The 139,312-nt window shown below is 51.9% G+C and overlaps 1 protein-coding gene across 1 annotated transcript; it reads right to left on the bottom strand.

Annotated features, from left to right (window-relative positions):
• Window positions 1–24,050: 24,050 nt before the first annotated feature.
• Window positions 24,051–137,887, bottom strand: ADARB1 (adenosine deaminase RNA specific B1). The gene is made up of 11 exons (XM_082654187.1): window positions 137,771–137,887; window positions 89,344–89,479; window positions 63,515–63,587; window positions 59,082–60,016; window positions 55,595–55,709; window positions 53,221–53,389; window positions 52,463–52,611; window positions 51,245–51,413; window positions 43,596–43,781; window positions 26,484–26,655; window positions 24,051–25,728 (listed from the first exon to the last, which is right to left on the bottom strand). Exons 3-11 carry the CDS (start codon window positions 63,540–63,542, stop codon window positions 25,549–25,551), a joined length of 2,103 nt encoding a protein of 700 aa, XP_082510313.1. The 5' UTR covers window positions 63,543–63,587; window positions 89,344–89,479; window positions 137,771–137,887; the 3' UTR covers window positions 24,051–25,548.
• Window positions 137,888–139,312: the final 1,425 nt, after the last annotated feature.

Here is a 139,312-nt window from a genome sequence, read left to right as displayed (position 1 = left end):
GGGGCAATGAGGGTAGGGCCGCTGGGGGTCTGCGGAGAAGCGGGGGACAGCCTGGAAGCTGGGCTCCAGGTGACGCTGTCAGGGCTGCCGGACGCGGGGCGGGTGGTCGGGACGTGGCGTCTCAGCTGCTGGAAGGACGTGGCCCGGGGCCTGTGGTCTTGGCCGTGTGAAAGGGCTGAGGGGGAGGGGCCGCAGGTGGGGACCGTGATGGCGGGCAGGGCCGGAGGAGGAGGAGGCATCCGGGCATCGGCGGGCGTCGCACCCCTGTCCTGACGGGGAGACACGGGAGGAGCCGCGGCCTCGTGGGCCTCCCTGGCCCCAGGCCTCCCCGCGCTCTCGGCTCCGCCGTGTCTGACGGGGCGCCGGGCAGGCCACAGGAGGGCCATCGTCAGAGCCTGTCTGGAGCGTGTCGTGCCATCGTTGGAATTTCAGAAACACATCGAGGGTGAAGGAAGGTGAGCTGGGGGGTGTGGGGTGGGGTCTCTGTCCGCCTCAGTGGGGGCACGTGTGGTAAGTGTCCCCCGAGGGCTCCGGAGGCAGCCCCCAGGAACAGCAGCCGTCCTCTGCAGGCCGGGGGGCCCGGACGCGGGACCACCTCCCTACATCTGGGGCCGCCCCCACCCTGCACCCTGATTTAGTGCCCGACTCTGAGGTCACAGGGTCAGCGCTGCACCGGGGCTTATACATAAACCGCCTGGTCACAGCGGGCGTCCCTGCATTACTGGGCTGGACAGTCCTGCTAGATCAGGGCATCAGGTCCTGCAGACAGCGGGGGAGCCTTGCCATTGCGGGTCCCTGGGGACCCCAGCTGTGCGGGGCCGGTTACCCTGCACCACGGGCCAGGCTCCGGGCTCCGAGAGCAATCACTGCGAGGTGGCACCTTTGTCCCCATCCCTGGGCGAGGAGTGTGTCGTGGGAGATTGTTTTCTTATGATGATCAGTCTGCTGCTTTCAAAGCCCAGGGGCCTCCAGAGACCCCATTTCAGCAGATAACCCTCCTGTGAGCTGAAGGAGAACGGAAATCATCCCTCTGTGAAACGATGACTCTTAAAATTGTCTTTTGCTTCCTGTGGGCAGCAGGCTCTCGTCGGGTGGGTTTGTTGTAAGTCCAGCTGTCAGGGGGTCAGGGCGGTGGTTCTCCGCTCGCAGGACAGCCTGGACAGGGACGGGAACATGGATGGGGAAAGGCAAACCTGGCTGACCTCGAGCCAGAAGGCCCACGCAGGCCCTGCGTCTCGGCCGGGCCCTCCCAGGACGGAGGGTGGTGGCGTGGACACGGACCTTCCAGCACGAGGCCCTTCACCCGTCCAGGTGGGGGCGCCATCACGATGCAGTCTAGGTTAGGAAAGCGGTCACAGAACATTGCCAGCTTCACCTGGGGACTGATTCTCTGGGTGGTGCTGGTGCTGTCATCCTGCTTTTCTACTTCACAGAGGGGTCACTGATGTAAGACCACCCACGTGATCCCGAGGTGCCCTCTGGGCCGCAGGCGGACCCCTCATTCACCCCGTGGGCACTGAGTACCCCCCAACCCTCCGCCCCAGGGCTGGGTGTCCTGACGGAGTCGGGAGAGTGGGCGCTGGGGAGGCCTCTGCTCGAGGGCGGACCAGGGCCTTAAGTGATGGTCAGGGAGCGCGTCCAGCGCACAGGGCCAGCCGGTGCCTGGCCTGGCGGGAGAGCCTTGGAGGAAGGCGGCAGTGCTAGGCCTGGAGTTTGGAGGGGCACCCGCCTAGCTTGTTGGAGAAGCAGGGGCAGGTCCCAGCCCGCTCCCAAGGTCTCGGAGCCCCGAGGCCATCAGCAAAGATTCCTGCTGTGGAGTGGGCTCGGGCGGCTGTGTGTGGGTGGGGGCAGGAAGGACCCCCCGCACGGGTCGGGCCAGGCTGGGTGCCCCAAGACAGACCTTTGCAGGTGGAGGGCGAGGGAGACCCAGATGCCAGAGGTGCCTGGTCAGAACGTGGGGAGGAGCAGCTGGGAGATAACCAGGGCTGACGGCCGCCCTGGGCTGCTCCAGCCCACGGCCGCCTCTCCTGGCGGGACTTGCGGGCTGTCACACGGTGGGGAGGGGCCTCAGCAAAACCCCTCCCAGCTCTCCTCTGGACCCCTCAGGCCTGTTCCAGCTGACATCTGACAAACCCACTCATAACTCATCGTTAACCTTTTATAAACAAAGGGGAAGTGTCGAACCCGGGCGTTTGAACTATCAGGGGTTCGTCTCCTCATCTGCACAGAAGGTCAGGGAGGCAGGCGCGTGGGCAGGAGACAGCGGCTGACGCTCTAAAATTGTTCCCCTGACCTCGAAGGCAGGCGGCAGCTCCACCAAGCAGCAAGGCCCGGCCCGAGACAAATATTCACGTCCCTCCCCGCCTGCCTGTCATCTCTGTGATTAAGCCAGGTCCTCGTTCAGTGAGGCGATGACACAGCCAATGAACTCTTGCAACACCGTCACCGGTGCTCAGAGAAACCCAGGACAGGCACTTGGTCCTTCCCAACCAAGCAAGGAAGGTAAGGGACTGGAACATTCAAAGATGTTATTTAAAGACTGACTTCCAGAGCAGATTGGCTCAAGATGGTGGAGTAGAAGGACGTGCACTCACTCCCTCTTGCGAGAGCGCCAGAATCACAACTCACTGCTGAACAGTCATTGACAGGAAAACACTGGAACTCAGCAAAAAGAGACCCCACCTCCAAAGACCAAGGAGAAGCCACAATGAGGCGGTAGGAGGGGCGCAATCACAGCAAAATCAAATCCCATAACCACTGGGTGGGTGACTCACACACTGGAGAACACTTATATCACAGCAGTCCACCCACTGGAGGGAAGGTTCTGAGTCCCACGTCAGGCTTCCCAAGCTGGGGGTCCGGCAATGAGAGAAAGAATTCCCAGAGAATCAGACGTTGAAGGCTAGCGGGAGTTGATTGCAGGACTTCGACAGGACTGGGGGAAACAGAGACTCCACTCTTCGAGGGCACACACAAAGTAGTGTGCGCATCAGGACCCAGGGGGAAGGAGCAGTGACCCCATGGGAGACTGAACCAGACCTACCTGCTAGTGTTGGAGGGTCTCCTGCAGAGGCGAGGGGTGGCTGTGTCTCAACATGAGGACAAGGACACTGGCAGCAGAAGTTCTGGGAAGTACTCCTTGGCGTGAGCCCTCCCAGAGTCCATTAGCCCCACCAAAGAACCCGGGTAGGCTCCGGTGTTGGGTCACCTCAGGCCAAACAACCAACAGGGAGGGAACCCAGTCCCACCCATCAGCAGACAAGCGGATTAAAGTTTTACTGAGCTCTGCCCACCAGAGCTACACCCAGCTCTATCCACCACCAGTCCCTCCCATCAGGAACCTTGCACAAGCCTCTTAGATAGCCTCATCCACCAGACGGCAGACAGCAGAAGCAAGAAGAACTACAATCCTGCAGCCTGTGGAACTAAAACCACGTTCACAGGAAGATAGATGAGATGAAAAGGCAGAGGGCTATGTACCAGATGAAGGAACAAGATAAAATCCCAGAAGAACAACTAAATGAAGTGGAGACAGGCAACCTTCCAGAAAAAGAATTCAGAATAATGATAGTGAAGATGATCCAGGACCTCGGAAAAAGAATGGAGGCAAAGATCGAGAAGACGGAAGAAATGTTTAACAAAGACCTAGAAGAATTAAAGAACAAACAAACAGAGATGAACAATACAATAACTGAAATGAAAAATACACTAGAAGGAATCAATAGCAGAATAACTGAGGCAGAAGAACAGATAAGTGACCTGGAAGACAGAATGGTGGAATTCACTGCTGCAGAACAGAATAAAGAAAAAAGAATGAAAAGAAATGAAGACAGCCTAAGAGGCCTCTGGGACAACATTAAACACAACAACATTCACATTATATGGGTCCCAGGAGAGAGAGAAAGGACCCGAGAAAATATTTGAAGAGATTATAGTTGAAAACTTCCCTAACATGGGAAAGGAAACAGCCACCCAAGTCCATGAAGTGCAGAGAGTCCCAGGCAGGAGAAACCCAAGGAGAAATACGCCGAGACACACAGTAATCAAATTGGCCAAAATTAAAGACAAAGAAAAATTACTGAAAGCAGCAAGGGAAAGACGACAAATAACATACAACGGAACTCCCATAAGGTTAACAGCTGATTTCTCGGCAGAAACTCTACAAGCCAGAAGGGAGTGGCATGACATATTTAAGGTGATGAAAGGGAAGAACCTACAACCAAGATTACTCTACCCGGCAAGGATCTCATTCAGATTCGATGGAGAAATCAAAAGCTTTACAGACAAGCTAAAAAATAAGAGAATTGAGCACCACTAAATCAGCTCTACAACAAATGCTAAAGGAACTTCTCTAAGTGGAAAACACAAGAGAAGAAAAAGACCTACAAAAACAAACCCAAAAGAATTAAGGAAATGGTAATAGGAACATATATATCGATAATTGCCTTAAATCTGAATGGATTAAATGCTCCAACCAAAAGACACAGACTGGCTGATTGGATAAAAAAAACAAGACCAATATATATGCTGTCTACAAGAGACCCACTTCAGACCTAGGGATATATACAGACTGAAAGTGAGGGGATGGAAAAAGATATTCCATGCAAATGGTAATCAAAAGAAAGCTGGAGTAGCAATTCTCATATCAGATAAAATACACTTTAAAATAAAGAATGTTACAAGAGACAAGGAAGGATACTACGTAATGATCAAGGGATCAATCCAAGAAGAAGATATAACAATTATAAATATATATGCACCCAACATAGGAGCACCTCAATACATAAGGCAACTGCTAACAGCTCTAAAAGAGGAAATCGACAGTAACACAATAATAATGGGGGACTTTAACACCCCACTAACACCAATGGACAGATCATCCAAACAGAAAATTAATAAGGAAACACAAGCTTTAAGTGACACAATAGACCAGATAGATTTAATTGATATTTATAGGACATTCCATCCCAAAACAGCAGATTACACTTTTTTCTCAAGTGCACATGGAACATTCTCCAGGATAGATAGCATCTTGGGTCACAAATCAAGCCTCAGTAAATTTAAGAAAATTGAAATCATATCAAGCATCTTTTCTGACCACAACACTATGAGATTAGAAATCAATTACAGGGAAAAAAACACAAACACATGGAGGCTAAACAATAAGTTACCAAATAACAAAGCGATCACTGAAGAAATCAAAGAGGAAATCAAAAAATACCTAGAAACAAATGACAATGAAAACACGACAATCCACAACCTATGGGATGCAGCAAAAGCAGTTCTAAGAGGGAAGTTTATAGCAATACAGTCCTACCTCAAGAAACAACAAGCATCACAAATAAACAAACTAACCTTACACCTAAAGCAACTAGAGAAAGAAGAACAAACAAAACCTGAAGTTAGTAGAAGAAAAGAAATCATAAAGATCAGAGCAGAAATAAATGAAATAGAAACAAAGAAAACAATAGCAAAGATCGATAAAACTAAAATCTGGTTCTTTGAGAAGATAAACAAAATTGATAAACCATTAGCCAGACTCATCAAGAAAAAGAAGGAGAGGACTCAAATCAATAAAATTAGAAATGAAAAAGGAGAAGTTACAACAGACACTGCAGAAATACAAAGCATCCTAAGAGACTACAAGCAACTCTATGCCAATAAAGTGGACAACCTGGAAGAAATGGACAAATTCTCCCAAGACTGAACCAGGATGAAATAGAAAATATGAACAGACCAATCACAAGAAATGAAATTGGAACTGTGATTAAAAATCTTCCAACAAACAAAAGTCCAGGACCAGATGGCTTCACAGGTGAATTCTATCAAACATTTAGAGAAGAGCTAACATGCATCATTCTCAAACTCTTCCAAAAAATTTCAGAGGCAGGAATACTCCCAAACTCATTCTATGAGGCCACCATCACCCTGATACCAAAACCAGACAAAGATACTACAAGAAAAGAAAATTACAGACCAATATCACTGATGAATATAGATGCAAAAATCCTCGACAAAATACTAGGAAACAGAATCTAACAACACATTAAAAGGATCATACACCATGATCAAGTGGGATTTATCCCAGGGATGCAAGGATTCTTCAATATACACAAATCAATCAATGTGATACACCATATAACAAATTGAAACAGAAAAACCAGATGATCATCTCAATAGATGCAGGAAAAGTATTTGAAAAAAATTCAACACCCATTTATGATAAAAACTCTCCAGAAAGTGGGCATAGAGGGAACCTACCTCAACACAATAAAGGCCGTATACGACAAACCCACAGCCAACATCATTCTCAATGGTGAAAAACTGAAAGCATTTCCTCTAAGATCAGGAACAAGACAAGGATGTCCACTCTCACCACTATTATTCAACATAGTTTTGGAAACCCTAGCCATAGCAATCAGAGAAGAAAAAGAAATAAAAGGAATACAAATTGGAAAAGAAGAAGTAAAACTATCACTGTTTGCAGATGACATGATACTATACATAGAAAATCCTAAAGATGCCACCAGAAAGCTACTAGAGCTAATCAATGAATTTGGTAAAGTTGCAGGATACAAAATTAATGCACAGAAATCTCTTGCATTCCTATAGACTAATGATGAAAAATCTGAAAGAGAAATTAAGGAAACACCCCCATTTACCATTGCAACAAAAAGAATAAAATACCTAGGAATAAACCTACCTAGGGAGACAAAAGACCTGTATGCTGAAGACTATAAGACACTGATGAAAGAAATTAAAGATGATACAAACAGATGGGAAGATATATCATGTTCTTGGACTGGAAAAATCAATCTTGTGAAAATGACTATACTACCCAAAGCAATCTACAGATTCAATGCAATCCCTATCAAATTACCAGTGGCATTTTTCACAGAACTAGAACAAAAATCTTAAAATTTGTATGGAGACACAAAAGACCCCAAATAGCCAAAGCAGTCTTGAGGGAAAAAAACAGAGCTGGAGGAATCAGACGCCCTGACTTCAGACTATACTACAAAGCTACAGTAATCAAGACAATACGGTACTAGCACAAAAACGGAAATATAGATCAATGGAACAGGATAGAAAGCCCAGAGATAAACCTACGCACCTGTGGTCAACTAATCTATGACAAAGGAGGCAAGGATATACAATGGAGAAAAGACAGCCTCTTCAATAAGTGGTGCTGGGAAAACTGGACAGCTACATGTAAAAGAATGAAATTAGAACACTCCCTAACACCATACACAAAAATAAACTCAAAATGGATTAGAGACCTAGATGTAAGACCAGACACTATAAAACTCTTAGAGGAAAACATAGGAAGAACACTCTTTGACATAAATCACAGCAAGATCTTTTTTGATACACCTCCTAGAGTGATGGAAATAAAATCAAAAATAAACAAATGGGACCTAATGAAACTTAAAAGCTTTTGCACAGCAAAGGAAACTACAAACAAGATGAAAAGACAACCCTCAGAATGGGAGAAAATATTTGCAAACGAATCAACAGACAAAGGATTAATCTCCAAAATATATAAACAGCTCATGTAGCTCAATATTAAAAGAACAAACAACCCAATCCAAAAATGAGCAGAAGACCTAAATAGACATTTCTCCAAAGAAGACATACAGACGGCCAAGAAGCACATGAAAAGCTGCTCCACATCTCTAATCATTAGAGAAATGCAAATCAAAACTACAATGAGGTATCACCTCACACCAGTTAGAATGGGCAGCATCAGAAAATCTACAAAAAACAAATGCTGGAGAGGGTGTGGAGAAAAGGGAACCCTCTTGCACTGTTGGTGGGAATGTAAATTGGTGCAGCCACTATGGAGAACAGTATGGAGGTTCCTTAAAAAACTAAAAGTAGAATTACCATATGACCCAGCAATCCCACTACTGGGCATATACCCTGAGAAAACCATAATTCAAAAAGACACATGCACCCCAATATTCATTGCAGCACTATTTACAATAGCCAGGTCATGGAAGCAACCTAAATGCCCATCGACAGACGAATGGATAAAGAAGATGTGGTACATATATACAATGGAATATTACTCGGCCATAAAAGGAACGAAATGGGGTCATTTGTAGAGATGTGGTTGGATCTAAAGACTGTCATACAGAGTGAAGTAAGTCAGAAAGAGAAAAACAAATATCGTATATTAACGCATGTAGGTGGAACCTAGAAAAATGGTACAGATGAACCGGTTTGCAGGGCAGAAATTGAGACACAGATGTAGAGAACAAACGTATGGACACTAAGGGGGGGAAATGGCAGGGGTGTGGGGTGGTGGTGTGATGAATTGGGAGATTGGGATTGACATGTATACATTAATATGTATAAAATAGATAACTAATAAGATAGATAACTAATAACTGCTGTATAAAAAAATAAAAAATAATAATAAATTAAAGAAAAAAAAAGACTGACTTCCAGAAATTCTTCTGTCTCAGCTCGTGTCCCTCCTTCTGGCCATGGATGTCCTGGAGGTCAACACTGGTGATGTAGTGGTGTGGATTTGGGGAGAGTAGGAGCCCCTCTGTGTGGACTGAGAGCTGGAGACAGGGAACTCCCATCCAGGCATCCCACCCTGGGTGACATATTTGGGAGAAAGAACCAGGGGCTGAGCTTGTCCCGGAGGGAACAGATCTCTGCTGAAGGAGTGTGTCTCTTGGCCCTGAAGACGTCCCAGGGGAGAGGTAGCAGACAGCTGTGCCTGGGCCCTCTCCAGATGGGATTCTCTTCTCAAGGCCGGGCATCAATCAGGAGAACAGAAACCCAGCCAGACTTCTTAATGCATAAGAAATATTCAAAGTACGTAAAACGTCCACCACTCAAAAGGCCAGGGGTGACTGCCCTCAGGCACAGCTGGATCCAGGGGCCTGAACAGCCTCGCTGGGCTCTGGTCATTCCTGCTCCCCCTTCTGCTGTCTACTGGTGACCCCAGTCTCTGCAGGGCCCCCACCACAGTGACGAGATGGACAACGTCTCATGTCCCATTTCCACCTCCAGCGGGTGAGAGTGTTACCTTCTAGATGCCCCACAAGCATCCGTCACACCTGACCCCAAACATGACCTGTGTGGGGGTCAGCCCAGCCCCCACAGGTGGGTGGAGCCCCTCCCAGCCCAGCTAGGAGTGGGGAGGGGAGGCCAGCCCCCTCTACCTGAGCAGGTGGGCTCTGCACCTCGGGACTCAGCACTTAGTCCTGCAAATGGTCCCAGGCGATAATCCGGGAAGCCCTTTTCATGCCCCCCAATGCCACACGTACACACATGCGCACACACACACACACATGCACACACACACACGTACACACTTGGGCAGGAGTCCTCAGGACACAAGCTGCCCCCTCTGCCCTGGGCACCTGGGGTGGGGGCCTCAGGCGTTCCCCTGGGTCCAGCACCCTCCCTGCCCAGGTGCCCAGTCCAGGTGTGGCTGCCCAGGCCCTGCTTGTGGGACCCAGGGAGACTGCTGCCACCAGGACCACTGACACTGACGGCTGGCTGAGCGGGACCTATAATGCCCACTAGCTAATGGCCACACCCTCGCCCTGCCGCTTTTACACCCTGACCCCTTGGGTTTGCTGTGAGCCCAGGAGGGTCCCAGAGTGGCCGAGGTCCATGCTGCCATCAGCTGTTTCCACCTCCCCCAGGGCCTGTATACGTGAGATCACTTTCTACACCAAAGTTCAGACTGTTTCCTAGAACCTGGCTGGCCTCCCCTCCCCCACCCTAACTGACCAGCCCTGGTCGTCAGGCACCTGTTTACCTTGGAGAGGGAACGCTCCCCAGGGTTCTGAGCAGTCAGTCATGGCCACGGGACACTGGCGCTCGGAGGCAGAGGTGTGGCACCCTCACAGCCACGGAGGGCCTGCCACCTGCCCCGGGCCCACGTTCCAGCTGATCCTGGAACGGTTGTGGGGCGCTCTGCTGTGGTCTCGGAAAGCTTGACCCGAGCTTCCCAGCGTTTCCACGGGGGTCCTCATTTGTGCTGCGGTGCTGCTTTTGGTAGTAAGCAGAGGGTACAGTGTCCAGAGTAGGAAGGTGCCCGGCAAGAGGTGTCCTTCCCGTGATGAGGTCTGTGGACAACGTAGTGAGACAACCGGCCCCCAGCGACACAGGCCACTGGAGGTCTGGGGCCGCCCGGCAGGGAGGCCAGTCTGCCAACGCGCCAAACCTTTTGCCTGTCGGCACTGAAAGCTCATCGTGTCAAGACAGTGTGGACTTTCTGGAAAAGGCACAGGAGAGCCGGCCCCCTTGACTGCCCCACGTGACCGATGAGAGACCCGTCCCCAAAGCATCAGAGAACAGTGGGGAGCAGCCTCAGCAGAGAGCAGGGGCTGATTTGAATGGAGACACTCTTGTTCCAGAAAGTCCAGAGCTGCTGGCCCAGGAAATTGCGAGATGGAAGCAGAAGGAGGAGAAGAAAGCAAGGCTGGGGGAGGCGAACGCCCGCAGGGAGCAGGACCTGGAAGCCGAGGTCGGCCAGGTGGAGTCCCTCGCCGAGCACCTGCTGAGGTTCTGCCCGGTCCCAGGCCTCCCTGGGGGCCGTGGGGGTGACGGGGACATCGATCTGTCCTGCCATCCGCCTGTCCACGGGCCAGAAGGTGACCTGAAGGGGGTGAGGGGTGACGCGGACTTCAACGTGTCCCTCCCGGGCCCCGAGCTGGAGCCTCAGGGAACAGCCAGACAGCCACGGGGAGAGAAGCAAAGGATCGTGTGGGACAACAGCCCGTCTGCAGAGGGAAGAGGCGGCTGTGCAGGGCGCGACCTCCCGGCTGCTGAAGCAGAAGCTGCAGGTGCTGCTGAGGCTGCACGGGCACCACTTGGCGCGGCCGCAGGAGATGCTGCAGGAGGAGAGGCACTGCTTAGAGCTGGAGAGGAGGCTGCCCGCCACATGCAGGGACCCGGCCTCCACGCAGCACACCCGCAGCCTCTACCGGGAGATGGCCAAGCACCTGGAAGCACCTGGGCCAGGAGATGGAGGCCAACGCCTCCTTCCGTCGGAAGGAGACCCTCTTCCAGGAGACAAGGGTCCGGGAGAGCTGGATGGCAGCCGTGCTGATGGAAAGGAAGCTCCAGGAGCTCAGGAGAGAAAACGCCGTCCGCAGGCAGGTGCTGGCAGGTGACCCGGCCCCCTCCCAGCCCTGTGCCCCTCCCCACCCCGGAGCCCCCGCCGCTCCGCCCACAGCTCCCCCCGGCTCCTCGGGCCCCGCCGGGAAGGAGGAGGCTCGGGGGTCCCGGGTGACCTGCAGGGGTGACACAGCTCCCAGCAGCCGGGCCCAACCCCCCCACACACACACACAACACCCGCGTGTGGGTCTGTGACGGAAATGTGCATGGCTCTCTCTGTGGAGCTCCTGGGACTGAGTCGACGCCTCAGTGACTCCGGCTCGTGTAGCGTGATAACTCGAGGGTCGTGGGACTGAGGTATGGATTCGTTCGTAGAGTTCTCGTGATGACATAACTTCCCCACTGAAGCCTTTAGAGATGTAGTCTAGAGTCTTGTTTTCTGGTTTAAATGAGATGTCCACTATGAGTTAAGAGTTCTCTAAGTTTGGCCTGAATAGAGAGAGGTGTTTCAGACGATGAGAACTCTTCTGTGCACTGTGGCTGGTACTAAAATTGACCTGAATAAATTTTGGTGGGTTTAAAAACCAAAGCAAAAAACAAAAAGCCAAACTTAAGGAAAACAAACCCCATGCAAACGACTTAATATTTGCATTAGTGTAGCCTTAATTCATAGTTTAGTCCTAGATTTATAGACTAGAGAAAGTGAGGTTTTGCAACCACTATTTCATGGTTTGTAATTTTTTAACTTTTGTTGTTTTGTTTAAGATACTGTTTTTGTTTAGTTTTTCTGAAGATATGCAGTCAAAATTAAAGTTTTCTTTTGATGCCAAACACACACACACACACACACACACACACACACACACACACACCCCACCAGCAGATATGAGACCCTTTAAGTTGTTTCGTGTACCTGAAAAATGAAAAATACGCGTCTCAAGTTTCAGAGAAATTTTAAAATAAATATGTGTATGGGAAGAAACAATTGTGTGCATGTAATTTTATAGAGATACGTCTCCTCTCTGATATGTAGAGGGGGAGGGTTCCCTGTGACCTGATACCAAATGGAAACACTTCCCCCCAAATGGTGCAGTTGGAGACACTGAACTGAAGGCCCTGAACCGAGCAGTGTCAGGAAGAAGGGAAGGACCAAGGACGGGGCCCCAGCTACCAGCAACAGGGCGGCTGCCCCCTTCCCTGGGCCTGGAGGGAGGAGGGGAAGAGGTGTCCTCTGAGCCACAGAGGGACTTCTCAGGAGCAGGGCAGGTGCCCCACCCTGGGTGCTGTCCCCGCATTGGCGCAGGAGCAGCGGGCAGCCCCTGAGGTCAGGGTACTGCCGGCAGAGGGAGCCTTGGGGACGGAGCTGGCCCGAAAAGGACCCCTACATGATGCGGGGAATGACCAGCACCCTTGACTCTCTTGGATCCAAAGTGAGTGTGTGTGTGAGTGTGTGTGTGTGTGAGTGTGTGTGTGCGCGCGTGCCTGTGCGGTTTCTTGCCTTTGTTTCCGTTCGTTTAGTTGACATCCATGGGTTCCTACGATGTCCTCAGCACTGCTCTGGCTGCATGTTTGGATCCAGAGATGGAAGCATCATCTAAGCTGAAGAGTCCTGGGGACACAGAGGTCATGCCCCAGTGAAGGTCAAGGTCAGGTCACAGGACCTTTACAAGCCTTAGAGACGGTCATATCTGCTCTGCAGATAATTCCAGCAGGGTGACGGCTGGGGCGACAGGCTCACACCAGGAGGGGCATTTGTGCTGCTGAGGTCGGAGGAGTTTGCCTGGAAAGTCGGGGCACAGTATGCCGGGCAAGAGAGCACAGGCAGTAGGAATTCCTGGGATCCAGTGTCAGGGGCGGAAATGGGGCAAAGATGACCCGGAGGGAGGGGGTGGGGCAGGGCCTCTGCACAGATGTCCCTCTATTGCAGTGACCGACACCATGGAGGGTGCAGACCCGGAGGGAGGGGAGTGGGGGGAGGTGGGGTGATGGGTGTCCTTTGCAGGTCCCCCTGGCTGTGGGCAGAGTGGAATGTGTGGGGGAGGGGCCGCTCAGGGGTCTTCGGGGGGCTCTGGGGCAACCCTGGGGTGGTTGTCTGGATGGAGGAAGAGGAAGGGTGGGCTGTGTGGGGCGGCTGTGGGGTCAGAGAAGAGGGGAAATGACTCAGAGCTCTCAATGACCCCGTCGTCATCGGGCCCTAACCTGTGGTGACATCTCTGCAGGAGAGCCTGGGGAAGCCCAGGGAGGAGTGTGACCCCACGAGAGCCGCTTCCCCGGGGCAGGCGTGGGGCAGGACGCATCCGTCTGGACTCCACGTGGTCCCTCCCGCCCTGCATCCCTGGCATAAGGGTCTCCCCTCCCAGGAGCTTCCACCACAGGGGCCTCCCAGGGCAGGAAAGAGGGGCTGGAGTGCAGGGTGAGGACCCCCGCGGTGATGCCCTTGCCCCCCGAGTGTAGCGGGTGACGCTCCTCGTGGGGACACAAGATGGGCCAGGTGTCCTCCAGCACGTGCACAGCCACGGGAGAGACAGACTCAGGGACCACAGGTGCCCACGAGCGGGGCCTGTACCCTCATTGCTGGGCCTACCCATCTCTCCACCTGTCCCTGCAGCAGGCTGGGCCAGGCAGGAGGTCAGGAAGGGCTCCCTGGGGGAGGCAGCCCTGAGCTGAGCACTGAAGGAGAAGCAGGAGTTCTCTGCAGTGCTTTTCACCCCTTAGGGGCACAGGGATCGCCTGGAGAATCTGCTACCAAGCAGCTCCTGATTCACAGGTTCTGGGCTGGGTCTGACCCTGCACGGCTCCCTGCTGACACCCAGGCTGGTTCCAGGCAGGAATGACAAGGATCTTAGGGGATGAAGGGCCAGAAGGGGGAAGTGGAGGGGCTGGGACATTTCTGTCCAAGGGCGGCCCAGGCACAGGCTCGAGGCAGGAGTAGCCTGGCAGAGCAGGTGTGTAACATGTGCAGGTCAGCCCCTCCAGTCATCCTCCCAGAAGCTCCCCTCTACCCTGGACCAACATGGCCTGAGGACACGGCCTGTCTCAGAGCAGCTCAATGAACCTCAGACCCCTGGTCATCCCTGGGGAAGCCGGCCGTGGATGCCCACTTCCCTCCGGATCCCCGTGGTCGGCAGATGGACCAGGTTCACTGGCTTGCTCAGCCCAGTCCCCCAGGACCCCTCCTGACCTGTCCTTGTCCCTCCCCCTCCATCTGACCCATCACCCAGTCCATAGATTATCCTTCCAACTCCCCGTTTTCTCTCATCTCAGCCACCAGCCTCCAGGGCAGACCATCCCCTCCGTCCTCTGGGTCACTGTCCCCCTGTGACCGACCCTCCTACTGACCCCACTTCACCAGGCTTCCTCCCATCCATCTCCTCCTGGCAGCCAGAGAGGACGCTGTGTCCCACGACCTAACCAAGGCAAGAAGGAAACCTGGGCCTGGGCACACTTGGGGTGAAGGTCAGTTGACCCCTGCCCTCGGCCACGGTGTCCTGGCTCTGGGTCAGCAACAGCAAGAGTTAGCATCGCCCCTGTGGGCGCAGGACACTCTGGTGGTGCCTGGTGTGAGCCTGTTACTCATGGTCCCTTTTCACTCAAAAAATCGTTCAAGTTAGGGCAATATATTATATGGTCACAAAATTAATGGGCCACCTGCATTCACAATTCCCAGAGAAAATGCAGCATTAAAAATATATATATACTCTCCTAACAAGAATGAAAACACGAGGTATTGAATCGTAAGTGCAGCCTCGGACAGTGGAAGACACACCTCACTGTTGCCAATTTAACCAACGTGAGGACAGTACTTTTTCAGTTGAGATGATCCACATTCTTTTTTTTGCATTTTTTTTTGGCAGGGGGTGGTGGTACGCGGGCCTCTCACTGTTGTGGCCCCTCCCGTTGTGGAGCACAGGCTCTGGACGCGCAGGCTCAGCGGCCATGGCTCACGGGCCCTGCCGCTCCACGGCATATGGGATCTTCCCAGACCGGGGCACGAACCCGTGTCCCCTGCATCGGCAGACGGACTGTCAACCACTGCGCCACCAGGGAAGCGCTGATCCACATTTTTGAAGGTCAAATAGAAGCCACCTTAGACTTGAGAAGATCCCATAAAAACTGAGTAATCCATGGGATAAGCATAACTCCAGTGTCCTTGGGTTAAAGACAAGCCCCCTCCTCCTGTGAACGCAGACCTGACAATCTTTCCACCAGAGCCCCTCTGCTGCCAAGTTCCTGGGATGCAGCGCTCCTGGGAACCATGGACAATAGATTCATCTGTTTGCTCAGGTCAAGGGCGTTTGTGATGGAGAAGACATGGGGTCTCCAGACAGAGTGTGAGACACGCGGCTGCTGTGTGTGGGAAGGGCCCGGAATCAGCAACCCCAGGAGGACGAGGCAGCGGGAACGGCCCTTCTGCCACCACCCCCGTCCCCCCCCCCGACCCCACCCCAGGTGAGCTCCGGCCTCACCGGGAGGCTCTCCAAGGCCAGCAGGGTGCTCCGACCCCGGCTCCTTTGAATTTCCGTATACATTTTTTGATAAGCTTGTTAGGGGGGTTAGATTGGGACTGCATTTATTCTATACGTAAATTGTTAGAGAGCTGACCTCATAACAATGTTTTCCTCCAATCCTTCCATCCCCTGCCTCCTACCTTTAGTCTTCACTTTCCCCCTCCCACCTTCCATTACTACCGTCCACTATTCCCTTCTACCCTCCACCATTCATTTTTTGTTTGTTTTTTTGTTTTTGCGGTATGCGGGCCTCTCACTGCTGTGGCCTCTCCCGTTGCGGAGCGCAGGCTCCGGACGCGCAGGCTCAGCGGCCATGGCTCACGGGCCCAGCCGCTCCGCGGCATGTGGGATCTTCCCGGACCGGGGCACGAACCCGCGTCCCCTGCATCGGCAGGCGGACTCCCAACCACTGCGCCACCAGGGAAGCCCCACCATTCATTTTTTACCGTCCACTGTCCTCCATCCTCCACCTTCCATCTCCCACCACCCACATTTTACAACTCACTGCCCACTGTGCCCCATCCCCCAGTCACCATCCGACACTCAGTGTACACCATCCCCCATCTCCTATCCACCTGGTACCATCCACCTGCCACCCTCCACTTTTCACCTTCCATGGCTCACGTTCCACCTTCTCAAACCCATCTTTCACCATCAATCACACAACAGTCACCATTCACCATCCACATACCACCTTCCGCTTTCAAGCATCAGAATCCACCTTCCACTAACCACCTGTGATCACTCATTATCCACCGTCCACCATCCTCCTCAACTATCCACAACCCGCCATCCACCCGCCACGTTCTACCCTCCACCTGCCTCCTGCCACCTTCCACCAAACACCATTTATCTTACATCATCCAGCCCAACCGTCCACCATCCACTTGCTACCACACACCATCCACCATCCACCATGTACCTCTTACATTCCATCCACCATCTACGTGCCACCATTCACCAGCCACCACCACCAGCCATTATCCATTTCCACCTTCCACCACCCACCCTCCTCCACCCCAACTATCCGCCACCCACCCTCCGCCCGCCACCTTCTACTTTCCACCATCCAGCATCTGTCATTCTCCTTCACTTATCCTTCCTTTTCATTCCCTCTGTGACCAACAGACTTTACTTGTTAATAATATCTCCTGGATTGTTATTTTTTTCAAATACTCTCAGTTCACAATTATTCAAACAACATAAATATATAACAACGTTGATAGGTAACTATTACACACAAAAGCAACATTTTAGTGAAAATGCTTCTCCTAAGGAGATGAGGAAGCCTGTTCTTGCAACCAGATGGTTCCCACATGCAAGGATCAGGGAGAGTCTGCTGCAACGAGACCAGCTTCATCTTAGTTATGTTTCTAGTCTTTTTAAAATAGAGGTACATCCAGGACACACTGTTTGCAGAATACATAGGTAAGGAGGTATATTGTAGCAATGTCCCTCAATTGTTTATTGAACTCCTACATAATACCCTTTAATCAGAAGGTGATCTGTAATAAAAATTATAAAAATTTTAAAATGTTTTATCAACTGTCAACAATATTACACTTTCATTCAAATTTTTCTGAAAGCAAAGGATTAGAAACTACGTACTTAGAGGAGGACGTGTTATCCTGTCACTCGCAATTTCTGGGACATTACTGGAGAGGCCTCACATCGACTTATCAAGGGACTATGATTTACCCCCGCTTCTCCGTCACCTAGCGGTACCTTGTTGAACCTGATATATTCTGAGACGGTTGGGAAAGTTGAAATGTTCATTCCATTGCTTTTTAGCCCCTTCAGTCTTTTTCAGTAAAATGCTTTTGTCATACTGTGTTTTAAAATATATTTTCATCAAAGCTTGGAGCTGCAGATTGGGTTCATTCCACTTATGGCCGGTGTGTCCTTCATGCAGCCTGACCCTCCTTCTCAAACCAGTGAAGAAATGAGACTTATTTTCTGTCAGACAAGGTCTGACCCACTTTTCCATTGAAATAAAAGTGTTAACATGATTTTCCAGGGATTTTCAGAAAGAAAATCGTGAGAAATAAAATTATAGGACACACCTTATAAGATAAATGGCTGAAGGCAGTGAAGTCAAGATTGAAAACATATAGATTTAATTAACTGACCCACTGTATAATATGCCGGTAAAAGTAAATGCGTCTATACACTGCTTTTCTAACTTAATTTGTAACAGTTTAATGAAGTATGTAGGCAAATGCTCAGGTTATATACTGAGTGCGGAGAATGATGATAAAAAAGCGTGTGCATATGCATGCAATGATCACTATTCCCAGGAGCTAAGACTAAATAAGAATTAAGTATGGGGCTTCCCTGGTGGCGCAGTGGTTGAGAGTCCGCCTGCCTATGCAGGGGATGCGGGTTCGTGCCCCGGTCCGGGAAGATCCCACATGCCGCGGAGCGGCTGAACCTGTGAGCCGTGGCCACTGAGCCTGCGTGTCCGGAGCCTGTGCTCCGCAACAGGAGAGGCCACAACAGTGAGAGGCCCGCGTACAGCAAAAAAAAAAAAAAAAAAAAAAAGAATTAAGTATAAAAATCATTTGAAAAAGCTCTTCCTCACTAATTCTGGCAAGCATCATGATCAAAGCCTCCTTTGTGTTTAATGAAAAAGAAAGGTCGGAAAGGTATGAAGGCTTAATGAAAAGAAAGGCAAAAAGCGAAATCAGTCTCATAGCTGACACTTCGCAATGTGTGTTTGCAGTATTATTTAAGAATATTCAATTCCTCCATATAAAACAAGAAATGAGTAGAGAAGCAAGTGGTCTATTTAACTCGTGAAACCGTTTACAGGTCAGCCGGACGTGGGGAGGTACCGGTATTCATAAGACACTCGTCTTCAAGAGGCCAGACATTACCCACCCATAGCTGGCTTCCAGTTCAGCCCCAGCATTTCCTGCCCAAGGCAACCAGATAAAAGGCCAAACGCATTTCATCCAGCAGCGTAACTCAAACTCCCAGTGGAATCGGGTTCAACGTCTTATTAGTCTTGTCACTAACTAGAGTTAACTGAAGTCTTTGACATGTGTTCATATAAAGATAATGGATTCTCGTATTCCAGCCCAGTAAGACAAAGACCTAAATGTGTCCTCACACCCTCTACCCTTCCCATCACTCCAGGCTGCGCCACGTTGACACAGACCAGACCTTAAGCTCCGGGTTCTCAGGGCTGTGTTCTCCTACTTTCAGCTTAGCTTTAGCAACCACCACAGACTTACCACCGTACTGATGATTTTTACGTTGTAGGCCTCTTGCAAGATTTCTCAAATGTTGTTTCTCTATTTAAGCATTTCATCAAAACTGCTTTCAGTGCCGATTTTTCTGTGTCAAAGCTCTGAGGCACCATTTTTAACAATTAATCATTTGCTTTTGTTAATTCAGTGGGTATTTACTGTCTGCAGCAGGGCAGGGCTGTCCTAAGTGACGGGGAACAGCCGTGAACTGATGCCTCTGACCTACAGTGTCAACGTTTCGCTGGGGACAGATAAACCCAAGTTACGTCAGAGCAGTATGTGTCAGGAAGGAAACTCAGGCAGGGTGAGCGGTGACAGAAGATTCAGCAGATGCAGGAAGTCCTTATTTCCATGAAGATACCCTTAAAACGGCTCTCCAAGGAAGTAATGATTGCGATTTAAAACTGTTCTATGCCCCGCCTCCATTTAAAACTCGGAAAGTCCACATTTTGCGGTGGTAAAGTGTTTTGTGTAGGCGTTACCTGCTTTTGTGTAAAAAATCCCAGAGCACTTAGAGTACCATCAAATGGTAGCTTTAAAAGTCTATGTTTGAACTTTTAAAATTCCTTATGAAAAATTTTAAAGACATGGAAGTAGCGAGAAGAGTATCCTGCATTCCTGTGTGCTGGCTCCAACATCGCCTCCACTCGGCAATACTGTTCCAACTAGACCTTTTCTCCATTTACAGTCCTCTTGTTTTGTTTTCGTTTTTTCTTTTAAGGAAGCCCCAGACTTACCATTTCATCTGCAAGGGTTTCACTGTGCCTCCTAACGACGCCCTTGCAAGGGTAACAAATGGCACAGACGCCCCATTCGCCAGATGTGACACTTTACTGCTAGCGTCCAGGCATTTTAGGTTTTCTTTTTCTTTGTCTCTTCCTCTTTCCATCTGGTTTTCTGATTGTAAATTCATTCTGTTGTTTAGCTTGTCTATTGTGTTCACTGTTTCAAATTCTGCTTGGCTCTCTTGGTTTCATTTTGTCTCTTTGAGAATGTTCATTAAGCTAATTTTAAATTCTTGGGCTCTCTGTTCTAAAATATTGGCATATATTCTGACGGAATCTCTAATTCAATATTCTAACTGTCAAATAGCTGTACTCTTCAGACGTCTTCTTTCTCCTCAGGAGGTCATTTTCTGCGGGGTGTTCGCTACTTGGTCAGCTGGCCTCAGAGGCCTCAGTCCCAGGGAGCTGAGGGGCGGGGAGAGGAGGGGAGCCCCGGCCCCTGTAGCCCTGCCGCTCTGGGCTGTGGGCAGACGCTCCGAGAACAGGGCCTTTGCCCGCCCGGAGCTGCCCTACAGACCCAGGCCAGTGGTGCCGGTCGATGCTTAGCCACGCGCCCCCTCCCCGTCCTGTGTTCATGTGTGTCCATGAGCTGACGGTCAATTTTGTGGCTGTGAGGACTGCAGCCCACGCTGCATATAATAGATAACAATAAAACACATGATACTCCGGCAAGTCCCAGGGCCCGCTGCCCCTGCAGATGCCCGGTGGGTCCATCGCTGCACCCTCGCACCCACAGCCCGTCCAGAGCAGGGTCGCCATCACCCATGTGTCTGGCGCGGGAAGCAATGGCGATGCCTCTCGTCATGGGCGTGACAGTTCTCAGAGGCTGCACCAACACGTTCTCAACTTCCGGCGCCCTCACAACCTGGCAGGCGCGTTTCAGGTACCATCTGCACAGCCTGCGCCCCTTTCTCGGGCCTGGGGACAGCAGGGCAGCAGAGGGGGCCGGAGCGGGGGTGTCCAGCGTGCACAACTCCCCCGCGGGCCGACGCCCGGGCCCAGAACAACGCACACGGCGAGTGAGGGGCTCTGGGGATCCAGTACCTTGATCTCAATGACCGTGAGCTCATACAGTGTGATTTTAACTAACGGCTGGGTTCGACCTCTCCCCAGATTCCCGCACCTTGGGCCAGTGCCCCGACTCGCCAGGTTCCCTCGGCCGGTCCCTCTGCCTTTACCAAAGAAATTATTAATAATATGACTAACTAAATGTTAATTAATATTAACAATTAAATGAAGCAATTTACGAAGTAGCTGCTTCCCCGCGCCCCCCGCTGCAGCCCGCCTGCCCCCTTCCCTCCTCCTCTCTCCACCACGACACCCACCCGACACCCCCCCCGTCCCAGGAATGGATCTGTAGTCTTTGCTGCAGGAGAACAAGAGCTCCGTGTCACGTCAGCCCCGTCGCGGAACACGGGGTCTTGCCCGCCCCCTCCATGGAGCCACAGGAAGACCCCACGGGGAAAAGCCCTTCTACAGACTGAACTGTAGAGGAGACTGTCCCCAACCTTTTCTCTGAAGCTTAATCTGCCCTTTTTGATGACACATATTTTCATTTGAATGTTGCTTTTATTGTGGGGAAAAAAATGAAAACGGAATCAAAATGGATGCAAAGGACAGTAAATTACTTGTCTATAACAGTGCTGCTTTTTGTTTGTATGGGACTTTTGACTTTTCAAAAGGTTGTCCTGTTTGCTTTTCATGTTGATATAGAAATGTTGGACAAAGAGATAAAATTTTTAAAAAGGAAACTAAAATTAAAATGACTCCCAATCCCATCATTCACACGCAGTGACCAGACTCGGCCTCTTCCAGATTGTTCCGTGTGTGCTTGTGCCCTTCTCACATAAAGCATCCGAATTTCTCTACAACCGCGAACTTCAATACCGCCTTGCAGCCGGCTTTCCACTTTACCGTGAACGGCCCTCCAAAACGCCAGCCCTGAACACTGCCGCTCTACCCTGTAACCAGGAACCCACGTGGGGGGTGGGGTGGCCGGCGTGTGCCAGGAACCCACGTGCGGGGGGTGGGGGGGAAATCAGAGGGCCCAAGCCCCAGGGGAGGCGCTCAGAGCCACACACAGATGACAGGAGTGGAGCGTCGGCCCAGTGCCCTCGGCTGGCGCCCACCCACACCTTCCCAAACACTACTCTGGACCAAGGAGGGAAATAACCAGGGAGGAGAGAGAATCTCAGCGAGGCTGTGGTAGTGAAACATGGTTTTATTGAGAACGTCTCAAGTCCTCTGTCTGAGTGACAGGGTCTCATGCTCGGTGCTGGCTGGTCTCAGTGCAGGAGGAAGCTCATGCAGGGGGTCACGTGTGGCCTGCACATCAGTGGACACACAGGGGGCACCGAGGAGTGCGCCTGGGTGACAGCGCTCTCGGCGGGATTACATTCATATGAAGTGTCCGAATTCTAGAATAAAATTAACAGCATATAACCCAAAGTTGGAGAAGCAGACAGCTTTCGGGGCTCATTCCACGAACATTCCACAGACCGCCTTTAACTGTTCACGACTGGGTCCGCAATGCAACAGCAGCCCAAGCCGTGGCCAAGATGAGAGTCCTCGGGGCTGGGGGCGTGCACCTCCAGACACTGAACGAGGAAGCGCACGCGCGCTGCCGGAAACAGGAGCTCAGAGTCCAGATCGCCAGAGCCTCCCCCTCCCAGCCATGTGGACACAGAACCCCAGTGCCCTGGGCCGGCCTCTGGCCAGGGAGAGACAGTCACAGGACACGCCGAGGAAAAGGACACGCGGAGCTGGACTCACGGTCACACTCTGCTCTTTCCATTCGTATAGTTTTGATAAAAAGAAAACCTTCTGAGAGATTCACTAATTTCACAGAATTTAGAGATGGGATTTTACTTCTCGTGCTGGATCAAATTTATAGTCGGGGCAGACCTTACATTTTGGTGTAAAATATTTTGGAAATGGAAAAATCCCATCTGTCTTTATTTGTTCCTGGAGAAAAGGGGCAGGGCGTGCTCCCCCTCCCAGCACCCACCAATTCCATTCTGGGACCTGGCTACCCCAGGAGACTGGGAGGCTCGGCCACGTGAAATTACAAGGAAAGCAGGGATTCTAGAGTCTGGAAAGCAACAAAATTATTCAAAAAAAATAAATTCCAGAGAAGTTAATACCTTGTGAAATGTGGGCTTGTACATTTTAAAATAAAATAACTGTTTTTGATTATAATAAAAATCTCCAAATAGAAAAAGATGACGAAAAGCCCCATTAAGACTCAGAGTCAAACTGCAGGGAAGAGGCGAGGCCTCCCGACCCCGAGCAGGGGTGAGGGCTGAGGAACCAGCGATCACGGCCCCCACCTCGGCCACCCTCTCCACAAGCCCTGGCTCGGGTCACAAAATGAGACTTCTCTATGGCGGACCTTCCCGCCAGCAGGACAGCTGCCCAGTGGCCCCAGGCACCGCAGCAGGGCCAGTGTCTTTGCAGAATACATACTACAGGCTTGGCCGCCGAGACAGAACAGAAACCCTCCCAAACCCCACCGGCCAAAATGTCCTCAAAGTTTAAGATTTTTCTCAAAAGATCAAGGGCTTGGTTGTGTCAGATTTCCAAAGTTTCTAAAACCCAGATTAAGGACCCTGGATGCAAAACGACACCTCAAGGAAATGCCTACGTGGTGATGCACGGCGGGCTGCGCGCCCTGATTTGTCTTTTGGGGGGTGTGCATTTCCTCCTTTTTCCTGCTTACAGAGGAGTGTGCCAGCTGCCCTGTCCCAGGAGCTGTGCAGGCCTCCTGCCCCAGCCCGACTCCCCGCAGCCCCGCCTGGCCCTGCCGCCCAGCGGTCCCCGACCCCCTCGCCCGCGATCCTTGGCTACCTTCCTCCCCGGGCCTGGGTGCCCTCGGGGCAGGAGCCCCGCGTCAGGTCCGTCCTGGACGGTCGCACAGATGTGAACCGGGAGAGGCAGCGGGGCACAGCCACGCGGCACGGACCCACACAGTAAGGCATTCGTTTACCTGGGCTGGGGCATGGTGGGGCATCGTGCTCAGGTCCACAGTCGGCTGACAGAGGGGGAGCTGGGCGTCCTGGCCTGCTTGTGTGCACGTGCAGTATCATTCCTCTGGACTTTGTAACCAAAATCCACATATTTTTTAAAAACTAAGTCCATCTCCCAATCCCCATTAGAAAAAATACCATTTATAGAGAGAAGAATAAAAATGCAGGGACTCACAGATGTCTTTTCTGAGTGTGCAGGAGACTGCTGTGGTCGGGGGGCGCCGCCAGACACCTTTCTTTTCTCGGGTGAAACCACAGCAGGCCCCGCCGGGCCACGCGGGCCCGAGCCCTGTGCCGACGGGGTCGGGACAAGAAAACGCCCTGCAGAGATGGCGGCACAGGCAACGCTCGTCCTCTGACCCGGCCAGGCCCCGGCAGTGTGGCCCCCTCCCCCCCTGCCCTGCACGCACCCACGGGGCGCAGCACCTCAAGTCTCCATGCGGACGCGGAGACACCTGGAGACGTGACCTTCTGGGACCACGTCTCCCACTCTGAGCGCCCGGGCTCTGGGCCAAAGTGCCAGTGGCCGTCCTGTTCCTGCTCTGAGTTTTCTGAGCCCATAAAGGACACGGGACACCCAGGCACACAGCTTGGCGCCTGGACTTGGCTGGAGGGCCCTCTCTGCCTATGGTACCCCCAAGACCCCCCAGAACCAGGAACTGGTGCTGACTCAGCAAAGGGCACAAGCTCCTCTCCGACCCTCCATGGAAGCGGGAGGAGTGTGCTGTGACCTTTGCGTCAGGGCGGGGCGGCCTCCCGAGGTCCCCACCTGCCCGCCTGCCCTGACCCCCGGCTCGCTCGGCCCGCCTGGGACTGGCCTGTGTGCTGTGGGGTGCCGAGCAGTGTCCCGGGCACCCCCGACTCCAGACCACCCCCCGTTCCCTGCCGTGACACCAACATCCCAACCTGGTCGAGACCCCACCAGCAACACTGTGTCTTGCCAGCTCTCAGCCTGAACACTTGTACTTCAAACATGTCCTTGATAAAGCTGGAAAGATTAGAAAATATGCCTTAAGTGGCATTTTCCAAGAATGAATACCTACTTCCTTAGCTCTATTTCCATCCTGTGAAGATCTTGGGACAGCCATTCACATCCAGGAGGTTCAGAGGAAGGACCAGAGGGAATTCTAGGTGATTTACTGTGCAGTAGCCCCTGTGGATCCCTTCTAGTCCCTAAAAGTTAAATACTGCTTAAAAAACCCAAATGAATGGCCAGGCCTACTGACCATGTTTGACCTCTGATTATTTAGAAGTCAACCGGGAGACGATTTTCCATGATATGGTCCTACGAGGAGCACAGAAACTTCTAGAGGACACTGGAGGCTGCAGGGACCTGGCTGCGACGCCATGCGCCCCACCACGGGTCGCTGCGCTGTGGACGTGGGCTCCGCGCGGGGAGTCCTCTCCCAGGGAGGCGCCTACGGGGAACAGGGACCTACGTGTGGACAGGGGTACAGTTTCTTCAGGTTACTGCCTCCTACCTATTTCCTCACTCCCTCCGTATATAAATGCTTCTCTGCAATCAAAGTCATGTGGCGTAAGAGTGACCTGACACAGTTACTTCTTATTTATAAACCGTATTCCTAGTTCTGAATAAATTAATTATTCAAGAATTTCACACAAAGTAATTCCTATTTTTCCTAAACTTCAGGAAGCCCTACTCAGTAGAACTCAACTTCTAAATGTAAACTGAGGTTGAAAGCAGTCACTGGATGATTCAAAAGGGGGAACACTGCTGTAGAGAGATGCCAGGTGGTGACACGGGACCCAGACGCCAGACCCCGCGCCCCGCGCGCCTGCCCCGGGGACGGTGCCGCGCGCCCAGCTCCCACACATCCCACACCTGCCCCGGCTCAGCTGCGAGGTTTGGGGCCGCGCTGCACACCCGTCAGGGTGTGAGTGAGAACTGGTCCTGTTCCGTGGGCTTCTCCACCCAGGCGCCCAGCCCGGCCTTGATGAAGGCTCTGAACAGACAGGCCTTGGCGGCCTGGTACTCCTTGGCCACCAGCTTGGACTCGTGGTACACGTTGGGTTTAGTGATCTTGGACCGCAGTAAGTTGGAGGGAACCTGTAGAAAGATTTAAAAAAAAACAAGTGCAACTGTTTAAGCAATAACGGTAGAAAATGAAACTCAGTATGATGTTCAAAAAACGGCGTTTCAAACAGTGCTGCTTCTGGGGGGAGCCAAGGGACAGTGCCATCCCCAGGGACCGTGTCACACGAGCCACGCTGGACACCCCGAGGGTCTGCGTCCTCAGCCCCAAGTGACCCCAAGGTCGCGTTTCACACCTGCATGTCTTTAACAAACACCACCTCTGCCGTTTGGTCACAGGGAGAACTCGAGCCCCCCCCCCCCCACCTCCTCCAAATTTTTTGTGCAGATCTTAGAATCAGCAGGGCAGCTACCCAAGGCCCCCTGCGCGGGTGAGGGTCCCGCCACGGGGACGCAGCAACCTCTGCCCATCACAAATAAAAGCTACTGACCCGACTTACAAGTAAATGGAAGCTGGTAACGTACTGACTCACTAGAGGGGCGTTTGTGTGGGGAAGAAGGGCCGTGCTGCTGCAAAGCCCCACCCCCCAACCAAAGCCCTCCAAACACACGGGTGGGACCCAGGGCGCCCCGAGCTGCGGGCCCCGAAGAGGACTCCGCGGGAGTGCCGAGCCCCAGGCTCCGGCGGGCTGGGGTGGGAGTCTGGGGTGGGGGGCGAGCCTGCTTCGAATCTGAGGAGCCAGGGCCAGACTGTCAGCCAAGAGCACCCAGAAGAGACCAGGCGCGGGGCGGCCGCCCGGGCAGGCTGGTGGGGAAGGGCGCCTCAGTACCTTGCCGTGCACACGCATCCAGCGACAGTACAACGCGTGCTTACACAGGCGAGAGGCGCGGCCCAGCTCGTCCTTCCCTGTGGTGGCGTTGATGACCTCGATGGCCGAGTCGCCCACCGTCCAGTTGACACTGAAGTTGGGGGCCTTCCCCGGCTGCCGCGCCTCCGCGTTGCTGATGCCTAGAACGAGATGGGGGCGGGTGACGCGGGGCCCGGCGTGCGTGCTGCGGGGACGCGGCCCGACAGCGGTTGGCCAGGCGCGCCTGCCCTCCCAGCAGCCCGCCCCAGTCCCTGCCGCCCAGAAACACACCTGTCTGTGCAGGGAGGCGGGTGGGCCCATAGAAACCCCCAACCCCGAGACTCCATGCGCTCCCGAGCTCACTCGGGGCCAAACCTCTAGACACCTGGGTGGAGGGGGCCCCACTTCCAGGAGTGACTCAGGGGCCCACACGGCTGTGCTCCTGTTGTTAGCACGCCTGGCGCTCAGATGCTGCCCGCCGGGGCCAGGCGAGTTCAGCCCCCGCCTCACACGCAAGACACGAGAGATCCAGGAAACCCGGCTCTCGAGGGGCGTGTACGAGCGAGACGGTGCCTCCTCAGCAGGGTTCAACCCTCCTGTCTTGACCAACCGAGGCTCACGTCCTGGGGCTGAAAGTGGGACACGCTCAGGTCGCCGCCGGGGACTGAATGCACACTCCCCGCCCCCCCTGCATGTAGAGCCCGGTCATTCAACCCCGCAGACGGCAGACACAAGGCCACAGCGCCTACGACAGCAGCTGGCCTGCACCTGGACCCTCCAGGGGGCTTCAGCCCGGCCCTCGCTCTTGGTGGCCATCTACTCCTCCCTCGCACAGAACGTTACAGCCAGGACAGCAGGTCCAGGCAGCCCCCAGTTGGCGCCCAGGCCTCGCTCAGAAGCCTCACTTCCTCAGGGCAAAACAGCAGCTCCTCTGAAAGCGGCAGGAAGAGACAATAAAGAAAATTCATGTTTACAGCCACCAGCCTCCGGGAGATTCATTTAAAGGGACGACGCACGCTTAACGGGATGTCCATGCTCCCCTCCCCTAGGGCGTGCGGGGGAGGGAGTGGGCACCCGCTCTGTCCGCCCTCCCCTTTACCCCGTCACTGGCTGGTCGCAGGAGGAGGGGGTGGTTGGTTCTGAACTAACATCCGGACATGACGGAGAAGCTTCTTGTTAGCAGCACTGGCCGGGGCTTCTTAAAGGGTCCTGACATTCAACACAGACCCCACCCCCACGGACACGGCGGGGAGCTGCTGCCCCACGGGGGCACCTGCGGAGGGTCGCCCAGGGCTTCTTCCAGGGGCAGGCGGAGGTGGGGGGGCCCCCATGCAGGGGACAAGCCTCAGGCACCGAGCGGAGCTCGCTCGGGCCGGGTGGACCACACGCTGGATGACCTGCTCTAACACAGCTCCTGAAGGGAATCACAGGGTGACTTCGGGTCGCTAAATGGACACTTTAAAAATGATGATTTAGGGCTTCCCTGGTGGCGCAGTGGTTGGGAGTCCGCCTGCCAATGCAGGGGACACGGGTTCGTGCCCCGGTCCGGGAGGATCCCACATGCCGCGGAGCGGCTGGGCCCGTGAGCCATGGCCGCTGAGCCTGTGCGTCCGGAGCCTGTGCTCCGCAACGGGAGAGGCCACAACAGTGAGAGGCCCGTGTACCGCAAAAAAAAAAAAAAAAAAAAAAAAAAAAAGATGATTTGTCCACAGGAGGAGTGCAGATTAAGAGATGCATTCTTCCCTGGTGTCGCGGTGGTTAAGAATCCACCTGCCAATGCAGGGGACACGGGTTCGAGCCCTGGTCCAGGAAGATCCCACGTGCCATGGAGCAACTAAGCCCGTGCACCACAACTACTCAGCCTGCGCGTTGCATCTACTGAAGCCCACACGCTCTAGAGCCCATGCTCGCAACAAGAGAAGCCACTGCAACAAGAAGCCCGTGCACCACAACGAAGAGGACACCCTGCTCGCCGCAACTAGAGAAAGACAGCGCGCAGCGACGAAGACCCAACGCAGCCAAAAATAATAAATAAAAATAAACTAAATGTATAAAAAAGAAAAAGAGGTGCCCTGCCTTCTACTCGTTCAACCACAGAACTGCCTAGCCCCTACTAATCTTTTGTTCGGACACCTAAGTCCTCCTGGCCACAGTGGCCTCCTCTGAGGTCTTCTTCCGAGCCCCACGGAGGCGGTCCAGCTGGCAGCCAGCTACCGACTGGCTTCACACCATCCCCCGAAAGACAGAGAAGAGTCTGAAGGCGGAAGGGGTCGGAGCCCCCCCAGTGAGGCTGGGTGGAAAGCACACCCCGTGGACAGAGCAGGGAGCGCAGGTCCCCCCCCCTCCGCCAGTGCCGACCTCTGGCTGACCTCTGCTCCAGACTCCAGGCCCGGCCATCCGCCTGCCTTCTCAGATGTGCACGAAGCACGGGAATCCTCCTCAGAGCAAAGCCAGCACCCGGGGCAGCCCCTCTATCCGTGCCCCAGGCCTGCCCCTTCCCCTGCAGCCAGCCTCGGGGCTCAGCGCAGGGACTTTAGAAACTACCCCCTAGGGAGACAGACCCAGTTCTGAGAAAAGCTTCAGGGTTCCTTCCAGGTTTCTGCCTTCTCCATTAAACTGCTGAATCATTTTTTCATTCCAAGACGTGAGCGCTGAGTTATTTCACCTTCCGTGAATGTTTTAACTGAAGTATAACAAAGTGTGCAACTTTTCACAGTGAGCAACCCGTAGGCAGCATCTGCTCAGTAAACTGAGCCTCTGGCCCCAGAGGGGCCCCCCGCGCCCTCTCCTTGTCACTGCCCCTCCCCCGTGGCAGCCACCGTGCCGCCCCCCCGCCCCCACAGCACTGACCGGTGCTGCCTGCCTCGATATTCATTAAATGAGTATTTCTCAGACCCTCAAATTAGTATTTGATTTCTATACTTGCTAAGTACTCTCCCCAAGTTAGTGAGGTTTATTCTTTCTATCCTCTTCTGTTTTCGGAGTCACTTCCTCTTAGTTGTTCTGCTTTCTTACATAGATCACCTCCTTTGTGTTTACTTTCCTCAAAAGCTTGACAGCAGCTGTTCATTCGTGTTTTGTGAGTAAACAGCTTGGGGGCTGAACAGAGGCAGTCTGCATGGCCTCTTGTGCCTCCTTCTGGGATGGGCCTCCAATTCCAGGGAGAGCCCAGAGCCCAGCCTGGCCCTGGCCTGGGGGCCTCACCACGCGCCGGACTCCAGTGGAGGAAGCTCCGGCCTCCTCCTAGATGTCCCCAGGGCATGGGACAGCCAGCCTGTTAGGAGTTCAATGCAGTCCTGGTTTCAGCATCTCCTCGTTTCACTCTGCTGCCAGGATACGCCTGCTCTGAGCTCTGGGGTTTTCCCCCGGCAGTTGTCAGGTGTCTGGGTCGTGGGCGGCTGTCACTAGCCCACCTGCCTGGTGTGCAGTCGGTTCCTGCAGGTCACCAAGCTGCCGCTGAGCTTACTCAAGGCCACAGCCTTTCAAGCACGGAGTCAGGGAGGGGTGTGGGGGGAAGGCAGGGAGGGGTGTGGGGGGAAGGGGGGAGTCTGTTTAGGTACAACTGGTGGGGTAATCTTTCATGAATAAATGGATAATGCTTATATTACATTATTTTCCTTTGCAATTCCATTACTTTTCTACAACAAGGTCAAAATCAAGGGTTACTGTTGAATGATACTTAAACCTTGGAATTACAACATTTTACATTAAAACTAGAAATGGTCAATTGTTCAAGTTTTTAAAATTTATTTTAAGCTGAGTAAACTACCATCTTTAGCAAGAATGGAGAAAATAAGGCAAAGAGAAAACAGCTAGCCCAAGGTTCCAACACTAACCACACACTCTTCCTGGAGCAGAGAGCCCCAGATGGGCCCAAGAGCTTATCTCTATGAGCCTCCGGGGCCAACACTGCTGTAGTATGGACACCAAGAAAAGCTTATCTTTCCGGGGCTGCAAAGCAAGAACCAGGGTAGTAAGTTAATCACAGACCATGGTGCAGAAAACAATAAAAGAAGAACAACTTTGTCTGGTAATGAGAGCCTCTCTGTTGCTGTAAATTAAGTGTGCTGAATCAGAACTTTTCGAGCAGAAGTACAGAGAACCTGGGAATTGGCCTAATAACTGATACAAGTAAACACTTAGGAAACTCAGCTGGCACTCATATTTTCCTTACTTCCCTTGTAAAGATACTTCCTACATTCCTCACACAGTAACATGTAATCAAATGCATTACACACAGAACGAAGAGTAACAGACATGCAGGGTGACTGTGGGTTCCCGTTACAGAAACTGCTACACGGTCAGGAAAATGTGCAGTTACAGTCTGGACTGAAAGTGGTCTTTGCTCTGCACATACACAAAGACCTGAGTCGAGCTGAAGCGGAAGGAAACCGAGTACACAGCACCCGACAGCGATGGTGACACGGGCCGTGTAGCCGGGGCCGTGAGCCCCGAGCCAGCAGCCCCTGGAGCAGAGCACCTTCGAGACTTCCATTCTGATTTTCGTTCATAAAGGCCCCCTGAGCTGACGGAGCGGGGGTGGAACCAGCGGGCAGCACGAGCCTGTGAGGGCAAGGTGGCCACACACACCTGTCCTGCTGTCCTCCCCAGTCCCAGATGGGGCCACGGCTCCGCGCAGAGGACCTCGGGCCGAATCAGACTCCCTTCTTGCACGAGCCCAGGGTGGGGTGGCTAAAACACCCACTCCGGGAAGGAGCCCAGGCGCTCTGGTCCAGAAGGTGACGTGTGTGCTGCTGGCAAGCCGGCCGGAAGGCGGGCCCATCGCACGGACAGGGGGTCAGGCCGGCCTCGCCCCGAGCACCGCACAGGGCTGGTGCGCGAAAGGGAAAGTCCCTTCCCCACCAACGTGCCTGGGGGGCCAGACGGGGACTCCACCTGCTGGTGCAGACGCAGGGAAAGGGGGACACCTGGGCAGCATGGGGGCGGCAGACGCCTGGAGGGACATGCGGCGCTTGCGCCCTGCGGGCGGCACTTTGGGCCAGGTCCATGTTCTGAGCGGCGCGTGACCTTCCGGGGGCCCTGCTGCAGCAGCACCCGGAAGGGGGTGGGCAGTGGTGATGGGGAACACACCGCACAGGGTGGGGAGGATCCAAGGGCAGGTGTGAGGGGTCGGGTTCCATGACAGGAAGGAGCATGTGCCTGCCCTGAGATACGATTTGAAGACGGTGCTCAGTGAAGCTTAGCAATTATTTTTGAAAAATCCTCAAAAGTGTCATCAATGAAATAGGTAAAGACACCCACACAGAGAGAATTTTAAAAAGCAACAGGCCAATCACATCCCATAGGCTCTCAAGTGTTCAGAACACACTTTGAGGTCACGTGTATCCACAACAGGCAGTGGCCATCCACTCCACCTGGGACACCTCATCCTTCTCAGGAAGCGTCCCTAGACAGTTCAGTTACCAGAAGGTTTCTCTCTTTGGCCACCAACTGAAAACCTAATTGGAGATGTGGCGCCTTCTCTCAGAACGGGGATCAGAGCCAGGAGAAGGCGACTGTGAGTGAACAGCTGTGACAACGCCCGGTAGGTCCCGGGGCACCGGCCTCCACACGGTCTCGACAGCTTCCCCCATCAAAGGCTGGTCCCTCAGAGCGCGAGGCCCCTAGCACGGCCGTGAGCGAGCAAATCGGGGGGTCTCTAGCAGGGCAGACCAAAGGACACAGTGAAGCAGGAGGCTCGGGACGAGACCTGTGAGCTCTGCCCCAGGAGAGATGCAGAAAAAGGCAAAGGATAAAACGGAAGAAAATCTCTCTGACCTGAAGACTCCATTACCCAGATCAAAGTGTTCACAGTCGTCAGCAGGAAAAAGGAAAACCGGCCGCACACCTAGGCTTTATCTGTTGAAACCTGTGAATTTTAGGGGAAAGCGATAAATTTAATGCCTCAAGGGTAAAACAAAAGGGGGTCCCAGGACGGAAAGAAAATCGAGGTGGCTCAGCGACACAGGAGACAGGAGGACGGCTGGGGTTCTCAGGGCAGGGCCAGGCTCGAGGTGTCTGCGGTCCTCAGACAAGCGATTGAAGGCACGTTCCGATGCAGAGCACCGTCTGCGCAGGCATTTTCCCAAAAATCAAACAGGAAGCAATCAACAAACAACTCTACTCTGTCCACTAAATTAAGGACGTATTTCAGCAAAATGAAAAATAAACCTGAGTGTGGAATTGAAGAGAGAGGAGTCCACGGGTACAGGAAACAGTGATTAGAGGAGGATGTGTGCCACTTCTCCTGCTGTCCAAACAACTGTTGATAATAGGTCTGGAAGGCTTATTAGGAAGGGCTTTTTGAAAGTTCCTAAAATTCAAGATGACATCAGAATCTAGAAGGATGAGGGTGAGAAGAATGTGGACTGAAAACAACACTGAGGTTGTAGTTCTTCTCCAGCTGTGACCTTTACAAATACTGATTAATTTTTCATGCTAAATTTTAATCAAATATATTTAAACCACTTTTAAAAATTTAAGGGTGGGCTTCCCTGGTGGCGCAGTGGTTAAGAATCCGCCTGCCAATGCAGGGGACACGGGCTCTAGCTAGCCCTGGTCCGGGAAGATCCCACATGCCGCGGAGCAACTAAGTCCGTGCACCACAACTACTGAGCCCACGCACCTAGAGCCAATGCTCTGCAACAGGAGAAGCCACCGCAATGAGAAGCACCGCAGCAAAGAGTAGCCCCCCGCTCACCGCAACTAGAGAAAGCCCGCGCGCAGCAACAAAGACCCAATGCAGCCAAAAATAAATAAATAAAATTTAAAAAAATAAAAATTTAAGGGTTATCACTGGGGAAAACAAAATAAGATTTAAAACTTCCAAACCACAAGCACAAAAAAAGAGAAAAAGACAATTTAATCAACTCAGCAAAAGTAAGGGGAAGAAAATAATAGTGAGAAGGTATAATGGCCAGAAAGTATAAGAGACAAAAGGAAGAATGAAGAATTCACACCCTGGGTCCAAACCTGGTCCCTCCTGCTTCCTCGGGGGTCATTCTGTCCTAGAAGGATGCGTACACAGCATGGATACCCCTATTCTAGACACCGGGGCAAGGAGAAAAACACCCACGCCTATTCCTGCCTGGAAAACACATACACACTCATTCTTATTCATATTTATATTCTCTCTCTCATTTAAGGCTTCACTGTCTTGACACAAAAGCAGCTCTTTTCACCAATTATCAACAGTCACGTGCTTTCCCCTGGCAGGCGGTACAGCTTTCTGTCCTGGTCTGACAGCACCACGCCCCGCAACCCAACTCCCATACCATCTCCCCAGAGACCCTTGAACTCAGACCAGATCCGTCAGGATTCGCTCCCAGATGCTGCCTTGTTTGTTACTGTTTTTTTAAAAACATGTATTTGGTTTATTTAAGAAAGATGTCGGCTCTTATTTTTAACTCTAAAAAGTTTTTTATAGATTACTTTTATTTATTAAATTGAAGCATAGTTTATTTACAATATTACGTTAGTTTCAGGTGTACAGCATAGTGATTTGGTATTTTTGCAGATTATACTCCATTATAGGTTACTGCAAGATATTGGGTATAACTCCCTGTGCTATACAGTAAATCCTTGTTGTTCATCTATTTTATACATAGTAGTATGCATCTGTTAATCCCATACTCCTAATTTATCTCCCCATCCCTTTCCCTTTTGGTAACCATAAGTTTGTTAGCTATGTCTGTGAGTCTATTTCTGTTTGTGTACAGATTCATTTGTATTATTTTTTTGAGTTCACATATAAGTGATATCATATAATATTTGTCTTTGACTTACTTCACTTAGTGTGATAATCTCTAGGTCCATCCATGTTGCTGCAGAAGGCATTATTTCATTCTTTTCTATGGCTGAGTAATATTCCATTGTGTGTGTGCGTGTATAGACATATATGTGTATATACAGCACATCTTGTTTATTCATTCATCTGTCAATGGACATTTAGGTTGCTTCCATGTCTTGGCTACTGTAAATAGTGCCGCTATGAACACTGGGGTGTATATATCTTTTTGAATTGGTGTTTTGGGTTTTTTTAATATATACCCAGGAGTGGAATTGCTGAATCATATGGTAGTTCTATTTTTTTTAGTTTTTTGAGGAACCTCCATACTGTTCTCCATAGTGGCTGCACCAATTTACATTCCCACCAGCAGTGTAGGAGGGTTCCCTTTTCTCCACATCCTTGCCAACATTCGGTATGTGTAGACTTTGATAACAGCCATTCTGACAGGTGTGACGTGATACCTCATTATGGTTTTGATTTACATTTCTCTAAAACCTAGTGATGCTGAGCATTTTTTCCTGTTAGCCATCTGTATGTCTTCTTTGGGAAAATGTCTATTCAGGTCTTCTGGCCATTTTTTGATTGGGTTGTTTTGTTTTTTTTTGATATTGAGTTGTATGAGCTGTTTATATATTTTGGCTATTAGCCCCCTGTCAGTCATATCATTTGCAAATACTTTCTCCCAGTCCATAGGTTGTCTTTTCACTTTGTTGATGGTTTCCTTTGCTATGCAAAAGCTTTTAAGTTTAATTAGGTACCATTATGTATTTTTGCATTTATTTCTTTTGCCTTAGGAGACTGATCCAAGAAAATACCATATAATTTATGTCAAAGAGTGTTCCACCGGGCTTCCCTGGTGGCGTGGTGGTTAAGAATCTGCCTGCCAATGCAGGGGACACAGGTTCGAGCCCTGGTCCAGGAAGATCCCAGATGCCACGGAGCAACTAAGCCCGTGCACCACAACTACTGAGCCTGCGCTCTAGAGCCCGCGAGCCACAACTACTGAGCCCATGTGCTGCAACTACTGAAGCCTGCGCGCCTAGAGCCTGTGCTCCACAGCAAAAGAAGCCACCGCCATGAGAAGCCCGTGCACTGCAACGAAGAGTAGCCCCTGCTTGCCGCAACTAGAGAAAGCCCACGCACAGCAACGAACACCCAACACAGCCACTAATAAATAAAATAAATAAATTTATTTAAAAAAAAAAAAAGAGTGTTCCACCTATGTTCTCTTCCAGAAGTTTTTTGGTTTCAGGCCTTACATTTAGGTCCTTAAACCATTTTGAGTTTATTCTTGTGTATGGTGTGAGGGTGTGTTCTAACTTCATTGATTTACATGCGGCTGCCCAGCTTTTCCAACACCACTTGCTGTAGAGACTGTCTTTTCTCCATTGTATATTCTTGCCTCCTTTGTTGAAGATTAATTAACTGTAGGTGTGTAGGTTAATTTCTGGGCTCTCTATTCTGTTCCACTGATCTATGTACCTGTTTTTGCACCAATACCACACTGTTTTGATTGCTGTAGCTTTGTAATATAGTCTGAAGTCAGGGAGGATGATTCCTCCAGCTTTGTTCTTTTTTCTCAGGATTGCTTTGGCAATTCAGGGTCTTTTGTGGTTCCATAAGAATTTTAGGACTATTTGATCTAGTTCTGTGAAAAAATGTCATGGGTATTTTGATAGAGATTGCATTATATCTGTAGATTTCTTTGGGTAGAATGGCCATTTTAACAATATTAATTCTTCCAATCCAAAAGCATGGGATATCTTTCCATTTCTTTGTATCACCTTCAATTTCCTTCATCAATATTTTATAGTTTTCAGGTCTTTCACCTCCTAGGTTAAGTATATTCCTAGGTATTTTATTCTTTTTGATGTGATTTTTAAATTGTATTATTTTTTAAAATGTTCTCTTCCTGATATTTCATTATTAGTGTACAGAAACACAAATGATTTCGGTATAGTAATCTTGTATCCTGCAACCTTGCTGAATTCACTTATTAGTTCTAATAGGATTTGGGTGGAGACTTTAGGGTCCTCTATAAAAATTATCACATCATCTGCAAATACTGACAGTTTTACCTCTTCCCTTCCAATCTAGATACCTTTTATTCCTTTTTCTTGTCTGATTGCTGTGGCTAGGACTTCCAATACTATATTAAATAGAAATGGCAAGAGTGGGCATCATTGTCTTGTTTCTGCATTTAGTAGGAAGGTTTTTAGCTTTTCACCACTGAGTATTATGTTGTCTGTGGGCTTGTCATAAATGGCCTTTATTATGTTGAGGTATATTCCCTCTATACCTACTTTAATGAGAGTTTTTGTCATGATGGATGGTGAATTTTGTCAAATGCTTTTTCCTGCATCTACTGAGATGATCATGTGATTTTTTATCCTTCATTTTGTTGATGTGGTGTGTGGTGTATCACACTGATTGACTTGTGACTTTTAAACCATCCTTGTGACCCTGGAATAAATCCAACTTGATCATGGTACATGATCCTTTTTATGTATTGTTGGATTTGGTTTGCTAATATTTTGTTGGGGATACTTGCATCTATATTCGTCAAAGATATTGGCCCATAATTTTCTTTTCTTGTGGTGTCTTGTCTGGTTTTGGTATCACGGTAATGGTGGCCTCGTAGAATGAATTTGGGAACATTCCGTCCTCTTCCACTTTTAGGAATAGTTTAAGAAGGATAGGTGTATGTTCTTTGTATGTTTGGTAGAATTCCCCTGTGAAGTTGTCCAGTCTTAGACTTTTGTTTTCTGGGAGTTTTTTTTTTTTTTTTTTTGTGGTACACGGGCCTCTCACTGTTGTGGCCTCTCCCATTGCGGAGCACAGGCTCCGGACGCGCAGGCTCAGCGGCCATGGCTCACGGGCCCAGCCGCTCCGTGGCATGTGGGATCTTCCTGGACTGGGGCACAAACCCGTCCCCTGCATCAGCAGGCGGACTCTCAACCACTGCGCCACCAGGGAAGCCCTTTTTTTTTTAAATTACAAATTCAATTTCACTTCTAGTGATTGCTCTGCTCAAATTATCTGTTTCTTCTTGACTCCATCTTGCCAGGCTGTATGTTTCTAGAAATCTGTCCATTTCTCACTAGATTGTCCAATTTGTTGGCATACCATCTCTCACTAGATTGTCCAATTTTTTGGCATATAACTATTCATAGTACTCTCTTATGATTTTTTTTGTATTTCTGTGGTATCAGTTGGTATTTCTCCTCTCTCATTTCTTAATTTGTTTATTTGGATCCTCTCTCTTTTTCTATTCTTGATAAGCCTGGCTAAAGGTTTATCAATTTTGTTTATCTGTACAAAAAACCCAGCTCTTGGTTTATCTTTTCAATTTTTTTTAAATCTCTTTTTTATTTATTTCTTCTCTGATCTTTATTATTTCCTTTCTTCTGCTGACTTTGGGTTTTGTTTGTTCTTCTTTTTGTAATTTTTTTAGATGGTAGCCTAGGTTGTTTACTTGAAATTTTTCTTGTTACCTGAGGAAGGCCTGTATTGCCATGAACTTCCCCCGCGAATCACTTCTGCTGCATTCCATAGGTTTTGGGAAGTTGTGTTTCCATTCTCATCTGTCTTGAAGTATTTTCTGATTTCCTCATTGACCCACTATTTTTTAGTCGCATGTTGTTTAGTCTCCACGTGTTTCTTCTTTTCCTGTTTTTCTTTCAACAGTTGATTTCAGAAACAACATTGTGGTCAGAAACAACTCTTGGTATAATTTCTATCCTCTTAAATTTGTTAAGGCTTTTCTTGTGACCTAGTATTAATCTATCCTGGAGAACATTCTATGTGCACTTGAGAAGAATGTGTATTCTGCTGGTTTTGGATGTAGTGTCCTATAGATATCAATCAAATCCAAGACCAAGTCTGGTCTATTGTGTCATTTAAGACCACTGCTGCCTTACTGATTTCTGTCTGATCTGTCCATTGATGTGAGGGGAGTGTTAAAGCCCCCTACTGTTATTGTATTATTGTCAATTTGTCCCTTTATGTCTGTTAGTATTTCCTTTATACATTTAGGTGCTCCTGTATTGGGTGTGTATATGTTACGGAACAGTATATCCTTTTCTTGTATTGATTCCCTTTATCACTATATAATGCCCTTCTTTGTCTTTGTTATAGCCTTCGTTCTAGTCTATTTTGTCTGATATGAGTATTGCTCTCTCCTCTTTCTTGTTGTTTCTGTTTGCATGGAATATCTTTTTCCATCTCCTCACTTTCAGTCTGTGTGTGTCTTTTACCCTGAAGTGAGTCTCTTGTTGGCAGCATATCGAAGGGTCTTGTTTAGTATCCAATCAGCCACTCTATGTCCTTTGATCAGAGCATTCAGTCCACTGACATTTTAACTATGAACATTGACAGGTATGTACTTATTGCCATCTTATTGTTTTCCAGTTGTTTTTGTAGTTCTTCCCTGTTCATTTCTTCTTTTCCTTTCCCTTGTGTGGTTTGATTTTCTTTAGTAGTATGCTTGGGTTCCTTTCTTTTTGTGTACCTGTTGTAGGTTTTAGATTTGTGGTTACCTTGGGGTTCCTATATGTTGACCCATGATCATAACTACTTCATTTAAACTGAGTCATTTAAGTTCAAATGCATTCTAAAAGAGCTACATTTTTTACTGTCCTCGCCCACATTTTGTATTTTTGATATATTTTACACCTTCACGTTTATCCCTTTACTGTATATTGTAGTCACATTTGTCTTTTAATTACATACTGGATTATTTAAGTGATCTTCAATCCTTACTATACATTTGCCTTTCCTATTGGGATCTTCTCTTTCCTACATATTCTTACTTCTTTTCCATTTAGAGAAGACCCTTCAACATTTCTTTTAGGGTAAGTTTAGTATGGTCAAATTCTTTTAGTTTTGGCTTGTCTAAGAAATCCTTTATCTCTTCTTCTATTCTAAATGATAACCTTTTTGGTTAGAGTATCCCAGGTTTCAGCACTTTGAATATATCATGCCCCTCCCTTCTGGCCTGCAAAGTTTCTGCAGAGAAATCAGCTGACAGACCTATCAGGGTTCCCATGTAACTGACTCCTTGTTTTTCTCTTGCTGCCTTTAGAATTCATTACCTTGAACTTTTGCCATTTTAATTATATATCTTGGTGTGGGTCTGATTGGGTTCATTTTGTTTGGGACCCTCTGTACTTCCTGTACCTGGATATCTGTTTCCTTCCTTAGGTTTAGGAAGTTTCAGCCATAATTTCGATACCCTTCTCTCTCTCTCCTCCTTCTAGAACCCCTAAAATGCGAGTGTTGGCATGTTTGATGTTATCCCAGAGATCTCGTGTATGTTCCTCGTTTTTTGGTTTTGTTTTCATTTGTCCTTCTGTCTACTGTTCTGATTGGGTGATTTCCATTCTTCTATCTTCCAGATCACTTATGTGTTCTTCTGTGGCATTTAGCCTATTACTCGTGGCTTCTAGAACGCTTTTTAATCTCAGATATTGAATTATCTATTTTTGACTGGGTCTTTGTTATATTTTCTAGTTCCTTATTAAGAAGATCTGTGTTTAGAGCAATCCTCTTCCCTAACTCAGTTAGGATTTTTGTTACCAATGTTTTGAATTCTTTGGTAAATTGCTTATTTCTGTTACATTATTTTTTCTGGGGTTTTCTCTTTTTTCCAATGGAGAATAGTTCCTCTGCCTTTTCATTTGATTTAACGTTCCCTGTCTCTGTGCATTTACCTGAAGCAGTTACCTATGGGGTCCTCAAGGGGTGATCCCAAGTGGGGGCATCACTATACAGACTGTTTGCCCAGTGTCTTTGCCGTGAGGGCTGGATTTGACGTGGACACCAGTCACATCCTTCCTCAGGGTATGCTGGCCACTGTTACCTTGGGAGGGGATGTGGCTGGAGATGGAGGGGCTAGAGCCTGTGCGGGGCAGGGTATGAGGTGGGACTTCCTCTCTGCTCAGTGGCCATCGCCACCCTGTCAGGGGTGAGGTCAGCAAACAAGCTGCTGGAGCGGAAGCCCTGAGGGTTGGGCTCGAGTTGGCTCTGTGCCCTTGAAGTGTGTGTTTTTCCATCTCCTGCACTGAGTACTTTGCCCCAAGGGAGGGGAGTGCTGAAGCCAAAGGGGCTTGTGTGCTTACAGAGGTCTGATGCTGCCTGTGTAGGCGTCTGCAGCTCTGCTCAGATGCAGCCCATGGTCACATCTTTTCCCCTGTCTAGTGCTGTGCTGTGGAGTGGAGTAGGCAGGGCTGGGGTGTTCACTCAGCTTGGGCTGGGACATGTGCCGAGGCAGTTATGGGAATTCAGGTGGCCACCTGAGTAAGCACCAACAGTGGCTGACATCACCCCACCCAGACCACACCCCAGGCCTCTGGGTCACCTCTGCATCCTCAGATCAAGTCTTTTCCCAGGTCCTGGCTGCCCTAGGTCCAGTGCCGAGGTGTGGTGTGGGGTGGGCAGGGCCAGGGTGGTCACTTCGCTCAGGCTGGGGAGAGCAGAACAGAAGCATCACTAAGGCAGACCTCTCCCCTCCCTACGTGGGGTCAGCCAGCACCCGTGCTCCTCAACAGCGGGGAGTCCAGGCTTCTCTAGCCCTTCCATCTGTCCCAGCGGCTCTCCGAGGAACAAGAGGCTTGTCTCCTACATGTAGGGCCCCAGGACTAGGATGCCCTGTCTGTGGCTCTCACGACTCACTCCCCAGGGCTGGTGTCGGCCCTGCGATCTCCCTTTTCCTCTGAGTCTCCTCCCGGGGGCACAGGTCGTGACCCGCCGCTCTGCTTCCCGTCCCACCCAATTACGTGTGTCTCGTTCTTGCAGCCTTGGTTGTACAGCCATCCTCCTGCCAGTTTGCAGCTAGTGTTCAGTGAGGAGTGCTCCGTGTGGAGGTATCTTTGTGGAGCTCACGGGGAGGTGAGCTCACACCCTTGCTTCCCCATCTTGGCCTCTTCCTCTGCATGCTCCTGTTTTGTGACATCGCTGGCAGTAAAACCAGCACTGGGGGGAGTCTCACCCCGTGACCCCAGGCAGCCTGGCTGTGACCACGGCCCTTGGAGCTGGGGCACTGGGCCAGTCCAGCACCTTGGTCTTTCTTCTTGAGTTCTCCCAGTGCACATGGACAGCAAACTGGGCCAGTCGAGAAGCTCAGACTCAGGGGTCCAGTGGAGAAGCCAGAACTGTCCTGAAACGTGCAGGTGCTGGATTTGAAACTAATCTGAAAAGGATAAACGAGAGAGCTCAGGAGGCCGGGGAAGAGCATCACGTGAGCGTCCAAGGCAAAGGCTCACCACCAGGAAATTCTTTCCGAAAGTAAACGCATGCTGTTTATGCTGAAATTAAAATAAAATTCTCATTTTAACCTCGACAGCATCTTCAAAAACAGCTCACTGCTAAGTCTTTAAATAAGTCCACCGAGAGTTGCTCTGGTTTCCAGGAAACCTTGTTTAGTTACGTCAGCCTCTCTCTGCACGGCGTTCAGGTCCGTTTTCCTTGCTCCCTTCCAACACTATGGTTCTCTCGCTGCTGTCACATTTCATTCTCTTTTCAACGTGGGAATGATCTGTGATAAACCGTGAAGTGAAAAAGGAACGACAAACACGACGCGAACTGTTAAACACACAGATGCGCACCACGTGTGCACGGCCAGAGGACGAGAACGGGACAACTCACGTGTGCTGGGTGCTCCCCTGTCCCGGGCACTTACTAACTGTGGGACCCACTGTGAGAAAGTTCTGAGGGCTTTGCTGTGGGACCCATTTCAAAGGAGTGTGACCTCCCAAGACCTTAAGACACTGACACCCCCCCACCTCCAGACTTCTGCTGTTCGAATCCTTTCGTCTGTGACGACACCCGCAGTGGTACCTGTGGGCCCCAGGCTTTGGGGTCAGAGATGATACCAGGGAGGAAGAAGGAAGAGCAGATTCTTTCCTTATTTATAATTTCACGTTTTTAACAAACATATGTGGTGCAGCGCCAACTGAAACACTATTTTTCCCCGTTTTCACAGATACAGATGCACTTCATATACCTATGATGTGGTGAAACACATCTGACTTTCACAGGTGAGCTACCCTTTCAACACCTTGGAATAGTCCTTTAGCGAAATGGTCCTGTCTTCTTAGGTCGCAGTGGTGGAGCAACCCCGCTTAGTAAGCACCACGCAACAGGGCACTAGTCAGCAACGACTGCTGAGCGCCTCCTGCATGCCGCGTGTTTCACACACGATGTTTTCGGTGGCTATGAACGTAAGAGACAAGCGACGGCTGTGATGAAACAAAGCACTCTCTCCTCAAATGTAGAACACGGACTAAGCAGGGAAAATTATTTTCTGACTCGTGAGAAATTTACACACCAACACACACCAAAGTACACTTACGTCGTTATCTACCAGTGGAAGTTCAATGGGTGTGGATGCTACAATTTCAACCACCAAATTTTATCAGTTTTTTTTTTTTCTTAAAAGACAACGGTTAAAGTTAGAGAGCTGTAAAATTTGATCCAAAACAACTTTTGTTTTTCTCGTTCCTGTGTAATTCATGTGCTCTAAGAGATAAGCTTTCAAATAAAGTTCCACGTTGCTTTGCTTAGTTAGAGATGGGCTAGTAGCAAGACCACTGACCACGGCAAAACACTCGCACACCAAGAGGCATTCTAGTTCAGGGTTACGGTTTTAGTTCTAGCTTAAAAGAGTAGGTAAAGCGATATTTCCAAAAGCATAAAAATACCTTAACTGTGTCCTTTTAAATAAAGGTGACCTGAGCAGTTAGGACCCTTGAATTCAAAAGCTCTTGTTCACTTTACTGTTAGCCACTGACATTCTAAAAGAGAAACAACAAACAACTGGTAGCACAGGGCACGGTGGGTAGGGGCAAGTCCCCACTGAGAGACACCACTGCTGGTCATGGGCACACACACCCCATCGCCAACCTCTGCGAGCAGGCCTGGGAGTGTGGCGCCGGCCGCCTGCAGGGCTCATCACGGTGCTGACGTCACCCGCGGGGCCCGGCCCAGCTGCATCGCGGGCGGCCGCTGCCTGCGGGATCTTCACAACATCTGTGAGCCTCTGCTACTGACACAGGACTTGCACACACCAGTACGGGTGAAAGAAAAGCACACAGGTGCCGAGCCTGGGCTCTAGTTTCCCCATAAATGGCAATTTCAATCAGCTAGAGAGAGTAATCTCGAGGGACTCACTCAAATGACCCATCCCTTCCGCTCTGGCCCGGGCTCCCCCATAGCCTCAGGGCAGCCTCCCTCTGGTGCTTCCCTCCTAAGACTCAGGCTGCAAACTCAGGTGCTGGGACAGAGGAAGGAGGCCGCCCCCGAAATACTTGCCGCTGAGCAGAGGCTTGTTGAGGGTGTACAGCGCAGGCAGGTCCTCTATGTTGGAGATGCGCTGGTACATGGCCCTGGAGAGGTGGTCCCCGTGGTACAGGCTGCCCAGGATGATGCTGGAGAAGTAGATCGGCTCCACAAAGACGCTGAGCAGGGACCCCTGGATGCCCACCACGTTCCACCTGAAGGCAGAGGGACAGGCTCCTCAGTGCGGCCCCCCCGGCCCGCGCCCTCCACAGCGGTGTGCTTATGCGGCACCGCTCACCCTGTGCAAGTGTCAGCCAACTGCAAGAGGGCAGCGGTTAAAAATAACCCACTTCGCAGTTTGAAACTTTAAAAAATCTGCTTAAAAATTATCTTCTGCAGGCACGATCTTTGTCTTTATGTTTCCCACGATGACACATTTACTGAAGATTATTTAGCTCGGAAAAGGTATCAACGAGCCACGTTTCTGGTGAGAAAAATCAAAAGGAAAAATAAATCTTTATTTTATTACTTCTAATAAATACGGAGGTAGCTGTAGACGAGCCCCCGGAGACCGGGAACGGATTCCTTCCTGCTCCCCGGCAGCGGGGCCGACCGCCCTGACCCTGCGTTTGGCTGGCGTGTGTGAGGGTCCCCCACCCCGTCACACCACCGACCCTCCAGGGCTTCGCTCTCCACACCACCAGACACGCCGCTGCCCGATCCCTACACACAGCAGGGGGGCCGCTCTCCGGGCACCCGCGCCGCCGGGTGCTGAGTCTGGGCAGCGGAGGGGCACAGCCCACGCGCCCCTGGAGCCAGCGGGCCGTCCTACGGGCGCAAGCGGCAACAAGGCAAACATGTGAACCAAGAATTAAAAACTCAGGGAAATCAACCTGAGGGAAGGCAGAGTCCCCGAGGAAGAAGGTGGTGCCGACCTCAGGGAGGGTCCCGGAGGGGACGCGGCCAGGCAGGCAGGGAGCAAGCGGTGGGGAGGCCGGCCGGTCCTGGGGGAGGGGCAGCGGGGGCTCTTCCAGCTCAGGCGGGGAGCCCAGCACAGGACCCACCGGGTCCGCACCCCAGACCTCGGGTAGGAGGCCGCAGGGGAGCTGCCCCCGCACAGCACGTGGGGACAGGGCTGGGGCCTGGGGGCCGGCAGACCCTGAGAGGACTGGGGACGTGAAGGCAAGGCCCAGGCTCCGCCCTCAGAGCCCCGGCCCGGCCCTGCCCGGCTCCACTCTCACCAGCTGCACCGCGGCGCCAGTAAGCAGGGCGGGCGGCCCAAACTCCTGAGCTGCCCAGCCCGTGCTCCGTGGCTCAGGCCAAACCCCTGTCAACGGCCCGCGGCCAGCAAACCTGTGCGACCTCCTCTCGGAATAGATCAGGGGCCGCCGCCACGGCCTCTGCTGGACCCGGGTCAGGTCACCTCCCTGCCCCCCTCGCCGCCCCCTCCCACGGGGAGCCCAGCAAACACGCCCCCACCCCCCGGGGCCCCTCCCGGACGGTCGCGCGTGACCCTGTGGAAACCCAGGCCAGGCCACTCCTCAGCGCAAGCCCTCCCACCCACCCCATCTTTTCCCCAGGAAGCACCACCCTTCCGGTGCCCGCCATCCTGTCTGGCCTGGTACCTCCGCCCCCACCCCACCCCGTGCTGGGCTGCGCGGCCTTAGTGCCCCCACCTCGGTCTCTGCAGACAGCCCCTCTCGCGGCGGACCTCCCTCAGCCGCCTAGGCCCCCGCCCGCCCCCCAAACCTCCTGCAGCACTTACCGTGCGCCACCGCCCGCCCTCCCGTACATACACTCCACGTGGAGGGGGACTGGACTGTTTAGTTCACTGGAAATACCCCAGCACTTAACCTACACGCCTGGCATACACAGATCGATAGGAGCTGAACGGACAAATCCTCAAATTGCTACATCCCATCCCTCCCCCGCTCTAAAGAGGAAATTAAAACACACGTTTTCCCATCTAGGGAGGAAAAGCAAGAAACATTCGGTGCTTACGAAAACCACAGGGCACCCTTTCTAAAGTAAATCAGAAGCTTCTTTGTGGGTTTAGGCCGTACTAAGCTGCATTCAGACCCCTGGGGCAAACTTGAAAACAGCGATCCTGCAGAAACCTATACTCGTTACAAGCCGTTAGCTCTGAACACATGCTTCGCGAACTCTAGGCACAATTGCTCTGCGGAGGCCCTGGTGGGCAATGGTCTGGCACACCAGTCACTCCGCTGCATCTCCCGCCAGTGAGCCTTCCGGGGAACAGCGAGGATGTGCACACTTAGGGTGTGCGCTGCAGCCCGCCGCCCCAGGGCAGCCCTCTGTGAAGACTGGAAACTGGCCCCACCCCACGACCCCGCCTCACAGGGGCTGCAGTGCTGGCGCCCCAGCACACAGGCGTCTGCACACAGGCGTCCCTCCTGCTCTGTCACTTCTCAGAGGATGGGCTTCAGAGCGTGGCCGTGCTGTCACGCACGTCCCCAGCCCAGCTCCCCTGTGCCGACCTACAGCCTTCCCCCCGATCCCAGGGGGCACAGCCAAAACCCCCCTTCGCCCTCCTGGCCCACCTCTGAATCTGCGCCCACACAGTGAAGGTGGCGGCCCCCCAGCGCTCTGAACAGTCAAGCTGCTGCCCTCCGGCAGGTGGTCTCTGCTCCCCTCACCTCCGGGCTCAGCAGTGCCGAGAACTCCCTCCCTCCCTCCCTCCCACGCCCGGCCCAGCCAACAGAACTCACCCAGAGGCGGGGAGCCCCCCGCGGGCCCCTCCCACCCCGCGCCCCACGCCGCTCCCGGGACTGCCCTCCAGATGGACCCCAGCAGCAGGGCTCACCTCCCCCACCCCAGCCCACCGTGGCCTCACTCCAAAGCCGGCCCACTGCCCTTGTCCCCATCTGGAACCATCTGCGGGAGGTGGCCCTGCCTCTCTCTAAGACCCAGGTCAGCCCTCCCCATACCTGCTGTGGGCCTTCCGTAGGGACGGGGACGGCCCAGGGGACCTTCACTCCCCCACGGCAGGGACGGGAGGGGCTTGTGAGGAGCTGGCCGCCTCGTGGCACCATCCGGCCATTTGCTGGTGTGATACGGAGCGACTAGCCGCTTTCAACCATGCCGGATTCATGCTGACCAGGTGACTCGGGAGGAAGGGGCTGGTGGCCAGGGGAACCAACCACAAGATTAGAGGGTGGTTCCGGGAGGACCAAGGATTCAATCCGTCTGCACAGAGACCCCTGAGGACAGGGCTGGAAGCGCCCCAGGCTGAGGGGTGGGCCCCTCCTCCCACGTACCCCTTCCATCTGGCCGACCGGTGAGCCTTCCTAGCGACCTACTGAACCCACGGATGGTCGACCTGGGACCCTCGATTTGCAGTCAAGTCGGGGGTGTGTGGGAACCTGACCCCCAATCCCAGGCCCCGTGTCTGAGCGGGGGCAGCTTCACGGGCCGAGCGCTGGCCCTGGGTGGTAGAGCCACAGGGTTGGGAAGGGGGCAGGCCAGGGTGCTTGTCCCCACGCTCTCCCCTTTCTCCTGCCTTGCGTCTGCTTATTCGAGATGACGACCATTGTACACGGTGAAAGGCACAGATCTTAAGGGTTTGCGTCCCTGAGCTTTGACTTTTCTGTGCATGGGTGGAGCCCCACTTCAGGAAGATGGAGCGTTCCCAGCCCCCCAGCAAAGGCCCTTCCAGTCCACGCCTCTGACTTGCTGAGCTGTGGGAATTATCTTTATAAACCTTTTGCTGGTTATATGAGTCAGATCTCTTTTCCCAGCGTGTGGCTTTTCTTTCCAATAGATCTATGGGGGTTTTGGTAAATAAGTTTTAAAATTTCAATATGGTCAAACTGATTCATGGTTCTCTTTCTCATTTGGGCTTTCTGTGCCCTGCTGAAGAAGCCTGCTGAGGTGGAGGCCCGCCGGCAGTGCCGGGCACCTCGGTGCAGCCCCGGGTCTCCATCTGTCGGCAGGTGCCTCTGCGCACATGGCCCTGGCTCAGGATGGACGCCAGCCGGGTCACCTCGTCCACGAGGCCCCCACGTGGCACAGACCGCAGCTGCAGCCCCGCGCCCCTTCCCTTCTGAGCAACAGCGCCTCCATCCCCCTCCAGACGGCAGCTAACCCAGGCTCCTCCGCAAGGAGATGCGGCCGCACACCAGGTCCTCGGTGGTGAGACGCAGCTGCCCTGCCAGCCCGAGCCGCTGGAGGCCTGCCCGTCTGGCCCTCCTGCTGCTGGGGATTTGGCCAGCTCTGGGCAACGGGGAGACCCTGAGGACAGGCGACACAGTGGCGGTGCGGGAGGATGGAACCTGGCCTCAGGGTGACCAGCCGACCACAGCAGCTCCGGGTGACCTGTTCCCAAACTTGATTTCCGTGAGAGATCAATAAACTTCTATCCAGTTACGTTTCCTCCTCAGTGTAGGCGAACCTGCTCACAACTGGGGCACCATGTACCCGGATGTCCCTCTCCAGGTCTGTGCTCTATGACACCTCCCTGCTGCCTTTATCACTCAGCTCGACACGGTTACTTTTCCACTTGAGTGTCAAGTGCTATGAAAAACGAGATTTTGATTGAAGTTATAGATTTGGAAAAAACCCATCAAGCTATTAAAAGTACGATTGGGGCTTCCCTGGTGGCGCAGTGGTTGAGAGTCCACCTGTCGATGCAGGGGACGCGGGTTCGTGCCCCGGTCCGGGAAGATCCCACATGCTGCGGAACGGCTGGGCCCGTGAGCCATGGCCGCTGAGCCTGCGCGTCCGGAGCCTGTGCTCCGCAACGGGAGAGGCCACAACAGTGAGAGGCCCGCGTACAGCAAAAAAAAAAGTACGACTGGATTCAGAGTAAATGTGAACGTTTTTATAATCGAGGATGGCTTGTCACTTCGTTTTCCTTCCTGGTCTGGTCTGGGATAAGGTGGCAGGCAGCCCACAGAACGAGCTGCGGTTCCTTCCCTACTTTCCTATTCTGTAGAAATGATTATATAAACAGGGATTGCTGCCCCCCCGGCCCCCAAATGCAGAGCCTCTCACAGAAAAGCCTCCTGGGAGACCTGCGTCCTCTTTCTCCACAGCCACCTCTTTGACTCGCTTCAATTTACCCGTTTCCTGGCAGCGGGGGGTGACTGGTTTAATTAATGGCTAGAATTCCATTCAGATTTTCTACCTATGCTTGAGTCAATTTCACAAATGTACACTTTTCTAGAAAGTTTTTATTTCATCTCAGTCTAAAAAGATATTGGTAACGCAGTGTCCGTAGTCCTCACTGTAACTACCTGAGCACGTTTCCGTTCCTCTGAATCCCTGACCACCCGCTTTTCCTCCCCTCATCTGGCCTGGCTGGGCCTTCTATCTTGGTCAGACTTGCCCAAGTTCTGCCGATCTCATTACCTTTTTCAAAGAAGCAGCACTTGGTCTCGGTGCTCCTCGCTGCTCATCTCTGTTGCGTCTAATAATAATTTCTGGTCTTTACTGTTTTCTTTTTCAACTTATTTGGATGTGCTCTACTGTTCTCTTTCTGACTCAGTAGCTGTGGGGCTTTCTGTCACTTACAACCATTTCCTAACTTCTGTGAGCTGCTGAGGGGCAGCTGACACACAGCGCCCCGCACGTGGTTAAAGCACAGGGCCTGGCGAGTCCTGATGTTTACACACCCCCGAGTCTCCTCACACCTTGCTCGAGGCTTTCCTCCTGCCCCTCCTGCTCTGGCCCCGATCCCTGGGCAATCACTGATCTGCTTTTCTGTCACCGTGAGGTAGTTTGCACTTTCTAGAAATTTACAGACAGGGAATCACACAGTAAGCACTCCTCTGGTTTCCCGTACTCTGCATAGCTATTCTGTGATGTGCCCACGTTGCACTGACTGTACGTCACTGTTTATTCTGTCCCTTGCCTGAGCCGTGCTCCGTGGCACAGACACACCCCCTGCTTACCCCTGTTTATAGACTGACAGCAGGTCGGGCTGCTTCCAGCTTTTGACTTGTACAGGGAAGCTGCTGTGAGCACTCCTATGTGAGTCTCTGGGGACACCGGTTCCCTTTCTCTCGGGAAACAGGAGTAGAATGGCTGGGGCACACGGCTGCCAAGCTGTCCTCAGAGTGGCTGCAGCAGCGGTCCCCAGCCTGGGAGGATGGCGCTCCAGCTCCTGGGGTCCCCGCCGCGCCGGGCAGGGGTCTAGCCTTACGGTCAAGCACGTGCCTTCACAGCCCTCCTGCACGCCCCGTGATTAACGATGTGGAGCGTCTTCTCGTGTGCTAATTTGACATCCTTTTTGCTGAAGTGTCCATAAAATATTTTGCCCATTTTAAAAATTGTTTTTCCCCCTTGTTGGGTTTAGAGGGTCTTTATATATTGTGGATACAGGCCCTTTATCAGATATATGATTTGTAAATATTTTCTTCCAGTCGGTGACTTTATTTCTCATTCTTTTAACAGTGTCTTTCAAAGAAGTAATTTTTAATTTGATGAGGTCCAACTTGTCACTTTTTCCTTTCATGGACAATGCTTCTGGTTTCGGGTCTAGGAAACTGCCTATCCCAGTTGCCAGGACTTTCTCCTGTTTTTTCTAGAACTTTTACACATTTAGGTCTGTGACACATCTTCAGTTAATGTTTGTATATGGTGCAAAATATCAGGTTCATTTCTTTTGTTTCTCCATAGGGATGTCCAATTGTCCCAGCGCCATCTGTTAAAAAGACTGTTCTTTCTCTACTGAATTGGCTTTGAACCTTGGTCAAAAATCACTTGTGACTGACAATGAACATGTAGAACTTGAAATTAAAAACACAATACCATTTACATTAACACCTCCCAAAATCAAATATTTAGGTACAAATCTAACAAAACATATTCAAGACCTATATGAGGAACTATAAAACTGACAAAAGAATCAAAGAACTAAGTAAATGGAGAGATATTCCATGTTCATGGATAGGAAGACTCAATATTGTCAAGATGTCAGTTCTTCCCAACCTGATCTATAGATTCAACACAAACCCAATCAAAATCCCAGCACAGTATTTTGTGGATGTTGACAAACTGATTCTAAAGTTTATATGAAGGAGCAAAAGACCCAGAACAGCCAATACAACACCGGAGAACAAAGTTGGAGAACTGAGACTATCTGACCTCAAGACTTACTATGAAGCTACAGTAATTGTGATATTGTGATTCATCAGAAGAGTATACTTGGTCATTCAGATGACCAAAAATATATTTTTCTTATATGTATTTGGTCTTCTTCTGGGGTTCCTGGCTCATAGCTCCCAAACCCTTGGTATTTCCTAAGTGATTAGAGCCATAAAGATGTCTTATGTTAATGAGGTGAATTCTGTCACCCACCTAAGGACGGAGGCTGGTTGTCTGTGGCGCCAGCTACGTGATTATAGAAGGTGGGAACTTTCAGTCCTGCCCCCCGATCTCCTGGGAGGGGAGGGGGCTGGAGGTTGAGTTCAAATACCAATTGCCCATGATTTTAATCCACAGTGCCTTTGTAGTGATGCCTCCCAGGGCTCAAGAGCCTCTGCCCACAGAGACCCCACCTTTATCCCCTCAAGGTGACCCCCGAAGCACCTGTTTAGAACCTTAGTCCTTCAGAGAATCTGTGGAACACATGAGGTAGGAAATGGGGGCGAAGCCCCGGTGTTTCTGGAAACGGCAGCACGCCCCCCAGGTACTCGGCGGGGTGGGGGGTGCTTACCGCGCCATCTTGTCACTGCAGGACATGGTGAGCAGCCGCTCCCCTTGCAGCACCCCATCCCACGTCTGGATGCTGGCATTCGAGCGGACTGGGATCGTCCCCTCACCAGACTCTATTTTCGTCCGCAGCTGTCCTCGGGCTTTACGATTCGGATGTCTGTCTGCTGGTTCTAGGACAGAAACATAAGATCCTCCTGAGAGGGTCCGCCGGTAGTTGACCATATACTTAACTCACTGAAAGCCACATCTAACAACACCCTATCGATTCAAAGTACACTTTACACTTATGTGTGCTTATGTTTACGCTATATACACATAAGATACGTGTGTGTGTACCATGTAAGTACATAAAATCTGACAGGAGGGTATACTACAAACCAAGTTCAAGAAGGCGGTCTCCTTAGTGGCTGGGAGAAAAGAGGGCTTCCATTTTAATCGAAATGATTTATTTCTATCATTAGAAACGAGCTGGAGCAGACAGGACAAGATGCTAACATTTGCTAATTCCAGGTGATGGATATTTGGGTACTTGCTATATTTCTTTGCTGTGTATTTAAATTTCCAAAAATAAATCTATAATGATGCAGAAATAAATTCACAGGAAGCATTCACACACATCCAGAGTGATCATCTCCAGGTTATATGAATATGGAGTGATTTAAATTTTCTTTTTTATGTTTCAAAAATATTTAGCAACTTTCTACAGTGGGTATATGTTGCTTTTATAATCAAATGTTCTATTTGGAATAAATAATGCTTAAGCTTGGGACGGGATGTGGGTACAAACTCCTGTGAAACAAGAGCACTAACAAACGTGAGAACGAGGGAGGACGGAGGGCACGTGGTGGCCACCAGCCTGCACCTGCTTTTCTAATTCGATTACACACTCATTACACTACGACTCCCCAGAAACATGGCTGATGACGTACACTTCCAATTCAGAGACAGGTATTACCCACATTTAAAAACTGAAAACCATTTTGATCTAATATCCTCACTCTATTCTAATTTCTCATTAGAATCCACATCTTCCTTCATTAAAATTTCAACTTACTGAGAAGAAAAACCTCGTGTTTCTGTATGTTCCTACCAGGTCCACATCCAAGGTTGAAATTTTTAAAGAAGAAAGGATATTAATGTAGGTTTATCCTTCTCTCTGTTCTACACAGTCATGAATTTTCTCGAGACACTGGGGCCGTGGACGAGCCTGGTGCCGTACCTTCCAGGGCGGGCTCGTGTGGCGAGAAGATCCTGGCATCTCCACAGGGGGAGGTGCTGATGTACAGATGGAACCGGACCTTCTCCTTCAGCTTAAATCCTCCCCGCTCGGACTTCTCAAAGATGGATCTTTTTTGATCATCTTTGCTACTGAAAGGAAACAAGTTGCAAAGATAAACTGGAGAGCTGAATACAATCAAAATTTAGTCTGGCATAGCTTACGATGATTTGCAAAGGCCAGTGTTTTCAACGGGGTATGATAAGCTTGGACTGGGGTATTTATTTTATATGTTAATGATAATTAGCACAGTTCCTGTCTGCTCACCAGTGGGACAGGCCATCAATACGCAAGTAACCTCTCCTCCTCATTCATGACCTCAGAACAGAAAGGAAGCGTGTCAGATGAGGCCCGTGGCGAGAAGCAGTCAGGTCCACGGTCAGCCGTTCCGGGCACAGTGACTGGGGCAGCACTGCCCACCTCCCCAGCACTTACTTCTGCATAAAATGAAAGCTCGGGGTCTGAAACACAGACATGGCCCCTCTGACCACACGTGAGGCGTGTATGTACATGCAAGTGTGTGTGTTATAATTCAGCTTCACGGGGAAATGGGATCCAACCTCACTGTTACACAGAAAGTTACTAGGTTGAGAATTTTCCGGTGCTTACAGAAGCAGTGGAAAGTTTTGCAAAATATTCTGATGAGAGGACAATTAAAAAAAGAAACCAGCTTCCTTCACTTATTTACTTGCTACACTTACTTTAAGTAAAGCTCAAGTTGTGTGTAGAGAAACCTGAGCAAGGATCTTCGAGATATGATTTCCGCGTGGCAGTCGTTCAGCGCGAGGCCGCGGCCACTCATGTACTCGCCGTTAATACACTTTGTTCCTGTGGAAACACTGATCACCTTGGCATCCTTCACATCTGTGCCTGAAAAACAGAAGAGAAATCGTTCCTCGCTATTCCTTGCCACGCCCGGGCTGGACCCGCACTCCCAGGGACTGACCTGGGAGACGTCAGCTCGTTTTCACACCCTGCCACTGACCCTCACCTGGGCGCTCCTAACGGGCCCCCCGAGCCTTGCTTCGCACATTCTGGGAGGGTAACCCTCCCCACTCTTGCGTGTAAAGATTCTACTTGGAAAGTTACTTCACCTGGAACACACTGGTCCCTTCTTCAACACTCCCCAGTGGACACGGGGGAGCACTGTGTAGAGGTAGACAGACTGGCCTGGCAATGAATCCTGGGAGTAACATCAAAGCACTGCAGAGGCTGCGAGGACTGCCTGACACTCACCCCGGGGGCCCAGGAGTCATGCAGGGGGCTGTCTGGCGGTCTGGCCCCGTTTAACTGCACGGGGAGTGAGTGCAGCCGTCAGCACTGGGGAACCTCGGGAGCCACCACTCTGATGTGCAGGTGTCGACAGACAGACCACGTACGACGGGTGCAGGTCCTGCGCGTGGCCTGTCGGGGAAGGTACCTCACTTCCCTCCCATGTCCTCCGAGGCCCATCCCACCACTGTCTCCATTTGCAGATGTGGGGACTGAGGCACAGGGCCATCAAAGTCGGCCTGGGGATTTGAACCAGGTCTCCTGACGTCAGGACCACATGCCACGCGCGGCGTGGTGCTGCCTTCAGGCGTAAACCGTGGCTTCGAGCGGAGGGTCCCAAGTGCAACACACACTATGGGGCAAAATGCCCCCACGAGGTAACGTGCCCCTTCTGAGGCGGTTAAAACACCTGGATGAAAACCCACAGGCTCGCTCGCTCCCGTCACCGGGAAGGGCAGCGCCTTGCTTAGGAAGCTACGTCATCCAGCAGCACACGCATTCACCTCTACGTGTGTACAGGATGACAGCAAGGAGATGGAGGGAGCAGAGGGACAAAATACAGGCAGCTCACATCGGAACAAACACTGAAACCCAAGTTACTGCTCAGAGCATTCATCCTACCCGTCAGGCAGCTCTCAGCCGTGCCAAGGTAAAGACACAGCAAGAAAATGAGATCCTGTCCCCTAGGGCACAGAGCGTGGTCAGCGCTGAGGGTCACAGAATCGGGTCCTGTTCATGATCAGAGGTGAACCACGCCTCAGGAGAAAGGGACGGGCAGTCGCCCCATGGGAACTGGGGTTGCCCCTGCCCGCCGGGTGTAGACAGATAACCACCCCCCGCCGCCCCCTCTCTGGCCTCTGGCTGGCTTCCTACACACGGCAGGCCAGGCTTGGCCAGCTGGGCTGAGCAGATGCCCCGAGAAGAAAGGGACAGCCCCAGACTCAGCCCCAGGAGCAGAGGGTCCTCCGGCCACCCAAAGATGCAGGCACTGGCCGAGGCCGTGCTTTCCCGTTCCCAGGAGGGATCCACGGAGACGCTGCTCGGCGGGCTCACTCCTGGGATGTGGCAAGAGAACTCAGGGAGGGTTCCCTTCGCTGCTGGGAACTTAGACACAAATTTAACAGGGCTTCTTCTGCTACCCCAAAGCGTGCTTTACCCCCACAGATCTTCTATTCCTGCTAGGGCTTCCTCTCTCCCCCGTAAAAGTCACACACAAACTTATCTGGCAGCGTTAACATTAACGGATAAATCGGACTAAGTCCTACTTCCAAGTGAAGTAAGAACTAACAGCTCTCCTGCAGGTTTCCAGGGTCGATCAAGGCCATTCACATAAGATTACAGGGATTAAATACTAATACGGGACTCTTTCTCCAGATGAAAACCTTAGGTTAAAAAGATGAACCTGGGGCTTCCCTGGTGGCACGGTGGTTGAGAGTCCGCCTGCCGATGCAGGGGACACGGGTTCGTGCCCCGGTCCGGGAAGATCCCACGTGCCGCGGAGCGGCTGGGCCCGTGAGCCATGGCCGCTGAGCCTGCGCGTCCAGAGCCTGTGCTCCGCAACGGGAGAGGCCACAGCAGTGAGAGGCCCGTGTACAGCAAAAAAAAAAAAAAAAAAAAAAAAAAAAGATGAACCTGTAGGGGAAAAATATAAGCACAGTTCCTCTATTTGCACATGGTAAACATTCTGAAGGAGAATGAAAAAGTGACCTCCTGCTGGTGTCACAGAGATTTTTCTAGACTGAAAGCATTTCACCTTTATTAAGCATGAAAACAGGCAGGTGGACACACCGCCAACATGGTTACCTGTTGTCATGACGATTCCAGCAAGAACTTTCCTGCGTGCGTGGGGGGCGGCGAAGTTGTCCGTCAGGTCCCCAAACTTCTCCAGAACCAGGCGCGCCACGGCATCGGCTAAGACCTGCGGACCAAGCAGGGGTTTAGTGCTCCCCTTGGGGCCACGTTCCGGGGCCTCTCCTCTGGAACCACAAAGGTAAGTCTGGCAAACGAGTGTGTGTGTGTGTGTGTGTGCGCGCGTGCACAATTTTTCCTCCCAGACATTCCTTGGAAACAGACGCCCAAGGGGCGTGCGAGGGTCTCTGCAGAAGGACAGTCTGGAGCCCGACTGCATGGGAGCCAGCACCTGAGCAGGTGAGGCCTCCTCACAACAGCCCTGCCCCGGGGGAGGGACACAGGCCCAGAGGCGAGAGCGCCTGCCCGGTCACCCCCCTCCCACCCTCTGCGGCTCCGAGTCCCGCAGCCACAGCCCCCGAGGGGCAGGGCTTCGGGAAGAAGTGAGATCACAGGAGGTGCGGCCCAGTCAGCTCAGGGCTGGCGAGGCCCCATGGGGGACACGTGGGAAGAGAAAGGGGAGGTCTGAAGGGCGGTCACATTGCAGGATCACTAAGCTCACAGCACCTCCCTCCCAAAGGCGCCCAGTCCATGTGTGTCTCAGTGATTTCAACATCTAAAAATAATTACCGTGGTCCAGTCACTCAGAAACCAGCACCGCTTAGAGCCCGTAAGGGCATCTGCACTTAGATCGAGTGACACCAGAATGCACCGAGGCTACACTCGCACGGGGCAAGTGGAACGTGACTTTAGAAGACGTGTGCATTTCCAGGCCGGGGAGCCGCTGGACCGGAGGGAGTGCTTCTCAGAAGCGAGCACATCGGTGAGATTTCGGACACGGTCCTACTTTCACAGCTTATGATTCATCTTGGATAGAACGGACCCTCGGTGTTCTGGGAAACGATGCCTGATGGGAGGTGTGTGCCAGGAGCCACGCGGGACCCACATCCCACCAGCTCACGCTGGTCTGGAGTCCCCAGCTGGGCCCTCAATTAAATACTCCCAAATGAACAGAAAAGCCACCTGTCCTAAACGGTGGCCTCTCTGGGAAGAAGCGTCATCAGGATGCCTTCACCTGCCACTGCACCAGCAACAAGCCCCCGGAGGCGGTGCTCAAGGCCAAGGGCACAGAGTGTGGCCAGAAGAGCAGGGACGGGGCCCCACTCTGCACCCTAGACAGAGGCACAGAGGGCGGAGGTGTGCAGGCAGGAGAGGCAGCGAGGCCACGGACAGAAAGTCAGGACGTGCAATCACACGATGGGACGAGGCCCTCCGGTGGGAAGAGAGCAGCAGGAGGGGAAGGGAAGGCAGAGGGAACAGAGGCCGCTCCATGCAGGGTGAGGCCGGGCTCCGAACTCAGAGCAAAGCAGGAAAGCGTGGAGTCGGGCACTTGCACCGACATCTCCCTCTAGATTCGGGGCAGATATGATAACAAGGCACATGCGCTCAAAGTCAGCTCGAGGCTGGGCCCCGCGGGACAGCTCGGCCCAGCCACGTCCACCAAGTTCACTGACAGACCGCCCTGCACACACCATGCGGGCAACGCTGTCTGATTTTAAACCCTCTGATGCCGCCGTGAACGCCATGGAGGCAAAAAGTCCTGAGACCACGGATGGCCAACCCACGCCCTTCAAGGATTCCACCCGCAAGACAGCAGGACGTTTCACCCCCTCTAGACCATACGTCTGGAAATTCCCAGGGGAAAGAGTAAGGACTGACCCTCTGGAGGCCGGCACAAGTCCTGCGACGAGGACACGACTACTTCCTGAGGTACCGCTCGGGGGCTGGCAGCCACCTGGGGGCCCTGTGAGCGGGGCGGGCTCGGGCGGGGGGAGAGACGGCTCCACCTTCCCAGACCTGGCTGGCCTGGGCCACAGAGGCCACCTGGGCAGGGCGGAGACGGCCCCTCCCGGGCAAGGCTCCACCAGCCAGGGCTCTGGTCACTGCTCCCCACTGACATAACAGCCCGGGTAGAGGCAGGCTGCCAGCGCACGCGCACACACCCACGCACACGCACACGCAGACCTCCGCCCGCCTCCCCGCCCCCCCGCCCCGGGGTGTCACCCACGCAGAACCAAGCAGCGGGGGTCACGGCATTTGACGAGTCCAGTCTCTTCACATGCCTGCCAATGGGAAGGGAAGACAGGGCCACCGTGGCTCAGGCTGAAATACTCTTAACAAACAGTAAACCTGAAAATAAAAATCCCTTGGGAACTAGTGCCACCGATGTGTAAAATGGTAAATGGACTAATGGTTCTTATGAATAATATTAACAAGAAGTTAATACACGGGAAGCGGTTACTTGGCTCAAAGAGTAGAAAAAATCAGCGAAATCCTCTGAATATGTTACTTTATACTGATGCTGTATTTGGTTGCTTTAAGCGAAAGAAATTTCCTTTTTTTAAAACCGAGAACTACTGGTCCTCTCGGGTGACAACCGCACAAGGTCACAGAAAGGCAAGACGGAAGCCGAGCTTCCTGAGGGAATGTGGGCTGTCCTGTCAATTCGGAGTCCTTCATTTTTTCTCCTCAGATCAGTGTTTATCTTCAAAGTGAATAATATTTTGACAGAAAGAAATAGAGAAGAGGGTCAGACTTTCTCCCTGAAAGAAACATTTTTACAATAGACCGGAATAATTTTGGATTTCCAGGAAAAGAAGCAATAAATAACCGAAGAGTTCTAGGGTGCTGAGATGACAACTAAACATCATTTCCTCCTTCCTCCTCCTCAGAGCCCACCCTGAAATTTCACCCTGATATTCCCCCTTCTCGCCCTGTCCAAGACCAGACTAGGAGGGGTGCCCACCTCCGGCTGAGCAGGGGAGCCACAGGGACCCCTTGGGGAACTCCAGGTGCCGAGACCCCCAGGCACCCGGCGGGCTCTGGAGCGCTTGCAGAGGCCCCGACGCCCCGGCCCTTCTGACGTGTGCTCGCCACCGCTGCAGCTCGGCCTCTGCCTGGACAGGATCCGCGAGGCGCTGGTACTTGACCCAGACTTGGGTTTCAGCTGCTGACCCGCCAGCCTCACCTGTCCTGTACCTGGGTCCCAGGTGAGACACGGAGGGGGGACCCCACTGAGCTGGGGCAAGATGCCAGGGCTCCGGCCCTCCCCTCCCCTCCCGTCTCCTCCGCGACAGGCCGCCGTGGGCTGTGGTCGCCACAGGGGCAGGCGGCAAGGGAGGGCACCTCGGCCCACCCGCCGTGGGCGGCACTGACCACACCGCACCTGACGGCCCTGGCTGGGCTTCACCTGACGGCCCTGGCTGGGCTTCACAGCGGCCACACAGCCGGCACAGGCACGGGAAGGCCGCCCGGCAGCCGGACTTACCAGGACCTCCCCGTGCTGAGGACAGAGCGACGAGAAGACACCAGTGACCACGGCAACCGCACCCCGTCTAAAAGCGTGAGCAACACGCAGCCGCGCTCGGGCGGCTTTCCTCACCTGTGGCGAGTGCAGCTGGAGGCCCTCGCTGGGGACAGGCTGGCGAGACGGGGTCTGGTCCAGGCGCAAGTTAAAGACAGTAGCCAGGGCGGACTGCGCGGCCCGGGCCTTGGCGAGCTTTTTGCTCCTCCCCGAGCCCTCGAAGAACTGCCCGTCCACGACCACAGACAGGACGAAGTTTTTGGCGTGGCTCTCCCCGCTCTCCGAGAGGAAGTCGTACTTCAGTCCCGGGCGCAGCTCGTTCAAGATCATCACGGGGTTCTTCCCGCTCGGGGGTGGGAACGGCGGGGGCACGGGGAGGGGTGGCTGGGCCAGGCCGGCAGGCACGGGAGACGCAGCCAGGCTGAGGTCCCCACTCGAGCTGAAGGAGTCGTCGCCATTGGCGCCCAGGTAGAAGGGCACGTCCGGCCTGTCCGGGGTCTCGAAGCCGTTGAAGAGCGCGTCGGGGAAGTCGGCCTGGTCGGACGTGAAGTCTGCATTGGCGGACAGGCTCCGGCCCATGGCCAGGTGGGCCTCAGAGGCGTTGGGAAACTGGACGAAGGAGCGCAAGGCCTTCTCGGCCGCGTGCAGCTTGGCCTTCTTCTTCGTGGGGCCGGAGCCCTCGAAGACCTGCCCGTTGACCTCGACAGACATGACGAAGAGGGGGGCGTGCACGGGTCCCGTCTGCGACAGCAGCGTGTACTGCAGGCCAGGCTTGATCTCGTTGAGCTGCATCAGCGCGTTCTTGGGCAGCGCGGGCCCCGGCGCCCTCCTCCGCTTCTTCAGGCGGAACTTGGAGTGGCCATTGCTGCTCTCGTCCAGGGCCCGCTTCCTGCCGGCGCCCCCGCCACCCCCGTTGGAGAGCGGGGCGCCCTCGCCAGGCCCCGGGGCGCTGCCGTCCTTGGGGGGCGCGCCGTCCAGACTGCAGTTTTCCTTAACATCTGTGCTGCTCGAACCTGCGGTGCCCAGAAAGAGTAACTTACAACGCCTTCGTTGCAGGATCTTGTAAATGCAAAATTTATAGATTCCTTTATCGCCCTTTGTAACTGGTTAAGTGATGTGTGCTTATACTTTCTGCTCCTGGCTGCATACGTGTGGAGCTGTGCGTTTAGCCACAGAGCTATCCACCTAAACTGGCATAATTGGAGTAATTTGACGTTCTGAGAAATAATAACTAATCTTGTTTCTATTTAGTATCACGGACTGCTTTTGCATTAAAAGGTGAATTTTTAAGTCATCTTTTTCTACGAGAACATTCCGAAGCATCTAGAGGAATTTTATTCAAGTTTATCAAAATGTGGGATGATAAACTAACCCACAAAGACCTTACTTTAATAAATCTAATATCAGTATCGACCAATGGACACTTTATTTTGGCATTTTCTTCCTTTTTAATGCCATCTACTCTCATACTAGACTCATGTTGGGCTTTCAATTGCAGCCTTTCCCAGAAAAGAAGACATTATTTAAAACACGCATCCACAAGGTACTTAGTTCTTCTGGTTTAAAGTATGCAATTAATACGTGCAGTTATTTGGTTCTGGTTCGTGGATCTTAGAAAACTGCTTGTGTGAAGTATTCTGGCCTTTTAGAAATTCTTTTGAAGGATACAGCTTCACTTCTAGTTTCATTTAACATTTTCTCATTATGTATGGGGACTGATCTGCCTCTGAATCCTTAATACCTCCCATGATAGAAAAAAATATACAAGGCAAGACAGGAAGACTGACACTGCAGACGGCCACAGCTTTCTTAACTTCCCAGCTGAAGGTGGCATCTTCGTCTTTTTTAGAAAAACAAATATTTGATGGATTTACAGAATAATTTAGCAATCCTACCATTTAAAGGTAGTTTACTTTTACAATTAATAAAGATAATTTTAGAACTCTAAAAGTTCATGGCAAAGTAAATATGATTTTAATTGCAAAAAGGGGAATAAAAACGCATTCATTCTCCCCTTTAAGTTGATCAGATAAAGCTTTTTTAAAAACAGAAAAAGAAGTAACTCCTTGTTTTCCTGGTTAGTTTGCACACGCTGTTGGCCGCAGGAAGCTCAGGGGTAACTATCACAGGACCTCACAATACTGTTGACATGAATGTACTTGAAGACCTACCACTAATTTTTGAGGATCCACGTAAGTCTTTTAAGCAACGGAAATGTTTTTCACAATTGTAAGCCAGTTTCCAAGTACCCCAATACGGTGGCCCTCGGCCCGTTTCTACTACATAAGGTGAAAGCAGATTCTGACTATGCTAAGGAAACTGAGAAAAACAGTGAAAGCGCTCATCGGCCCTACCCATGGGAGGGGCTTAACGTGGCAGCAAGTCTGGGTCACCGGCTGCCAGTCCCCACAGTTCAAGCTCTCAGATTCCCAGGGCTGTCACCACTCAGCTGAGACGTGAGAACAGCCCTGGTTTAAACACGGGCCACGGGAAGACTGCCACCACACCGTGGCAGAGGTTGGGAGATGGCCACACTTTCCCTACAGACTTCATGCCTCCTACGTACTCCTGACACACACCACTTCTCCCAGTTGACAAAGCTGACGGAATGGACACTAAATTTTCATTTATAACATCCTCCAGCAAAAGCTCAATAGGTTACTCCTTTCGGTGCTCAAGGGAAACAAAAGGTTAGAAAGGGTGGGGCAGGACAGAATTGAGATTAACAAAGCAAGAACATCACACGCTCCATGACTGCTTAGTTCTGACGTTACCGCTGAACAGAAGTCAGATCATGATAAACATATCCTGACATGCATTTAATCAAATGTTTATAATCTCTGGAACAAACAAATGCTTTCTTTTAAAAACTAAAAATGATCCGTATTGATTATAGAAAAATACACTTTGTATCAGACAGTCACATAGACTCTAAGTCCTCATTTGCCGCAGAAGCGTGGAGACGCGGCTTATGTTCTACTTCACTAAAAATATGCCACTATGCAAAGGAAGACAAAAGACTAAAACTGGAGAAAGGCCTCCCGCTACCTAACTCTTCTTCAATGGATGCTTTCGCTTTCCACATCATGCTACTTTATCTCATAAATGTGAATATTAACCATGATGAAAATTTTTCATCGCTTTCAAAATGACAGAAAATACAGGACTGGCATTTCAAAGTTTCAGCACTAGAACCAACCGTTTATCTTTCCAGAAAATGTATTCAGGAGGATTCTTTATCTCGGTAAGAGACTACCGGATCAGTCTGGGGATAGTTATATCCCTACACACACTGTGACATTGCCTCCCATACCTGATGACCAGCGCCGTGGGTGACAACGGGAGTGGGGAGTGGGCTGACCCCTGAGAACACAGGCTGGGTTCCGAAGACCCCAAGAGCAGCTGTGCTGGGGGCAGCACCACGGGCAGCCAGAGGCCTCGGGAGGAGGTGCTGCCACGTGGACTGAACCCACGCCTGGTCACGTCTTCTCACACTTGCGTCCCAGGAATGGCCTCCAGCCTGACGGCACACGACTGCGGGGTCACCCAGCAAAGACCCAGCAACTGCACGGCACCCACCACACTCGTGGAGCAGAACCCCTGGCTCCTGCGTGCAGACAAGCCAACCCCGAGGCCTCGGGTGTGGGTTCTGGGTGAGGCCGAGGGAAAGTGGTGGACTGCATCCTCATCCTCGGTGACCGTTCGTCACTCACGCCTGTGGGTTCTTCCCAGGGCCTCTCAACACGGACAAGTAACAATGCACATTACACACATACCAGAACACTGATGTCTCTGTTGTGATTTCCCTTCCGAAAGCTCCCAACTTCGGTGGGAGCATTTAACCTTATGCAAATGCTCTGCTACCCGGGATTAAAGACAAAACAGAATAGAGAAGCATATTCACTGAACTCTTCACCTACGAACATCCGTGAACAATGTCGAGAGGGGGAAAGCTGAGGCTCTCTGCCCCTCCGGCCCCTCCATCCCAGAGGGCAGTGTGGAAAGGGGTTTCAGGCCACGCCGGCCCGTCAAAGTCTTTGGAAACAAGATCAACAGACTCATGCGAGTCCCCTTCCTTCAAAACGCACGGACAACCCACCATATCTGAAGGGAAGATTTTATGCACCGTCACCCCAGATGACCAATCTCAAAGGTTGTCTCAGATTTACACAGACGGAAATCGGACCATGATCATGAGAGCCATGCGGTGACAGAGCACGAAGCCATGCGGCCTTATGACACGTGCACCTGGAGGCAAGCCCCCCCTTCCGGGCATGTGCATCAGGACCCCAGGACGACAGCAAGGAATGAAAATCCGGACAAACGCCCACAGCAGACACCGATACCTACTGTAGGGATTACATGAGAATTAAACACATGCCACCGTTAACAGTCTGTATCGAAGGAAAAGAATCACCCTCCCCAAGCGGGTCCCATTCAACAAATGTACAGCACTAAGCTTTTAATAGAGAATCAGCCGCTTGATACTACGTGACAGGCCTAGGTCTTACTCATGTTCTCTTCATCTTCTACATCCATGGCAAAATACTTGTGAGGGTTTCTTGACCGGCGGAGACTTCCTGTCTGAAAGAGCAAGAAAATGACACTGAGTGTACCAGTCATACAAGGGACGTCGCCTCTGTGGAAAAAATCGCAGAACAAGGACGGTTAGGTCTGCCCTCTGGACAGAACATTCTCCCACCTCTTCAGCATGGTACAGGACCCCCGGCGTCCCCCCGAGGATCCCGGCCAGGACTCTGCTGTTGGGGGGGGGGCGGGCGGCGGGTACCATGGCAGGGAAGATTTCGGGCCACGCTGCGGGAGGACGGCCTGGATTCCAGGGGTCAGGACCATGGAGAGCTCCGAACCAAGGGAAGGGTGACACACTTAATCTCAGAAAGCCATCTCTCGTCAAGACAGACCCCAAACAGAACCCCCGCCCGTCTGCCACCTGATCTCTGTTCTGGGGAGACTTCGGTTTGGGTTCTAAAACAAAGCTGTGGAAGAACACGCCACAGCCTTCGCCCTACTCCTCCCCTTCACCTGGACTGAGCAGCGTCACATGGACGAAACTAAAAAGCACATAATTGTTCAAATCGGATCTAATTTCTTAGCCACGTATAACTTATTATTCTGTTGTCAGGAGAAACCACAAGAAATCCTCAAAGAACAATTATTGCAATTATATAATTATTAACAAATTTAAGAGTTTCCTCTTCCTAAATACCTTGGCTGTACTTTGCAGGACTGTACTAACATATGATCTGTAATAAAGAATCCTGTCAAACTGCCACTGAGGAAAAAGATCTGCAAGTTTTGTAGTCACACTTTTTTTATAGAAATTAAATTTATATTATAAATCAGTTAAGAGGCCAATGTATTGCTTTTAAGCAAATGGTGACTAAAATGTGCTAAACCGTACGTATACCTTACGCATCTCTCTCATATAACACGTATGCAAAATAGTTTCCGTGACAATCATTTGTTAATGACATTAACTCTCACTGTATATCTGGTGAACATACAGTTAAATGAGTTAAAAGTTAAATGAGTTTTTATTTAGACTCGCTTATTTAAGAAAGTGTTCCAGACAGTTTTTACAGCATTAACATTTTATATTGATGAATTACTTCAACATAAATTTCTGAAAGTTTATTATATGAAAAGCACAGTACTGGATATTACAAGAACCTAAAATGAATCAGACTGACTCTGCAATTGAGAAATTTAAATAAAAATATTGTCTGGATAGCTGATTGTATTGAGGAATAGCTTTCAGTCATTTTAGGTGTGGAAACAGTGCTTAACTTTTAGTGATGTATACTGAAGTATTCACAGACGAAATGATACCCAGAATTTATTATTATAAGATGATCCCACGTGGTGGGTAGAAGTAGATACAGATGAAACTGAGGGGCCACGGCTGGTGAGCCTGGCGCTGCCTGATGGGCACTCAGGCTCACCACACTGTTCTGTATCGGTGTGTGTTTTAATATGTCCACTAGGGAATAGTTTCAATGAAAGTAATTTCCTTGAGGTCTGGAATGGGCACGAGTGCCAGGCCGCCCCATGCCCTCAGTGAGATGCAGGTGCTCCAAGGGTCCTCTCGGTCACGGTCAGGGCGTGTGATGGTTAAGCTGGTCCTGGAGGAGAGGGGGTGGGACACACCGTGAAGACCATGCACAGGTACAGCACGCGGGAAGCACAGAGGCTGTGTGAGAAAGGCACTCGGAAGGCGCTTCTGAGAAGCTCAGTTATCAGTTCTGGAAGCAACCACTCAAGCTGTCCAGAGCACCCTGTTCTTGCTGGCTGAGAGCTGGCTTCAGAGCAGGCGAAGGGGCTCGTGTGGTGGGAAGACAGAGGGAACGTCCCCCGTTTAGCCCAACTGAAAACCCCGGATGGCACAGACACAGCAAGCACGAGGAGGCTCGGGAGGGCGGAGGGGAGGCGGCAGAACAGCAGGGGACCCGGGGACGGTGTGGCGGTGAGTCCCTTACGTCTTCTTTTTGCATCATTATCCCAGGCTTGGAGTTGAAGAAGCCGGCAGCCTGGAAACACCAATGGGCAGACCAAAACACCCAACGAGAACTGTCTCTCTGGCCAAGGGACCAGGAGAGGACCTCCCAGCAGGACAGGAACCTGACAGACCAAACTGCCCTATTCAGCCAGACCCCAGCCTCCCATCCAGCAAGGACATGGGGTGGGGGAGCCTCGCGTCTCATTCCCTCTGGGCTGTGACGACCCCCTCCCCGCCCCCAGCAATGCAGAGTCAGGGAGAACAGGCGGAGAGCCTGGACTTCCACCCCATCTGGCGGTACCCAGGCGCCTGCCCCCTCCCCACTGCGGGTGTCACAGGAGGCCACCACCCAGCAGTGCCAGTGGAGGCCAGGGAACCTGGACATGCACCCCCGTCCGGCAGCGATGAGGCGGCGTCTCCCCTCCCCAACAGAGGGCTGTAAGAGAAAGCCAGCTGAAGTAGAGGTCCAAGTAAGACTCAGGTTCTTGTAACATAATATGTCCAGGTTTCAATCAAAAATCACTCATCACACTGAGAGCCAGGAAGATCTCAAACCGAATGGAAAAAGACAACTGACGCCGACCCAGAGACATCAGCATTACCTGAGAAAATTTTAAAGCAGCCATCATAAAAACGAAGTGGGAGGAGTCACTGACTGATCTCAACACTGCCTATGAAGTCCGAGAAATCAAGACAGACAGGCGGACCACGCAGAACGAAACACAGGACCCAGAGACAGGCCCCCACAGAACACCCGCTCATTGTTGACAAGGGTGCACAAGCAACGCAATGAAGGAAGGACAGCCTTGTCAACAGACAGTGCTGGGCAGCCGGGCACCTAGAGCTCACACCCTACACACACATTCACCTGGAATGGACCATGGGCTTATTAAACGTAAAGCATGAAACTACAAGGCGTTTACAAGAATCATAGGAGGACATCCGTGGGATCCAGGACTCGGCAAACAGTGTGCGGATTAGCCACTAAAAGCACAATCCACAAAAGGAAAAAATGATGAACTGGAGCCCATCGGAATTAAAAACCTCTTGCTCTGCTAAAGACCCTGTTACGAAGATGAGAAGACAAGCTATGGACTGTGAGCAAATATCTGAAAACCACATCACAAACAAAACATACAAGAAACTCAACAATAAAACACACGCACCCGTTAGAAAGAGACATTTCACCAAAGAACGCACACAGATGGATGTTCCCGCGGGAAAGGATGGTCATCCTCATTAGCCACTAGGGAAATGGGACTTAAAGCCACGTGAGATTCCACCACACACCTACGAGAATGGCTAAAATAATGACAACCCAAGGGCCAGCGAGGATGGGGAGAAACTGGATCACTCACACGCCGCTGGTGGGGATGTAAAATGGTGCAGCCACTCTGGGAACCAGTCTGGTGGTTTCTTAAAACTAAACATGGGCATTTATTCCAGAGAAATGAAGACTTACGTTCACATAGAAAACGTATACAGGAACGTTGATAGCAACTTTATTCACAACAGCCCCAAACCAGAGACAACCCAGTGCCCTTCAGCAGGTGACACACTGTGGACCGTCCACACCATAGAGCACCATGCGACAATGAGAAGCAACAAGCTATTGACACACGCAGGAACCTGGATGGATCTCCAGAGAATCGGGCTGAGCGAAAAAGCCAGTCCCAAAGGTTACATATGTTACAGCCCACATATACAAAGGTGATCCTTGAGCAACGGGTTTGAACTGCGTGGGTCACTGAGACACAGATTTTTTTTCACTCAGCACGACCTACCCCATTGCATGGCCTGAGGTTGGCGGAGTCCAAGGATGAGGATACAGTGGGCCGACTACCAGTTACACGGGTTTCCGACTGCTCCTCGCGTCGGCACTCCAACCCCCGTGCTGTTCAAGGGTCAACTGTGTAACATTCTTGAAACGAGAAAACTGTAGAAATGGAGAGCAGAGTAGCGGCTGCGGGTGGGGAGGCACCCCGGCTGTGACAGTGCGCTGTGTAAAGGGAACACCGCTCTCCCCGTGTTGCTTCTTACAGCTACACATGAATGTACGTTCTCTCAAAATAAAAAGGTCAATTTAAAAGCACGCAGAAGGCACACAATATAGTGGCTGGTGCGCTGAGAGGCTGGCTTCCCTGAAGGTCTGGGACGAGCAGGCCATGCCTGCCGTGACAGTGACAAGGAGTCTGGGCACAGGAGAACCCTGCGCCACCAGAGCTCACCTGGTTTGTAGGACATGCCTCGTTTTCCTGCTCTTTCATATTTAAGTTCTAAAAAAGGACAGGGAAAATGTCTCACGGTAGAAAATAATCAGGCTGTGCACAGTGTGGGTGGGTTCGTGTACATTAAAAGTGGCAGAACAGCAGGGGACCCGGGGACGGTGTGGCAGCCAGACACAGATATACAATGGAATATTACTCAGCCATAAAAAGAAACGAAACTGAGCTATTTGTAATGAGGTGGATGGACCTAGAGTCTGTCATACAGAGTGAGGTAAGTCAGAAAGAGAAAGACAAATACCGTATGCTAACACATATATATGGAATTTAAGAAAAAAAATGTCATGAAGAACCTAGGGGTAAGACAGGAATAAAGACACAGACCTACTAGAGAATGGACTTGAGGATATGGGGAGGGGGAAGGGTGAGCTGTGACAAAGCGAGAGAGAGTGGCACGGACATATATACACTACCAAACGTAAAATAGATAGCTAGTGGGAAGCAGCCGCTTAGCACAGGGAGATCAGCTCGGTGCTTTGTGACCACCTAGAGGGGTGGGATAGGGAGGGTGGGAGGGAGGGAGACGCAAGAGGGAAGAGATATGGGAACATATGTATATGTATAACTGATTCACTTTGTTATAAAGCAGAAAATAACACACCATTGTAAAGCAATTATACTCCAATAAAGATGTTAAAAAAAAAAAAAGAAGAAAAGTGGAAGGCAGGAATCTCTTGCAGAGCAGAAGCCAGTATTTTCAGCTCCTACAAATGCCAACTCTCGTACCGAAGGTTATAAAACACAGCAAAAGAGCAAATGCAAGCACTTCAGAGCATCTTACGTAACCATTTTTCTTTCATTCTGAAACGTACCTCATATGGCCTGGACTACAAACACATAAGAATGAAAACCCCATCCAAAATCCCATATGGAACAAAATTCCAGGAACGGCCAGGTAAAGGAAAGCTTTACTTGACAGCAGTATTCGAATGCCGTCTTCATTTTTCAGGGTCCCGTAAGCATTAAGAAGTAAGCGGAACTGGGGGGGCAGGGAGGCGTGAAAAGACCATTAAACCTGGCATCGAAAGACCTGGGACTTAAGTTTAACTTGATTCCAGTTATAATTTCAACTTTTCTTTTTTAAAATAGAACTAGAAAAGCTGATCTTATGTGGAAAAATCATCAGGTTTGAATAGTCAAGAAACTCTGAACTAAGGAGCAGTTAGGTGGGGCTGGTCCTCCCAGACTGGAAAGAATGGGGCACCAGCATGCAAAGCATGCCCGCGGCTCATGGACTGTGGAGCAGGGAGACAGACTCAGGACAGAGCAGCTTCCCACACCACTGACCAAAGCGCTTTCTAACACGTGGGCCTGGAAAGGGGTAAACCCCGGAGGAAGAGGAAGCTGGACCCACCAGTGCCACTCGGTCAGTGACTGTTTTGGTTCCCCACGGGTTCCCGTCTGACTTCCAATGACATGACCCGATTGGCAATGCTTTATTTTCTAAGTGGTGGTGGGTAAATGGTCATCTGTTGTTTGATTCCTTACACACTGTAGATGTTCATGACGTAAGCCAAGGTGTAGATATGCATGTAAAATACAACATCCTATCCGCTTCCGACAGCACCCTCATCCTCACTGTGAAAACGTCAACCTGCACACGGTCCTCCCCTTCCCTTGGTGAAAAAAAGGTTTTCTGGAATAAAATACAGAGGACATAACTTATTAATATTCAGGATGCATCAGAACATGAATTCTCTGTTGTGCTGGTGAAAAACGCTATCTTTAGGAATTCACTAAAAATTTATAGATTAAAAAATGTTTAAGACAAGCAGTGACTTGACAAAAATTCCTGGCTATTATTACTGGGTTTTATCCATGTTACTCTCCGAACAGGATGGTTTTGAGAAAAGTTTTACATATTCTTAATGACTGTTAAGGGTTTCAGTTTTAATAGCCATACACTACAAATTTTTAAAGAGCGAAGTGTTAAAATGAAGATTCTTCATGTTAATTCTCTACTATAAATCAAGCAACTTGCTAAAGGCGAGACTAATTTCGCAGCTATAGCAAAAAACTCAATGATGATTTTATTATTTATTTAACAAAGGTAACTGAAGTATACAATTCTTACGTAATTTGAAGAAAAATAACCTGAAATTCAACAACTTAATCGTGCATGTTTAGAGAATGCATTCGTGATTTGTATTTTGCTTCCAATATTTTGCTTTCTAAACAAACTAATATTAAAATATTCAAAACATTCAATTTATAATATTTTACAAAGAAATAGTTTCCTTCCTAGGAAACCATCCAAATAATAGATGTTCAGTTCTCCTTTAGAGATTTTGTACACACTGAACTAGATACAGCAGACTGTGCACAGCAAATGAGGTTCAAGCATTACTTTTAAAACACATGTTTTTTTCTAGTGACATGCAACATGGAATAATTAAAATAACCATAGTAATCGACAAAAAAACTCTTGGAACTAATAAGCAATTATAGAAAGGTTGCAGAATACAAGGCTAATATACAAAAGTCAATTGCTTTCCTACATGCAAGCAATGAACCGGAATTTGACATAAAAAACACAACACCATTTACATTAGTACCCCCCCAAATGAAACACTTAGGTATAAATTTAACAAAATAGGTACAAGATCTATATGAGGAAAAGTGCAAAACTCTGACGAAAGAAATCAAAGAACTAAATAAATGGAGAGAAAATCCATATACATGGATAGAAAGACTCCATAATGCACATGGATAGAAAGACTCCATAATGCACATGGATAGAAAGACTCCATAATGCTGATTTGGGCTCTTCCCAACTCAATCTACAGATTCAATGCAATCCCAATCAAAATCCCAGCGAGGTATTCTGTGGAAATCAACTAACTGATTCCAGTGTTTATATGAAGAGGCCAAGACCCAGAGCAGCCGACACAATATTGAAGGAGAAGAACAAATTTGGAGGACTGACAGTACCTGACTTCAAGACTTACTATCAAGCTGTGGTCATCAGGACAGTGTGGTATTGGCGAAAGAAGAGCTAAATAGATCAGTGGGACAGAACAGAGAGACCAGAAGCACAGCCACGTGAATACTGTCAACTGTTGCTTGACAAAGGAGCTAAGGCAATATAACAGGGCAAAGATAGTCTCTTCAACAAATGGTGCTGGAACAACTGGTCACCCACATGCAAAAAAGTGAGTCTAGACACAGATCTTACAAACTACACAAAAATTAACTCAAAATGGATCACAGACCTAAATGTACAATGTAAAACTCCTAGAAGATACCATAGGAGAAAACCTAGATGACCTTGGGTTTGGCAATGACTTTTTAGACACAACATCATAGGCACAATCAACGAAAAAAAGAATTGCTGAGCTGGACTTTAGTAAAATTAAAAACTTCTGTTCTGTGAAAAACAAGGTCAAGAGAACAAGAAGACGGGCCAGAGACAGGGAGAAAATGTTTGCAAAAGAAATAGCTGATAAAGGACTGTTATCCAAAACATACAAAGAACTCTTAAAACTCAACAATGAGAAGACAACAACTTGATTAGAAAATAGGCCAAAGATCTGAACGGACACCACACCAAAGAAGATACACACGTGGCAGATAAGGTGCTTCACCGCAGCTGTCATCAGGGAAACGAACCTTCAAACAACAGGCAGATGCCCCTACACACCTATTAGAACGGTGAAAATCTAGAACACAGACAGCAAACGCTGGCAAGACTGCAGAGCAACAGGGACCCTCATCACCGCTGGTGGGGACGCAGATGGGTGGCTGCTTGGGAAGACAGTCTGGCGGTTTCTTACAAAACTAAACAGACTCTTACCATAGGATCCAGCAATCACTTTCCTTGGTATTTACCTAAAGGAGCTGAAGACTTACGTCCACACAGAAACCTGCCTGCGGGTATTTACAGCAGCTTTATCCACAGCTGACAAAACCTGGAAGCAACCACGCTGTCCTTCAGCAGGTGAACACACAGACTGTGGCCCATCCAGACCGCGGAATAGTGTTCAGAGCTAAAGAGAAGTGAGCTATCAAGTCAAGAAAAGCCATGCAGGAAACTTGAATGCATGTTCCTAAGTGAAAGAAGCCAATCTGAAAAGGCTACAGGCTGTATGATTCCAGCCATATGACGTTCCGGAGAAGGCACAACTGTGGAGACAGTAAAAAGATCAGTGGCCGCCACGGGGTGGGAAGAGGGGAGGGATGCATAGGTGGGGCGCAGACGTCGTTTCGAGCAGTAGGACATTATTGTGAAGATGAATAAACAGAAACTCCCCTGTTTTTATAACCACACTCGGTCCTTCGAGACGAATGAAGAGAAAGAACACATTTGAAATACGGCCCACGCTTGCGCTGTTCCTCACGGCCTAATTAAAAGCCGTTTATCTGAAAACTATACTTTATTTTCTGGGATGAAAGGGAAAAAAGAGAATACTGTGAGCTGTACTTTCAATATGAACACTAGTAATTACGCTAAGAATAGGCGCTGTTAAGATTTGATCCAATTCCCACAGTATTTCAAGTACATTCCACAAATCTAACTCCACACATTTTCTTTAGAATCCCAACTGTCAAACTCGGGTGACCCTGCCCATCCCTGGAACACACCCCCAGCTGAAGGAGCTCCTTCCCAGGGAGCATGGCCCCCACTTGTGCTGGGAAGCCCATCTGTACAAGTGCAATGAAACGTACCCACACATCTGGCACAAGAGATTCTGGGAGCCCTGGGCCTTCCATCCATAACTGCTGTCCACCAGGGGTCAGCAACTTCCCTCACTTGCGCCCTCTCCTGGCAGACACAGTGTCTCCCACTCTTGCCAGAGACTGGTTGAGATCCCTTCCTTCCTAATATACACAGCACAGCAGCAGTGCATCCCAGAAATCCCCCTCCTCACCCACCAAATGGTGCTTCAGGTGGCCCATGCCAGAGTGAACTCCAGGCCTGAAAGCTGAGGCTACCCCTCTGCCACTGCCATCCTGTCACCCACACCTGTCCCACGGGTGCCCAAGTCCCTGGTGCTGGCACGCAGAAGGCTCTAATGGCTACTCGTTGCATGAATGGGTGGGTGGGTGAATGAGTGAATGGGTGGGTGGGTGAATGGATGAATAGATGGGTGGATGGATGGGTGGGTGGGTGGATGAACAGATGAATGGGTGGGTGGGTGAATGGCTAGGGGGATGGATGGGTGGGTGGGTAGATAGGTGGGTGGATGAACAGATGAATGGGTGGGTGGGCGAATGGCTAGGTGGGTGGGTGGGTGGGAGTGTGGACAAATGTCGCCCCGCCCTAGGCCCCCAGCCGCCACAGCGCTCTGCCCCTCACCAAGAGGCGTCTCTCAGCGAGGTGGAGGCCTGGCATGGCAGCTGCCTGCTCCCTCAGGTGTGTCTGCATCTCCTCGAGGGCACAGGGTGTCCGGGCCCCGTCCTCCAGCACTATCGGAGGTGGCTCACCTCTACAGGTCCAGGCCTCTATTTCTGTAAAAGGTCCCCACCCCCCATTCACTTCTCCATCCTGGAAACGTGGAGGAGCCCAGCTGGACTGCAGCACATGCACAGTGACAGTGGCCGTCACAGGTTGTGCATGTGACTGGGCACAGACAAGGGTGCTGTCACACTCAGGACAAAGTACTCACTGAGAAAGCCCTTAATCGCAAAATACAGGAGGACATTCATAAAGTGGGGGGCAGGGGGGTGAAGGAGCCTTCTGGGTTCTCCATCCCGCCCCTCCCACTGTCCCGCAACTCCGCAGCAGCGCCGTGAGTGGAGAGAAGGCGACAGCGTCTGCACTGGTCGGGCCCAGGGAGGGCTGGTCTAACAGTCCCCGGGAGTGTGACCTGGGCTCCAGACCCACCTTGGGCCTCAGGGGGCAGCACCTACCAAGACAGCAGTGTCTGCTGTCTGGGGGTCCCGGTCAGTATTAAAATTGCACATTGCTCTCTTCTAACCGTAATTTTCTGACGACGAAGCTAAGCCACGTGCCTCTCACCCAGAGTAAACAGCCAATACCCTGCCTCGCGGGAGGGAGTGACCCTTCCACAGGAGCAGCGAAGAATCACTGCAATCGCATTGCTACCGAAACCAAGGAACCCGCCGCTACACTGTACTGACACATAACTCCATTCCAAAAGGCACACGTCATACCAGTCTTTACACAGGATTTGGAGCACTTTAAAATTATACAATACTAAGAGACTACATTTCACATCTTGTAAAACTGTCCCAATTTGGTATAGATGGGATGGCCAGTTCTAACAATACTCATAATTTTTAAAGGCATTATTATTAGTTTCAAATATAGGGCATGTTATAAACAGGAACGTGTATTAACACATACCTAATGCTGTTTAGCAGTGTTCACATGAATCTACAGACACAGGAACGTCCCGTGAACAGGGCTCACTTAATACACGGGGCTGCATTGCTACATCTCGTAACAGCTAATTTCTCAAGATGTTGGTCTGAAACCGCAACATACTTGGGAATGATTTTCCTACTGAAGAATAAGATTCTAGAATATGTGAAGACATTTAGAATTTGTATACAGTGGGACTAATACACACCATGTGAATTACGATAAGTTCCGAAAGGATGATGACAGAATCGTTCGTACACTTCTCAAAATTTTCCCGAATTTATGTGTAGTGATGAGAAGCCATGGAGGAAAAACAGTGGCGAGTCTAAATTTAGCGTATTTGGATGAAAATTTCTTGCAGTTTTGGCTTTTGCCTTTGTCTTAATTTCCTACCGCTTGTCTTAATGCCACCTTGCTCTTTCATGCCTGACTGAGGAGAGCAAACACACCGACGCTGTAACCAGGTGCAGGTCGGGAGCAGCAGGGATGCGCCGAGAAGGCTACGCCCGCGTGCCCTGGGGACAGCGCCTCTGTCCTGGACACACACGGTGGGCATGGGACCCACAGAGGTCACACATCACAAGGCCCCGCCGCTCCTAGACACAGAGCTCCATTAGGACCAGCGTCTGTGTTACAGTGAGCAACGTGCTCTTATCACAGATTGCTGACTCCAGAATGAATTTCTTCTTCCTCTTCTTGGGAAGCCACACTAAAGAACCGTTGCTCATTTTCTTTCCTGGAGAGATGACTGTCTCCTGTCGCAGCAGACCCCAAAGATGCGGTGCTGGAGAAAGACCCCGTTCCAGCCCTGTCAGCTGCTGGGTAACCAGGGGCACCCGGAAAGCAACCGGCTATCGCCTCAGCAGGAGCATTTCTGCACCTCAGACATTTTCTGTTGGTTAACGCACAGTACGTGGAGACAGCAAACTCTCAACACCTCCTAAAGCGACAATTCACCCCAAAGCTAGTAGTTTGTGATTTCTATAGTCACAGGCAACTTTTAAATCTGGTGTTAAGAAAAAAATATTGATCTTAACACATCAAGTTGAATTAAAGACTGAAATTATCTGGAGTGTTGAACGGAAGGAATTTGCTCTCCATGTCTTTAAAAGGAAAACACTGTAACAGCGGCAGCCAGTCTTACCACAGCATGAAGAGTAGTTTTGACGTTAGAAAAGTCAGTCAGTAAGGAAGAGTGGCAGCAAAGGAGAAATTACAAAGCATCTGTCTCTAGAGGGAAAATCTCCTGGGACTCAAAGCCACACACTTCAAAGATTTCATAAATGTCTTCCTAAAAAATACATTAAACCTTGACGCTAACGTGATTTCTAGACATGTTTAGAGACATGTTTTTAAAATCTACCTCTGTGAGTCCCTAGCTAAAACTCTACGAAATGCCAACAGAAGAAAAGAGAGGCACTCTAGAGGGAAAGCAGAAGCAAACAACCTAAGTGCCCATCATCGGATGAATGGATAAAGGAGATGTGGCACATGTATACAATGGAATATTACTCAGCCATAAAAAGAAACGAAATTGAGTTATTTGTAGTGAGGTGGATGCCCTAGAGTCTGTCATACAGAGTGAAGTGAGTCAGAAAGAGAAAGACAAACACCGTATACTAACACATATATATATGGAATCAAAGGGAAAAAAAATGTCATGAAGAACCTAGGGGCAAGACGGGAATAAAGACACAGACCTACTAGAGAATGGACGTGAGGATATGGGGAGGGGGAAGGGTGAGCTGTGACAAAGCGAGAGAGAGGCATGGACATAGATACACTACCAAACGTAAAATAGATAGCTAGTGGGAAGCAGCCGCATAGCACAGGGAGATCAGCTCGGTGCTTTGTGACCACCTAGAGGGGTGGGATAGGGAGGGTGGGAGGGAGGGAGACGCAAGAGGGAAGAGATATGGGAACACATGTATATGTATAACTGATTCGCTTTGTTATAAAGCAGAAACTAACACACCACTGTAAAGCAATTATACTCCAATAAAGATGTAAAAAAAAAAAAAAAAGAAGTAGTAACCGGCATCAACAAGATAAACTCACAGGCAGGTCAGAACACGGTCCCACACCGCACTGCGTTGGAAGCCCAGTATTTGCACTTCAGGATGAAAGACAAAGGAGTTACCTTTCCTCTCAGAGCGTCTCTTGCGCCTCCTTTCACACCGGCGGACACTGAGGACAGTCCCCATGGCCAGCGTCCCCGCGATGAGCGGGGCCAGCCCTGGCCAGCCCGGCCCCGTCCCAGCCCCCGGCCACTGGGGCGGGCGCTCAGCCAGGCATCGAGCCGCGCGGCCGCGACGGCCCTTGTGGGCACGTGGGAGGGCGGCTCCTCCCCCGCCCCAGGCTCACTCTTCAAAGCGCAGGTGGAGGGGCCCTCAGCCCTTCAGAGTGGGCAGGGACATGACTCCGGGGGCGGGGTGTGTGTGTGTGTGACACCATCTCCCCATCAGACAGAGTCCTGCCTAAGAAACCCCAACGTCTCCAGAATATACACAGTTCCTCAAATGATGAAGTAGAACCACCAAGAGTCCAGTTCACAAAATAACACCCCCCGAAGTAACGCTCCCACGCAGCACTGCTCAGGGGCCCAGGACCCCGCGGCTCGGGGACGCCGCTGGCCCCACCTGCACGTGGGCACCTGGTGCCAGGCAGGCACGACGCTCCCCTTCCCACCCAGCCTGGCTCGCTGGGGGGTGCAGAGCAGGGCACACACACACACGCATACACACACACACACGCGTGCGCGCACATGCACGCACACACACAGACAGACGCACGCACACACATCTCAGGGCGCGGGACCCACACTTGGACTGGCCCAGCACAGCCCTCAGCCCCCCTCGTCCAGACACACTGTGTAGATGCTCTCCCACATCTTGGGGTCTCTGTCCTTGGAACAAAAGGCAACTGCATCCGAGAGCCCTGAGGTCGGGGGTGTCTTGCGGGGGAGTCAGTGTGCAGGGAGGATGTGAGTAGCAGAGCCCTTCAGCAAAAGAAAAGTTAATCGACGCGTCAAAATCTTTCTCTCCACACAACTGCCCGTGTCTTGCACACAAAGCATTCCTTTCCTGGTAATGCCAGCATCGCTTTTCCAACTTATTATTCCAAAGGTGCACACGAATTAACGCCGGCTTCACCACGACTGCACGTGGCGCCTGAGCCATGTTTTGTCACATCGAGCAGCTCCTATGACTCTTAGATTTGTGTGTGCCCGTCCGACATGCTCCACAGAAGACGTGGCCCCGCAGAACCCCTTCCCCAGGGCTCCAGGCAGTGGGCACTGGTGGGACAGAGCCCACCGCTCGCCCTGGGGAGGGACCAGAGTGCAACCCTGAGAGCACGCCCTCCGACCCCGTCCCCAGCTGCAGGTGCAGCTCAGCTCGTAGCGGCAGTCGTTCTAACTCTGCTTCCCTGGGTTCTGTACGGTAGCTGTCTGTGTGGCACCCATACATCACACTGCAAATTAGTTTAACTATATTTTCTCTTTGTTGATGCTCCGGCATTTGGGGGCCTTGCAGACCCTGGGAAGGAGAGACTGCCCCTCCCAGATGAGCTGATTTGCAGAGACAACAGAGGGCTCGGCCAGGAGCAACGCAAGCCACAGCCCACACTGAGATCTAACCTCCCGCCAGGCCCCTGCTGCCCCGCCCCTGCCCCAGATCACTCGGGCAGGGACCAGGCAACCAGAAACCACCGCTACAGCCCACAGCCTGCCAGGGTCACTCAAACTGGCCAATCCTAAGTGGTTTACTCTGCCCTGCCTTGCTGTTCTCATGGAAACCCCCAAAGGCCTCCTCACTCCCTCCTCCCCCCTGTGACCCAAACGGGTGTCCGTGTCCTGCGGGGTGGGCCACGTGGCCCGGCGTCTCCGCGGCACCTGCGGCACCCACTCACGACTACCCCGCGGGTACAGGAGGGACAGCAGCACGGTTCTCAAGACGCCTGGTTTGACAACATCGAGTCTGTTTAGGTTCCTTTTAACTAAAGAGCACCGAATAGTCTATGAAACACAAGGACAAGCTGGCTTCCTACTATCGCGTCGTACAGCCCAATTTCACATCCGCTCTACATTCGTATAAAGACTCAGGTAAACGTGGCAGTTACGTGCATACAGCCTTCACTTCATAAAGGGATCATTTGTTTTTTCTCATCAGATGACACGGCCGAATGCACAGCTAATCTTCCTCACCTAATAAATGCCGTGTTTTCCGCTTTCTTGACCATCAGAGTGAGTCAGAACCCCCCGGGACGACAAGGCAAGTGGCGCCCTGGTGCAGCGCCTGTGGCCGTGGGTGGGGGGCGCCTAACGGAGCACCGCCTTTCTCAGCGCGTCTTATCTTACAGTCATTCCACGAGAGGTTCCCACAGGCGAAATAACATCCTCTCTCTGCATCTATCGTGTTCTTCTTTTTTCTTCCCATTTCTTTCTGCTACCTTTAGGATTACTTGACAGGAGCATAAAAATAGAATACCTGTATTCGTGGGAACCAAGAAATTCACAGCAGAATGACGATGATTTGCTGCGTCAGATATGGTTTCTAGAACCACTAAATTGACAGCTAGTAATCTAAAAGAACACTTTAAAGCTTTTTCCAATTTTAAAGGTACACCGATTTCGGACTTCAGCTGTCACATCTATGCAAGTTAATAACTACTGAATTCCAGGAGAATGTCAGAAACAGTTGTACACCATTTAGCATCTGACATTCCTGGTACCTAATTAATTTTATTTATCTACGTCCTAGAGTAAAGACGCCAACATTTAATGTTCCTGGACTATTAATTTAGGATAAGACCCTTGAAAACTGTTTTTCTACTCTTTCAAGAAGGAAACAAGGAGTTTATTCCATCAGAATTCTACAGTCTCTAAATGAGTCAGTTCTTCATTAGTTATTCACATATAATCCACACACAGGAAACTGTAATGGTACTTGATTTAATACCATGGTGCCTCCGAAAGATCTCTTAATAAGAAACACAGCAAACATTCACTCACTCATCCAACTGGGAGCAAGCACCCACTATGGGCCGGGACCATCCTCGGGGCCAGGGCTCTGTCGGTGAACAGAGGACGTTCACAGGCTCGCGTGGGGCTCACGTCCAACAGGAAAAGAAACCCAGTCAGCAGTGAGCGTCACAGCCGTTAAAGGACTGGCGTGGCAGAGGACGGTGCACGGCTCCACGGAGACGGTAACGAAGCCAAGCGCAAGGCGCTGAGGAGGCTGACGCGAGGCCCCGGGGAAGAGCGTCCCAAGAAGACAGAGGGCGAAGATGCCAAGGCAGAGCCCAGCGTGGCCCAGGAACAGCCAGGAGGCCAGAAGTGCTGGAGGGTCAGCTCACTCTGCCCGTGAGTTTTCATGGGGCCTGGCCTCTGGCCTCTGGGGAAGGACAGGTGTGGGGCAGGGCTGACGCGGGGAGACAGGTTAGGAGACCACTGTAAACAGATCCAATGGTCAGAGCCTGATGGCCGTGGACAAGGTAAGATATAACCAGACTCGATGCACCCTAGTGGCACAGTAGGCAGGTTCTCCTGATAGCTTGGATCTGGGGCAGAAGGGAAAGAACAGCCCCGGCTTTTGGCCTGAGAGCCCGGAAGGACAGAGCTGCTGAGATTGGAGGCCTGTGGATGGGCGGGGGAGGGGGGGCACCAGGAGGTCAATCTGATGTCCCAAGTTGGAGATGAGGTGATTCCCCAGAAGATGCTGGGGGACCCGGGGTTTGAGCCTAGAGAGCAGGAGAAAGGTCTGGGCTGGAGACTCAGGTGTGGGACTCACCTGCACAGAGGTTAGAGTGGGTGAGTCCTGAGTATTGAGTGTGGACAGAGCTGGGAAAGGCACTGCAGCTGGGCAGTCGGGGGAGGGAACAGCCACTGAGGCGGCATGCACAGGACGAGTGTACTGAGTGACCATCGCCCGCTGGTCACTCCAGTTAAATGTCACCAAATCTTAGCAAAGGAGACTCTGCAATGACCGCACGAGGGGCGGCCTGGACACAACCCCCACTTGTTTCACAACCAGCAGGGATGCCATTCAAGCGTTTTTGTGCAGTGTGAAACCTGCACGGCCGTACAGCATGGCCATGGTTACAGCACAGGGGTCATCAGCACAAAGCCCGGAGCAGGTCTCCCTGCTGAAGCCCTGCTCTACCTCCTTCTAGCCTGGGGCCACGGCAAGTTCTCACCCTCTCGGCTCCGAGGTGACAGCGATGGTTGCCCCCAGGCTTGCTGGGGGGACCAAGTGAGGACAGTGTGCAGGCCACAGTAGGGCCACCTTGGCTTCAGCTGCTGCCGTATCACCAGGACCTCCACCTTCTGAAGAGAAGCAGCCAGCTGGAGAGGCTAGGTGATCTGTCCAAGGTCACAACTGGGCAGGCGGCAGGGCACTGTTCCGAACCCAGGACACTCCCCGCTCGGGACCCAAGCTCTTCACCCTCCACAAGGCCGCCATCACAGCAAAAGCACGGCCACTCAAGTTTACTTTTTTAATCTGTTAAGATTTCTCACAATATCAGGTCAAAGTAACACGCACGTATTTCTTCAACTAAGCACATTTCTACTTTCTACGGCAAGACAGTTCCGAGCACATTAGGGTGAGCGTAGTTTGCAGGGCGCCTGCAAGTTTCCTCCACTCAATTAAGATCACGAACTAAAGTAAGCTTTTTCCATTTTCTTTTGAAGTGACTTTACCAAGGAACTTTGGATTGAAATAAAAATTTACATTGATCAGGTAAGTACAGCAGGTGTTGGATTTGAAAAAAAGCGGGGGGAGACACTTGAATTGAAGGCCCTAAAATTAGTTCCAGTAGCCTAAGGTCACCCAAAACGAGGGAGAGCCACGCAGACAGCTCAGGCGGCCCACGGAGGCTTAAGGTGACCCACAGATGGCTCAGGTGGCCCACGAATGGCTGGGGTGACCCACGGATGACAAAATAGCCCCAGATGGCTTAGGTGGCCCATGGAGCAATGCCGGCAGCAGAGGCCATCTCAAATCTGAGAGGCCTGGGCTGCGCACAGAGAGCTCGGATTCCTAGTTACAGACTGAAGGAAAGTTTGAAACAAATAGTGTCATCAAGTCTGAACGTAAATTTGAAACTGAACTGGGTATGCAATTGATAGCCATGGTTTAGACAGGTATTTCTTTAAAGACTATTTTTGAACCAAACTTTAAAAACAATGTTTTCTGTTACTGATTATTGAAAACAAATGAGAACATATACTTTTTGAAGTATCAAGTAAATCTGGCTGGGCCTTCAAAGAAGACAGTGATTTTGCTCAGTCTAGAGCAGAAAAACCTCTGACCCAGGGAACCTACGTATACTTGATCCTAGGGTTGGTTTTTTTTTTTTTTAACCGGGTATGTGTACATGAAAGAACCAACATAAACGTGCCGACGTAGAAGCAATGTACAAAGGACAAAAATGGTCAGATCTGACTAAAAACTCAAACAAGACTGCATGGAAGAGAAAAACCTTAAAAAGAGATCAGAGGCATCTCAGCCTGGATCTGCAGGGTGGAGAGCCAAAGGCACAGAACTCGTGCGTCTAAGGACCAGACACACGACCAGGGAACACACCAGAGCTGAGAGAAGAGAACGCCCCAGAAATGACGGTCTGAATCTGCCACCAAACGGACACCACGTGCACGAGAAGGTGATAAAAAGCAACGAAAACTCACATTTTTCTCAGCAATATCACTGAGACTCATGACTAGAGAATTCAAAGGAAGTCTAGCCCAGAGCAAACTGGTTACTGAGGCGATGAAGCCGGGCCGGAGGGCGGCGACGGGATATCCCCCAGTCTGAGAGGGGAGTACGATCCCAGCTCGGGTCCCATCAAGCTGGTCAACTACGAAGGTGGGGGGCCCACAAAATCCCGAGTCCCGGTGCAGGGCAGCGCCCAGGCCTCACCTCCGCAGACCCGAGGGCACAGGGGCTGGAGGATACACCCCCACCCCAGGTCTGTGTCCCCAAACTGCTGGGAGGCTCCCAGGAGAGGTGGGTGCTATCCTGGGCAGATGCTCAGAGGGACGTGTGGGGGCAGGTCCCTCACTCTACCCGGGCCCCAGAGAACCCCGCTGGCCAAAGTCTACCTTCACTCGAGAAGTCTAGCTCTCTGGGACCCCGTGGGCAGAGTCTGAGCCCGGGCTTTCAGCCCCTGGATTCCATCACTGATCCCAGCCGCTGCCTGGCCAGACCCACCCCCTGCCCCGGGACCCTGTCCCAGCACACACTGCTGCGCAGTCAGCCTGGGGAGAGCAAGTGGCGGCAGGGACAGGACACTAGAGTGGGCGTGTGGGCCAACATGGCCGTAGGGATGAGCAGCTGCAAGACAAGGGCTCACGGGAGAGAAATTTTAAACCTTAAACATTCACATTATTTCTTCACTTTATGCTGGCAACTCTTCACTGAAGATCAAACACACATACACAAACTTGGGTGAATTTAGTCTTATTAAAATTAGCCATCTGTCACCACACATTCAGAACTTGATAGTACAGACTATTTGGGGTTTTGTTGCTTTTGTATTTTATCTTAATTATAAAACCTATTTGAAATATTAAGCTAAAATAATGAAACTGTAAAATTATATTACACATAAATAAGCAAAGCAATAATTTTTTTAAAGACTGGAACAGATGTATGAAACTGTGCTTTCCAATTCCATACCAGGAGCTCAACTTATTAGAATTAAGTTTATAAATTATTTGATAAAATTTAATTTACAAATCAGGTCACTCACTGAACTAAACCAGCTCTAAGTATTCCATACCACTGCCTCACGGGTCCTTTAAAATGGCTAAAGCAAAGCCAGTGAACAGAAACTTTTCTGCAGGAAGTTGCTACCTGGGCTCGGGGTAGGAACGCAGGACAACCGTGCTCAGGATGTGAGACAGGCTTTTTCTTGCCGTCTCAGCGTGACCTCACAGCGCGACCTACCCCCGTCCGCCCGGGGCTCGCGGCACGCTTGACGTGTGGGCGCCCCGTGGCCTGCCCTCACCCCTCACCGCTGCGTCCTGGTGTCCTGTCCAAAGTAGGCAATGACACAGAACGCCAACGCCGGACAGGGCCACTCTGTGGTCAGGATGGATCAGGACACCTGAGTGGGCAAGAGGGAACCTTTCGGACGAAGGACACGGGGGTGGTGCTGTGCTAACTGAGCACACTGTCAGAGCACATCTAACTGAACACATACAAAGGGTGGTTTTTACTGCATGTAAACTGTACCTCAATAAAAGCAACTTTAAAAAATCGCAGGAAAAAAAACACAAATAGTAGGAGAAAGTCATAGTCTCAATTTGAAATAAAATGGAAAATACATAGATTTCAAGAAGAAGGAATGAATGGATTCCAAACACAGAATGAATCAGCTGGAAAAGACTAGAACGCACACGGGTCTCTCAACAGGACTGCAGAGGAAGGCTTACAGCGGCTCTTGCTGCCGCCGGCTGACTCCTGAGGAGACCGGAGCGGGGAAGCAAGCAAACTGCCCCACACTCAGGCTGCAGCCACCTCTAACCACCCCGCCCTACCACCCCAGGCAATGCAAGAATGCAGGAAAAAGACGGCACTGAGCAAAAAAGACACGACCCAACTATAGAGCAGGTTCAAACGTGGCACAACTTTCGGCAATTAGTGTAGTGTCCTAAAAGAGAAATCACTTAAAAATCTTCCTCTGCACGCAGAAGTGTGACGGAGGAGGAACTATCACCTGCATCTTACCTGGCTCTGTAGTGAACACCGTCTGCTAATCATAATAACATAAATGCCATGTACGGATTTGAAACTGAGTGAACCATGGTTACGAAACAGAAAATAAAATTTTCTACTTTGGTAACATTAAGAAACCCAGAACACCAGACCTGACAGAAGCTGAACAGCGGAGAGTGAGGAGGAGGTGACGGGCAGGGTAGGGTAAGTGGCCAGGTCCACCTGACACGTGGGGAGCCAGGAGACGTCCAAGGTCCAAGAAACTGGCTAAGAATCTGCAGTTCCTAAGACAACCAGCAGGGAACGTGGCTGCCAACCTGGCCGGCTGACCCAGTGCTCCTCCCCAAGCCCCCTTTCTCCTGCCCCCTCTCGCAGAGATGTTACAGGAGTTAAATACTGGCTTTCTCAGTCTCCTTTGTGACTACAGCTGGCCACACGACATTGTTCTGGCCAACGAGATATAAATGAAAATATGCAGAGGCTTCTGGAATGCCCCTGATGAAAACGACAGAAATGGGCTGCACTGCTTGCTCCTTCCTTCCCAGTTGTTATTGCCTTGAACACAGATGTGATGGCCGGCGCTGCAGCAGCCACACTGCAGACATGAATGGTTAGGAGAACTGCAGAGACACCGAACCAGACTCCTGACGTGGTCGTGCTCTGAGCCAGCTCTAGCAAAAACCTACCTTTGCTTTACTTATGAAATAAGTAAATGAATAAACCCCCAGTTGTTTAAGATACCACAGGTCATGTTTTCTGTTACTTTCAGCCAAAAGCACTCCTAAATGACACGGGAAAAGAAGGGAAGGCAGAAGTGTAAGTGAGCTAAATCCTCCCGTATCTAAACTGAAAGTCAACAGATACTGTCCAAAATTAACAAATCAAATAGCTGCACGTGTATTATTAAGAAACAGGAAGCACGGCAGTGACTGCCATCCGCACCAACAGCAGAGCACCCGCCCAGCCAGCCCTGGAGAGCGACCTTTTCAGCCCTCCTGCCATTGGTCACGGCCACGTGACGACAGCTCTACCCACCGGGATGGAAACAGAAGCATCACGAGGCAGCTTCTGGGAACCTCTCCAAGAGACAGCACACAGGTGCCCTATATCATACCCCCTCCAGCACCTGCCCCAGCTATGGGTGGTTCACACACAGCAGACCGAACACCAGGACAGACGGACACCAGGACAGACGGTCTGGGCCTGGACGGGCGCTGCTGCTTCACCTTCCTCCTGGTGAAGCTCCTCACGCGGCGCCTCTGTCCCCGCAGCCAGTCCTCACACTGGCCAATCCAGAAACACAGGTATCTACAACTCTTTAGAACAATCAGGGCTGCCTCTGGGGCGGGCGAGGACCGCGGACCGCTGCTTTCCACCAAAAGCCTTTTTAAATTACGTGACTTGTCTGACTTCAGAAGACATCGCTGGTAAAAACTGAAAAACAGAACCCAAGCAGGCCTGGTCTCCTCTCCCGCACCCCCACGTGCCTCCGCCCAGCCGGCCTCGGCCCTGCCCCTGCATGCCCCCACCCACCACAGTCGCAGCCCCTCTTGGGCCCACCAGGCTGCTGGGGTCCTCTCCTGCCCCTTCCCCCCGCCCCCTGCCCCCCTCCCCATGCCATCTGCCTGGAAAATACACACCTTTCAAGACTCCTCCCGCCTCCACGAAGCCTGCGGCCCCTACCGCAGGGGGGAGAACAAGCCACCTGCCTCTGGCCCCTACTTCTGTCACAGCAGCAGTAGACACACCACTGTCGTCACCTGCTCACTTCCCTTCCCCCCAGCCATGTCCCCGCCCCAGTGCCCGCCTGGGCAGCGCTGCAGAGGCCTGAGTTCCACCATGATCCAAGAGACCCACCCCTTCCTCTAAGCAGCTCTGGGCTTTGTTCTTCCAGAACGGGCCCCACGGAGCTCTCATCGCCGCTGCCAGCTGCTGCCCCACAAACTTGAGGGAGTGATGGAGAGACCACATCGAATGCCCTAGCCCACGTCCAAAACGTCATCCGTAGACCGTAAGACCAGCAAGGGCCCGCAGCATCCTGGTAATAAGGCGGTCAGGAGACAGCCTTCCAGAATTCTCCATCTGCACAGGAGGGGCAGGGCTTCTCTGATAAATTCAGCATTTCGAATTTTACAGAGGGGTGACTACACAACGCATCTGTCCACAAGAGGGCACTGCTGTATTTCTACAAGTCCCTCCACGAGGAAACAAGGAAAGCATACCAGATTTTTCCTGTATCTGTTTCTTTTTACACATTAGTCTTAAGTATCTGGAGCCATTATTTGGTATTTAGTCATGACCAGAGCACAAAACGGCTACAAGAAAGTCAGCAAGCAGCTACTAAGAGCAGCAGATACCACTCTGCACCCAACACTGCAAAGGCAATTGAAGTTTTATTCACTAGAGTCAGACTTTTGAGGTTAACTGTGCACCATTTTGCTTGCAGCCACCCTCAGGCAGGGGTGTGGAGAGAAGGCGTGTCAGGGTCCCTCCTGGGTCCTTTCTGCGACACCACCCCCTGGGAGAGGTCCCTACCCCTGCCCTGAGGGTCCCCCTCACGGCCGACGCTGCCTGGAGCGACAATGACTCTTCTCCGTTCCCACCAGCATCAGCGGGTGATGTCCGGCCCGTCCCACCCTGGTCCCGAGGGCCTCGGTCAGTGCCTGCCCACAGATGCAAGGCACCTATCTGCTGGGTGAATGAAAGAGTGGGGGACGCAATACACATCTTTCTTGAACACTGCAGCAGACCCGTGACCTCACAACCAGGGGCGCATCTTCCTGGACGCGCTTTGTGGAGCTGACGCTGATGAGTCAGTCCAGATGACACAAGGACACTTTCTCAGTGGCAGTGACTCATGCCAGAAACTCACTGAGAATCACTCTTCGTTCTCAGCCAAATTTTGTTTTATTTCACTGACCTTCAGGAACGTTTATAAACTGAAGTGTCATCTGTGTTAAATAGGTTATGTTAGCCAGTAAATCACATTAAAGGGGAAAAATGTCAAGTATTTGCCCCCATGTAAGGAGTCCGCCCCCTGCATAAGCGCTGGGTGTCCCTGCAGCGATGCCTCTCCCCACCTCGGGCACTAGGAGCCCTGGAGTCGCCTGCACTCGCGGGGGCCCACGCCTCACGCCGCGGGGGGCTCCTCCCCGGCCCACAGCTGCTCCAGCCTTCAGGACACCCTGCAGGCCTGTGAGGACCTCGACGCCACCCTGTCCCCGACAGCCCCTCCCTGCCACATTCTCCTCTCGGCCAAGCCTTCTGTCAGTGACCGCTGGGGGTGGCGGTGGTGGCCACGTGTGGACGTGGTCTGGTCGTCGCAGGTCTGGGGCACTCTGGCACCGTGCAGGGAGAGGGAGTGTGTGGGACAGCAGGACTGTCCCAGAAACAAAGAACTGTCCTGCCTGAAGCACTACCATGCAGGTGACGAAGAGGTTCATGGTTACTCAAGCCCCGTTTCCTATATTATCAACTTCCAACACACCCAACCATCCAGAATCGTAACTGCCAAGCGAAAAGCAGGGAGAGCTGCGTCGCGCTTCTCCAAGAATGCATCCACGAGCTGAACGCCATCCCACTCATCTACACCCTCGGTCTGTGTCACCCTTGCAGCGCCTGCGTCTCTGCATTTACAGGCGTGCGTGCACAGGGTCCTCCCGAGAGCGGCGGTGCCCGGCGTTCACATGTCAACACGAGAACTATTTCGTGGTACGTTCTTAATTTCTCTTTTATTACATTTGAGTGCGGTTGTAATTATATAAAGTGGTACCTTCTACGATTTCATTTCAGAATAAAAAGGGGAGTTAATCAATATTTGTTATAAGCAGAATGCTGGGGTTGGCGGCAGTGAGACACACCGAGGAAAAGCCCCGGCGTCTGAGCAGACTCAGGGCTTCCCTGGGCCTCCCTCAGATGTGTGCAGCTGCGTAAGTGCTGCAGCGGTGCCACAGCGCAACCCCCGAGACGCCCCAACCTCGGAAGATGTTCTCACCTGTAAGACACAAGAAGCAACTTCAATCTTTTTAAGGAGCAAGAGAGGCAAAAGCAGCAACTGTGCCTGAAACTAAAAATACAGGCTCCCTCCAGCGTCACCGTCAGATGGCAAATGAGGCTACTGACAGGAGCGCTTCCACCAGTGGAGACTTTTTCTGGCCACTTCCATGGGTTTTTTTTTCTTTTTCAAATCACTCTGAAAAAAAGACTAATACATCAGATTATTGTTGCCAGAATTAGCTCTCATTTTATGAAACAAATACAAAATGTCTGTTCTGCAACTACATCTGTCAGCACAGAATCAGCAGGAGACGTGATTCACGACGTTGTGGTATCTGATCATTCCCAGCCCTCCGTCCTGCTTCAGATGCCACCTTTTGTCCTTGGTTATTTCTTCTATGCCCTCAAGGACAATTTACTTGTGCAAAGGAACATAAATAACTCGCTTCTCCGGTACATGCTTACATTACATAAAAAACACTTTCTATTTCACTTAAACAGCATAATTAATGAGGCAGTTTACGTCCATGGCACCTTGGACATAGGTGGCCATAAATCACACTTCACTCGCAGCACTAAAGCACGTCTCACTCTGGGATTCTCGCCGTCTCTCAATAAACTCCAGCTACAGAGAAACTGATTTAAGATCACTAATCGAGCTGAAAGATGAGCTGTGGTTGAACATAAAACTCCACCCCTCTGGCACAAGCAGCGGTAAAAGTAACCTTGGTTTTGCCCTCGCCATGTGCCAAAAAAAAAAAGCAAGAAAAAAAAAAAGCATCAGTCGAAGAGTAAGCAAAACCTCTTTTAAAGGCCTCCCTGGGAACCAGGTGCCTGACATTCTTGACGTTGACAGACACAGAAATGGCAGGGGGGGGCTTTCCAGGCGCACCTCTCCTCCCCCACCCGACCCCGTGGGCTCCACGTCTGCCCCGTCCAACGTGCCCCGGCCCAGAGGGTGCTGTGATGTGGCAGCCACTCCCCAGCCCCCAGCGAGGGAGCGAACGTACACAGAACGCGCTCCTGCACTCAGCAGCCTCTGGCGGCCACTTCCGTCCACTTCTTCCCCGTGAAAAAACCTCCGTGAAAGTTCAACGCTAGACCTTCTGCAGGCTGCAAATTAACCTGACGTCACACTACCGCGATTTTAACACCTGTCTCAACTCCTCTCAAAAGCAGACGCTGAATCATGTAACAGTCACAAAAATAAGTGCGAACGAAATGTTCTTTTAATCACCTCAAGGAAAAGAATTTGCGGCAAAGGCTTCCCAGCAAGTCCAGCGTGGCGTCCCCTCTGCAGGGACCGCGCCGGCCGCTGGGGGGCAGCAGAGCACCGGCCGAGAGACCGCAGGGACCGTAACAAACCGTCTCTGCTGGAAGCGAGCCCATCACACGCATATTAAATGGCAAGCCGAAGGCTTAACTAATCATCTACGGCAAGCCAGAGGCACTCTTGTTAGTCAAATGTTAGCAGAGATGTACGCGTGTTTGCTCCTACCTCGCACTCAACGTGTTTCTGTTTCCTCGGCCCTTCGGTGCAGGTGGGGCGGAGAAGACCTAAGTGCGGCGTCTGGTTGGCGAGCTTCCTTCAGGCCCCTCTCCAGCTCTCTGTGCCCAGCCTGAAAGCCTTCCCTCTGTAACAGAAGCGTTCCATTACTTTGCATTAATTTAACTCAGTAGTAAAGCTTTTTCACCAGTGCAGGAGCTAACTCTAATAATAAATATTGTTAATTAAAACTCCTCTCCTTGGGAGATGATCCTGCAGGCCACACAGCACAGGCAAAAAAAAAAAAAAAAAAAAAAAGAGTCCTCTCCTAAACATGTTTCACTTACTTTTACTGTACGCTTACGATTTTTAAAGCAGACACCCGATGATCAGTCACGCCTTCACCCCCGCGACGATAGGCAGACAGACGCGCACGTGACAGGCGCCACCGGATCTCTGCTGGCGGACGTGCCAACGCAAACGAGCACCGACCCACACGCTAAGGAGGGGGGTCTCAGGCAAAGTCCTGTATGGACCTATCTTCCGAAAAAGGGAACGTCACACGCACGGGCCTGCGCACGTGCGTGAGTGCAGACAGACCCAGAGCTGCACGTTCGGCATCCTCCCTGCCCCTTCCCACCCAGGCTCAGGAGCTGAGGCCAGCCCTGCGTCTGCATCTCCATGTTATCTCCCCGCCGACCAGCAGCACGACCGCAACACGCTAAAACACCTACAGAACCTGAACATGGGACGTCTCTATTTTCTTTCTGAAAAACAAACTGATATCCAAATGACGTCTGTGCTGGGCTCCTCCCGTCACCCACCCACAGCGTCACCCACCCCATCACCACCCGGCGGCCCACCTCCACGCCTGGGGGGAGACAGTAAAGGGGCGCTGCCTCGGTGCCCACTTCCGCGGCAGGTGGGAGTGGGTCGCAGCAGCCGGGACACGACCCCCCGCACTCCAAGGAGAAAGAGGAAGGACCAAGTGCGAGCCACTAGGGGTGAAGTGTCATTGCAGGAGCTTCACAAAGCGAAAGTCCACAGACTAAAACAGAGCGAGGAGAACACGGCAGGAGCGTCATGACAAGAGGTGCGGCAGGAGCGTCACGACAAGAGGTGCGGAGCTGCACTCGGACACACAGAGGAGCCTGTAAACCAAGACCTTTAAATACAAAGTAGTGGAACGGGGAGATGGAGGCTGCCATGCTCCCGGGGGGACTGCAGGGCCGCAAGGGCGGGCTTTGGAGCAGGGCCCTGGGCGGACACCCTGGCTCTGCGAGCGGTGACTCGGCCTCTCCAGCTCCTGGGACAACACGCTCCAGACCCACGGCCCCCTCCAGCCATTTGGGTGACCCCAGCTGCGGTCCCAGTCACCGTGGAGCACAGGCAGGCCGTTCCCTCACACCCGACCCACGACATCACGAGCACAACCAAACGGTGGCTGTTCTCAGCCCCCAGGTTTTGGGGTGGGTAAGTTAGGCAGCAAGAGACCACCGAAATGGAGCTATCACTGCAAACCCCGACAGCACTAACGGAGAGTAAGAGGGTACTAGGAGCTTTATTCCAAAACTCTGGTAAACTGAGGCAGAATGAGCAAATTCCAAGAAAAACGCAACTCATCAGTGCCGACTCAGGAAGAAACAGAAAATCTGACTAAACTACCAACATTAAAGAATTAGAATCAAGAAAGAAAACTCAATGTACAAAGAACACTCCACGCCTAGATGGCTTCTCCAGAAAGTCCCACCCAGCATCCAGCAGGAACACATCTGTGAAGCACATGAAGAAAACGTATGGGCCAAACTCACTCCTGAAGACGGATGTAAAAATCCTCAACAAAACGTCAGCAAACGCAATCCAACAATGTTTTTAAAGGCTGATACAGCATGATCAAGTTGGATTTGTGCTGGGAACACGAAAATGACTGCGTGCATGAAAATCAACTGATGTAATCCACCACGTTAATAAGTCAAGAGGGACATAAGAGAATATACCCACGACTCCGTACGTGAAGCTCAATCACAGGCACAGCTAAGCTGGATTCTGAGGGGTGCACGCTCCGTGGTAAACTAAAAGAACGGCAAGGACAGGGTGACTCTGAAACACAGGACAGCGGCCATATGGACAGGGAGGGAGGGGCAGTGGTCAAGGAGACGGAGACACAACGTCTGTTTTTAACCCGGGGGGCGGCTGCACGGACGTGTCATCAGAACTACTCTCTTGGGCTTCCCTGGTGGCACAGTGGTTGGGAGTCCACCTGCCGATGCAGGGGACACGGGTTCGTGCCCCGGTCCGGGAAGATCCCACGTGCCGCGGAGCGGCTGGGCCCGTGAGCCATGGCCGCTGGGCCTGCGCGTCCGGAGCCTGTGCTCCGCAACGGGAGAGGCCACAGCAGTGAGAGGCCCGCGTGCCACAAAAATACAAAATAAAAAAGGAACTACTCTCTTACACCCGCACTCTTCTGCGGGAACCACACAGCTCACAACACAGATGCTTGAGAAACAACCAGCACGGAAAGCAATCCACGCCTGCAGTGTCCACGGCGTCCAGGAGCATCGCCGATCGTGACGGAGCCCCGCACAGCCAGCCCGGGAACCACGCGGGCGAGGGCACCGGCCACCCGCAGTCGGGCTGGTCTGCCACACCCACGCACGGCCCCTCAGTAGCCGCGGGTCCTCTGCGTCCGCAGGCCACGCAACACTGTAGAACCGACGGCTGGTCGAAGTCCGAGCGGGCCACACCCACGTTGTTCCAGGGCCAACTGCAGCCGCCACACGACGGACCAGATGAAGCCCGTGGCGGCGGCCACCACCTGCAGCAGCAAGAGGGCTGTGGCGGCAGGACCGCGAGGAGAGTCAGGAGAGGCAGCTAGAGGTTTCCTACTTCCTGCAGAAGACAAGAAGAAAGACCCTGTGGGGAAAGGCGGGGAGCTTGGGGAGCCAGGCTCTGGGGGGAAGAGGCCAGTGGTGAAGCAGGGCTGAGTCAGAACCCTGCCCCGTCTCGTTCGCCTGGATGCACCATAGGAAACGGGCAGAGCACGGGACACCCTTAAACCCCCAAACGGGGTGGAGGTGGGGTGGGACACACAGAGGAGCCCCGCCAGCTGGTGGCTCCGTGGCCTCCGGCCCTGACACGTTCAGGCACCACCGCCTCTGGAGCCTCCTCCTGGCGACTGCGCCTGGCTCGGGACACCCTCCTCTGACAGCGGCATGACCCCAAATTAGTTGGGCTGGAGGGGTTTCTACAGCGGGTCCCAGCCACCTCTCTGCTGACAAGAGGAGTTCAGATGCCACAGCAATGATGATAAAACAGGGGTCACGTGAGATTTAGCGCGCCTCGTACTAACTGCAAGTCCAGAACTAGTTGTATTAAGATAAAGGCCTCACTCAGCACTTGGTGGATTGCTGTGCCCTGATAATCCCATTGATTAAATGAAGCAATTGCATTTCCTTTTAAAGTGCTATTTATCGGTATAATTTAATGAGACTGGAAATTAGGGCTTAACTCTGCCACAAAACAAGTGCTCTCATTTTCTACCTTGGAGGTGTGTAAACCTGTTACATGAGCGTGCAGATTCTCCGATGTTCAGAGACACCGATTGCTCAAGATACAAGGCTTGTGTGCTCAAGGCGAGTGAACAGGTGAACGATCACCTGAGGGACGCCGAGACAAGCAGCGGCCTCCCCGCATCGCTGACAGCGGCCACTGCGTTAAGTGCTTAACTAGTCCTATGAACAGGTACCCACAAAGAAGGACGGCGAGCGGACGGGCACCGGGAAGAGAGGCTGCAGGTGGCGCCCGAGACACGGAGCCAGGGCAGGGAGGGCGCCGATGCCCCTCCGCTGACACAGAAAGCAGGAGGAGTCCATCAGGATGCTTCTGGTGAGAGGGAGAGGGGAGGCCTCTCAGGAGAACTGGCATGAGAAAGAGGAATCCAGGCTGTGTTTTCAGAAAGATCACGCTGACAGCTCTGTGGGCAAAGGCCAGAGGGTGAGGCTGGGACAGTTAGGGGACAGAGGGATTACAGAGACGGAAAACGTCAGAGGTATCTCAGAGGTGCAGTGGACAGGCCTTGGGAATGAGGCCTGCAGGGGGAGGGATGAAACGAAGCCGGAGTGTCTCCAAGGATGCTGGTTCCTTCAAAGGGGCAGAGAGGCTTTTCAATAACCAGTGTGAGAAAATCAAAAGAAAACAGGAAATTTTAGAAGGTGGGTGTTTTTCAACTGTTCTGAACTATGAAAACCTCTGCAGTACATTAACTGGGCTCGTTGATATTTCAGCTTCAACAAGGACAAAACCTTTCCTGGCTGAGATTCCATAAGAATAAAGTCAATTCTAGTATGTGAACTACTATGGAGAGAAGTGAAAGCTTCACGTGGTAAAACTGCAATGAACACTTAACTACAAGAACGTTCAACTAATCAGTACAAATCCCAAGGAAGGGGGACCGCCATTAGACAATATCATGCAGTCAGGGCTTGATAAACGGGGCAGGGAGGGGGGCACTGGCCCTCAGTTCCTCTGATACTTCTATGAAGAAAGAAATGCCCAAGGAGATGGTAGTCTAGTCCAGAGGTCTTGGTTTGATTTAATCTTTATTTATTTATTTATTTATTTATTTTTGGCTGCGTTGGGTCTTCGTTGCGGTGCGTGGGCTTCTCACTGCGGTGGCTTCTCTTGCTGCGGAGCACGGGCTCTAGGCGTGCGGCCTTCAGTAGCTGTGGCTCGCAGGCTCAGTAGTTGTGGCACATGGGCTTAGGTGCTCCGCGGCATGTGGGATCTTTCCGGACCAGGGCTCGAACCCGCGTTGCCTGCATTGGCAGGCGGATTCTTAACCACGGCGCCACCAGGGAAGCCCCTGATTTCATCTTTTTTGTACGATTTAAACTCCATTTGGAATTCCCTGGCAGGCCAGTGATTAGGACTTGGTGCGTTCACTGCCAGGGCCCGGGTTCAAACCCCGGTTGGGGAACCAAGATGCCGCAACCCGCGCGGCGCAGCCTAAATAAATAAAGTCCATTTGGGAAGTGCTCTACGTGGCACATTTTGTTCCGTGACGTCCGAGAACCACACTGGTCACTGCTCCCGCGCAGGGCCCACTTTGGTCTGAGTCAACGGGATTGGGTCCAGGTCGAGAACACTGGATCCACCTCGTCCTGAAGGCTCAACCAAACACGCTTCTCACATGACCTTGGTACCTCCCAACAGTGCCTCAATTTGCCAACCTTTCATTTCCCCTGCATTTTGGGCTTAACAGACCAACCAAAATGGACTTTGTCATTTGCTCTACTTAGTGAGTTAAATACATTCCAGGTTCTGAGCAAAGACGCATAACGTACTTTCCCTCATAAGCAAGATTCCTTTGGGATGAAGCACTGCAACAACGTGGCTGGGTCTCTGAGTCATCACGCCGAGTGAAGCAAGCCAGACCAAAAAGGGACGTGCTGCCCGACCCATCCGCGTCAATTCCAGAAGGTGCAAAGGACCCACTGTGGCAGGAAGTGGGCAAGTGGGGTCGTGTTCATGACCTTCACAGGGCGGCGCTCCCACGGGGTCTCGAGACTCATCCAGTTGTACGCGTCACAGGGTACAGGGTCTGGCCACGTGTCAACCGCACCTCAAGAAAAGCTGTTTTTAAAAGAGACTACTTTGGGAGATCAGCTGGGTGCTCTGTGACCACCAGAGGGGTGGGATGGGGAGGGTGGGAGGGAGGGAGACGCAAGAGGGAGGAGACATGGGGATATATGTGCACGTATAGCTGATTCACTTTGCTATACAGCAGAAACTAACACACCATTGTAAAGCAATTATACTCCAATAAAGATGTTAAAATAAATAAATAAAATTTAAAAGCCTACTTTGTTCTGAATTTTAAAACCCCTCTTCCTATTTTTTGCAGTGAATTGGTAACATTACTGGAAATATTTTTATGACCTGAAGGAAATGTTATTTTTTCAAACTTTCAACAATCAAATACTTCATGGGAAATTAACGCGTGTTGCAAACATTAAAACAATTCATTAAATAGGTGGGAGACTTCTCCCTATCTCTCTATATTTTATTGTTTTATGATGTTTTTTAGAGAAACCCAATGTTCCCACCAGTAGGAATGAGCCCTGCGTCTCCACAGGAAGAAAGCAGGGATGGAGTGGGGGAGAGAGAGACAGAGACAGACAAAGAGAGAGGGAGAAACACAGAGAGACACACAGAGAGAGAGGGACAGAGAGTCACAGAGAGAAGGGGAGTGAGGAACAGAGACAGAGGCGGGAACAGAGCGGGCGAGCAGGGCGCTGTCACCGCAGCGCCCGGAGCACAGCCTCCCCCTGCCTCTCCTGCACTCAGGCCCAGGACGATGCTGACACACAACGAAGGCAGCACCGGCCGCACCCAGCACAGAAAAGGGGCGACTCAGTCCCGGGCTCAGCGGGGACGGCCTGAGTCTCCAGGACGTCAGGTGCAGCAGGTGCGGAGGGACAGGCGCTCGGGGCCTCCCTGTCCTCAGCTCCTGTTCCCTTCAGGACAAACCAGCAAGGCCAGTGGGTGAGCGAAAGAGGGGTCTTTGCAGGGGAGCCCAGAGGCATGCGGCCTAGACTCCCCCATCCCAGCCGACAAAGCACAGGACCAAGAGAAACGTGAGGAGGACCCAGGGCAGCAGGCGAGGGGGGCCTGGCCCAGAGGATGCCCGCCCGCCCTAGGGCCACAGCCGCTGCCCACAGATGCCGGGAAGCCCACCACGACGGCCCCGCCCACCTCCCCCCAGAAATCTGGACTGGATCATGAAGAGAACAGCCGGAGAAAACGAAAAGCCCTCCAGGCTGAAGTGCACGAGCCAAGTACACAAAGGAGAGTGAAAGGAAGAATTAAATGCAAAGGAACACTCAGGAGGCTTCCTGTAACCGAAAGAACAAGGACCCGAGACCCGCACAGGCCAGAGCAGGTGAGGAGAGATGTTAGGGGCAGCGGCCCCGGGCGGGGGAGCGCTGAGACCGACCATACACTTCAAGGTCTAAAAAACCAATAACGTGGAGACTTCCCTAGGGACGTGTGTCCCTGGGTGACAACAGCGCCAGCTTCTACCGTCACATCCTGCGTTACATAAACTTGGGACATCCACCAGCCACACTCGATCAGATTCATGTCAAACTAACACGTTCTCATTAGCTCTTAACTAAAATCCAACCAAATGTGATAGCTCTGTATTTCTCAAGTAATGTTATAACTTTAAAAGTATTCGGTAAGGTTATTTATCAAATACTGACAATTAATATATTCTATAATCCACTGCAAGGAGATGAGCTGTCTAAATAGGAAAAAACCTTTAATCATTTTTGATAGAAAGTTCTCAAATCTGTCTCCCTGCTCTTACATAAGATGAACTAAATATAAGTTTTTAACCAGAAAATGCCCTTTGGTTAGGGAACAGAGAGGAGAAAAGGGCAGGTCCTTAGAAGGAAGGAACCTCCCGTGGTGGGGAGACCAGCCTCCCTGGGTAAATAAATGAAAGTAGCTATTATAAACTTAGACCCCAGAGACCAGGAGGCCGGGGCCCGGGAGGGATGGTAAGACCCCCGCCAGTGGGAGGGGAGGGGGCAGATCCCCTTCCACGGTGAGAAAAGCCAAGACATCTCGAACGGCACCTCGGGCCTCTGCCAGCAGCGCCACACGAGGGTCCATCTCAGAAGGGGGGGGGGGTCGCGGAGAGAGAGTAGCGGGAAAGAAGCAAGGTGGGAACAGGCGGCTGTGAACCTCACAGGCCCTCAGAGGAGGGAAAGGGGGCCATGCTTCCTGACTCTCCTCACAGCCGCTGTGACCTTGGCTGGAAACCCATCAAGGACGTTGCAGGAATTAAAAACTACTGCCAACTTCTGTTACAAACAGAGACACAAAAACCGTAACCAAAGTACGAGCAAATTCAAACCCACGCACGTCTGGAAAAGAGCACGTCACAACCAAGTGCGACGTGTCCACACCAAGAAGCGGTGGCTGGCTGAAGTCTGAAAATAAATCAACACTCCGCGTCGCCAGTGACATTTCTACTCAAGAGCACTTTCACTCGGACTCCTCAGTAACCCCAACTGGCATCTCCCTCAATGTCCACTGGTGTGATGAACCCGGTACTCTGCTCAAAAACCACACCCCACTGTGGAAGAGAACTGAAAACAAGGAGAGAAGAAATACAGAAGCTGAGAGGATGAAAAACAGTATTTCTGCCAATCATGAAAATAAAGACCAAGCACATAAAAGCCCCCGCCCCCCGCTTCCTTCCCTGGGGAGGAGGAAGGGCCACAGGGCTCGGTGTCCGTCAGGAAGTAGCAAGAAGAGCCACAGGGTGAGGCAGGGGGGACAGCCAGCTGGCCACGTAGCCTCTGTCCTCTGTTCTCCACACGTGGGACGGCCTCCCGGTGGGCGCCGGGCAGAGGGCTGCTCCACACTGTTCCAAGAGCAGGGGTGCGGAGGGTTCCCCAAGTCCGTGGAAAGAGTGAAATTAGACACAAAATGGTGTGTCTGTGTGTCCAGGCGCATCTTCCCAGTGAAAACGGACAGGGCTTCAGTCAGACGCCCAAAGAGCCCCTGGCCTGCAACCTGTTTCAGGTGAGGATCTAACCACTGGCTGTGACTGACCCCAAACCCAGTCCTCTCTTTGGCACTTAACCAACAACACATGAGGGCCTTTCCTTTTCCAATACTAGTTGCTGGTAACCTATGAAGTGTTATTAAGGAGCACGCAAATCTGTAATTCCTAACGCACAGCTGGGGTGTCCCGAGTTTGCAGACAGAAGTGTGGTCCCCACACCCAGCACAGGCGCCCGCAGAGGGCCACGCGTCCCACGTTCAGGAAGAACACTTCATTTTCGACGACAGCTTTAATTTACCATGGATTTCAATGGCTGCTATTGTTATTTTTATCGCTATAACTTTAGCTTTGTTTTATCATTTCTCATTAGTTTAATATGGGTTGTTTGTATACACAGGGATGAAAATTTCGTCAGCTTTCTGGAACGATAATTTTCCAAAAACTAAACTTACCAGCATCATAAATCATCTCCGACTTTACTGCAAGACACACGCACAGAACCCCTCCGAATCGTAGGGGTGCAATGAGGTAGAGATGTCTCATTTATTGGCAACGTGCTGACTCCCAGTATATGAAATTTAACTAACTTGCAACACGCTACCAAGGTACGCGTAACAAAATCACCCAGCTATTTTTAAGTTTATGGGGCACTGTTACATAATACAAAATGACAAGTAAAAGTACAAACCGTTTCTTAAAAGATTTATATATGCTGCTGACAAATTTACTGGAACTGCCTCATTTAATTTCTTCCCAATCCTTTGATAATGTTGAGCAATTTTTCCAGGGGAAAGAAACCCCCGCCCCCCCGTTCAAGATGTTCAAAGGTACAGAACCTTGCCACTAACAGTGATCTAAAGACTTTTAATTGTAAATAGTGGCAAAGTCCACATCTTCCTTCCTTTCTTCCCAAGGCCCTGTTGAAAGGTCAGAAGAGGTACTTCCTGGCCATGAAGGAGTCGTAACAGTGCTGAAAAATTACAAAGGGGGCTTGCAGCCCCGGCAGCTGGGACGGGCGGTCATGGCAGACAGCAGGCGGACCCAGGCTGACTCGCGGAGTGGAAGGAGCCGTGTGCAAGACAGCGGGGTGCGGCTTCCCAAGAGCCAGGAGCCAAGGGCAGGGCTGTGACTCCCCGGCCGCAACTTGAGAATACTCTGCAAAGACAGTCTGAGGTTTCCAAGGCGGGGGGGGGGGGGGTGTCCAAGTATGGTCACTTGGACCTGGAAGAGAAGCGTATCAGGGTGAAGAGTAATTGTAAGTCAAATAATCATCACTAGAGGCCACGGGCAGGGAGACAGGGAGAGAGCTGGAGACATCTACCTGCAAAAGAACGAGGATCGAGCTGCCATCTGATTTCTCACTGGCAACACCAGACTCCGGAAAACACCAGAGCATACTTTCTGAGCTCCAAGGGAAAACTGTATGAACCGAGAATTCTAGACCCAGCCAAATTACCAATCAAGTATGCGAACAAATAAACCACATGTTTGAACACTGCACGCAGTAACCCAAGAAGTCTCTGAGCCATGCATTCCATAAAGAAGTGGATTAAGCTGGGGCGAAGTGAGAGCAGCATTGACATACATACACTACCAAACGTAAAACAGTTGGCTGGTGGGAAACAGCAGCACAGCACAGGGAGATCAGCTCCGTGCTTTGTGACCACCTGGAGGGGTGGGGTAGGGAGGGTGGGAGGGAGGCTCAAGAGGGAGGGGATATGGGGACACGTGTATGCATATGGCTGATTCACTTTGTTGTGCAACAGAAACTAACACAGTATTGTGAAGCAATTATACTCCAACAAAGATCTATTTAAAAAAAAAAAAAAGCAGTGGATTAAGGAGGTGCTCCAGCAAAACTACAACGGAATTTAAGAAACAAACATCATGGGACGTGAGAAAGCAGAGCAGCTGGAGCAGCCAGGGGCAGCGCCGAAGCCCGAAAGGAAGTCAGGGGCTACGCCTGCACATCCTCCTTCCCGGGCAGGAGCTCTGGGACGCAGAATTACGTTTTCTGCCTTCTCCACTCAAGCTATTAGGCTCTGCAGTAGAATATATTTATACCATCATAATACTTTACACTTTGCTTTCCTTACGTTAACATTTCTGGACTAAAGCTGTGGAAAAAGCACAGAAAGCCTAATGATAGATGAGAAACAGGCTACAAATGTTTTAAGTTTTGCCAATAGAAAGCTAAAAATATAACCCACAAAAGCCAGGGACTAGAGAGGCACTGCTTGCTGGTTCCCCACGTGAACAGAAGTGAGGCAAAGCGACGGGGTAAAGATAAGAAGGATGTGAAAGCAAAGGGAGAAGACGCACACCATCACCTGTTCACCTCTGGGGAGAGCAGAGAGGAAGAGGGAACGTGTAACTGCATTCTCGCTCAAAGGCGGGCCGCATGTAAGAAGGTTAACATTTAGTTAAGAATACCTTTAAACACCTGTTAAAGCACCAGTTCTTTTATAAATTGAGTACACTTTTATACCACGTGCAGATATCACTTCAGGTTTTTTTTTAAACAGTTAAACTGAAAGGACACCTTTATCCATCAGGGTGTATGAAACAACCGCAGTGCATCTGTAGGACAGAATAATAAGCCCTCCTCGTAACCAGTGAAGCAGTTATGAGCACTATATTAGTTACATGAAATTGAATGCGTTTACAACTATTTTTTACCGTGAAAGCAAAAAGATAAAATGTGTCAGTCCTCAGAAGAGGAAGGTACCTCTGTACTAACACATCCATGGTGTAATGACGAAGGTATATGACAGAATGGTGCAGAGACTAAACCAGGATTTCACAGAGAACGTCCACATGTGCATCACACGTATACGGTAAGTATGTACACAGATCTCAGAAATCCCGTGTATGCAACAGAAGTCCCGTGCACACGACGGAAACGCCACATACATAACAAAAATCCCCCACGTCTACGATGGAAGAGTCACACACAGCACAGAAGTCGGTGCTGACGAGCGCTGTTTAGTTGCCTCCTTCCACATTTCTCCTGCGTGTCCCCGCCACACACACTTTCACACACCTGACACGCCGGCCCGGAGGGTAAGCAGTTGTTGCGGGAAGACACCACGGCGCTTGGAGACAACCTCCCTGGAAACTCAAAAGGGCAGTGGGCAGACCGTCCTGGGAGAAGTACGTGGCCAGGAGCAGCCCTGCACCGAGGCCGCGTCCTCTCTGCTGTGCCCCCGTCCTTAGAGGAAGAAAGCCCGGAAGCGTGAGGCTGTCCATTCCACATGGGATCATAAGAGCAGGCACGGAAAACATCTTCAGTAAAGTCCCTACTAAATGTTGTTATACACTGAAAACGAAAATATAAGCCATTTCTCCAGTTGTTGCTGTTAATTTGCACCACATCTTGCTCCAGTGATCTAAGAGGCCCGCAGAGATACGCAGAGGAGCGACAGCCTATGAACTGTGTTTAGGGAAAAAATAAAACACACACAAAATCGGCTCAAAGGACACAGACAAATGTTAGTAGCAACAGCTGCTGTTAGGTGATGGGATTAATGCGCCTCCTTCTTCCTAGTTTTGCATGTCTGCAAAGTACACAGAGTCCACAATGAGCATATTTTGTTTTTGAATAAAATATAAAATCTTACGTAAAAGAAACTCAGAAATGCAAGAAGTGTTCTTCAAAGACAGCAGTGGAGGCAAAGGGACAGTGGCTGCCTGAGGGCACAGACACCGGTCCCGCCAGCCCCCGCCCTCGGACAAGGCCAAGTCTCAGTCTGACCCTGTTTATATGACAAAACTGGCTCAAACAAGCAGCTGTTCCTCTTCTGAACTGGGAGAAGCCTCGTCCTGGGGACACCCTCACCAGCACCTCTCCCCCCAGTATCCACCCTCACGCAAAAGGGCTGAGTCTCCACAGTAAAAATGCAGAGCACGGGTCCTCGCGTAAAGAGGTGACAATGGAGAAGTCATTTAGTTGACAGACACATATCTCCTCAGCTTTTGGCTTTGCAGACAATGACAAAATAAATTCCCTTAATGGATAAGTCTGCGTCCCTAATACTTAGGTCAGGGGATGCCCTTGCCCTGGAGTTCAGGTGAGACACTAGACACCCCGGACAAGGCCACGGCTCTGGGCTCAGCCCCAAGACATACGTGTTACACAACAGCACTGCAGACCAACACTGGAGTTTCAGAGCGAATGAATCGTCCTCACCTTCCAGACAAAGCTGATGACTTCTGCAGGAATCCTCGGGTTTAACTGACACAAATAAAAACCGATGTCTCAACCCTTAACCACGTGAAGCTCAAAACCCCAGGCTTCGGGAGAAGGGGGATCGTGCTGCAGTCCAAGGCGCGCAGGCACAGCAAGCCAGCACGCTCGTAACAACGGGACTCAGGAAACGCACACATGGCAACGCCCACCGCCCGACCGTGAGCTCCAGCCACGGCACCGCTGCTACTCAGTTTTCACACTCGAGAACGGGCCCAGCTGTCACTCACGCTGTGACCAGCCAGAGGACGAGAGCGGACCACCTCCCCCTGAGCACCAACACATGAGATCGAATATCCAAAAACATGTATTTTCGCATTTCTGGGATGAAGAAATAGAACTCAGTTCAAAATGTTGTTTGTCACCAGATGGCCGGTCACTTTACTTTTCTCCTGAGCCTGCACAGCTGGGTAAGCGACCCGGGAGCTGGAAGAAGCAAACCTCCCAAAGATCCTGCTTTGCTGTGGCTGGACCCTCTCCCCAGCGAGCCAGCACAGGGCCTCTGTGCAGATCAGTGTGACCCGCGTGCCAGGTTAGAAACAGAGCTGGCATCGTGCCTGCTGGAAAATCTAGCTGCCCAGCCCTAGAGGCTCCAGGCTTTCGCTCCTGGATGCCCACCTCCCGGGGCTGCACAGGGAGTGAATACGACAATCCAGGCAGAGGACTCCTCAGGGTTCACGCACTGCGGACGGAGTGGGGGACGAGGATGCCCAGGTGAGGACAGAAACTACCTGTTAAGCAACCCCGATATGCTCGTAATCTACAAAAATTAAGTGATGTTGAATAGTTTTAATATTTGATTCAGTACAATCAAACCCAAAAAGAATGTTCAGCTCAAGTACTACCTCCTCCGTGAAAACCTGGCAACTGCAAAGCCCTCCCGCCGCCCAGAGGCCCCTCTGCCCCACGAGGGTGGAAGGCCTCCCCGCTCCAAGCCCCTGAGACGCATCCTGGGGTGATCTGTGGTCTGCAGGGAAAGCGTGCCACATGGATCTCCAACACCTGCCGTACCTGGTGAACCCTGCCTGCCTCCTGTTCGGTCCGTGTTTTATCTGTGTGTCATCTAACAGGCCGGAGCCTTTGAGGGCAGGAAACAAGAAAACCTCCAGGTATTCTCAGGCCCAAGCCACTGCCTAGTAAGAACGTGCTCAGTATTTTTTACTGAGTGTGGTAACCTCTGACTGATACACAGGCGATGTCTACTAACCCTGGGATTCATTAAAGAAAACTTCACACCACTAACCGTGTTAGATCACATGGTTATCCTCAATTTATAAAAGAATTCTGGTGCCTTAACAGGTGTTTAAAGGTATTTTTAACTAAATATTAATATTCATACATGTGATATGTATATATGACTAATCTTAGCAGTAAAGATTAAGCTCACAAAAGTAAAAGTCAATTGTGACTTAGAACTTGAAATCTTTGAGAAAGTTATAAAGTGGCTAAGCTAAACTGACCTTTGCACTTGTCAAGGAAGGGCTGACTGGGATATAGCTGCGTCAGTGGGAAGGAGTTGTTTCCACAGTGGCTAATATCAAAGAACTCTCAGTAGTTCAGAGGCACCTCCAGGCAGGACCCTCTGAGGTGTCACCCACGGATCACGTTTCAGACGCTCTGTTAGATAAATTCCACTGTCCCAGGCCATTTCCTGGTAGTTTTAAGAGAGGAAGTTCTCCAAGCACTTCCTTTCAGTGCCCATCAAAAGTAAACAAGAGGAGCTGAGGGCAAGGTAAACAATTAACATCCCATAAAATATTTTTAAATTTTATTTGCACGTCTTGTCCCCCCAAATAGCCCTGGGAAGCGTTCAAGCGAGGGGAGCAGATTTCCCTCTTCACGGATGTAAACTACAGAGTCCAAGGGCGTGCGGCACTCAGACACCCTGGCCTCCAGCCCCGGTGACCTGCCCACGGCCCCTCTGGCCCCCACGACTCCAGTTCACCCTTCATCCTCCGGCAACCCCCTCGGCCTTGCTCTGGGATCTGACCCCATCTGCCCAGGACGCCCAGTCCCCATGCCATCTTCCAGGAGTTACCGACCGCAGGTGTCCCCATTCTGGCAGTCACTGCCCGGTCAGCACTCTTGACGCAAGCCCCCGTCCCCGGCCGGGAGGCGAGGGGGGTCTGCAGACACCTGCCGGCTGCCCCTCGTTCCCACCGCGCCCAGAGACACGGGCCACGAGGGGGCCGTGTCTCGCTGCGCAGCTCCACACGATGACCAGGGAGAGCGGCTCCCCTCCCCGCAGGCGGCCCGGCAGCTCCCGGGCTGCCCAAAGCCTCCATGTGGCTCCTGGGCACCTGCCTCACTTACGGTAAAGTGATGACCAGCTTATGCCTTTGAAAAACTAAATAGAACAGGCAACTCCGGAAAAGACACCCAAGACAGAACTGGAAAATGATGAGCCAATTTCTACACCTTACACAGGGAAAAAAGTGTTTTTTGTTTTTTAGAGCAAAGGGGAAGGTGTGCCATGAGCGGTGTCGGAGCACTGCCCCTCTCCACCACCTCCCCGGGCACTTCCGGAGGAGTCCGACCCCGCCACACACCTAGCGGAGCGGGAAAATGTAACGAGGCGGGAACAGGAGAGAAGCCAGGCCCGGGGAGCGCGCGGGGACAGGAGAGCCGCCCGGGGCCGCGGGTCAGCACGTCCGCCGCCCTCAGAACAGCCACAGCAGTTTTACTCATAATTGCCCCCAAATGCCTGACTCTCCATCGTCAGTAGAATGGTGGTCAAACGGTGGAATGTTGTACGTGGCAATAAACTCCAACAGCACAGGGAGGCTCACGTGTAACGCTGAACAGAAGGAAAGAGACACAAACATGCATGCTTTGATCGCATCTGTATAAAACAAGCAAGCAAGCAAGCAGACCTGCAGCCCAGAGCCGCGGCAGATGCACCCACGGGGGCCGGGGGGGGGCTGCGGGTGTCAGGGCTCCGTTTCCAGCGCTCAGGGTCTTGGCCTGGGTGGAAGTCTGCTCGGTAATAACAGCCTGAGCTGCGTATCCGTGGTCTGTGCACGTTCCCGTGTGTGATGCTTCTCAACAACAGTTCAAACACAAACCATTTAAAAAGTCACTGCTGATGAGGTGGAAGAGGAAGGAGGGTAAGAGCACAAAGGCTCCTGAGAGACATGAGCACCCTCATCTCACAAGAGAGTGCGGACAGCAGGGGGAGGAACTGAGGTCCCAGCAGGGCGCCATGGGTGTCCTCCAGGACAGAAATGGGGAGAGACGCTGCACGGCTTCCGTGAAGCAGGACAGGAATCTCTGTTTCCATAACACATACCACGAGATTCAACGTGTTTGTTTATTACCTTTTTTTAACAATGGTCAAAAATTTGTCACCTGTGCAAAATAAAATGAATCCTGACGGCAACTGTAAGTAGAAATATCAAAGGTGCAATAAATGCTAGCAACTCCTTCCTTGACTGTTAGAATTTCCAAAGGGATGGCTGAGTGCTTAAATAGATTAGGATGACCCCTCAAAGTGCTATAGGCGAGGACTTGAATTAAAATAGATTCTTGCCAGTGACAAGTATTTAGTTCAATTCCTGAAGAACAAATAAATAAAAACCAAATAGTAAACAAATCCCGCGCACTCTCGCCTCATCTGGCTCTTTGACAAAATGGTCCTCACGGGCAGCCACCCCACGTCCCTCTGTCTTGGAAACCTGCCGGACTGTGTGGAAAACACAAGCGCTACTCGGGATGCAAGTGTGCTGTTTTCCAATTTACTGAAAAAAGAATTAATAATTACTTCAAAAAGTAAACAGATCAACATTTTAAAGTTTGTTTCCTGAACGGAAAATGCACACGTCACCCTGAGGTTAATTCCACCACTTTCAGAGACTCTACTGCTGAAAGTGGCTTCTCGTCAAGGAAGAAAATTATGCAGAGAAAAGAATCTCACATTTTCTTCTCAAAATCTGGAAGTGAAAAGGCCAAGTAAAAATAAATACAAAGCAAACTGACTCATTTGAGCTTCTCTTCTCCCTGCACTAGCTAATAGAGCAGAAAGCTAGAGTTTGAAAGAAAAGCGTCTTTCAACGCTTTTTGGAGAAAGGCTGAGGATATAAATACACGCTCACATCTGACTCCGGGCTGGGTCGTGAGCCTTGCGTTTCCACCGCGCAGCTCGAAGGAGAAACTCCTCACTGTGTGGCTGGCGAGCAGCTCTGGAATGATCTGCTATAGGACTCTCAAGGAAACCTCGGGAGTAAATTGACTATTTTTGCTGAAACTTAGATTGAGTCGGCTTTTCTATCCTTACAGCTGAAAGTACACTAAGAGCTACAGCAAAACATTGGTCTGAACAGCAAACCTGGAAACAAGCAAAAGGCGCACGATTGGGTTCAAATACTGTGGCCACCTCCCCGCTCTTCAGCAGGAGGCTGGAAGCCACCAGGGATGGGAGCTTCCGACGGGCGGTGCCACACAGCCTGTGAAGGACGGCAGGCTGCCCCACACTGCAGCGGGGAGGACGAGGGGGACGGAGGGGGCACGTGCACACCTGCCAGGCCCCTCATCCACCCAAATCACTGCTTTCTCCCCTGCAAATGCATCGTCCGGGGTCCGGGCTGGGCTCTGGCCAACAGGGGAGGGCTGAGACTGCCCGGTGCCGGGGGGGCGGGAAGGGAGCAAACGTCCAGCAGCTGTCCTCGCAGTGCCACCACGGGGTGGGCCCTGTCGCCCTCTCCCATTGCTGACCCCTGGTATGGCCTCACCGCGTGGGGCAGGGAGGCTGCTGTCCCACTGCTGGAAGCTGCCCAGGGCCAAGCTGGACCCCCAGTGAGAAGCAGGCCTCAGCCCCATGGGCGGCTGGCAGGACGGACACCGCCCCTCACGTCCCCCGTACGGAGAGGGGCCTGGAAGGGACCTTGGCCCGGGACCTTCTCTCCCCACCGCCAGCGCGCACCGGGCACAGGACTGGAAGCAGCGCCAGCGCAGCTCAGCATCATCGGACCTGCCAGACTGTCTTCCCTGTGTGAAAAGGCCATGTGTTCTCAGGTCCACAACTGGAACACAAAATCAGTTTTAAAATCAAAACAATTCGGCCTTTAACCAAAACCCAGGAGCAGAGAAGGCAGTCCACTGTCAGCAGTGGGTGTCTGTGGTGAGACGGCGGCTGGAGGGCCGGGCCTGTGGTTCAGGACGCAAGGTTCCAGCCCAGCCCGAGACGAGGTTCTGACCTGCAGACGGGCCTCTCCTCCTCTCCGTCTGACTTCTTCAGGTCAAGTTCCTGAGACAGACCAATGCTCTCTTCACTGGCCATCTGAGAAGGCAGGCCCCCTAGGCTGACCCGGCTCGTGGACGGCGGGGGGGCTGCACCGCACAGACAGGGCACCGCCCTTCCGCTGAATCCACGCACCCATCGCGGATGCCCCCCGCCAAGCAGAGTGTGAAATCCACAACGAGCACAGCGCCACCCCAAGGCAAAGGGCAGCAGAGCGCAGCTCCTAAGCTTCAGGACTCCCAAGTGTGGGGATGAGGGAGGACAGTGGCCTGGAGCAACCGACAGCGCCTGTGAGGGGGCCCGGGGGGGCCCAGCAGCTCGTGCACACAGCTTCCCAAACGCCCACCCTGTAACGATGAAATCTAGGGGCCGAGTTGTCACTTTCATCATAAAGTCCATTTCAAAGCCAACCGCGGGTTAGCTCAGAATCAACCACCGTGAACTTCAATGCTCTCTGTGAGCCGAAGAGGCCCCTTCACCACCACTAAGCACGAACGTTGTGACAGCTTTCAAAAGGGCTTTGGAATTTCTGCTAATCTGATGTGTGAGAAACGGTACCTCAGTGAAGCTGAAGGGCCATTTTTACACGTGTGTGTGCGTGTGTGTGCGTGTGTGCGTGTGTCTTGTCTGTTCATGCCTTTTGCCTATTTTCCTACAGGATTTTGGCCTTTCACTTCCCACAATTTTAAAATATGAATGGCACGCCGTGTAGATTTCTCTCACAAATGACCTTTTGTCACCTGACCTTGCCGACAGTGTCGCTGTTGTTTTGGTTTTGGTCACGCACAGGCTCCTCATCGCTCTAGTATTTTAATGTCATCGGTTTCGCCATCGTTTCTTTTGTGGACCCTGAACTCTGAGCTATACTTTTAACAGCCTTTCCCACACTTAGGTTATACTGACGAACGTGTCTAACACTCGAATGGTTTCCTCTTCACGTTCAGCTCTCGGATCCACTGGTCCATGGTCTAAGGCATAAATCTAACGTTGTCTTTTACAAAATGGTGTCCAACTGTCCCCAAATCACTTTGTCAGAAGTTCATCCCGACCCAGCACTCTTACTCACACACTAGGTCTCCATCCGCACCTGGGCGTCTGGTCCACTGGTCTGTCCGTTCTGTTTGTGTCTGTCCTGCGCCATCACCACTTTACCGCACTTAGAGCGGCTTTACGGGGCACGCTAATGTCCCTTCCTCAGCACTTTCTCTTCTGGGTTTTCCAGGTATTCATGCATGCTTCTTCTTCTGTCAATTTTAGAATCAACGTGTCTAGCCCAAGGGAAAAAAAAGGACTCTGGAGTTTGTATTTTTATTGGAATCCCATTAGATTTGTAAACTTACTTAGCACCGCCACCTCAGTGACACTGCGACGACCAAAGCAAGAATAAGGTACGTCCTTCCGTCTGCTCAAGGCTACTTTTGTGACTTTGAGGATCTGTGGAATGTTCTCCACTCAGGTTTCGAACATTGCTGCTGTGTATTCAGCAGAACATTGTATTCTGCTGTGGTACAGGGGCTGTCTCCTCCCCAATAACTTCTAAGTGGTTAGCTCTGTGTGTGTGAAAGGCACCGCTCACGTCCGCGCAGTAGCTCTGTGTTCCTGCTACCCGGGCAGATTCCTTTGTTATGTGACTCGCTCTCCTCACTGATCCTCTGGGCCATTCTCTCCACGTGGCGGCCTCTGCACAAACAGTGCAGGGGTGAGGACCGAGCCCGCCCCAGCGCTGCAGAAGGTTCTGCTGGAAGTACCGCCCGGGTTTGCTGGGGGAGCTGCAAACAGGGACGGCTTACGTCCTCTAGGCCAAACCCCACGCCTTTGTGTCCTCTTGTTCTTTTCTCAGCCTGGCTGGTAGGAACACTGTGATTAGTAGTCACACTGCACACCCGTGTTTCCTGCAGCTTCCGCCTCCCGCCCTCCCTGTGGTCCACCGCCAGCCCCACTCCTCTGTGGGGAGCACAAGTGGAGGTGGGAGGGCCAACGAGCACCTAAAATTTATTTTCAATAAAACCTTCTTTACTTTTCTGGCTCTTATTTAAACCTTTGCTAAGACTTTTTCATAGAGAAAAACAAAACTGCCACGTGGGACAAACAATGATATTTGTGGACCCTGAAAAAGAGATTTTTTTAGATTTCTAAATGTTACTTTTATTAGAATTTGAAATAAACAGAAAACACATTTCCGACTCCCATTCCACGACTGCAGTATTCCAGTAGTCCTACACCTCGCCAATCCCACACTTAGCCGCGGCGTCACTCTCACGCTCGGGGGACGTGGGATCCCTTCCTCCTGCTGCTCCCTGGCTCGGGACGCCTTCCACTGGGAGCACCCGAGTCCACCGCAGACACAGTAACCCAGTCTGCAAAAGTGAAGTGGGCTGAACTTCTTTATGTTGCTGGGAAAATTCGTTTTTTATTAATTTGTTGTTCTAATCGCCAAGTCACTCATTATTAGAAAATAAGAGAAAAGGGGTCAGCAAACACGCCAAAGGTCCATGGCCTCCCGGTGCTCTCCAAGGGTTACCATGGAGACCACACTCAGGAAGCTTAATCTAGGCACCGCATCGGTCTGGTCTATGCAAGATCACGCATCAGGATGGCTGTAGAGAAATGATCGTGAAAACACTTAGAATGATGAGTTAACTGACAGACTACATGTGTACTTAATATACTAGTCTAGGCTGCAACATGAAACAGGCCCCAAACCCGCCCTGAACACAGAGAGCTTTGTTAAACCCCAGAAAAGGGCTTTAAACTCAGCAGGCATCATAGGCAAGTGGAGAAAGGGACCTATAAAAAAAAAACCTCCCAAGGAATTTAATAAGCCTGTTTTCACAGGATACAATTGCAATTAAGACAAAGAAAGGAATTAATACTGCTGTGAAAAAGAAAAAAAAAAAAAAGCAACCAGCTTTGAAAGCTTGAAACCCTATTGACAACGGTTGAAAATCTAAGAACAACTTTGTCAGCAAGTTGAGAAGTAAAGAATCTTAAAACGTGAAATGGCACGTAGCTTTCTCCTCAGGAAAGAATGGACGCCAGACTGTTGACATTCCCCCGCAGCTGTTCTACAGAACAAAAGCACCAGTATCACTAGCAAAACAGACTGAAAAAGCAAAGAAGCTGATTGCAGCCACATTTCTAGACAGGGCCTACTGTGAAGAGAGAACGCACCCGACAGGTCCAGAAAGCCCGGCCAGGGCAAGGGTCTCAGCACTTCCGAGGCAGGCGAATCCCACCGTCGGTCGGTCCCACATCCTCCCGCAGGCCCCAGGGGGTCTTCATAGAGGTGGCCAGTTACTGAAATACGCCCATTTACGCAGGTTCCTGTAAAGCTGGTGCACCAGAGAGCACAGGACCCACACAACGTTCGGGCGCTTGATTCTGCACAACGTTCAAAATGCTTCCCTGTCTCCTTAGGGCTAACTCTCGGGGCTTCTCTCGTTTAGAATGTATTCACTTAACTGTCCTCTGAGAGCCTCGAGGTGACCAGCATGAGAGAGCTGGCCTTCCACCTTAGGTTATCACACTTTAAAGGGCCAAAATGAAACCGAACGTTCCTCGAAAAACACAAACGACAGTCAAAAGTTGAAAATCGAAGGCTCAATGATGCATCTGAGGCAGCAGAAAAACCACACAGGAGGCGACCCAGCGAGCTCACGGACATCGCCCGCGCCGGCACTTCACCCTGAGCTGGGAGGCGAGTTTCCTCCACTCCACCCTGCCCGCTGACCCTACACTTAGAATTCGTGTCCTTCATTTGGGAGGATGTCCCCCTGGGGGAAATGCAGCCTGCGTGTTAAGGTCATCAAACCCGAGACCCCTCGAGACCGGCAGTCACCCCAGAAAGCCTCTCGGGGGAGCGTGTGTGGAGGTGAAGCTCCGAGCAGAGCCCCTGGGCCGCTGTCAGGATGCTCGCCAGGGCCGCGTGTGGCATCTGCGCCCCACGGGCTTCCCGCCCGGCGAGGCAGAGCCTCCTTGTCCCTCCGACACTCCTGTGCTTGCAGACCCTCACAGTGTCCCACTTGGCAAAACGGACACCTCGCCTTTGCTGGAGGCCACTGCCGGCAAGCAGGACAGGGTTTCAGCTCCCAGCTCCGGGAACCCTGTCCTCCAGCACCTCCCCCTCCTGCCCCAGCCTCCACGCTCCCGTCCTCTCCAAGCCGCAGTCAAGCGGTCCCTGCCCAGACCCCAGCTGGACCCCCACTGCCCCCACCTGTCCTCTCCTTTCTGGGGTCCTGAGGTCACTGGGTGCAGTGGGCACCTGCCCCTTCCACTGGCCCTGGTCCTTCACACCCCGAGCTGCACAGAACGACTCCAACATCCAAGCTGACGGCACATGGACACCCTTAACTCTCACAGAAGCCACCAGCCCCACATACCTGTGTCCCATTAAATCCAACCACACGCACCCCCAGTGTGGCTTCCTCCGGGCGGATTCGCAACAGATGCCCAAGGCCATCCAAGGCCTCCCAGCACAGGAGCGGGGAGGGGGGAGCCAGTGGAAGGGGCTGGCCACAGTCCTAACTGACTAAAAGTCTCACTTTTGAAAAATGTATAAACCTGTGTGACTTAGTGAAGACACTGCCGGAGGGACGCCTGCAAGGGAAGTCCCTGGAAACCCACAGTCACTAAGACCCTGGCCTCGCCCAGGAGTCCTCGCTGGCGACCTGACCCTTCCCTGCTGAGCGCAGTTTGCACTGGCAAAACCACAAGATACTGTCCAGGGCAACAAACAAAGGTAATGAATCTACGAGAAAACCAAGCGGACCGTTGCCACGGAAGTCGGGCTGAGGGACTTTCCTGGTGGTCCAGTGGTAAAGAATCCGCCTTCCAACGCAGGGGATGCGGGTTCGAGCCCTGCTCGGGGAGCTAAGATCCCACATGCCGCGGGGCGACTAAGCTCGCAGGCCTCAACCAGAGAGAAGCCCCCGTGCCGCACCAAAGACCCAATGCAGCCAAAAAGAAAAAGAAAAAAACGCTGGGCTGATACTCAGGGCAGAAGGTGAGGACACAAAAGGAGTTTCTACAGAACTATTAGCTTTTTTAAAAAACACTTTTTAAAGACTTGATTTTTGAGAACAATTTTAAAGAAAAGCTAAGAAGACAACACAGTGATTTCCCACATACCCCCCGCGTTTCCCCTATTATTAACATCTTACATTAGTATGCTGTATTTGTTACATTTAATGAACCAATACTAATAAACTATTATTGATGAAACTAATAAGTTGTAGTTTATTCAGACTTCCTCAGTTTTCCTTAGTGTCCTTCTGCTGTCCCAGGACCCCATCCAGGTCCCCACGTGACGTGTAGTCATCATGTCCCCTCAGAGCTCCTCTGGGCTGTGACAGTCTCTCAGACCTCTTGCCTTTAATGACCTTGACAGTTTTGAGGACCAGTCAGGCATTTTTCAGGATGTCCCTCAGTGAAGACCACAGAGGGGAAGGGCCCGTCTCATCACGTCCCCTCCGGGGTGCGTGCTGTCACGTAACCTGCACCGTGGACGCTGACCTTGGTCACCTGGCGCAGGTGTGTCTGTCAGGTCTCTCCGCTGTGCAGCTGCTCCCCCCTTCCCCACTGTCCTCTGGAAGGAGGTCGCCGTGCACACTGTCACGTAACCCGCACCGTGGACGCTGACCTTGGTCACCTGGCGCAGGTGTGTCTGTCAGGTCTCTCCGCTGTGCAGCTGCTCCCCCCTTCCCCACTGTCCTCTGGAAGGAGATTGCCGTGCACACCCCGCACCAAAGGGGGGGACGCTCCCCTCCCCTCCCCGAGGACGGAGTGTCTGCAGAACCACGTGGATTCTCCCGCAGAGCAGATCCCCTCTTCCCCCGTTTCCTTATCAATCACTCATTTACGTCCGTTTGGACCCGTGGGTATTTATCTTATACTTCGGGCCATGATCCAATACGACTTTGTTCTGTTGCTGAACCCGCTCCAGCTCTGGCCCCTGGGAGCTCCCTCAGTTGGCTCCACTGTCCCCCTGCTACACCCATCCATGGGGGCTGGTATTTTTTTGCACTTCCGTACTTCCTGGCACTATCAGGGGCTCCAGGATCATGTTGGGTATTTCCTGCACAGTCTTAGAAAGGAACCCTCACTATTTTTTTATATGCTCGTTTATGGAGCATGCAGTTACACATTAAAAAGTGCCCTTGTGAGGCTTCCCTGGTGGCGCAGTGGTTGAGAGTCCGCCTGCCAATGCAGGGGACGCGGGTTCGTGGCCCGGTCCGGGAAGATCCCACATGCCGTAGAGCGGCTGGGCCTGTGAGCCATGGCCATTGAGCCTGCACGTCTGGAGCATGTGCTCCGCAACGGGAGAGGCCACAACAGTGAGAGGCCCGCATGCCGCAAAAAAAAAAAAAAAAAATACACTTTTGGCAGACAGCTAGCTGAGCCTACCTTGAATCCATCTTCCTCCTTCTGGTAACAGCACCCCAACTCTGTTCTGGGGGAATGGCTTTCTCCCACTGGACACTGACTGGGTGGTCCTGTGGCAAGGGCTGCCTGCAGGGAGCGAGATGGGGGAGGAAGCCTAAACTTTTCATTTTTAACTGCCTGCATAATTATTTCCAAGGATGTGTATTATTTCCACAATTTTTAAAAATGTAAAAAAATTTAAACCCTTGTGTTGTCAACAAGTGGAGACCAAATCTAAGTAAGAAGAAGCATACTGACGATTCTGATTTAAACTAAAAATAAACACAAAGCATGCTTGCTGTGGAGTGGACCGAGTCTGGCAACGGACATCCCACTGTGTCTGCTCAGTTTCTCTTACACAACTTTAAGTTGCTCTTTTCCCATTGAACCATCGGCAGAGACGCTGGTCTGCTAACTTGACGAGCATCCAAACATCCAAACGTCTCTGTGGAGCGCGCGGCATTCGGAAGGTTTCACGACAGCCGTGCTTGGGGAGAGAAGGTTCACAGCTGGAAAGATGGTGGGGCTCACCGGCACTCCCCAGAGCGAAAGGATCCCTGATTTACTTGAGAAATGAGTTACCCCTTAAACTCCAGGGCAGGAAGTAAATGTTATACATTAGCAAAACCAAAGCATTAGCCAAAGAATGTTCTAGTTATATCACAGGCATACTTAAGAAAAAGTATCATCTCAAGGTTTCTAAAACTAAAGCTCTGTATACTTTAGGACGTAAGGTTTTCCGGTATCCCCTAAAAATATCTGAACCGGGGTTTCTGAGGAACTGGGCGGGGGCGGTGCGGGTGGGAGGGGGCCTGGCGCGGGCGGCTTGCTGAGCCCCTGACCCAGGGCCGGGCGCGCGGGGCACAGTGCGGCGCGCGCACAGCGGCTCCGGAGTGCAAGGGCGCGGGCGCGCGGCCGCCGCGGGGCAGGCCGTTAACAGCAGGCAGCGCGAGTTCGCCAGGTGAAGCGGCCTAGACCTCGCCCGACAGGACCCCCAAAAAGTCTCAGCCGAGCAGACTCACCCAGCGCCGGCCGCGACCGCCCCACCGGACCAGACCGGGGACGCGCCAAAGAGCACGGCCATGGCAGCGCCGCCCGCGCCAGTGCTGCTACTGCTGGTGGCCCTGCTCCTGCCCGCGCAGACCTGCACGGAGCCCACGGACAGTGCAACCACCCCGACCCCGGAGGGCAACACCTCGGAGAGCCGGGCCCTGCCCGGCATCAAGCTCAAAGCCCGCGGCCCGAGCCCTGCGCCCGGCCCGCTCACCCTGCTGGCCCCGCTGGGCCCACTCGCTCTGCGGCTGGTCCTCAGGTAGGGGCACCACGTCAGGGCCTGCCCAGCGTGGACACAGCGCCCGCGCCTCGCCGGCCTCCACGCCTCGACCTCACGGACAGAAACGGACTCATAAAGCAGAACCCCACGGTGTGCAGCACATGGACGCCATGGTCACACCTCCCTCCACTCCAGGAACAGACTGAGAGGGGATGGGACAATCCCAGCAAACTGAAGATGTGGCTCAGGAAATCTGCGCACCTGGGAATCAAAAGATATTTTACCTTCACTTTGGTTCATTAAATTATAAAGTCAAAAAACAACTGGGTGGTGTGCAAAGCCTTTCTCTGTACTGTGGGTGATGGGCAGTGGCCAGGTCTCCCACCAACAGAGCTCTTGTAACTTGCAAGTTCTCTTAGGAGCTGGTGGCTACATTTGACTTGGGGACAGTAAGTGACAGGGGCCAACACAGTGACGGCAGATCATCCCCAAATCCAGGCCCAGTGAGTAAGTCCGCTTGTGCACTCTGCTTTCCTACACACCCCACGAGTGACCCAGAGATCAGACATACATAATCTCATAGAACCTTCAAATGCTGCTGCTTTATTTCTGTATGTTGAATAATTTTTACAATTTAAAAGTGACTTTTTTAACATATTTTAAAACCCTGAACATAAGGTTTGGGGAAAAAGGTAAACTGTTTCTAGCAACTGAGGGTGTTGTGACATTCACTGGGAGGAAAAAGGGTAGAAAATTGAGGAAAATAAAGTGATTGGTTCCAAATGTTCAGTTTGGGCCGCCTGTGAAACGTCAGCCTGGAGAGGGAGGTGCAAAATGCTGCCTGTCAGGCCAGGGGCCCAGAGCACCGGGGGGAGCTGGAGATGGAAAAGCAAAACCGCCTGAGCATCCGAGCTGCGTGTCCAGAACAGACCTGCTGCTCCGGGCCTCCCGCCACCAAAGCTGGCTCCCTGCAAGCTCTGTCCAGGCAGAGGCACCCCCCCCCTCACCCTGCGCAGCCCCAAACGTGCCCGAGCTCTCCACCTGTCCTAATCCATCACCCCCCTCTGGGCAGGCCACCTCCCCGCCCCACCCACACTGGTTCTCCAGCCTGCACCATCGAAACTTCCACACCGCAACGCTGGGCGCAGGCCCCCACCACAGTGGCTCACCCGCTTCTCAGAACAGACACCACTACCCGCGGTGGCCCACACACCCTCCGCCGGACTCCTGCACCCCAGACTTCCAGCAAAGCTCCCACGCCCACCTCCACTTTTCCAGCAAAGCTATGCTCTTTCGCCATCAACTAACAAAGAGAAGGTACTGGGACCACCTGGCGGTGAACTACACTCTCTCTGAAGAACTGAAGGGGCCTGTCCCCCCGCTCTCGCCCACCTCTGGGGGCTGCAGAGGAAACCCGGTCCTCCAGCCCCTTCCCTGCAGGAAACACAGCGGGGGGGACTCCTCCCAAATGCCAGACGAGTGTCCCCAGAGGCTCCCCTCGGCTCTCATGACTGTCCTGGAATCGACCCTGGGTGGGTTTCTCCTCAGAAGCCGAGAGCAAGGCAGCAAGAAGGGGGCGAGGGTCAGCAGGTCCCCCGGGGGGGCTCGCAGAGGTACAAGGGGGGCTGCCTCAGGGGCTGCACGAGGACAGGGCCGGGGCCGCCGTCCCCAAGGCTGCCCCGCATCCAGGCTTCCCCCACGGGAGACGGCAAAGCCCACAGGGGACAAGGGGGCCACATTCCTGCTCCCGTCACCCTGTGGGGAGAAGCCAGCTCGTCCCCGAGGAGCGAGGCGTGGGCAACAATGGTCTGGAGGGAGGGCGGCCCACCCCAGGGACTGTGCCCTCGGGTTGCTGTGCAGAAGGGGCTCGTCCCTGCCGAGGGCACCTGCACTTGCCCCCACCATGCTCGCCACCAGGTGGGTCAGTCTGTCTAATCTGAGATGAAAGATGAGTGCCCCATCCTCTATTTCCCATAAAGTCGGCCCATCTATGGGGTGTGGGGCTCTCTCCTGGCCAGAACCTGTGCCGGGAAGTGATGGGTGCGGACGACAGGAGCTCACGCTCTAAAGCCCCTGCCAGGCAGGCCCTGGCCTCCCCGGCACTGTCTCACCCCTCCTCGCAGAGCCTGATTCTGGGGAGTGCGGTCTGTGCCGGCTAGGTGGCGGCAGGGCCCCCGAATTGCTCCCCTGAAAGAGACCCCGTCCCCCTGCTTCCCCTCAGAACAGCCGCCTCAAGGCCAAGCAGCCACACATGGCGATGGGACTGCAGAGTGGCGAGACGGAGGGTCCCAGCCCCGACGGGAGGCCCAGGAGTCGGAAGCCACGGCAGCCAGGCGGTCTGCTACCTGCTGCCAAAGCAACCACGAGCCAAACCCGGGCCCGGGCCCGACGGCCTGCTACACCAGTGGCCAGGGCGCCTCGGGCTTCCAGAAGCTCACACACCAGGGCAGGAGACAGACAGCACACGTGCAAACAGACAGACAGGGCATGTCGAGTGCTCACACACGGGGCACAGACAAGAACGGCACGGGGGAGGCCAGGGAGCCACTAGGGGACGGCTCAACGGGGAGCAGTGGCAGCCCCGTGAACACCTGGGGAACGACAGTTGCCGCGGGAGGAGCAGCAGACGCTCGGGCCCTGGGGTGGGGCTGGGTTTGCCCAGAGCAGCGGGGCTGCTTCTCCCAGCAGAGGCGGTGTCCCGACTGGCGACCACTCCAGCCCAGACAGCAGTGAGGGCACCTGGTGGTGGTGTTGCCAAAACATCCAAAGGACATTTTCCACCAGATCCACATCAAAAGCACCCTAGGGAACGAATCCAAAACTTTCCAAATGTTGCTTAAAGATTTCCCAACGTAAAGGTAATTTCGGACAACAAACTATCGACAGCATTAGGTGCAAAGTGGGCTCACAGCCCTTGGGAAGCCCTGCCCTCGATAAAAAGACAGGCAAGCAGCCTGCCGTCAGCTGATCTTCTGGGTCTTCAATGAGACTCGAAATACACACTAAAGACTGTGCTTTAAACCCAGCTGTTCACAGAGCTGTGAAATCTACTTCTGGACGTTTCTGAACAAATAATTTGATTTATTCCATATCTGAAAAGAGCCTCACTTTTCACACACAAAATCACTAGAGACCCATCTTTTCAAAGAGGACATTATACATAACATTAAAAACAAGAAACCACCTCTTAAAACGCTTTGAATAAGGTTACAATCACCTAGAGCCATACAAATCATCAGATGACTCGCAAGTGGAGACGGCAACTAAACAAATCACCCTGAATATGAAACGCCTGAAGCAGGTTATTCGATTAGATTTTATTGAACCTCTTCTGAGCTTCCCATTTGCGGGGACACGAAGCCCAGCCCCAAGGTGCTTTGCGGGGGGGGGGGGACGCGGAGGAAGGGGGTTCTGGACTATGACTGAGAAATCCAGGAGGCCCGCCGGCAGCGCCCGCACCCCCAGCCCCCCAGCCCTGCAGCGCGGCCTGTGCCTCCCCAGGCCCTGGGCCCCGCGGCCTCCTCCCGGGAGAGGCTCCTCTCAGACACAGCTGTGCACCCACAGTGACAGACCGCAGCCCCAGTCGTGCACAGCAGAGCCTCACCGAGGGGGACGAGGTAGTTCCAGGGCCGCGGAGTCAGAGGACAGCGGCAGGGAGGCTCCCAGGGCGGCGCCCACAGGATCCCCGCTTCCCTCTTCGGATGACCGATGATCTCCAGGGATGCCGCGGGTGCTTCTGGAAAGCAGCCAACGGGAGTGTAAGCGGGGCTGGGACAGCGGTGCCCAGGGCATGAGAGGGACCCCATGGCCCGGATCCAGTTCCGGAGCCGGCCGGGAAGTGCGAAGGAAGCCAGCATCCGGCAGCTACTCCGCACCTCGGGGCCCAGTGCCTGCCAGCCGGGGTCCCGCCAGGCCCCTCCTGGCCGGAGTCACGTGCAGGCGGGTGTGACCCCACAGTGTGTCAGTAGCCAAGCTGCTTCCGTCCTCCCAAGACTCTGCTTATCTCAGAGCCTGGGTTTCCTGGTTTTCATTGTACCGACTGTGTAAGTGGGGGGGGGGGGATGACCTGAGACTCCCCAAAAGGGGTTCAATGGCCTAGTAACAGATTACCTTGCTGGCTCCAGAAAACAGGTTAAAGATTTCCTTGGCTTTAGAAAACCAGATGTGATACTAGTTTTGATCTCTTTAGGACCCAGGATCTATCTCCAAGACAAAGAACTAAAAATACAAACGTGTGATGACGAATTACTCCTATTTTTATAGGACTGAGAGGCTTTACTTACTAAAAGTTTTTAAATAATTACTCAAGAGTTAGATTTAAGCCATTAAGAGCTTCACTGATTTCCTCCACATCATCTGCTGTGTTCTTGTACAATCCCTAATTTGCTCATTACTTTAATATTTATAGAAAGATGTTTTGTTTTTCCTATTCTGTGATACTATTAGTATTAGTCTGACATACATTTAAGTACAAATAAATAAGACGTATCCATTTTTAAAAATCCAGTAGGAGCACAACAACGGAAAATTACTTTTGACAAGGGTTCCTGAATTTTGATTCTAAGATTCAAAGGTAATCTATGAGGGGCTTCCCCGGTGGCGCAGTGGTTGGGAGTCCGCCTGACGATGCAGGGCACACGGGTTCGTGCCCCGGTCCGGGAAGATCCCACGTGCCGCGGAGCGGCTGGGCCCGTGAGCCATGGCCGCTGGGCCTGCGCGTCCGGAGCCTGTGCTCCGCAACGGGAGAGGCCACAGCAGTGAGAGGCCCGCGTACCGCAAAACAAAAACAAAAAAGGTAATCTATGAGGATTCAACCTTCACATTAAGACTTGATCCCCATAACTGTTACTTTCAAAGGCTAAATTCCAAGGTATAACTATACCCCCCCACAATAGGTATTCCCATGAAAAATGTTTTCTTTGACATCCATTTTTAAATCGCCCTCATAAGCCAGCTGCAAAATGGTCAAAAGAGAAAGGAGGGCCAGCCCGGTCAGCATTCCCGAGAGGTCACAAGTCACCCCAGAGTTTCTGTCCATCCTCAACGGAGGCCCCAGAGGGTGAAGGTGTCAAGTGGGATGGGGCGAGGAACGAGAACGGGTGCTGGCTTTGGATCTCGACCGAGGGCCAGGCCACACGTTCTGCGCCAACGGCCCCAGCAGCACAGGGACCCGTCCTTCCCTGGAAGGTTCTTCCCTGCAGACGGCTGCCCGGGGCCAGGAGCAAGACCCGCCCAAGCTGCGCTTTCACACCCTGACTGCTCCCCCAGCATCTCCAGAGCAAGGAGGGAAGTTGATCTCTGAGGTGTTCTAAGTTGCTTGAATAAATAAACTAGAACTATTTTTTCTTATCAAAATAAAATACTGACTTTTAAATTAAAAACAAACTAATTTTGCAAAGCATTAAAAAGGCAGAACTCCCAATCAGTGTGGCAGAACTACGGGCAGGTGAACTTCTCGGGCCCACCGGCCTGCATCCCGATTCCCCAGCCTGCCCTCCATGCCAGCTACCCCGGATCAAGGTCCTCGAGCTCTTCCTCCCCAGGGAGGCCTGCCACTCTCCCTGGACTGCAGCCCACAGGGGCACAGGGTCCCCCCCTCCACCCCACATGGTTCCAAGGCATGCAGCAAACACGGAAGAGCACTCGGTGACCAGGCTCCCCCCGCCCCTGAGCGCCCAGCTACCAGAAGCACAGCCCCACACACCCTAACGCCATCGGGAGCTAGAAGAGACCATGCTGGTGGGCAGCAGCCCTCGGACGCCCCAGAACTGCAGCGGAAGATGTCAGCTCGTCCCCGGCTCCTCCTCGGACGACAGGCCACACACCATAAAGAGCGTCACCTCACTAAACTTCTCCAGTGAGTCTACTGTCGCAACCCTTTTAAAACACCGACCTTTCCTAATGTCAAAATCACCTTGGCCTTTTCATTGTGAAAATTTGGTAAAAGCAGAAATAATTATATAAGTAGTTAAGCTAAACGTCAACTAGCATCGAAGCAGGGAGTTTCAAAACTGAAGCAGTGGAAGGAATCAGATTAATTCAGGGTTGATTTAAGGTATCACCAGGAGCAAAGACAAGTAGGTGTCTGAGCAAGGAGAAAACGGGAAAGGATGGTAAGATTAGAAAGACACACAACTTAAAGGTGTATCAGAACCTGTGCTCCACGAGGGAAGACACTGGGTTCTCTACCCACTGCTATACCTTTGGAATCCAAACGCCTGACACACAGTAGACGCTCCAAAGCTGCCTGCTGAACGACTACGCAGATCAGTGAATGAAAAAAGCCTTAATCTAGACCAAGGAAGATGAAAAGTTACACGATTATAATGATGCTAGCAGGCCCTCAGATTTCAGGAGAGTTACCATCACAGAAGCCACACTGTTTTCTAATAAAGTTAGTGCCACAATAGGAATCATGAGTCAGATGCTCAAGTTTTCAATAAAACTCAGTGGGAGCTCGATATTTCACCATCTTTAAACAAGGTGGCCGAGGCTGTTCTCAGGGGGGACTATGTGCTATGAACGCACAGGACAGAACGCTAGGTCTCAAGACGGGCTGAGGATGCAGCATGACCAAGGTCAGACCCCAGGGAGCGCGGTGTTGATGCAGGTGGGCAGGGGAAGCCACAGAGGACATCTGAGATGGTCACAGGCACGGCCATCACCAGGCTGCCCACCAGGCTCTCAGCAGCTGGGCCAGCTCCTACCACCTCAAGAGAGGACTGTTACATCTCAGGAATTCTGTGGACCACCAGCCAACAGCTCATCAGTAGCTTGAAATAGGTAATGGTGAGAACATTTATGCCACGGAAATTGGCAAATGCTACAAATCAGGGCTTTTTACAGTCCCCCCCACCAAAAAAAGCCATTTGTTAAGCATTTATCAGCACCCCGCTGCAGTAACTTACAGTACGTAAACTACGCCTCAAAAAAAAGCACGTGGGAGGAGGGGGAGAGGAGGGACTCATTCTGAAAAAGAGAAAACGTTAAAATAAATAGCAAATTTAATTGTCAGTGTTAAAAGTAAAGTAAGGTTTTTCCTGCAAATGAAGAATATTTAACATCAGGAAATCTATGAATGAAATTTACTATATTAACAGATAGGAGGGGAAACCAGACAATCATCTCAACAGATGCAGAGAAAGCAAGCCATAAAATTCTACTGCTGTAAATGATAAAGTTTATTTTTAATAAAACTGTCAGCAAAGTGGGACGGCGACTTGCTTAACTACATGAAGGGCATGTACAAAGCGACTACAGTGAACGTCACCCTCAGTGAGGAAGCATGGGAGGCGTCCACAGGAAAGCTGGAACCAGAGAAGCGACTGCTGGTCGCCACCACTGTCCCAATACCCCACTCGGCCTGGCACCACGAGTTCCAGCCAGTGAATAAGGGGAAGGTGCAAAAATTAGAAAGGAAGAGGCATTGCTTGCACACCGTGATCCTCTCCCCGGGATGAGTTGCGGACACAATCCACACGCAAAACTCCACAGCTGGTACCCGACAATGACAAGCAAGAGGAAACGACACCTTCTGAAGGAGGAATTTAGGCAAGGATACAAGTGGCATTTCTGGTCGCTGAGCAAAGGGCAGACCAGACCGTGCAGTGACCGAGGCAACTGTCTAGCCAACAGGAAAAAATATTAGATCCTGGCCTCAAACTGTATAGAAACAGACTTCACACAGATTAATGGGCTAAATGTGGAAAACAGAATATAAAACTGCTGAAAGAAATTAAGGAGGAATGACTCCCGACATAGGAAAGTGTTCTTAGACAGGACTCAAAACCCAAGTCGTAAAGGAAAAGACTGATAAATCTGAATATATAAAAATTTTAAATTTCTCTCTGGAAAAAGATAATAACATCAAAAGACCAAGGACACCTAGGAAAGCCCCCGTGGCCATGTGCGAGGTCCTGCGCCTCTGGTCACAGCGCCTCTTCCCACCGGGTCCAGGAGATTCTCATGCCCTTTGGAAGAACCGTGCCCTCCGCGCCACGGGTGCAGGACGCCTGTCTCCAGAATGCTCCACACCGGGGCTCGAGGTGGCCAGAGTTCCAGTGAGAAGGCAAGAGAGTGCTTCTCCCTGGAACGCTGAACCCTCCCTCCGAGGCAGAGTCCAGGAGAGCTCAGACGGCGGCGGCGGGGTGGGGACGGTGGACAGCGGCGCAGAATTCCCACGTAGCCCCCACCCAGCTTCTCCTAAGGGTCACATCTTTTTTTTTTTTTTAACATCTTTATTGGGGTATAATTGCTTTACAATGGTGTGTTAGTTTCTGCTTTATAACAAAGTGAATCAGTTATACATATACATATGTTCCCATATCTCTTCCCTCTTGCGCCTCCCTCCCTCCCACCCCTCCAGGCAGTCACAAAGCACCCAGCTGATATCCCTGGGCTATGCGGCTGCTTCCCACTAGCTATCTACCTATGGCATCACTGAACAATGATCAAAGTCAGGACAATACCATGAGCTCCACTACCGCAATCTCACCAGTTTTCCCACTAACATCCTCTCTGCCCCAGGACCCCCTCGAAAGCCCATACTGCATTTCGCTGGCGTGTCTCCTTAGGCCCCTCCAAGCCCGTCTCTCGGGACGTGGACGGCGAAGAGCCCTGGCCAGGTGTTTTTGGGACACCCTCTCCCGGGGTCTGCCTGCCGCTTCCTCGTGCCTACGCTGTGCCCATGCCCATGTCGGGGAGAAGCTATGAAGCTATGACTGCGACCTGTCTCATCACATCGATCTCCTGGGTGAGGTGGTGTCTGCTGGCTTTCTCCACTCTAAAGTTACTACTTTTCCCTTTTCAATAAATAAGTGACTTGGGGAAGAGATAACTCTGAGACTAGAAAAATATCCTGTTTCTCCTCAAACGTTCATTCACTAACTTAGCGCCAGTCCCGGGTCCCGCCTAAAGTAATATGGCCCTGGGGTCGGCCTCACGGTGATCGCCTATTTCCTCCTTCCTTCGCGTGGAGTAACTGGGATTCTTTGGCTCCCCCCCCCCTGCTGACCGATCGTTATTCACGTGTATCAGCAGAGTGAGGGACGTTTACTTTATTCTACAGATTACAAGCCAACACCATCGTCACCCAAGTCCTTGCTCAGAGCCACCAGCTCTGACCCTCTCCCCGCCCACGTGGCCCCGTCCTTTCTGAGCTCTTCCCCGTACCATGAGGGGGTCCAGTCGCATCTTCTTGGAGGACCCCTTCTTCTCTGCTCAGAGAAAGCACTTGGGTGTCCTCGGGGGACTGGGTAAGGAGCTGTGCGGCCTAAGCACCAACATCTGTGTCTCTGCACCGTCTGGCAATATGGACAAATACTCAAAACTTTGGCGCACACTGACACCTGGCTCCAGCCCAGTGCCCGGGCTCCTCTGTCCCCTCCCCTCGTCTGCAACTTCTTCCCACCACACACTCACTGTTCCATCCTTATGAACACGTCCGCAACGCAACCTTACCTCCCGGAGAAACAGACAGTTTCTGGGCAGTACTGTGTGCAGCCCTTTCTGTCTGTGGCTTTACAGAATCTAGAAAAGTACTGTTTTCCAACACCCAGCTGATTCTTCTCTTGCCCACCCCACCCCTGCTGTAGCTCTGTTATTGTTCTGTCCTATACTGAGCTTTGGTTCTGTCTCTATCCCATTCTGGGTCCCCCCAGTCCTGGTTGAGGTGCATGTATTTTGTTCTGGGGTCCACGGTTCCCAGAGTCGGGCTGTACTGAGACGTCCACTCAGAGAAGCCCCACGCCCACCTCTCCAGCCACTCTGCCCCCCTCTCCTTTCCAGCGCCCCACCACCACCCCTGCAGGGCCCAATCCCTTCGTCCTTGATCTTCCTTCCTGTTTTCCTTTTGCATGGAGGCACAGATATGCGTGTTTTCTCATGTGAAGGGAGCTCACTAGACACCCTCTGGCACTCAGCCCTGCCCCCTTCCCGCATGTTCTGGAAATCGCCAGAGACCCACCCCTCCACACGGCTCGTTGTGACGTGGTCACCCAGAGTCGATCCACCCGCCCCTGACTGGACATTTAGGTCACTTCCATCTGTGTTTTCATCTTGTTGGAGGCGTGTCCTCAGGCCGAACCCCTAGGAGGGAACTGCAGGGGCAAAGCATTGAGCACATGGAGTTTGCAGGCTGAGTGTGGTTTTTAACGCGCCTAATAGTTCTTCGTTGACTTCCTCTGATGAGTGAAAGGAAAAACCGAATACTGGGGAAGAGTTCCTCTGTCCTATACTGAGCACAGAGGGCGTCACCACTAGAAACCCCGGTCGCCTGTGCTGGACCTCAGGTCCACGGTATTTCATCCCGCAAGTAACAGGTCCACACTATTCAAGACATGCAGGGCACGTCGCGGAGACAGACCTGAGAGCGTGCCCAGGGGTCCCACGAGCAGCTGTGCTGTCAGTGTCACACATGCCGTCACTCTAAGCCCCACTCCAAGCTCCTGTCCACAGAGATGTGCTCGCTCACACTCAGAGCAGCACTTGTCACAGAGGCAAAAAGCAGAAACGATCCAAACGCCCGTCCCTGGCGAAGAGCTAAAACAGGTGTGTGACCCCCACTCAACAGAGTCCTAGTCAGCAACTGAAAGGAACAAACTGATAGGGATGGAAGAGGATAATCAAATCGCTCAGAAATGCCATTATGGGACTGTAGACAGACAGGGAACTTTAGGGGGCTTTGGGAGACAACAGTAAGTTAACGATCACTCAAGAAAGCAGGTTTGCTCAACCACAAAACCATGTAACAGAAGCGTGAGCCGTGCCTCAAAACAATAAAACAATGGTGGCATGAGACCCACATGCTGCCCAACAAGCTCAGCAAGTTAATGGCCCCAGTAAGCTAATGACCCCTAAGACATGCTCTCTGCACACATAAAAAACAGTAATTTATGGAAAGGTGACATTTCAGACCCGATTGTACTGAGACCTGAAATAATTTTTCCATTGCACCATGACAGTCCTGGCCCGACCATGTAGAGACAAGAAAACTCCCCAGTGCAACCTGGAGGAGGAGCTGATGATGGAAGCGTGACGTCTACCCAAGAATGAGGAAGAAGGCGGTCTTTTCCCCCTCCCACTTTTCCTTTGATTATAAAACTGTAGCCCACTAAGTGCTCGGGCCACGGCACCCTCACGCCCACCCGCCTGTAAGACTCACAAGTGTCCTCTTCTAATAAATCGCTTCTTATCTATCACTTTGCCTCTCACTGAATTCTCTCTGCGCTGAGACATAAAGAACTGAAGCTCCTCGGAGCCTCCCCCAAAAACACCACCTAGCGGTTTCATAGCTACGGATCCACCGTACAGCACGGGCGAACCCCGAAAACATTATGCGAGGTGAAAGAAGGCTGACTCAACAGGCTGCATATCGCACGATTCCATTTACATGAAATGCCTAGAAAAGGCAACTTCAGAGAAACAGAAAGCAGATCGGTGGCTGCCAGTGGCTGGAGGTGGAATGGGAATTTACCACAAACACACACAAGGAGCATTTTGCGGTGATGGAAACGTTTAAACCTGGACTGTGGTAACAGCTGCACAGCTTAGAAATGCATGCAAATCGCTGACTTATCTACTTACTGAGGGTGAATCTCATGGTAGCTTCTCAAGCAAGAGAAGACAAAGCTTCCCGCAGTGCCCGCTCCAGCTGCACTTCCTGCCCACATCTTCCCGGGCACTCAAAGAGGGCGCTCGGACCGCGGGCTGACCGTCCGCACCATCTGTATAGCCTCCCTCCACCACCAGTGAGGCTGGGCAGGCACCTGGGCGGGGGGGTCTCCCTGTGAAAAGCACACGCCTGCCGTGGACAGGGCCGCGGGCACGTAGCACGGCTCCCTCGCAGCAGGGCTCTGCCCCACGAGTCCAAATCCAGCACACCCTTCCCGGGCTGCGGCGTGGCTCAAAGTCTTGGCTAACTATAGGCAAAGCCCTCCCGTTCCTATAGCAAGGCTTCCAGTGAGAAACGCTGAAATTCATCAAGTCCGGCTCCTTCCTACCCATGCCGCGCACGCCCAGGGCAGATCGCTGAGGGAGAACGTAAGGGGCGCTGGGCTGGTTTACACAATACCTGCTCTTCCTTTGGAAACATCATCAATACCCTCGGTTTCATTAGAGGATAAAATTAAAGAACAGAAAGCGTCGCTGTGCAATGATCAAATACGTCTGTCATTCATGTGCACGTGGGTGAAAACCATCTACTACGTGACACCAGTAAAATACAAAGAGGAAAAACCCCAGAGGAGGCGCCACAAGATGTGGATGTAAGCCTGGTCTGCACGTGGCTGACACCGGACCGCTTACTCAGAAGGACCACAAGCCAGCGGTCCTGACACAGAGGTGGTCATCTTATCACTTCCAAAAACCGGCTGACACTTGATGGAAAAGGTTTTTTTCATAGGATTTCATTGATGGTCAAATCTAAGTTGAACTCTGTGGCCCTAAATTCTCGCAGCTCTGACATCCTACAATTCATTCCTACAAACGCCACGTCTTCCTGGATGAGGGTTTCAGCCTCAACCCCCGTACCAGTTTCTACCTGCAGCAAGTGAGTCTTCACTACTTACTGCCTGTGCTGCTACTGCCCTGGAGCTGTTAATTTAAAAAATCACTACACGAGGATCTTTAAACGTTTAGATAGCTTTTTAATGAATATGAAGTTTTAATATATTAAGAAAGAAAGGATAATCCTCTAAGGTATCCCGCCAGAAGAACACTGTATCATAACAGGCATATGGCAGAACCTAACACAGACGACCAGCTCAGAACAGTGATTCCTTTGGACTACTATTCTGGGTAGATCCCTATTCTGAAAAGGAATCAACTTCAAAATGATCAAGACGAATAAATGTGCATTTGATGTAATTAATTTCATTCACACCTAGAAGAGAGCAGACATGACAGGCCACACCACTGCTGTTTAAACTGTGGCCCGAGCACCTAAGCCTCTGGACCTACACCTCCACAGACGGACGTCAAGCTGTTCGTGCTCAGGCTACAGCAGGCGAGTGTCTGCGTGAACTACGCTTTCCAGCCTCCTTCACGGAGTGCTCAGGGGTTGCATTTGTGGAGGCCCAGCCGCCACCCGCCCCTTCTTGGGCACATCTCCCCGGGTGAGTTGCCCTTCCTAAGGCAGAAGCCAGAAATCCAGTCCCCTGTCCTTGCGCTGCCACAGCACGCGGACAAGGCAGGCTGTGCCCACCTGACACCTACAAAACCTCACCCCCAAGCAAAGGAGCCTGAGCAGGTGCCAGGACGGCGCTGGGAGAAGGGAGCTGGGCTTCGGGAGGCGACGGCGGCCCACCGGGAACTGCGAACCGTGCCGTCTCTCGGCCCCACGCGGGTGATGAGAAGCTGCCCTACGTCCTTGAGCAAACTCCTTCCTCAGGGAGATCACTCACCCTAAGCGAGGGAAGACTTGGAGCAGCAGGGAACTTGGGCTGCTGGCAACCAGAACGAGAAAAGAAACCGGACTTGTGAGCACGGCCCGTGAGAAGAGGCGCAAACACAAAGCAACTTTGAACCGTACTCTCCCACCTGCCCAACGCGTGTGTCAACGCCCTCAGTTTCTAACGCTTCCCGGACACGAGAGGGCTGATGAAATAGTACCTACTCCTGCGTTACCTTTACTCGTTTCTGCCAAGCTCGAGACCTGCAGACCCAATTTAATTCAACATTTAACACAGTCTCGTCCCCTAAGAGTAAGAAACCAGAGAAAGGGATCAGCCGGGCTCCCCGGGGTCTGGTGTTTTCTCACTAAGCCAGAGCCCATTACTCTACCCCCTGGACCCGCCTGCTGGCCCACCTTGCTCCCCTCTTCCGGGAAAACTGCGGGTCCAGAGGGAGGTGACAGGACACCTTGCGCCGAGGCCAGCCTCTTGTGCACCCAAAGCCGCCACAGTGACCGGCACCGCGTGCTTTTCACACAGGGATGCTCGGAGGTTAAATATTTGTTGACATCTGACTGAATGACCCTCGAAGCACTGAGAATTTGTTTTTCGACTCCTATGTACAACAGTCCTCTAGAAATGGAGTGACCTTGGACATCACCAACTAGACCACCCCCTTCACACTCGAGGACCCTGCAGCGGACAGCCCACCAGGTCAGAGCTGGGCTGGGACGAAGGGCCCAGTGCCCCAATTTCCAGCCAACTCTTCTGTTGGCTCCCCTACCAAACAGCTGTGAAGCTACGTTCCTTCCAATGTTTAAATCCTTTTATTGTATTTGGCTGCTTTTCTGACGCCTTCTGGAATTATTCAAAGTATTCTCACTTTCCCCAAGACGTAGGTATGAATATTACTTCTCTGCAACAGGTACTGTTATTTCTTAAGACAACGTGTTTCAATTACATGTCACCTAAAAGCGGTTAACAGAACAGAGCTATCTTTTTTTTTCAACTTGAGGACTCTCTGTTTTCAACAGATTAATTTGCTATACTGCACTTTATAGTTTTAGAGCAATTTTGAATGTTGTGTAAATGTTTCTGTTCTACAAAGAAAAGCACAGAAATCTGGAGATATCACAGACATACGGGGCATAAATCTATGACTGATTCACCGAGTACAATAGGAGTGGGGGGAGGGGTGCAGCAGCTCCGGCAGAAAAGACGCATTTTCAGAGGCAAACAGTCTCAGCTCAGATTCTACTGCCTACATTAAAAGTAAGAAAGAGTTACTCATTCATTCAACAAACAGTGGTAAGTGCCTTCTACCTGCCAGTCGTTGTTCTGGGCCCTGAGGATAAAGACAGAACAAGACCCCTGCCTTCCTGAGGCTTCCACTCTGCCAGGCAGGCTGACGAAAGGGAGGGAGTGGTGGGTACAGAGGGCAGATGAACAGAACGGACAACAGGGCACCCGGTGGGGGGAGGGGAGGGTACGGAGGAGTGCAGCCCGCCAGAAAGCCGGAGGTGAGGCCCCAGGGCTGGGGAGGGGGGGGCGGCCAGAGGGGCGGCGGGAGAGGACAGCTCTGAGATGAGGGCAGGTGCAGGGCTCTCATCGAGCCTCCAGTTAAGGCCTGGGCCTGGACAGACGGCAGCGGCGGGAGGCTGTGGGCAGCCGCTCAGGTGAGCCAGGTAAGAAGGGGGTGAGGATGGCTGCACGAGGCGGAGTCCTAAGGTTATCATCGGAAGTGAACTAGACCAAGCGGATCCCACCACGGCTGGCACGCAGCGAGGTCTTGACCAAGGTCAGCTAGATATCATCCCACTTTCCCAGGAGGTTACTGAACCTCTTCTGTCAGTCCTGATCTGAAAAGCAGGCACAAGGCAGCGTCTACCGTGAGGACTGCGAGGAATGCCGGACGGAAGCGAATCCTACCCAACAGAAGCTAAGCACACGTGTGCCCGCGCTTCACAAACAACACATGATGTATCTGACAGACCACACCTAAGTATATAGCAAAATAAATACCCTGCACACCACACGCCGGGGGATAAGAATCCCCACCTCAGATCCCTCTGGTCTCAGCAGCCACAGCTCGAAGAGCCCTTCTTAACCCTCCAGGCCCCCCATCTCCTGGACCCCACCCGTCAGCCCACACCTCTGCTCTCTCCTCCCAGCCGCCCAGCACAGCTCCGACCAGGCTCTGTCCTCCGCCAGGGCCTCCCATCTCACTCCGGGGCCCCTCATCCCCTCGCTGCCAGCCCTTCCTGGGCCCAGGAGAGCCCGCACAGCTGGTATCCCCACGGATGCCCCGACAGAGGCCACTCCATTAAGCGGCCTCCACGTTGGCTCAGTACGTGGGCGCCCCGCCTGGCCGGGCCGCCCTGAGGGAAGGCTGGCTCCCCGGGGCAGAGACCTCTCCCGCCTCCCGCATCCGGCCAGGGAAGGCCCTCAGCCAAACCTGTCCACATCCACGTGGGGCAGGGGCACGTGATCAGGCAGAGCAGTGGGAACCAGCTCCCCCCAGCCCACCGCGCGGCTGGAGCGCAAGGGGTCGGGGGCCCCGTGCGCTTCATCCTGCTGACTCCATTACAGAGAAGGCTGATGGTTCGGAACTCCAAACCCGAAAAAAAAAAACAAATAACCACAAGCAGTATGAACTGGCATGCAGGGCAGATGCTTTACCATTTTACCAGGCAACCAGAAGCCAGCGCCGCGGTCCCCATGGGGCTTAAGCCTGCAGGGCCCAAAGCAACACCGCCCGCCTCCCAGGAGGTGGGGGCAGCCGTCCTGGATGCAAAACTGGCATTTCCCTCCAGAGCTTTAAGACAAAGGAAGCACTAACCAGGAGCCAAGTCTGCTTAGTCCTCTGAGTAGCACTAAATTTGGTGAATAAGGGTGCCAACTCCTAGTGAAGCTGATGATACGTCTAGAGACGAGTGAGGTTTTTTTAAATAAAGAAAAACGCTATTTCCACATGCATCTTTCTGTAAGGCTGCCCCAAGGTGTGTTTAGCACCAGAAGCTAATAAGAAACTAGATCCTAAGTCCTACAGCACAATTCCCAAGTTTCCTGGACTGAGCACAAAATTATATTTTATTTTATGCCCTCCTTGCAGAGGGGCAGCATGTCTCTTAGAAATACTTTGGAAGTGCATCGAGGCCCCGTGCACAGAAGTCCTGCCTCGCTCCTGCCTCCAGCCACCCCTCTCACCGTCCCAAGGACTGTGCCCCTGCAACTGTCCCTTCCCAGCGCACTGGAAATCTGTCCTTCTCCACGGGATCATCCCTGTCAGCCCAAAACATATGACAATCACTCTCATTTAAAAATCAAAAATAAAAACTCCCTTGAGTCCACAACCCTCCGGCTTCTGTCCCGTTACCCTGTCCTCCTCCAGAGGATCCTCCACGCTCGATGCTCTCCACCCCTCCCTCCACCCAGCCCTCCCCACCGCAAGGCCACCCGCCTCTTATCAAGTCCAGGGCCCTCCCCCTCTTGTGGACCCCCTGCCCAAAGCCCCCGGGCTCAGGCTGCACCCTCCTGCTCTTCTGTGTGGACACCCACAGCCCAGCCTACGGTCTCACACGTCAGCAGTTACACAGATGACCCCCAAATTTACATCTGGCCCCAACCTCTTCTTGAGCCAAAGGAAGCCCTCTTAAGCACCATTAGCAAGTACTATTTTAGGCCCTTTACATTAGCTCAGCTATCGACCCACCTACCCCAGAAGACCAGGTCCTGCTCCTCCTCCTAACTTACCGGAGAGAAAACTGAAGCCCAGGAGGATCAAAGCGCGCAAGCTCACACGCCTGGTGCGCACAGGACAGAGACCCGCGCGCAAGCTCACACGCCTGGTGCGCACAGGACAGAGACCCACCCGCGGGCCCGCCTCCCCACCTCACAGCCTCGCCAGCCTGCCCCTCAGCCAGCGACCTGGGACCCAGTCGCTCTGGGCTGTCCCATCTTGCAGAGACTACTGGCAATCCCGATGGGCCGCCTGCAAAACACACCGCAGTGCCTCAGTTCTAAGACCCGCGTCTTCCCACATCTTCACGACTCTGAAATCGGGCAGGAGCTCTGAGTAGTCAAACTCAGCCGGCCCTCTAGGAGGCGTGACTGACAGGGCAATGTGACCCATCAACAGGTCAGTCCACAAATCCTTTAAGGACCGGAAACCTCTCCTTAACACCTGCCGGTACGATCAAGAAAGCGTCCAAACTCGCGGATCGTGTATCCACAGCTTGGACGCGTCCCAGAGACAGCAGTGGTGCAGCCGTGAGAAATGCCACCTCGGCAAGGGCGGGTGACAGCATAGCGGACCATGCCATGGGGCTGATTGGGAGGAACCAAATTCTAAAGGTGAAGACATTTTATCGTTACTTTATTTCACTCACATTTTCCTTTTTCATGAAAGCACAAGGCTGGCATGATTTTAAAAGTCTATATGCTTAAAGTCTAAGCGCTCTTTCATAAAGGACACCTAAGTGAGCGGAAAGCATTGTGTCACAGGCAAACTGGCAACATTTTCCTGTTAACAGTACAAAAACTAATGCTGCAACTTACAGACGAAGCGGGATCTGATCTCCCCACGCCTGCCCTGGTGCCAGGCCTCGGCGGGCCACCGTGGGCCCCTGATGCTCCCCTTCTGCCTAGGGCAGGGGAGGGGGAGAGTCCCTGCGGCGCGGACACTCAGGGCAGTACTCCCTCTGCCACTTATCTGTGGCCTCTCTGCACCTAGCTTTACCCACATATAAGGCAGGAGACTAAGAGTCATGCCTGCCTTATAGACAATCATGAGATTTTAATTAATGTATGTGAAGCGCTTTAATGGCCTGGCACACCACGAGCTCCCGACAAACAGTAGCTGCGTAACAGCTGGAGTGATTCTTTTCAAAGAGGAATCAGATCGTGTCATTCTGTTGTCCAAAACACTAAAGTCAACCAGGAAGCCAGGCAGGCAGGTAGGCAGCCCTAGTAAGGCTGAGATCACCATCTAAGTTCCATACCCCAGCAGGTTGCTCCCAAAAGCGGCAGCCCTCCAGCCTCTGGGCTCACTCCCTGCCACCCTCCCTCCCGCCCCTAGGCCACACTGGGCTCTGGGCTATTATCAGCCCAGGACAGGAAGCTTGGACCCTGGGCCTGAGGCTGTGACTCCAGAGCTCCCTGTGCCAGCACCCAGTCAGGTGGCGCCCAGCTCCCTCAGACCTCCCGACCTGCTAGATTGATTTGCCCCTGCTGGGACTTAGGACTTTTTTTTTTTTTATATTGGAGTATAGTTGAGTACAGCAAAGTGATTCATTCATACATATATCCATTCTTTTTTATATTCTTTTCCCATACAGGTTATTGCAGAATACTGAGGAGAGTTCCCTGTGCTCTACAGTAGGTCCTTGTTGGTTATCTATGTTATACAGAGTAGTGTCTATACATTAATCCCCAAATCCTAATTTATCCCTCCCCCCCACCTTTCCCCTTCGGTATCCATAAGTTTGTTTTCTATGTCTGTGGGTCTATTTCTGTTTTGGAAATAAGCTCATTTGCATCTTTTTTTTAGATCCCACACACAAGCAATACCATGTGATATTTGTCCTTCTTGGACTTCTCTTAGTGTGATAACCTCTAGGTCCATCCATGTTGCTGCAAATGGCATGATTTCATTCTTTTTATGGCTGAGTGGTATTCCATTGTGCATATGTACCACATCTTCTTTATCCAATCATCTGTCGATGGACACTGGGGTACATGTATCTTTTCAAATTATGGTTTTCTCTGGCCAGCACTTAGGACTTTAGCTGGGGTTTATGATCCTCATCTCCCCCATAATGTGAACCCCCAGAGGGTAGGAACTACCCTGGCTGTGTTCACTCCCGCCTCCAGCACCTAGAACAGTACCTGGCACATGGCAAATACCAATACCTGTGGGGCGACCACATGAGCGAAACAAGTCTGCCCTAGATGCAAGCAGTGTCACTGCACTTCCCATAAAAATACCAGGCCCCTCCGAGTTGCTCCCCCCCCCCAGTCTTTGCCCCGTCTTCACATTTTAAATCCACCACAAAGACACACTGAAAAACAAAGTCATTTTTTGGCACACTCCTAGAACACTGTACACACATACAGGAGGAGAGCAGCCGGCAGTACTAATGAGACCACCAAAACACTGTGATAATTTGGTCCTAATGGCCTGGGACCAACTGTTGTCAAGCACAGCAGCAAGGCCAGGTGAATACCTCGGTCCACACTCCAAACGAAGCGTAACTCCAAAGAAAGGCACTCGAGGGACAAGGACATCGAAATGACTTTAACGTACAATCTTTAAACGAAAGTCTCCCTGTTTGTCTTTCCTACCTCACGTATTATGAACATACTTTCTAAAAGTTGTTTTTTGTTTTGTTTTGTTTTTAAACAGCAGCATTTCTATCACACCAGATTGTAGGTTTGGAAATCTGTGGTTTAGAAAATTGACACAAAAAGATCAAGTTTTCCAATAAAACTGGACCTCTCGAAGCTCTTCAGTTTCATACCAAGATTGACTCTTTTTTTTTTTTTTTTTTTTTTTTGGCGCACCACGCAGCTTATAGGATCTTAGTTCCCGAACCAGGGATCGAACCCAAGGCCCCAGTAGTGAAAGCATCAAGTCCCAACCACTGGACCACCAGGGAATTCCCCTGACAATTCTTCTTAAACAAGTTTTTTATAGGCTGGTAAATGTATAACTTCACCTCTTCATCTCCAAAATGTACTTTCTAACTATCTCCCACCTATTTAAATAAATTCCTTGGTACTAAGTACTTACATAGCTCATCAGAGCATTCAAGAGAATAAAACCCAGCACTTAAATAAAGCTTACAGCTAATGAATTCTGATGAGTAATAAAAAATGATTAGTGGGTTTTGCTTGCACCCATGTAGAAAAAAATATTCACTGCAGCACTGTTTCTTACAGCAAATATTTAAAACTATATTAACACATATATATAACAGTGTATATATTTTGACTACTGCTGGGACAATACACAGTCAGCTGGTCACAGCAGTTACAGGGAACTGATCAGCTAGGGATGGAGTGACACGAGGTTTTCTTATGCGTTTGTACCTTTTGAGTGTACAGTGTGCACGCTTATACTTTCAAATCTATCAATAAAAATTTCAGTGGTACACGTTTTTAAATTTTATTTTTAAAATGTAATGCTGTAACAGTGTTTAATGAAACACACTGCCAGCTTTTGAACTTCTTTGAACTCTGCCTAATTTGTCCAGCACTGTATCCCAGGAGCCAAAAGCAGGGAGGGCCCAGCACAGCATGACATGGATTAAGTACTTTTGCCAAATGAATTCGTTTGCTTTGTGCATTCACCAGACAAATATAAATTTAAAAAATTTTCTTATTCCAATCTAAAAGCAGTTGAAATGCTTTTAAGACATGTAAATTCACAGAGGACTCAAGTAGCCTTCAAGCCAAGAAGTTTTTTGTGGAAGCTGTTATTCGCTAATTATCCTTTCTTCACCTCCCAGGACTGACCTCATGAGCACGCTGCATCTCGAGATACATGTGTCATCAATTTCTCAGAGCTGGACCAATTTTCTTTCCACCACTGCCCCCTGCAGAAAGGCCTCTTTTTTTTCCCCCTTCCAACTACAGCTTCAAATTTTGTTGAAGGTGTAGCTGGATATATTCAGTCCCAGGAACCTTCAGACATCAAACGGGGCACTGCTCGCAGACAATGCTTTCCTTGCAGAGCCCGAGTGTGTGTCCCTGCCGTCACCTGGGCAGGGCAGGATCGCCAGACAGCTCAGTGAGTCTCAGCGATACTTATGAGCCCTGCTGTGGGTGACCCTGCGGAGGGGACCCTGTTCCTGGAGGGACCCTGCAAGGAGGGCAGCTAACTCCCACACCCAGGAGGAAGGGTACCAGCCAACCTCTGCATTTTCCTTCTCCCTTTCCCCTCAGGGAAACCCTCAGCAAAAAGGTAAAAGAATCCCAGCCTCAAAGAAAAGATGGCAATCAAAAGACACTGCCCAGGACTGCTCTTAACACAACCCAGTGTTTCGGAAAATGCAGCTCTAGGTGGCACCTTTCAAAGGAATAAAACATACGGTAAATTTAAGAGAGAACAAAGAGGATTAATTAACTATTTCTAATCTCAAAACTTACTGATCATCAACTGATCAGGGCACTAAGAGTAGAGAAGCAAGTCTGACACCAAGCCACTTTTCCTAATACTTCGAGGGCTGAAAGCGAACCACTATTAGAAAGTAACCTTATCAGAAGCAACAACGCAAACCAGCTGGCTAAAAATACGAAGTGCGAACCAAACACGGCGCTGCGGGTCTCCGACATATAAATAGGAATTAGAACACATTTTAGGTTCCCCAGCATGTCAACTGGGACTCCAACCCGTTTTAGCGTCAACAGCCCACTCTGACACCTTCCTCCAGACCCATTCACTACCCGGTAATTTTCCTACCGCAGATCTGAACACGTCAGAATTCACCTCGAGCCCCCAATCGCCCCAGACTGTTCCGGATCGCTCCAGACGCCCGGCACCCGCGGGAACTTCCCCGCCCCGGGACGCCCGCGGCGAAGAGCATCCCACGCGGACACTGCGCCCTCGGGAAGGGACGCGGGGCCGTCCCTGGCTGGCGCAGCCTCACAGTGGGCGCAGCCTCACCCTGGGGGTGCACTCTCCGCAGAGTAGGGCATCCCGCGCGGACACGGTGCCCTCCCGAAGGGGACGGGGGCGGGGGGGCCGTCCTGGGTGCAGCCTCGTGCCGGGGCGCAGCCTTCCCTCCCTAGGGCGCAGCGCATCCGGAGCAGAAGCGGCACTCCCGGGGAGAGGACAGTACTGTCCCCAGCGCAGGCTGCCTTCCCGGGGGCGCAGCCTCATCCCGAGGTGCAGTGTTCCCTCCCGAGGCGCAGCCTCCCCTTCATCCCCGGACTCCCCATACGCGCCCCGGGGCGCAGCTGCATCCCGGGGCGCAGCCTCGCTCTCCCGCGGCGCAGAGCATCCCGCGCAGATGCGCGGGGAGCAGACGCGGGGCCGTCCCGGGCGCAACCTCCCCTCGCCAGGCGGCCCGCAGCCCCTCCGGACAGCCCCTCCGGACAGCACTGGTCCCGCTCGAGCCGCGCGCCCGGCGCGGCCTCACCACCTGCCCGGCGGCGCTTACATAAACGCGGCCACGGCGCTGCCCGGCGCTGCCCCGCGCGGCTGGGCGGCGTGGTCGGGCCGCGGTACCAGAGCCTCGCCGCCCCCGCCACCCCCGCCGCCCCCGCCGCCCCCGCCGCCCCCGCCGCCCCGCCTCACCTCAGCCGCGGGCCGCTCCGCTCCGCGCCGCACCGAGACTCGGACCGCGAGTCCGCGGAGCTTCGCTCGGCCGCCCGGGGCTGCGGCGCGCTGCCCGTGGCCTGGCGCGGGCCCGAGCGCGCCCCCGAGCGCGCCCCCGAGCGCGGCCAGACCGGCCGCCGCCTCAGCCACCGCCTCAGCCTCCACCCTCCGCCCTCGGTGTCGGCTCCGCCCTCCCCTCGCCCCCCGCCGCCGGCCGCGCGCACGCCGGGGAGCGACGCCGCGACGCAGCACGGGCGCGCGCGCGCACCCTGCGCCGGGCTCTTCCTGCGGTCCTCTGGGGACGGGGAGCGGGGACGTGGATCCGGGACGGGGAGCCGGGGCGCAGAGAGCCATAGGGCGGGGTGGGGGGGTACCCGGCGGGGACCGCCCATGAGACCCCGCCGGCCGCCTGGGGCCCGCACAGTCCCCGCGCTGGAGGGCGCGCCGGGAGCGGGACGCGAAGGTGCGTCCGGCCTGTGCGGGGCCAGATCGGGGCGTGTTGGGAGGAGAGGGTGGGGTCACGCCCCCAGGCCCCGAGGGGCGCCCTGGGTGAGAGCAGAAGCGAGTCCAGATGACCGGTTACGGTGGTGGTGGGTCGGTGGGTTTGGCGGTGCAAGCATTCAAAGCCTCGTGGAGCCGTGCAGTAAGCAGACTCCTCTGTCTGTGTTCACTGGCTCTTCAGCGCTTGCACCGAGAACATCTACACACAGGATGAGAAGCGTCAGTGGAAATGCAACATCGAAGACCAGAATAAGCAACTCGAGGCTGCGGTCCTACTCAGAACAGAAAATGGTTGGGTAGAGAAAACTAGTTCTTGAATGCACTTGGGGCGCTGGTGGTCCACCAGGCGGACTCGGGTGCAGATAGGGGTGACGGGCAGGCCCGGGGGTCCAGCTGCTCAGGGCCGGGGCCCCAAGACTGCTCTCCAAGGTCAAGTGAGGCTGCCGCCCTTCTCAGCTGTGGGGCCTGAGGCCGTCTCTCTGGACCGCTGCCTGTTTGCTCCAGTTTAAAATGGGGAAGCAAAGTCAAATAGAGGGGAAAGACCCCAGCCCAGCACTCCTTGTTAGCTACTGCTGTTCTTCCCACAGTCATCGGACAGAATTGAGCATCCCTGAGAGTCCAGTGGCCTGGAGCATAAATAAACCACAGGGGAAAGTGCTGCAGCCGGCCAGTTACCTGCTTCAGGTTGCTATCTGATGGAAAGGAAAAACCCGCCTTTGGGGCCTGCCAGCTACCAGGCAAGCCCAGCGCCCTCCCTGAGGGCTAAATGCCAGTACAGGGTCCAAAGCAGGGCTTGTTGACAACAGGGAAAAATCAAAGACTCCTGGGATGCCTTCTAGGGCTTCATCCTATTTTTGTTAATAAACAAGAAGTGCATGAGAACTTTATTTGTGTGTAACAAACCAGCCCCGAACTAAGTGGCTTGAAGTAATCGTTTCTTTGCTCGTGATCCAGAAGGCCAGCAGCTGGGACGGCTCATCTCTGTGAACGGGGTGTGGCCATGTTAGCTGGGACTCGCAG

This window comes from Grampus griseus (assembly GCF_964374135.1).
Source record: "Grampus griseus genome assembly, chromosome: 5".
NCBI classification, from domain to species: domain Eukaryota; kingdom Metazoa; phylum Chordata; class Mammalia; order Artiodactyla; family Delphinidae; genus Grampus; species Grampus griseus.
Note: the sequence above shows the minus strand (reverse complement) of the source record. Positions and strands in the feature narration are given on the sequence as shown.

Bases quoted from the DNA above. Each gene is read 5' to 3' on its own strand.
- ADARB1 (XM_082654187.1), bottom strand. From the start codon at position 63,542: ATGGATGTAGAAGATGAAGAGAACATGA. The intron at 52,612-53,220 runs GTAAGTGTAGCA...GTTTCCTTTCAG, and splicing joins CAACTTGAGCTTTACTTAAA to TAGCAAAGATGATCAAAAAA. The intron at 25,729-26,483 runs GTACTGAGGCGC...ATCTTTCTACAG, and splicing joins GGATGCGTGTGCACGGCAAG to GTTCCCTCCAACTTACTGCG.